The sequence below is a fragment of the Urocampus carinirostris genome, chromosome 3 (genome assembly GCF_059441175.1).
Source record: "Urocampus carinirostris isolate Australia breed hairy pipefish chromosome 3, RoL_Ucar_1.0, whole genome shotgun sequence".
Lineage (NCBI taxonomy): Eukaryota > Metazoa > Chordata > Actinopteri > Syngnathiformes > Syngnathidae > Urocampus > Urocampus carinirostris.
In genome coordinates this window covers 36768204-36912382 of record NC_142351.1, presented here as the reverse complement: position 1 = coordinate 36912382, position 144179 = coordinate 36768204, and the positions used below count along the sequence as shown (strand labels likewise).

Below are 144179 nucleotides of genomic sequence, written 5' to 3'. Positions count from 1 at the left end.
ACCACTCTGCAACTGTCCAGTGCTTCTTCTCCATAGCCCAAGTCAGACGCTTCTTCCGTTGTCTTGAGTTCAGAAGTGGCTTGACCATGGGAATACGGCTATTGTAGCCCATTTCCCGGACACGTCTGTGAACTGTGGCTTTTGATACCTGGACTCCAGCTTCAGACCACTGTCTTTGAAGCTCCCCCAAATTCTGGAAGCGGCTCTTCTTCACAATTTTGTTAAGGCTGCGGTCATCTCTCTTGGTTGTGCAGCGTTTCCGGCCACATTTTTCCCTTCAAACAGACTTTTTGTGGATATGCTTTGAAACTGCACTCTGTGAACAGCCTGCTCTTTGGGAAATTTCTTTTTGTGTCTTACCCTCCTGATGGAGGGTATCAATGATGGTCCTCTGGACAGCAGTCAGATCAGCAGTCTTCCCCATACTTGTGATTTAGTTTACTGAACCAAGCTGAGTGTTTTTAAGGCTCAGGAAACCCTCGCAAGGTGTTTCGAGTTAATTAGATGATTCAGGTGATTAGTTGAATAGCCTACTTGTATACTTTTTCATGATATTCTAATATTTTGAGATAGGATTTTTGAGTTTTCTTAAGCTGTAAGCCAAATTCAGCAATATTCAAATAATAAAAGGCTTGAAATAGTTCAGTTGATGTGTAATGAATCCAGAATGTATGACATTTTTGTTTTTTTAATTGCATTACAGAAAATAAAGAACTTTATCACAATATTCTAATTTTCTGAGACAGTCCTGTAAATAAAGGAACCTTCTGTGCAGATTATTCATCATTTGGCTGGCAACATTTGACATCTTTTGTTTGGAAAAACAGCATTTCTTCCATAACAATGCACAAACTGTAGCATAGACAAAAAACTTTGAAATGTTATTGGCTTTTACCTTTGCTTCGAGATGAAGCCCAGACGCCACTCTCTTTGTATAAAAGCATCAATAACTTGCTTGTCTCCTGCTTTGATTTAAATCTCAGTTTGGAAAACCTTTTGATATCTAATCCTAAATTGTTTTTAATTATTTGGGGCTCTGTTGTGCATCCAAATTGGGCGAGGTTGGTCGGGCCGTGGTTTGTTAAAAAAGTGCCAGGGAGCCTCTCGGGAGCGCCACAAATCTGCATGCAGCTCCAGAGCCACTTGTACACGAAAGCAGACGTTTAGCGGTTTTGGTATTTGGTATGTATTGGGGGGTGCCTTGACACAAAACCTAGCTAAATAAACATGCAGAGGCCTATAAGTAGGCCTAAAGTACATCTTTGTAATTTTTTACAAACATTGGTTTAGATTTAAAAATAAAAATGTACATAAAGTTCAAGCACTATGACAAAATGTTATAGATGGCTGCACTTGAATTGCTGTTAGCGTGGTAATACCAGTTATTCTATTGAGTGGCCCAGAAGGAGTGGGACAAATCAGGATTACTGGTTGTGGTTGCACGCAGTTCTCCTATCGCCCCTCCTGGGGGCGATACTGTGACAAGCGATTCTCGGCGTCTGCTCACTCGTAATTATTATGAGGTAAATGTGAAAATTCAGTGCTTTTGAAAAATAAACTCCTATGATTGGGAAGTTATATGAGTAAGAACTTTAACACTAAATACATTTAGTCATCAGATACATTTTAACTTAATATTTCCACGATGACAGTTGAGGCAGGCAGAACACCTAATGTCTAAAATCGAAGAGCACAAAATTTGATTTTGAATTGCACTCTCTTGTTGTTTCACAGGAACACCTTAGCCCAAGATGCTGACAAGTATTTCGACAGTGCCACTGGTGTTCTGGAAGTTCCAATGACAGTTCAAGTTGCAGGGCAGGTTGGTATTATGTTAGGAAATGAATATGCACAATTTGTCATCCTGTAAGCAGCTTTTTCATCCTTACACAGAACAGAAGCTGAACAAACCTCTTGGGGTTGTAACCTATTTTGCTCGTTAGCTAAAATTATCACACACCCCGAAGGCCCATTTGCTCTATGGCTGGTAACAAGTAGAGCATAAAGGTTGCTCTGCATTGTCTAAAAAAATGGCCCTCGACTGAAGGCGTACAGGCTTACCCATGTTAACTTATTTTTCTAGTAAATATACAGTGTCCAGCCTCCCTGCCAAAATGTCACCTTTTGCCTGTCCTTGCATGGTCTATGGTCGGCACAGCGTTGACAGAGAGCCAGAGAACAGGGCAGGATGTTCCTGTGGAGTACCAAATGCGTGCGACAAGCCCTGAGCTCTTGGCATGAAAGTATGGGCACACAAGCAATCCCTCATAGTGTTGTAAGGTCAATAACCAATATAACTTGCAGCATATTTTATGTGTGTTTTTTTTCCTGGAAATTGGGATTGGGGTGTGTCATTTACTATACAGTAGTTCCTCTTCATACAACCTTAATTTGCTCCAGGATCGTCCCCGTAGCTCGAATTGCTCGTGTAACAAACACATTATCCCGATGTGAAATAATTAAAAACTAATTGGTCCACTCCCATCTTCCAAAAAGCATACAAGTGAACCTAAATAGCTATAAAACATATTTTCTGATCACTAAAAACAAACATTCAACTTGTAATTAAACATAAGAAGTACAGTAATAAGATATATAAGATGACATTAACAAAATGAAATCCGAGTTTATTATGAGTGCTCTAACAAATGTGTGCACGTGGTCCAGAAGAAGGCCAGAGGAGGGGTGCAAGGAGGAGTGAAGGAGATCGAATAGCTGTCAATTTATGTTTTCCCTGTATTTTATATGTTTTCTTGATCATTTCAAATAGTGTAAGCCGTATAACAATTTTTATACGGAGATTTTTTTTTTTTAATAGACCAAACTCGTCTTGCCCATTTTAGCTCCAGCCTGGATCATTTGATCACTGGTAGCAAACATAGCACACCTGATGAGATTAAAATGCGAGAAATTAAATCAAGGTTGTTGAGATTTATAATAAGCACTACATCGTGTGTACAAGTAAGATCGGGCCAAAAAAATCTGTTCCAACCCAGGCCCGTGAGTATTAATGCCTGACCATTCCAAGCCCAACAAATGAACTTAATTTGCAAGAAACCGGAATTTTCAAATTTATTTGTGAGGACTTGGGAGCGGGAGATGTGATTTATATCAAAATCAAGCTTGTCATTAGTAATGAAATCTAAGTTAAACAAGACTAAACATTTCCTTCTTTTGTGTTTCTGTATCTGCACAGGTTACATTAACCGACAATTTTTTATCATTGATGGATTCTTTTAGAGTTTATGTGGAAAATGTTAAAGCGGGCCATCATTGAAAATTGGGCAATAAACCTCAGCAGCGGTATATCTTTAGGAATCCAGCAGTGCACTTTAAGAGGGAAAGGACAGGGAAACAAGGAAGAACAATGACTGGTGGATATTAAAAACAAGAAAAAGTTCTTTAAATTGGCATTGCAAGAGTTTTGAGTTTTTTTGGTTGGACCCGTGAAGGAAAGGAGGAAGTGAGGCATGCATGCTCAAAATAAGGATGGTATTTAATATCAAAACCAGGAGCAAAGTAACAAACAAAGAAGGGGTCACAAAACCAATTACATGTCCATGCAAAATCAAACCTGACCATATTCAAACTAAAAACATAGACTAAAATAGAAATACAGGTGACAGAAACAAAGTAACAAACAAACAAGTGGGCACTAAACTACTAACCAAATATCCAAACAAGAAACCAGAAACTAAAAAAAAAACCTTGCATGGCAGTGAAAATGCAAATGGCCCGTCCCCAGTGTTCTGTCCGAGCAGTCAACATAAAGGCCTAGGATAATTAGGGACAGGTATATGGAGATTAGGCTCAGGTGTTGCTTGCTCCCCGGTTAGCTCCCTCTGGGGCAAGGTGGCATGGCGGAATCCTAACAAGCTTATTACAATGCATGTTGTGACGGGGCGACTAATGTATATTTGCCGATTCTTTTTCAATAAATGAGTATCCACACATCATTTTAATATACATTTTTATAAACAAATGTTTATTGTGAAAAAAAAATGAGCGAGAAGCCTGGCCATGTTTGACATTTTTTGCCGACCCGGGCCCAAATTCCGGTCGGACTCGGGCGTGGGCTTAAGATCTTACCTCTAATGGTGTGTGGTTGACTTAATTGAAATAGAAAATGTATGGTCGTAATTTTAAACATGTCTTCAGGTGCAGCCTGTTATTTACACAGTCCACGCAATCGTGACTTCATCCGACTTGAAGTTTGGCCAGAGCGAGGTTGACTTTGGCTATTGTTCGATTTACCAATCAGTCAAGAGCAGCGTACGCCTCACCAACATGTCACTCCTCCCTCAAGAATTTGGTTTTGTTGGCCTTCCAGAGGTGAGGAGTTATTTCAATCTAGTGTACCGTGGCACGTGTGCCATTAGAGTGATTATGCACCGTGGAAAATTAAATAAGTCAAATTTTACCCTAATTGGTCTTAAAATGACTACATTGCTCCCATACATAATCACGATGTACTGCTTGCAATTTACCGTTTTTTTTGCATCCTCTTTTTGTGATCATGCCAAAGTTCTGTGTAATATTGTTTATGGTGCCAACATAATATGAATGTGATGAGGAACGCATTCATTTAAGACCAATGAAGATGTTATATTAGTCAAAACAATTTGGTTATTTTATCAGGCATTGGCCGATCTCACAAAATTAAGGATCTCAGGTTCGATAAATCAGTCGACCGGTATTCCGTGCACGTTTAGTGCAGTATTTACCAACATTTTTTTAATAAGAAAAATAACAATAATAACAAATCTCTAGGCAAAACATCTGCCGAATATATTTGAAAAATGAATAATCTACACCATTTTTTAAGGTTAAACTGCCATGTTGCCTAAATTAAATAAATACGTTTTATCATTTTTTTATCATTTAGGGTCACTGTGGCTCAGCAAATAATAGAGTTTATTGATTTTAGTTTTGCTGTAATTTTGGATTTTTGCGATTTATTAACCCGATTTTCAAGGGATTTTAGTTTCTCTTTGTAGAAAAATGACACAAAAAATTAAAACAAGTAAGAAATAAGTGGAACAAAAATGTTTTACTATATCTTAACTTCTTTCAGTTTAGTCTTTTTCAAATCACCATAATTTTGTGCAAGATTTTTAGTTTATTTGATTTATTTTATTATTTTTTGCAGGACAATCATAAACCGTTCCAGAGTAAGTTATTAAATATATTTCCCTGTACTACTTCATTAGCAGATAATTAATATAAATTAAAAGAAAATAGTAATCTGCTGCCACTTATTGATATGGATAAATGTTACAGCTGATTGTTGGAAGAAAACAAAGATTCTGAATGCTTTTGCAAATGATAAATTGGGCAATGTTATGCAGCACACAAGACTAGGTCTCATGGCACACTGGTTGAAAAATACTCTTAGTAAATGTTAGCCTGAGAGGGATGGCGCCACCAGGCTGAACTTGCCCAAGACACACCATAGGAAATGGTGCATCTACGACGAGTGGTTACGGGAACCAAACAACCAACAAAATATTGTTGATAACTGATATATAGAATGACTTTAGTGATTTTATTTTGCTTTTCAAAAAATTCAAGCGATTACCATCTGTATATTCTGCTCAAACCAGTTTGTTGACGTCCAACCTAATGATGGCTTTGGCACTCTCCTCCCACAAGAAACACTGGAGATTGATATCATTTTCAGTGCTAACAAAGCTAAAGAGTACCGTTTCCATCTCAGCTGCAAATCAGGAATTAACAGGTGAACTTTTACTGTCACTAACATTGTCACTTAAAAGAATATGAAAGAGTAATTTTTTATTTGCCTTCAGAGTTTTTCCCCTGGCGTGCCGTGCCATGGGTGTCTGCCCTACACTAGCGTTGTCCCATTCGCTGGTCCAGTTTGGACCCACGGCAGTGGGTGATCATTCCACTGCGCTCCTTTACCTCACCTACAATCAAACCATCCGAAACCAGTCCAAGCAACGGCCATCTGCTGGGGCCAGGCTCTTTTCTTTCACTCCACCCCAGGACTCCAGCATCAGCATCACTCCTTCCGCAGGACGTCTGCTGCCTGGAAAGGTTGGAGCCAAGGCATATCTAATACGTTAAGGGATAACAGTAAATCGTATTTTTTCTATGCTACTTCTTTTCTATCCTTTTTAGAATCCAAGTTTCTAAATATAATACTTTAAAGCCAGTCCAGATTAGAGGAAACTTTACTGTTCTTTGCTGAGTAAATAACACCAAATGTTGAGTAAATATAGTGATTAAATTATGTATTTCTTTTTCTGCTCCTTATTATTGTTCCTGTCCCATGTGTTTTTATCTTTTCTCATTAGCTGCACCGCTTATCCTCAGTAGGGTCGCGGGGGTGCTGGAGCCCATCGCAGCAATCATCGGGCAGTGGGCAGGGGACACCCTGAACTGGTTGCCAGCCAATCGCAGGGAACACTGGGACAGACAACTAGCCTATTCACACCTAGGGACAATTTCGACCGGCCAATCCACCTGAAATGCATGTCTTTGGAATGTGGGAGAAAACCGGAGTGCCGGGAGGAAACCCACGCGAGAACGAGGAGAACATACAATCTCCACACAGGAAGTCCGGTAGCTGGATTTGAACCCACACAGGAGGTTCCCGAGACATTAGAACTATGCCGCACACGCGCTAACCACTGCGGCGCCGTGCTGCCCTGTATTTTTATTATTCATTTCAAAAATCTAAATATTAAGAATTCCATGAGCAAATACAGTCATGTAACCCAATATAAATCATACTTATGTCAAAATGATCCTTGGAATTATGCTCAAATTAACTGAACCTGCATCTGTTGTTTGCTAACTAGTCATAACACTACAAAGAGTTAGGGCCCCCTCTACTGGTGTTAGGGAAGAGGTAATGTGTTTTCAGTATTTGGAGAGTCCCTGAGGGTTTAGAGGTTGTTTTTTCATCACAAGTCAAGACTTTCCCACATCTCCAAAACATGTTCTATTTACAGTGAGGAAAAAATAAACACTAACCCAGTGTGCATAAGATTGTTCTCATTTTACTTCGATTTTTCTCTTTCTATAACTTTTTTTATCTTGTTTTTTTTTCTAATAAACGAAACAATAATGTTCAGAATAGACAAAATTATCTACCGGATGGGAGATAACTTTACTTATTTTAATTCAGTTTCCACCAATATCAGGAAAAACAACACGAAAATAAGAAAAGCAATACACTGCAAGAGAAAGTTGTGCTTCTTTGAGATAGACGTTTTGATATTTCGCTAGAAAAATAAGTTAACAAATCTTATCTTACGTGCTTCCAATTGGGTAAATATGTATGTATTTATTTACTTATTTATTTATTTTTGCAGTGTTTATTTCCTAATGAAAAATCTTTTGAATTCAACAAAATAAAAATAACGTATGTATGTTATATATTTTGCACTATTTCAGTATGAGGTGAAGTTGTTTTTTTTAATAATCATGTCCCTAGGTGTGAATGAGCGAATGAGTTGTCTGTCCCTGTGTGCCCTGCGATTGGCTGGCAACCAGTTCAGGGTGTCCCCTGCCCACTGCCCGGAGATGGCTGGGATGGGCTCCAGCCCCCCCGCGACCCTAATGAGGATAAGCGGTACGGATAATGAGATGAGATGAGATGTTGACCCTTATCGGAAATGTGGAAGACTTGATTGTACTGATTTGTGCAGGATTTATTGTTTAGTTTGTGAATGTTGACTTAAACTTCTCATGACCCTCTGCAGTTTATGTTTCCTTCTTTCATTTATTAATATGTATAACAAGAAAGAATACAAACAACCAGTGTCTGTATTCTTGTGCCTTTACCTTAGAGGTGCTTGGTTCTGGTCACGTTTAATCCTAAACTGGAAGAAAATGACATCAAGGAAGAGGCCACGCGTCTCCTCCTCAAAGCCAAACAGATGAATGAGGAGGACAGTAAAAAATTCCTTGAAGAGGAGGTCCCACTCATTTTATTTCTTGTATGATGTTCACCCCTCGTGTCTTTATTCTTGCTGAGATTACTTGTTTCCAAAAGGCTAAAAGGGAGGCAGAGCCAAGCAAAGCAAAGAAATTGTCCAAGAGCAGCAAAATTTCTGACTTCTCCTCCAAATCTTCATCTCCATTAGTGACACCACTTCCCGACAACATTGAAGCGGGGTAAGAATGCTCTCAAACGCTATAAGTTGGAGACAACCCATTTTAAAAAGGTTAAAAATGTATCAGTCTTCAGACTTTAGACAATTCTACGGCGTTTCATGTGTATGTCGCGGTACTACAGTACATGCGTGAGGAGGATTTCTGTAGTGTGTGTCTTTGTGCTTTTTAACTGTTTGAATATGTTAAACACTTAAAAATATGTAGTTAGACAAGAATCTTTGAAATAGTTGTCATTGTATATCACAAAATTTGTGCTTTTAAAGTTTATCAACAATTACACTACCATTCAAAGGTTTGGCGTCACGCAGACAACGATGTATTTTCCATGATGAAGCCTTGCTTTTATTTATCAAATGAGTTGTTAAATGGCTGTGTTTTCTTGTCCATCTACCTCTTCATTCTGTTGTCCAGACTGTATCTTTGTCATGCCAGCATCTTGGAGTCACTAGTTAGCTGTAGATGTTGACACTGGTGTTTTGCGGGTACTACGGTATTCAACCAACATGCCTTGTGAGGAACTGCAAAGCATCTATATCTCAAACCAAAGACTCTAACCTACTTGTCATGGTGCCACCACTATATCTACTCTTGTTATAGCCTGTTTGTGCTTTCTTGGCAATATCTCGCAAGGAATAGCCTTAATTTCTTAGAACAAGTATAGACTCTCAAGTTGAACACAAAAGTATTTTCTGAAAGTTTATACACACCTACCAATGTAATATTCCAAATACTTGGCTACCTCAAAGGAAGGTCAGTTTTACAGCTTCTCTAATCAGATAAACTGTTTTCAACTGTGCTCACATCATTGCACAAGGGGTTTCTAATCATCCATTAGGCCACCCATCCATTTTCTGCCACTTATCCGGGGTCGGGTCACGGAGGCCTCAACAGCAGAGAAGTCCACACCTCCCTACCCCAAGCCAATTCATCCAGCTCATCCGACAGGATCCCAAAGAGTTCCCAGGCCAGCCTAGAGACGTAGTCTCTCCAGCGTGTCCTGGGTGGTCCCCGCGGCCTCCTGCCGGTGGGACAGGACCTGAACCTACTGAAAAGAGGCGTCCAGGAGGCATCCTTATCACAGACCCGAACCACCTGAACTGGCTCCTCTTAATGCAGAGGAGCAGCAGCTGTACACTGAGTCCCTCCCGGATGGCCGAGCTTCTCACCCTATCTATATTGGAAAGCCCAGCCACCATGCGGAGGAAACTCATTTTAGCCGCTTGTATTCAGGATATTGTTCTCTCGGTCATGACCCACAGTTCATGACCATGGGTGATGGTAGGAACTTAGATCGACCGGTAAATTGCGAGTTTTTCCTTTTAGCTTAGCTCCTTCGTTCATCCGTTGGCCTCCAAATGCAATTAGCAAACACAATGTATTATTAGAACACCTGGGTGCTGGTTGCTGAAAATCGGCCTCTAAACGCCTACGTAAATATTGCATTAAAAAACAGACATTTGCAGCTAAAATAAACATTTACCATGTACCATAATGTATGATGTATATTTCTGATTAGTCTTATGTCATATTTATTGAAAAAACATTGCTTTTCCTTCAAAAAATGAGGACATTTCTAAGCGACTCCACCCCCCACTATTCCATCACAGAACTCTAAATTAATGAGGCACGATTTGGGGCATGAGCTGTTAAGTCATCTTCTATTTCACTGGCTGTCCAAAAATGATGTTTCCTAATTGTTACAAGTGGTTTAAATCCTAAATACACTGTACTGTAATTGATATAATGATATCCAAGTATCATTGAATTTTATTTTTAATTTGTCTTATTTAAAATTTGTTTTGGCTTAGAAGTCAAAGGTTTGAAGAAGCACGAGCGTCTCTGCTGCACTCCTTCACTTCCCGCTACTGTGAATACACCATCCCATGCTTTGTGTCGGACGGTGACCCTCCACAGGAAGACAGGCAGGCACAGCCAACATGGAGGTAAAGCTCTGCCTCAAGCAGTCTCCGCAAACCAAGATTAATTGAATTGAATTATTATGATTTTTCCAAGTGCTCTTTTTTATCAAGTAAAAAATGGGACCTGTGTCCCCAAGAATATCCAGCAATCATAATTTTGTCCCTGCCGATATTATTTGATCAACTAAAAAGAAATTGGACGTTTTGGCATGTCTGCACATTTTCTTGTTCCCTTTAACTTTTCTATTGTAGGCAAATCAGTTCCAACCTAACTTTTGAACATGAAATACATTTAAAGAAAAAGGGTTCTTGTCCAAAGTAACCATTTCGCGTCTAAAATTTCCACAGCCCTCTCAATATTGTCTACTTGAAGCTCCAATGTCCTGCTGTACAGCCTCCTCTGGTGGTGATTTCCAGTAATATCAGAAATTATGCTTTGGATTTCCAGCAAGTGGCAGTAGGTGAGTCAAGTACTGCCGAGCACAAATAATATCATTTGCTCTACCGAAAAAAAGCTAATACAGGCGTGTAATCAACATTCTTCATGCTTTTTAGGAGAGAGAGTGATTAAAAGATTTTCTGTCAAGAACATTTCAGAGGAATCTTTAGAGGTATTTCTTTTCAAAGACCCAATCTTAAATTCTTCCTGGGGATAGGACCCAAATGGATTACTAACCCCACTGTTATTTTATGATTATTTTCAAGTTAACGTCATCATTGCTTGATATATATGGACCCTTTTCACTTCTGAATGCTCTTAGGGGCATAAGACCTGGAGAGCAACACACTCTGGTGTTGGCCTTCTGCCCCACTTTGGAAAACAAGGTGCCATTTTACAATCACAACCACTCTTTGCTAGAGTATCTATTTTCAGAGTTGTTGTTTTTTTTTAATCACTCTACATATTGAGCAAAATCTAATCAGGTCCCTCTCACCAGTACTGCGAGACTTTGGAGGTGCGTTGTCAAAAGATGACTCTTGCCGTTACTCTGCGTGGGGAGGCAGTGGTCCCTGCCATTACATCCTCCCATCCTGGAGGTCTTTTGGATTTTGGTTATGTGATAGAGAAAGAGAGCACCTCAATGGTCCTAAAGGTAAGACTACATCCGCTAAGCAACAGGGGGGAAGGCTTAAAGGGACCGTGTGTACTATTTAACACATCTTAGTGGTAAAAAATTCATTCAGTAAAGATAAAAAATAGCTAAAAGACATAAATTATTATACAAGCGTGCCTTTTCAAACACTCGTAGGGCAATCATTTTGAATTTGCTTGCCATAACATGAGCCTATCTTGGAGGTAGCTGACATGATTGTCCGCCATCTTGCTGCTCAATTGTTTGCATCGCACTGTTTTGATTTTTTTCCATTGTCTACGTTGCTTGTAGCTTCAGAATAGCGCCGCTGTAGCAGTGGGCTTCAAAGCGATGTTGTATAGCCTCTCGCCCTCTAAGACTCAGGGAGCTGATGAGAAGGTAGCCCTGCTTTTGGGTGGCTACACCGACTCAAAGATTCAGCCTGTGGTAGGTAAGTTGTTGGACTCCCCACTGTTTAAATGCCACCATTTTCTACAGTAATATAACAAAATAAGATCGGCTAAAACTTATAATATTCAAGATTGAATTAATTTGATAAAGTGGATACACTTGTGTACATTTACTGTTTGGCTACTCATAAGGATGGTGTCAATTCCTGCTATGTCATTCACATGTAATAAAATCCAACTCCCATCGCTGCATGTAAAAATTAAAATACGAGTGACCCGTGTGTGTGTGACATACAATGATCGACTAGGGTGAACGTTATGCAAACACAGGAATTCTCATGTAGGTTTTCGATCAGTGGATGGTATAATAATAATCTGTAGTTTGCATTAATCTGTGTTCTGTGTAGCCCAAGGTGCTATACATTAAACATGACTTGACTTGAATGTTCCCACAAAACTCATAAAACAAAATTAACCTAGCGATGGTTGATACATTTGTTCAAACAGATATTTATACCCAAATCTTGAGTAGTCATCGAAAAAATTACCATCAGTGTACAAATGAAAAGCTTTTATTTTTAAATAAATCCTTTAAAATTCTAACAATGTAATTCCCCTTGCATTAATTTAATAGCAATGTCTCATTTTTTTAATTTTAGGTCCATAATTGTTAAATGGCTACTAAAAGACGCTACTGGTTTCGGATACTTTTGTTACTACCGATACCTGAGGAGTGTTCACACTTGTGCAACTAAACTATTATTTTACTTTGGCTCTCAAAATGCTAACAGACGTAATTCAAGGTTAAAGAAAAAAATGGCCTTTCATAAATCATATTTGTAGCCAGTGCACAAAAGCAGACAAGTGTACACTCTCACATCCATTCATACCAGGTGAAAATTCATTTTCATGACAAAGCAACAAGACCTTTTGCCATAAATCGGTGGCAATTGCTATCTGCATTGGAGGATTTATTGACAATTTTTACAATACACTTTATTTGTTTATAAACCGAGCAGATCACATTGTTGGTCTTAATCAGGGTCTGGAACCGTTTGACTCAAAGAGCCATGAAAAGAAAATATTCTGGGTTTGTTTTTTTGAGAGCCACACCATATATTTTACGATGAAATTCAACAAAAGACCCAAACGAATGCTAATTTGTCAGCACATTTTATTTCACTGTGTGACGTTTGATCATTTTATAGAGTTCACGAAATAATAAAATGCCAGAGCCTTTGTCCAATATCAACAAATATACCACTTAAAATGTGTCTCTCTTGCAGTTACTTAAGATTGTTGAGGCTCATTTGTACCGTCATTTTTGTTGTAAAAAATGGTTTCAAAACATGGTGCATGGAGATTTCTTTTGTAAAAATGTCACAAAATATTGCAAATGAGAAGGATACGGATGTATTTAGTGGAGTGCACTTTTTGTGCTGGGATCTGACCACTCCTCCCGCTCACCCAATCAAATTGCTCTGGGTGCCTGGCTGGTGTTTCGGGTGTTTGTTTTTTGGGTTTTCATTGCTAAGTGTCTCAACAGTTAACAGACTGTTTAATTAGCTTCCATTGAAATGATTACTTAAAGACATACGGTCAACACTAGTTTGTTGATGTAACGCTAAGTGTAAATTGTAGTTGAAACTTTGCCCTATATAGTTTGGACCAAACAAATCGCTCACTGCTTCGCTTCGGCTTCTCATACACCAATTTGGAAAGTCCCCGAGAATATTGCTTATGGCCCTTGATTTCTTTCCGAGCCAGATGCACTCCTATAAAGAGCCAAACCTGGCTCATGAGCCATAGGTTCCCGACCCCTGATTTTAATACACTTTGTGTCCCTTGTGCCATATGCAGGAACACAGAACTACAATGGGCTGAGTGTTTTCAGTGTCCTGCCGGTGGAGGGAAGTATTGCAGCAAAACAAAGCCAGGATGTTGTTGTCACCTTTCAACCTGATCACCCCTCGGTCAACTATTCTGATCAACTTACCATTGAGCTTGTCAATAAGGTCTGGAGAAGAAACATACAGCACGTGTTTGTTTGTTATTTCATTAACTTGTTTCCCTTGTGTACGTATAAATCCTAATGCCTAACGCATAATTCACACCACATCCGGAAAAAAAATGAAAGCATAATTTTTGTGTTGTCTGTGTACACTGCCTCGGGAATAGAAAAAAGCGTCTCATCTTTGGCGCTCCCTAGTGGCTTCTTGATATTTTTTCCAAAAATGTTTTTAAATGAAAATTATCTAGATAGATAGATAGATAGATAGATAGATAGATACTTTGTTCATCCCCGAAGGGAAATTCACATTTCCAGCAGCATCCCTGAGCTGAGAACAATCGAGAACAAAACAATCGAAAATAACACGGGAGCTGCTGGAGTGGCTGCCATTCGTGACGGCGCCGGAAGAAAAGATTCAATTTGAATCATGTACAAACAAACAAATAATTGAATCATGTACAAACAAACAAACACACAAAATATTCATGTTTCAATAAGTGGAGTGTTAATAAAATGGGGGGAAAATAATTTCTGATACTGATATAACCAGGTAAAACTAATTTTAAGTTACCTGTCCAAATGAATGTTGTGCCATCTCACCTTTCCCACTCTCTCTCCTCTCACCTTTCCCACTCTCTCTCCTGCAGTTGACTTGCTGCTGCTCGCTCCTGAAATACTTACCTCTTTGTGTATTGTGCAGTCCCTTCTCAAAAATCGTAATGAAGATGAAAATGACATTATTTATTAATTTGCCATTTAATAACAACAATTAAAAGTATGCGGATGCCAGCACACAACAAAAGCATAGTTGCAATGATGTGATTCTACATATGGTAACTGTTGAAGGAAGACAAACATGACACAAACATTCTTCACGTTTTCCAATGACTTGTAGATATAAACAGTATGTATGTGTGTGTATATTTTTATATACAAACAGTATGTCACAAAAGTGAGCACACCCCTCATATTTCGCCAGAGATCTCATCATAATGTTTAATTAAACAATACTGATGAAAAATCGCTTTGACACAATGAAAGTTAGTCTGTGTAAAGCTTATATAGCAGTTTAAATTTATTTTTCCTCCTCAAACAACTCAAAATATAGCCATCTGTAGCTAAATCTCTGGCAACAAAAGAAAGAGTGCACCCTTAAGTAAAAGTTTCCGAAGTTCATAATGTATGTGGCCATCATGATTTTGCAGAACCACTTAAATCCTCCTGGCCATTTATTTCACCAGAGCCTCACAAATTGCCACGCTTCCACGACAACATGACTGAGCTGGGGGATGTTCAAGATCTTGTGCCTCCACACCTTCCGCTTGAGGATGCTCTAGAGATGTTCTATCGGATTTAGATCTGGAGACATGTTTGGCCAGTGCATCCCCTTTACCATTAGCCCATTTAGAAGTGTCTTTGTCATCTTAGAAGTATATTTGGAGTCATTCTTGGGCTGGAACTTTGCCCTGTGATGCAGTTTCTGAAGGGAGGGGGATCATTCGCTGCTCCAGTTTTTCACAGTACATGCTTGAGTTTGGGTTCCCTTAATTAAATGCAACTCCCCCAATTCCAGTTGCACTCATGCAGCCCCAAACTATGGCATTCCTAACACCATGCTTGACTTTGTCCATTCATCCATTATCTGCACTGATTATCCTCTGTAGGGTCGTGGGGACACCGGAGCCCATCTTCGGGCAGTGGGCAGGGGACAACCTGAACTGGTTGCCAACCAGTCGCAGGGCACACAGAGACAGACAACTCACTTGCTCATTCACACCTAGGAACAATTTGGACCGGCCAATTAACCTGACATGTGTGTTTTGGGAACACGCGCGGAAACTGGAGTGCCTGCAGGAAACCCACGCAATCACAGGGAGAACATGCAAACTCCACACATGAAGGATAGTAGCTGGATTTGATTCTATGACCTCAGAACTGTTCAGCTGACATGCTAGCCACTCAGGCGCCACACATGAAGACACCACGGGTGAAGACACCATCTGAGCCAAATCAATTATTATTTGTCTCGTCAGACCAGAGGATATCTTTCCAGTAAGCCATGGCCTTTGTTTACATACTTCTTTTCATTGTGTCAAAGCGACGTTCCTTCAGTGTAGTTCTATTAAATGTGCAGAAATGTGAGGGGTGTACCCACGTTTGTGACATATTGTATGTATATATATATATATATATATATATATATATATATATGAAAAATGGTCTGCATTTATATAGCGCTTTTCAAGTCAATGAAGACCTCCCAGAGCGCTTTACAATGTGCTTCACACTTACCCATTCACACACAGATAGCAGCCATGCAAGGCGCCGACCTGCTTATTGGGGGCATTAGGGATTCAGTGTCTTGCCCAAGGACACTTCGTCATAAAACACGGAGGAGCCGGTAATCGAACCCGCGATCTCTTGATCCCAAGACGAGCGCTCTACATATTTTATACATATACCGTAAAATTCGGACTATAAGCCGCCACTCTTTTCCCAAGCTTTCTACCTTGCAGCTTAGATAGGTAGATTGATTCAAAATGTAGTGTGCATCAAGCGTAATTTATCATTAGTAGCTAGAAATCTCATCTCATCTCATTAGCCGTACCGCTTATCCTCAGTAGGGTCGCGGGGGGGCTGGAGCCCATCCCAGCAATCATCGGGCAGTGGGCAGGGGACACCCTGAACTGGTTGCCAGCCAATCGCAGGGCACACAGGGACAGACAACTCATTCGCTCATTCACACCTAGGGACAATTTGGACCGGCCAATTCACCTGAAATGCATGTCTTTGGAATGTGGGAGGAAACCGGAGTGCCCGGAGGAAACCCACGCAAGCACGGGGAGAACATACAAACTCCGCACAGAAAGTCTGGAGCTGGATTTGAACCCACGACAGGTTCCCATGACATGAACTGTGCCGCACAAGCGCTAACCACTGCGCCGCCGTGCTGCCCGTAGCTAGAAATGCTTTGTTCAAATTAATTCATAACGAAGGTAGGCAATTGAGGTACCGTATATATTTATGGAACATATCTCAGCCAAATTAGCTCTTTTAATAAGTATAGGGGAGTAGTAGTTCTAGTTTCTAGGCATGTCAGTTGTCCCCATATGTGATTATGCACGATTTCAAAAATGGTATGAAATAATAATGATTTACAAATTATTTAGTGGACCCCTAAGCTACAGCTCTTTGATCCCTAGGGTTTTCTGCGCTTCTGTGCCCCAGTTTGGGGACCCTTGCCTTTTTAGAATACTGCTTGTGCAAACGAACCAATGGAAGTGTGGTTCTCCTTCTGTTTTCCAGAGTAAACTATGTGTCCTGGATCTGCGAGGTGCAGCGTCGTCACACAATATGTATCTCCTTGGAGGAGATCCATTAACAGTTCCTATTGAATCCCTTCTTCCTCCACTTATAAGCACTCAATCTCAGCTCTCAGGTACATTCACTTCTGCCTTCATCCCTTGCGGGTCTAAGCTTGGAGTTACAAAATACACGAGAACTATGGACCGATATTCCTTAACCTTTGTTGAATAAACCCAGGGAGACCCCTCCCATCAAAATGTTAAAGGATATAATCGGCATGTCTTCACTACATTAAAATAATTGCAAACTTACTTTTGACCAAATTTGAGGTTCCATTAGAAAGCTGCACAATCTGCACAACCGCTGAAGTTGGTCAACAACAAAAAAAAAGACTTCAATCATCTTGCTATGAAATGAAATGATTTGAAATGATCTGCATTTATATAGCGCTTTTCAAGTCAATGACTTCCCAAAGCGCTTTACATTGTGCTTCACATTTCCCAATAGCGGCCATGATCTGTGCAGCCATGTAAGGCGCTAACCTGCTTTTTGGGGGTATTGGGGGTTCAGTGTCTTACCCAAGGACACTTCGGCATGTAACACGGACAAGCCGGGATTCGAACTGGGATCCCTTAATCCTAAAACGATCGCTCTACCTCCTGAGCTACTGTCGCCCCAAGTGACAATGTATTTTAAATAAATAAAATGGCTAAAATGTATATGTATTTCTATGTGGTTGCTTTCTATAAGGGTCAATTATTATCCTATAAAAATACATTAGTCAGTTTTATTTTTTTGAAAAGAAAAAAAAAACCTTGACCTTTTGAACTTGCATCTTTGTACATTTGAGTGACAGTGTTCCATTTTTACTGGGCTGATCATGAAAAATGTAATGAAATTTGTACTGTATATAAAGCACGTTTTAAAAGAACATCATGTATTATTTAGCACCTGCTATGAGTAAAAAAACTGTAATTGATTAAAATGGATAGCAGTGTTGATAAAAATAATAAACAAAGATACATAAACTACCTTTGAGATGTGTATTCTCTTTTTCAAGTACAGTGGAACCTCGGTTTTCGAACGCCTCTCAGTTCGGACAAATCGGTGTTTGACCAAAAATTTCGAGAAATTCTTGCTTCGCTGTTCGGTCAAAAAATCGAAGTTCGAACACCGGTACACTAGGGTGCGATGCTGAGCGGCGTACGGGTGTTTTAGCCCCTAATTATGCCTCCGAATAAGGTCGGTGCAAGCAGGACAGGTGAAAAAAAAACAAGTTGTTCGTCCAACTATTGCCTTTAAGAAAGACATAATAGCTAAATATGAAAGAGGTGTACGAATTTTCTGATCTTGGTAGTGAATACAGCATGGCTAAATCTACTATCAGTACGATAGTAAAGAATAAGGAGGCTGTGAAATCGAGTGACGATGATTTTTCTCTCCCCACCGTCCACCACAACGGTAAGAAATCCTATTCATAATCTCATCTCATCTCATTAGCCATACCGCTTATCCTCATTAGGGTCGCGGGGGGCTGGAGCCCATCCCAGCCATCTCCAGGCAGTGGGCAGGGGACACCCTGAACTGGTTGCCAGCCAATCGCAGGGCACACAGGGACAGACAACTCATTCACTCATTCACACCTAGGGACAATTTGGACCGGCCAATTCACCTGAAATGCATGTTTTTGGAACGTGGGAGGAAACCGGAGTGCCCGGAGGAAACCCACGCAAGCACGGGGAGAACATACAAACTCCGCACAGGAAGTCTGGAGCTGGATTTGAACCCACGACAGGTTCCCATGACATGAACTGTGCCGCACAAGCGCTAACCACTGCGCTGCCGTGCTGCCCCCTATTCATAATCCTTTTTTTAAATTTTTACACGTTCATGTTAGCGTAATCTTTTGTACGGAAGATTATGCTAACGCGAACGTACGATTAGCCTGGGTTAGCTTCATGTTTACGTTCTTGGTAAACATTTAGGGTGTTGGAACGGATTAAAAATGATTTACATTACTTTCAATGGGAAAAACGATTTTCCGTGATCGACCAAATCGGTTTTTGAACAGGGTTCTGGAACGGATTATGGTCGAGAACCGAGGTTCCACTGTAATCGTAGGTTAAGAAATGTGTGATTATTTTACACAACATGAGGCTCACCTAGAGGGATTTGACATATTTTTCAGCCAGTACCCTAAAAAAATCGGAATCATTGTGAAAGGCTGGGTATGAAAATGAGAAGAAAGTATGGTTTGGTCACTTTAAGTCTATGTAGTTTGTATTCTTGTGCTTCGTAGCACTACACAACACAGAAACATCTAATGGTCAAATATTACACAGTGTCCCTTTAAGAGTAAATCTCCTTAGAAGAGAGGTTCCCAACCTTTTTGTTGAGAGCTACTTTTTATCAATTATTAGTGCAAAGGGCTACAATTTTAATATGTATTTCGTAAAAAAAGGGAAAAATAGCATGTATGGTATTACTACGTTGTTAATATGCTAAGTTATTACCAGGTTTTACTTATTAGAAGGTTTAAAATAGGCTCATTCAACTGCTAAAACATCTTGCCTGTTATGAATCAAATTTCCTTGAAAATCACAATTACCTATCACTGGTTAGCTGTTTCCAAAATCATTTTGCGGGCTATTTTAGAGTTCACAGGGGAATAACTGGTGCCCCCAACCTAAGAATATGCTGCAGACTGCTAAAAATTGGTAAGGAATGACTGTCTTGATGGCCATAGTTAAAACATCCGTGTTCTAGATTATTTATACAATAAATTGCTGAGGAAGTAAATTTTTCATCATGGCAGATGAATCGCACAAAGACATTGTTTATGATGGTTTTTAGCTCCCGGGGTTTTTTGCATATACTGGGATTTCTGTATGTATCTTGTCATGGGGCACTTTGGGAAAAAGAAAAAGAAACATTTATTTGCCTGTCGTGAGGCAACTTTAGGGGGAATATTTTTTTTTAATCTGATGCTTATCCTCCAACAGGACAGCCAGAGGAAATGGATATCCCTGTGCTGGTTACTCTGAGAGCCAGCTACAGTGGAGGTACCATCAGACCTGCAGTTAGGGAACTCCAAATAGGCTGCATACGAGCCAGTAAGAAGGTGATGCAACTGATATGAATCTTTTATCATCTAGAATGGTATTTATGTTTGAAATTTTGTCCCTCTTGTAGTCCTTTTACTTTACGAAGGTTTTCACATTTTGCTTGATAGAGCAGAATTTTACGACAAACTTGATGAGAAAACTGGCAGTCACAATCGAATTTATAAATTGGGTATTCAGTGCAATTAATACAATCCAGGCGACCAGAAGAATTGAAAAGATTGTTCTACATACACTTTTCTATCTGGCTAGGTCTTGGTCCAATGGCACAAATTTAGGGGATTGTGCTTAGCCCATTTACAGTGGCTTGCGAAACTATTTGGCCCGCTTGAACTTTGTGACCTTTTGCCACATTTCAGACTTCAAACATCAAGATATAAAACTGTAATTTCCTGTGAAGCATCAACAATAAGTGGGATACAATCATGAAGTCGAACACGCTTTATTGGATATTTTCAACTTTTTTAACAAATAAAAAACGAAAAGGTGGTTGTGCAAAATTATTGAGACCCTGTCCAGAAGTTCAGTGAGGATCTCTGAATGATTCAATGTTGATCTAAATGACTAATGATGATAAATGGAATCCACCTGTGTGTAATCAATTCTTTGCATTAATGCACCTTCACTGTGATAGTCTCAGAGGTTTGTTTAAAGCGCAGAGAGCATCATGAAGAACGAGAAACACACCAGACAGGTCCTAAATACTGTAGTGGAGAAGTTTAAAGCTGGATTTGGATACAAAAAGATTTCCCAAGCTTTAAACATCCCAAGGAGCACTGTGCAAGCAATAATACAGTGGGACCTCGCTACTTTGCGGTTCAACGTTCGCGGGTTCAGAGCTTACGGGTCTAAAAAAAAAAAGTAATAAAAAAAAAATATATATATATATATATATATATACTAGTATATATATATATATATATATATATATATATATATATTTATTTATTATTTTTTTTTTTTTTTAAGCATTTTTGAAGGGGCGTCGCTCCTTTGCGGATTTTCACTTTTCGCAGGTGGTTTTGGTCCCCAATAACCGTGATAACCAAGGGATTACTGTATTGAAATGGAAGGAGTATCAGACCACTGCAAATCTACCAAGATCAGGCCGTCCCCCTTAACTTTCATCTCATACAAGGAGAAAACTGATCAGTTTTATATCTTGATGTTTGAAGTGTGGCAAAAGGTCACAGGGTTCAAGGGGGCCAAATAGTTTTGCAAGCCGCTGTAAATATTGAAGATGCAGAGGATGTCTATCTGGTAATCGTCAGGTTCATTGTAGTGGCACTTGTTGACGTGGGAACACCAATACTGTTGCGATGGCTGAGAAAAATGAGCTGATCCGAGCGCTGACTGGCGCCTTTGAGATCCTCCTCCAATCTCGAGATGCTAACTCGGAGAATGCAATGACCATGCTGAGCACAGCCATGTATCTCAAGATTGAAGTCTTTGAGGTCAGAATGGTCAACAGTGACTTACAGACTAGCCAGGTTCATATGATGCAGATAGACTCGTTTCTTTTTTCTTTCTTTTTTTTAATAGTCTTGATAGCTAAAATTGAGACATGGTGTGGGATGAAGAAGAGATGACAAAGCAAGGGGAGAGAAATAGTGAAGGAAGAAAAATTTTATATCCATACATCCAAACTTTTTGTCTAATATTGTGTATGATTATGTTGAATCCGATGGTGTGATGAGAAATGATAATCTTTACATTTTTCGGTTAGACTTTATATTAAGTCATATGTTTATCTTTATCTTTTCTCATTGCAATATGTTGTGTGACTGAGTTAAAGGGAAAGATCTTCCTGTTTAAAAGTAATCCCAAATTCTTATACGTGCTAAATGTGAGAAAGTAGTGCATTGTTTTTTCATAAAATATATATTTTATTTGTATATTCCAACTATTTTCCGAGAATGCGTTTTGAAGACAGCATGTCTTTTCTTTGTTATCCTGAGCTGTGCTGCATCAGAGGAACACCAGCAACCTAGCAAGCCAGTCGCCATATTGTTTTATATGTTAGTCTAAAAGGATTTAGGCAAAGTTTTGGAATTTTCGTAGAGAATGCTCAAGCGTTGTGTTTCAGGTAGATGCAGTTATGGTAATGTACATCTAACAATTAAAATGCCAAACTGGCAAAAAAGGCACTGAGAGCGGCCAACAGGGTGCTAACCGATCCACAAAAGGCGGCTGCAATCTCGGTGGAAAAAGGTTGGCCCACCAAAAAACACGCAGTGAGCAACCCGGCTAATTGGAAACTAACGATGAATTGCAGCAACGGCTAAGAAACACTGCAAAACCAGCGCTCACAATAGACAAAAATCACATGGTGAGCAGCCAAGCTAACAGGGGACCAATAGCAAAAAGCGGCTACAGAATAAAACAAGGGACACGGCAAACCAGGCTAACCAAAATAAAATCACAAGGTGGGCAGCCAACGAATGCCAAACAGGAGCAAACAAAACAGAAAAGCCTTTGACAGCCTCGATGCTTACGGTCAGCTATTCGTACAAAATGATACCAACAGTCACATCCACAGAGAAAAACAAACGAAAAGCCACAATCGGCAACCTCCAAGCAGAAATGAGTGGTCTGCAATCTCTGTTCCCAAGAATTGCTCTCTGTTTCGGAGTTGGCCTCACATGTGTTAATGGGATTTGCCATTTTGAAAGTATTGTGTTCCTTAAATGATATCACAGCTCTACAGCAAACAAGCCAGTTGGCTCAACTTTGAGACTACATTTCTTGTGTCCCATGGCGCGCAAAATTGTTTGTAACATTCGCGGGGAGAAACACTACACAGTGGGCAGGGGACACCGTAACTGGTTGCCAGTAGCAGGGCACACAGAGACAGACAACTCACACTCTTCTTCACACCTAGGGACAATTTGGATTGGCCAATTAACCTGTTTTTAGAATGTGGGAGGAAGTGCCCAGAGGAAACCCACGCAGGCACAGGGAGAGCCTGCAAACTTCACACAGGGAGGCTTGCGGTAGCTTGACTTGAACCCTGAACCTCCGCACTGTGGGGCTGTGCGCTTACCACTTAGCTGCCATGCCGCCCGAACACTACACATTCTTTACTTAGTTGAACAAAGAAATTTCAGTTTGGGAATACCTCTCATGCATATATTTAAGTTTCAATAACCTTTGAAAGTGATTCCACCAACATGGATTTGATCATGACTATTTGTTTGGACCAACCCGTTCAGGTGAGTGAGTATAACTGGGACAACATGACATCCCTGCAGCAAATGGGCTTCAATGTGGATCCCAGCAGAGGCAATGTTGAGACCGGCACTAGACGCATCATCAAGCTCACATGGACACCACAAAGTGGGCACAAGGTGAGGATGATTGTACTTGAAGCTTCTGTTGAGTTGAAAATAAAGGCAACACAGTGTAAACATCCAGTGAAATTGCAAGCTATCTCAGTTCCAAAAGTTAAAGAACAAGTTATTTAAGTCGCGTGGTAACTATGTAAATTATTTTTGTTTCAGCCCAATGAAGTGGTGCAGATGTGTGTGCCTCTCACAGTAAAAGGTGATGAAACGAAGGTGTACAGCGTCACCTTGATGGCTTTAGTCTCCACTCATGTGGAATGATTCATTTTTTTGTTGCAGTTGTTGTTGTAAACCAAATATATCATTGCTTATCAAGTAGGTAATAAAAGCATCACAGCAGTGCATGATTAGCGCCTGTGTGGCACAGTTCTGAGGTCATAGGATCAAACCTTCCTGTGCGTAGTTTGCATGTTCTCCCCGTGCTAGTGTGGGTTTCTTTCGGGCACTCCGGTTTCCTCCCACATTCTAAAAAGATGCATGTCAGGTTAATTGGCCGGTCCAAATTGTCCCTAGGTGTGAATGAGCGAGTGAGTTGTCTGTCTCTGTGTGCCCTGCAAGTGGCTGGCAACCAGTTCAGGGTGTCCTCTGCCCGAAACTAGCTGGGATGGGTTTCAACACCCCCCGTGATCTTACTGAGGATAAGCGATGCAGATAATGGATGGATGGAAGTAGTTAATATGTGTTAAGGCAGAGGTGTCAAAGTCAAACATTATAAAAGACATGCCCTCTCTAGTAGGTGCTACAGGTCCCTCGAAACAAGGACAAATAGGCTCAGGGACAGCTTCTTCCCTAGGGCCATTGCCACCCCAAAAAAGCATACAAAACTGTGGATTTTTTTTTCCTGATAAATATTGCACGGGACTGTGAAAATGTATACTTTGTGACTTATTTGGTTTTTTTTTTGTTCATGCTAATTTCACTTCTTTCATTGCACAATTGTTATGTTGCATTATTCTTTTTCATTCACAAACATTGCTCTATGACAATAACTTAAGCCAGTCTCTTAGCACTCTGTTGCAAATATTTTTTCTGCCTTTTATCCTAATGGTCTTTTATGTTTTGTTTTGTTTTGCCTTTAAACTCTTTATTATGTTTACCGTGTCAAATCTCATTGCATGCAATGTTTCACGTTGATATCAATGATAATAAAGACAATTTAATTCAATTTGATTGGATTGGATTGCAATATAATACAATTTTGTTGAAAAATCACCATTCCTATTCCCAAGCCCACGCGTCCATGCGCACCGCAGTGGCTCTGAGGGAAGGAGAGAGGCGGGGTTGTATATGTCGAAAATCCCCCTTACAGATTGCTCACAAATAAAATATGTCAAGTCAAGTCAAGTCATTTTTATTTGTATAGCCCTAAATCACGAAGAGTCTCAAAGGGCTTCACAGATTGTTACACTATATTACACAAACTATTTTCAACCGACAAGAGGAGTAGGTTATTCGTATGCAATGGAGTAGAAGTGAGTTTTAAGTTTAGATTTAAACATTTCCACTGAGGTTGCAGATCGAATCTCAGGGGGAAGAGCATTCCACAGCACCGGTGCCCGGATGGAGAACGCTCTCGAACCAGCAGAAGACTTCTTTGCTCTCGGGATCATCAGAAGACCAGCACTCTCAGATCGTAGGCTTCGGCCCGGGACATAGTGGCAGATCAGATCTGAAAGATAAGAGGGAGCAAGTCCATGTATGATTTTGTACAATACTAAGAGAACTTTGAAGTCACATCTTTGGCTAACTGGGAGCCAATGCAGGTTAGCCAAAATCGGTGTTATGTGATCGTACTTTTTTGTCCTGGTTAAGAGCCTCGCTGCGGCATTTTGTACTAGCTGAAGAGACTTGATTCTGGACTTCGGGAGACCGGAGAGTAGTGCATTGCAGTAATCGAGACGGGAGGTAACAAATGCATGAATTAATGTTTCCGCATCAGACTGAGACAGTATTGAACGGATTTTAGCAATGTTGCGAAGATGGAAGAAGGCAGTTCTAGTAATTTGTTTTACATGCATCTCAAAGGATAGTTCAGGGTCAAATATGACACCTAAATTTTTAACTGAGTCACTCTGTGTGATGTGACATTTGTCAATGTTCACAGCAGTTTTTGAGAATAAGTCCCGGCATTTAGAAGGACCAATGACTAACATTTCAGTCTTTTCAGAGTTAAGACGCAAGAAGTTGAGTGACATCCACTCTTTTATCTCAGTGAGACAGGCCTCCAAATTTCCACAGTTTAGTGTGGAAGATTCCTCCAACGGAAGATATAGTTGAGTGTCGTCTGCATAGCAATGGAAGCTGATATTGTACTTGCGAATAATATCACCTAACGGAAGCATGTAAATGTTGAAAAGTAGGGGGCCGAGCACTGAACCCTGCGGAACACCGCAGGTAACATTAAAGGGCTCAGATGTCGTTTCACCATATTTAACACAGTGTGTCCTATCTGAGAGGTAGGATTTGAACCACGAGAGGACAGCTCCTGAGAGACCAATCCATTTTTCCAACCGTTCTAGTAGGATATTGTGGCGCACTGTGTCAAAAGCAGCACTAAATTCAGGTTTTCTTCGGGCCTAGTTGCTTTAATCAGGTAAATTTTTTTGACCTGGCTGGGCCGGGATTTAATACTCACGGGCCGGGTCGGGTCGGGATTGATATTTTTAGGGCCGATCTTACCTCTGATCTCAGGGGCTGTGGAGAACTCCTTGCAGACAACACCCAACCAGCGGGCTTTGACTTTGAACATATGTGTATAAAGGTGTCATTCTACATAAATGCAGAGTACAAACAAAATAATAAAATAATAACATTTTAACACAAACGGAATACATTATTTCATTAAATGTGGAAGCTGCTCTTTCATACTGTATAATTGTTGTACACTACTTCCCAAATAACTAAATACTCACTTATTCGTACTCTTTTTGGCTACCATCGCTGTTGAACCGGCTTCACCCCTCGAGTTGGCTGCATCTCGAATCGAGGCCAACCACGTCTGGTGATCCTGCCCCGCGGTAGCCATGAGCCAAAAGACATTCTTGATTCCAGTAACATAGACTGTAGAGATGAGGGCCCCGAGTTTTGTTTCACCGTTTTGATCCAGGTCTTCCGCTGTCCCCCACGGCGTTTCATCAAGCTCAGCCTGGGTGGCTGTTCAATGGCTTCTCAAATAAAATTGCCCGATTTTCGATGAAGAGCAAGGCCAAACAAATGTAGTCGCCTCATGAAGATGGTTTTGGAGAGGGAAGACATCTTGCAGCACATGTGGAACATAGTGTTTGATATGAAATGCTGCCAGAAAACCTAAAGGATAAAGCTTAGACACTGATATATTAAGCACCCCAAGTTTATGGTGATCAGTGACCTGTATAGGCCACATTTCACAGCCATAAAGAGGATGGTACAAGAGCTTAATAGATTCTGATCTTTGTTCTCAAAGTGACTTCATGTCAGTATCATAGGCGGGTGTGAAGACAGTTGAAGGCAAGAGTAGCGTTGTTAAGGTTGTTGAGCATGTCTTCTTTGCTTTGGCCGGTTTAGGTGAACATGGAGTTAAGGTACTTGAATCGGTCGACCTCTTCAAGTCTGTCCCCGTTGAGGGTTATAGGCTGTTTTCAACTGAAAGCGTTCCCGCAATCGGGAGCTTTCTTCCCTAGCCGTTAATCTTCATACCCACATTAGCATCATTGGATTGCATCGCATTAACATCCTGTTGGATGTGGTCAAAGTTGTCGCAAAAAATGGCAATGTTGTCAGCATTGTCAAGGCCCATCAATGGTATAATTGAACAATGTCATTGAGAGAACGCAGCCTTGTCAAATAAATGGGATTCCTGACAATAGGTGCTAACCTTAATGCGTCTTTATTCCGATTCAGCAGCATCGGTGGGATGCCATCTGTATGCATGATCTGTTTAAGTATTCCATAGGCATTGGAATCAAAAGTCACTTCAAAATATGATGAAATAGACAATGGTCTTTTGCTGATAGCACCAACGGTTCTCGGGTACCCGGCGGAGAGTGAAGATTTATTCAGTGGACCCATTGATTTGGTCTTGTGGGCATGTTTCGTTGATGTTGAAACCGTTTCAGCAGGACAGTAGTGATGACTCTAGAGCCAAGTCAATAAGACTTATACCTCGGGAGTTGCTGTAGCATCGTTTGCCGCCTATTTTGAAGAAGGGGAGAAGGACTGCATTGCTCCAGTCCTAAGGAAGGGTTTCAGACTCCCACACCCGGGTGATAATATGGTGAAGGGAAGGCGTGAGTGAGTCACAACTAGGGTTGAACATTTCAATAGCAGTCAACATGAATAGTTTTTAGATTTTTTTATTTTATAAGGGTTATACAAAAAAACAAGACTTGACTATTCATTATTCCAATTACACAACAGCACATCAAAGAGATACATCTGCCATATCTAAATAATTTTAAATGTGACAAATATCACAAAACCTTCAACCCACTTGCTATACTTGCACCACGCTGTGTGATGTGTTTGTGCTCTTTGTGCCAATAATGGCTTTGTTGTAAACAGATAAGTATTCTTTGTATCAACGTACTAAACTCCAAATAATAAGGTGACAAATGCTACAATTGTTTTACAGTGCGACACAACCCATCTGCAAAGCTGCTTCTTAACTGCCTTGCTTTTCAAAAAAAGGAAACGGTTGCGGCAGTACAGTGATTGAGCACTGTGCCCTCGCAACCCTTTCTCACGCTCACTTTTCGGGCGTTGCCTGGATATTTCCTCATTTGAGCCTGTTAACATCACTAAAGTAAGGAACAAAGTCATTTTTTCTTCTTGTTATGTTACCGAGTGTCTGCAACGACACTGAAATCCGCATGTTTAATGTTTTTGTGTTGTCAACTTGAAATCTGTGAATTTCAAATCTCAATCCGCAAAATATTTGGGACTTTATTAACTTTATTGAGTCTGTGCTCCTACCATACAAAAAAACCTCCACCAAATTCATATTTTTCTGATGCCAGACTATGTAAGAATTCAATAGTTTGTCAGGGCCATCTTTAGTTTGAAATCTTAATCCTATAGATTGAATACAGGCTGTTGCAAAAGTATTAGCCACATTTTGACATTGAATATCCCAGAAAATAGTAAGGATATAAAAACTCATCCGGTTGACTCAGAAAGCTTGTAATCTCAATTTTAACCTTGAATTTTAAAAAAAATTCAATAGGAGCACCATTGGTCACATGACACACATCAAGCTGAGAGTCAAATTCTTGCCAAACGCATCTCAGCATCGCATTGTCTTGTTCTTCCTGTCTTCAATTCATCCACGTCTCTTGGAATATGCCAATCGTCTCACAAATCCCTACAAAAAATAATGACATGGTGTGAGATCTGGATGGCTAACACATGAGATTGTGATTATTCTACCCAGACCGTCCAAGACACCTATCTGGGCAGTGTTGTTTTACTGAGGCTCCAGTGTGGTGGCGCTGCATTCTGTTGTAAAATCACTAGACACTTTCTCACTCAATACATCCAATAACTAGTTCTCCAGCTTGTGGAGGTACGTCTCTCCATTGACTGTGTAATGCTGGTTAACTTTGCCATTTACTTGGAATGTCGCCTCATCGCCAAAAACAATCCGGTCGTCAAATCTTTCAACATTCCTTTTAGCTGGGCATAAGTAACCATCCATTATCAATTTACCATGCTATATCACAATGGACTTTTTTTCTGGTGGCTCCTTTATGAATTTTCGGAGAAATGCGTGTTGAACAACAGTCCAGTAAATTCAAGCACAAAAGATGCCTTTTCTGGTGGAGTAAGCACCATGACTGCATCTGTTTTTTTTAAATCAATAGCCTTCCAGAAAAATTAATACAGCTAACCTTTAAAGGGCACAACCTTTATCTTACTACCATTTATAGTTGAGGTGATACGGGTCTTCAAATGTACCCAAGACTTTTGGAACACTCTGTTCATTGCCATGACTGAAAAAACCCAGAAGCTTGTGGAATATTATCTAATTCAGGACCAATCGTATTTGAAAACATTTTCAAGTCGCTCTTTTTTTTAACAGACTTTTGAATTGTGTGTATATACCTGGGGTTTTATTTGAAATTAATATCACAATTGGGAGAATAAATTATTGAATCAACGCTGTCTTTATTTGCCTGTCACAAATTACAAAATAAGATGCTATGTCACTACATGGTACAGTGCAAAAGACGTAGGGAGCTAATAGATGTGTTGAAGACGTGTGACAATGACGATTTCTGTTTGTGAACCGCAAGTAGTATTTTTTTAGATTTTCCTTTGATATATGTGGGCAGCACTGGCAGCACGGTGGCGCAGTGGTTAGCGCATGTGCGGCACAGTTCATGCCTTGGGAACCTCCTGCGTGGGTTCAAATCCAGCTCCAGACTTACTGTGCGGAGTTTGTATGTTCTCCCGGTGCTTGCGGGGGTTTCCTCCGGGCACTCCGGTTTCCTCCTACATTCCAAAGACATGCATTTCAGGTGAATTGGCCGGTTCAAATTGTCCCTAGGTGTGACTGAGAGAGTTGTCTGTCCCCGTGTGCCCTGCGATTGGCTGTCAACCAGTTCAGGGTGTCCCCTGCCCACTGCCCGATGACTGCCTGGATGGGCTCCAGCACCCCCACGACCCTACTGAGGATAAGCGGTGTAGCTAATGAGATGAGATAAGTTGAATTTTTTTTCCAGTTGTTTCCAGGGCCGAGCGCCTTCAAGTTCAAGCGAATAAGTTCCTAAGCGCCAAAAGAATTTGTCTCTAATTAAAAAGCTACAACTTGAAGGACACTGGCAAGCTTATCAGGCGACTCCTATCTGTTATGAAACAATGAACCACTATGGTGTCCGAAACTCCTTTTGCTAACCCGTTACATAAAGCTCTGCAACTTGAAAGCCACTGGCAAGCTTCTCAGACGACTCCTATATGTTATCAAACAATGAACTACTGTGGTGTATCACATGAATCATTCTGCTTCTGGGAAAGAAATCTGCTAAAAAAGGTATGACCTTCAAGTATATTGTTATGTTAGCTTGCCCATAAGTGGAAGAGTGTACTCTCTTCTTTCCATGTTTATTGTTAGGTTAGAGTGCCCTTTAGTGGCCAGCAGTGTATATTACACCATGTAACCAAATCGTTCAAACAGAATATGTGCACGTGGTTTATTCTATCCTCCAATCAGAATCTATGTAACGGTATAAGAAAGGCGCTCATGCTTCAGTCCGTGGGATCTCAGTTCACAGCAATCTACAGTAAGAGTGCAATTCGCCTTGTTTTTGATGTGCTTGCTTTTTTTTAATAAATACGTTTGTTTGTAACTAATACAGAGTCTCTTATTTCATCCTGAGGTCGTTTTGAACCTGACAAAGATTTGGTTTTTTTTTTCTAGGTATAATTTAAAATAAAATGTAATGTGCAAAACTGTATGTAAGATTTTATTTTATCATTACAGCTCTTTCGGCTGCTAGTTGGGTTGATTGACTGCTAATTAATTACTACAAACCTAAACCTGAATGGAGCCACAAGTGTGATTTACACAAAGGCATTATGATAACGAAGAAATCCTACAGACTGTGGATATGAACAGCAGATGTCAGTAATGCCTTAGAGTTGTCCAATGACCTCTCTCATCTCAGATACACGCAGTAAGCATTTATCACAGATTGTAGGAGATTATACTAAAGAAGATTAATGCACACCAACCTGCCTATAAAAAGCAAGGTCATTATGAGCTTAGCTTGGTGTAATGTCCCTGGCTTTTACGAAGCGTGTGCTACATCATAATAGGCAAATATTGACTGCGTTAATTTGCTGCTTTTTCTAATCGGATTTTTGCTCTGCTCTAATATGCTAATGGGTCTTGTTGCTACTTAGTCTTTGACTGTGCTGTCCCTGTATATAAAGTCAACACCCACTGGGTTTATCAAAATTGAAGCACTGTATTTTTGTCATGGGCAAACCATTCGAACTAAGCACCCTTAAACTTCCCTATGCCTTTGTTTTTAATCTTTGTTTCTTAGATTTGTTTTTTACGTTATACGTTTTTCCTGTTTTAAAAATCCACACATGCAAAGGAGGTTGCATTGGATGCCAGTTTGTTATTTTGACTATATTACGGTACCTCGTTGTTGTTCTTTGTTTTGACTATTTCAGACTGTTTACATCATTGCAAATCATTTTGCTGTTCTTTGATTACTGCACTCTTTTGTAACTTAGGAGATTTGTTAAAAAAAGGGCTCAGAGAAGGGCTTTTAGTACAAGTTGGATTTTTTATATGAAATTAGGGTTTTCTCCTGTTCTCCTCGCAAATTTAAAATCCATTGATGTCTTCTGTCCTCATTCTGTGTGTCTACTAAACTCTGAAGTTTTCTTGACAAGTAAAATCCACATTATTATTGTTCATGGTCCAAGTCAACTCGAGTGAGTGATGATGATGAAAACGCTTCATATCAGGTCCCCCACCCCAGAAAAAATAAATTCAGTAAAAAAATCCCACCACAAATCTTCTAGTCAAGTCAAGTCATGTTTATTTGTATAGCCCTTAATCACAAAGAGTCTCAAAGGGCTGCACAGATCAAAGACTATTGCAAACTACAGACTATTATGACACAATCCCCTCATCTAAAACCTACATGAGGGCAAATGATACACATATTATCAACATAAAATATATGTTATTCATATGCTATAGAATAGAAGTGTGTTTAAAGCTTAGATTTAAACATTTCCACTGAGGTTGCAGATCGAATCTCAGGGGGAAGAGCATTCCACAGCACCGAGGCCCGAATAGAGAACGCTCTTGAACCTGCGAATCTCTTCTTGGCACTTGGGATCACTAGTAGACCAGCGTTTTCAGAGCGAAGTTCTCCGGACCGGAACATAGAGGGAAATTAAATCTGAAAGATATGAGGGAGTAAGTCCATGCATGATTTTGTATAATACCAACAGAACCTTAAAATCACATCTTAAGCTCACAGGGAGCCAATGCAGGTTAGCTAAAATCGGGGTAATGTGATCAAACGTTCTTGTCTTAGTTAAAAGCCTTTTTGTAATAGATAGATAGATAGATACTTTATTCATCCCCGTAGGGAAATTCACACTTCCAGCAGTCTCCTTTGTTGTTTATTAACAGATTAACAGGATGCCCTCGGGGTGCTTTGTTGTAGTTTAGCCACAGCGGAGTGGATGACGTCACACGCTAGTCCAAAGGTTCAACGTCCCTGCAGCAGATGGAAATCTTTGTACCCAGGGATACACCACCTCGTGTTAGCAAGTCCACCTCCTCTCCGCTTCCCGCAGGCTTTCGTGTCTCTGTCTAACAGCGCTGAAGCCGGGTAGCTCCGGATAGCTCCGGTAGCTCCGGGTAGCCACACGTTAGCATCCGGGATGCTAGACGTGAGCCACGTTTCCATAAAACAGAGCAAACTGCACTTCCTGTGCGCTTTGATGTTTTTCACCAGCACAGCTAGTTCGTCGGTCTTATTTGGTAGAAAGTTCACATTTACCATGATTACTGACAGTACCGAAGACTTATAACGCAGCTAGCCGCTTAGCTTAGCTAGCTCCGGCTCTCCATCCATGATAGGGCCCCCTCATCACCCGGCACGAGAATTCTTCAGGGCTAGGAGTTCATTCCTCAAATAAATGCATTCTTGTGCGTTGAATCCCATAACGATAGGATAGAAAGTAATACTAGCTGAAGGCTCTTGATTTTGGACTTCGGGAGAGTAGTGCATTACAGTAATCAAGACGGGATGTAACAAACGCATGAGTTATAATCTCCCCATCCTACTGAGACAGCATAGGGCGAATTTTAGCAATGTTGCAAAGATGGTAAAAAGCTGTTGTAGTAATATTCCTAACGTGTGTTTGAAAGGACAGATCCAAATTAATGATTATTTTTCATAGTTTAATTGTTCACCATGTTTTAATAGTTCATTGTGTGTTATTTAGCGCCTTCTAGGGGTAAAAAAATTAAAACCATGTTAATTTGAATAATAAGAAACAAAATGTGAACTGAAATGGACATTCTGTTAACTACACGTAAGGGGTCCAGAAATTTGTATTTATTTTACAAAATATGAGGTCCATTTCCAAGAGGGAGCTGAGACGATTGTCTGTCATCTTGCTGCCTTGGGTACCCCAAAAACCTTGTGAAAGTCTGGGCAAAAAAATGAGAAGAAAGATTGTGCACCACCTGGCCCTGCCCCCAAACCTCTTAAACAAAATTCCTTGTTGTTTCCTCTCTTTTCTTAGCGCTTCTATTACAAGCCCGACTCCATACCTGTCAACCTGTACGCTTTTGCCATACAAAGTACGTTTATAATGCATTACAAGACGTTTACGACGTACGAGAAAATCTGTACCGAAAAACGCAAATTTGTCAACTATGGGTACCATCCGGTGTACACCGACTATCACGAAACGGCAAATCAATCAAGTTAAACGAATTCGCCGCGGTAGCCTCTATCTCGGTATCGTATTTTTTGTTTCAAACAAAGCGAGCTACTGTACGCATGCGTCTGCCGATGTCGTGCCCAATTTCGACTCCCCTGCAAAATCCTCCCACCCTCGCGTTAACGTGCATTCTACTGTGCTTCCGACAATAGCGATCGTATTCTATATAATAAGCTTATTAAAACAATAAAGTTCTGTCCCTGTTAAATAGTCTGTTTGAAATTTAAAATACAAACATCAATGTTTGATAATGTGGTTTGGTTTTCAAAATAGAAATGCCAACCCATTTTTTCCTCCTAAAAATATCTTTATTTGAAAATTTAAATTTAAAGTATTATCAATGTACAATATAACATCTTAAACTAAATAAATTTTGAAAAAAAATATATGGTGTAAGATTTGTTTGTATTTTGTAAGGGAAAATACGACCGTTTTTAAGGGCATGGAGCCGTGGGGGTTAACAGGTATGCGACTCGTTGGAGATTGACTTTACACCACCCAAAAATGTACAGATTTCAGCAAAATCTGAACCGTGCATCATGTAGTGATGAGTAAAGCAGCAAGGGGGCGTCATTGTGTCTATTCAGTGTTATTATTTTGCTCCTCGGTTGACAAAAAACTGTGAAATTAGTCCCGCAACCACTTTGATTTTTGGATTCTTCTCTCTGGTAAGTAGTTGTTGTGTTGTTGTTTTTTTGTGCATAGTTCTCGTGTGGAAGAACATTTTTCAACAATGCACTCCCCCTCCCTTATTGATGACCACTTCAACTTCAGTTTGTATGACTGAGCATTTGTGTAACCCTGCATTCAGCAATGAAAACATTCCAGAAAGAGCTCGGTTGATTTTGTTTTATTTCTAAATGACAGGTCTCCGAGATATATTTGAAAGACTAATGCTGCATTCCATAAAATTGGTAAATCGTATATTTCTCCTCGAATGGTACCAGAGAGAACCTAACAGTAATCCAAAAAAGGTGTGAAGTTGGGGTTTTCAACCTCTGATTAAGAAGATATCTTTGGAATGACACTCAAGTTGGGGGATCCTAGTTGTGAAGTCGGGGTACATATCATTTCACTTGGTTGAAGGTTGGAAAAGTCCGACATCACACTTTTCTGAAATGCAGCACAAGGCTAGCTTTATCCATTGTTAGATTGAACGATACAGAAAAAAAGCCGTTATCGCGGTGATTTAGAGGCGATGTCTCCACCTCACTGACCGTTCTGTCCAAATAAAAAAATTATAATAAAAAATGTGGTTTGGTCACTTTCAGACTTTATAGTTTGTATTCTTACTTTTGCGTTGTAGCATTTATTTTTGGTTGAACTAAACCAGGGGCCGGCAAACCAAATTTTTTGAAACAGCCAAAACAGATCCAAAAACGAAGCACAAATATGTCGAAAAAAGTGTAAGAAAAATGACAATTCTTCATCAAATTTAGCTATTTGAAATGCATTCTAAATATGTTTAAAGCTTTGGAAGATGCTAAGAATATTTGTTTCATATTTGTTCTCCTTCAAATAACCATCCATCCATTGTCTTCCGCTTATCCGGGGTCGGGTCGCGGGGGGCATCAGCCCTAAAAGGGAAGCCCAGTCCCTATCCCCAGCCACCTCTTCCAGCTCATCCGACGGGATCCCGAGGCGTTCCAAGGCCAGCCTAGAGACATGGTCCCTCCAGCGTGTCCTGGGTCGCCCCGCGGCCTCCTGCCGGTGGGACATGTTCAGAACACCTCCCGGGGGAGGCGTCCTTATCAGATGCCCAAGCCACCTCAACTGGCTCCTCTCAATGCGGAGGAGCAGTGGCTCTACAGCAGGGGTGTCAAACTCATTTTAACTCGGGGGCCACACGATAGAACAAACATTCTGTCGGGGGTCGGACTAGTCGATTAAAGAGAAAGAAAAAGAGAGATAAAGAAATAAGAGAAAGAGGGAGGGAAAAGAAGAGAGGGTGGGACAAAGAAAGAAAAAGAGAGCGAGAGGGAGAAACAAAAGATAAAAAGTCGTGAGAGAGGGGGAAAAGAAAGGGAGAGGAAGAAAGAAATCCAAAGAGAAATAGAGTGACAGAAGGAAAAAAAAAGAGAAAAAGTGTAAAGGGTATGAAGAGAGAAAGAGAAAAGGAAAAAAGGAAGTTAGAGCAAAAGAGGTTAAAAGACACAGTAAGAGACAAAGATCAACAAAGGAAGAGAAAAAAAGAGATACAGAGAGTGAAAGAGACAGAGTGGGAGAAAAGGTGGAAAACAGAGAGAGAGAGAAATACAAGTACAGTGTCTTTGTGAGAGGCATCTGGCTTTGGCAACATCAAGTTGACATATTTCAACCTGCAGCTTGTTTTTCTCTAGCGCTTCTCTGAGTGTTAGCGGGCCTGATCTGGCCCGCGGGCCGCCTGTTCGACACCTGTGCTCTACAGAGTCCTTCCCCGATGACTGAGCTTCTCACCTTATCTCTAAGGGAGAACCCAGACACCCTGCTAGGGAAACTCATTTCAGCCACTTGTATCCGGGATCGTTGGAGGGATGGATGGATGTTTGTTCTCCTTCAAATAACCATCATAAAATATTATGTAGATATTTTCCTCACTATGTTTTTCTATTTTTATACATTTCTGAAAAAGCTCCAGGGAGACACTAGGGCAGCCTTAAAGAGCCACATGTGGCCTCGGAGCGGCGAGTCAGACTACGCAATTTAGCGACATCTAGTGGTCAAATAAGTTTAAGTGTCCCTTTAAGGTTCACAATACTGTCATGTCTTCAAACAACAATTTCCTAACTTTTCACTGGCCTCTCCGAGAGCATCACTTCAGACGATAAACGTATCCCCGGGTGGCCTGACGGCAAGCTTAAGGAGCTTCACAACACATGCATGCAGACATGCAGGAGCGTATCCAGGGGCAACTAAATCTCAACATCAGAAACCGAGGCCCGATGAGTCCCGATGGAAACTCCCACCCAGAGACGCTGCATGACAAACAAACACATACTGGCTTAGTGTTTCCAACTCGTTGCTTCACCGGGGACTTGATTAGATGGCGACTATGTACACAATGCTCCATAAATGAGCGCTTAGCGTAAAACAAGCTTGCATGGGCATTTTTCCACACAATTAGAAGTTAATATATATCTATATCTATCCAGATGGATAGATAGAAATGTATAGATATATATAGATAGATAGATATACTCAGAGCAGAAGGGTTATCCTGCTACTGGTAACCATGGAAACCAGAGCTATCTCATGTGGGGAACAAACCCCAACCCAAAAAAAAGGTGGAGTACCGGGGGTTGTTGCTTCGTAATTGCAAAAACGTACAACGGTAACAGAAATTGATCAATGTACATTTTTTTGAGGGGAGAAACAGATGAAGCAAATTACCACACAGACACGCAGCGCTTCAAGGGCCTGAATCAGCCAAATCGCAGGAGAAAGACAATCTTCCCCAGTTGACTAGGTAAAAGTAATGGTGCACCCTGTGCTAATTGCTAGCCATATAGATTATATTATGTAGGGTATCTTATCATGTAAGCCGAATGATAAAACATGATACCGAAAAACAAAGTTAAAATGTTTAAGGTGTCATTCATTTACTGATCTAGCCCGCCAGAGAACAAAGTCTGAATTTTCTTCATTCTAAACAAAACGGAATTCCTCTTCTTACTTTCCCAAAAAAGATTCGTCCGCTTACCGCTTACCCCAGCGTTTTGGAGGGTCTGGGGCTCTCTCGGTGGCACGGCAGCAAAGTGGTTACAGTTCTGTGGCCACGGGTTCTAATTCAGCTACCTTCCTGTTAGGGGTTTGAATGTTCTCCCCGTGCTTGCGTGGGATTTGTCTGGCCATGTCAGGTTAATTGGCCTGTCCAAATTGTCTCTAGGTGGGAATGCTCGAGTGAGTGTTCTGTCTCTATGTGCCCTGCGAATGGCTGGCAACCAGTTCAGAGTGTCCCCTGCCCACTGTCCGAAGATAGCTGGGATGGGCTCCAGCACCCCTGCGACCCTACTGAGGATTAGCGGTGCAGACAATAGATGGATGGTGCTCTCTCCTCCACAGCTTGGTGATCTCTTCTCTTCTTCTTGGGTTTAACCTCGCCTGGCATCCATCCTCTCAGTGCATTACTGTCCCTTTTCGCCACATCCTCGTCACCATTCCACTTCTCAAACCCTGTGAAAAAATCCCTATGTACTCCTTAAAAAATGTAAAACAAACCTCCGTTGAAGTCCACTGTTCGAGTCGACGAATAATATTTCCATTACTCCTTTTCCCTCCAGCCCTTCCCTTGTGTCCTCCATCTGAACATTGTACTTAATGCAGTCTATCATTATATGCTCCACTGACTCTTCCCTTAGACAGTCCTCACACAATCCAGTGACATGTTTTCTCATCAATTTCAATATTTTGTTTAAGGCAGCGTCTCCAATCCATAAATGTGACAACACAGTCATCCCCCTTCTGCATTCACCATCAAATGCCGTCCCAACATAGCATTGAACCTTATACATGTGTCGCCCTCTGAATATCTCCATCCCGCATACGCTGCCATTTCTTAAGTATCCCCCTTAATTATACAATTAGCTTTTGCTCTACTCATGCTCACACGTATTTCAAACCAGTGCCCTTTTCGCCAACTTGTCCGCTTTTGTTATTCCCCTGCACCTCCACATGTGCCGGCACCCAACAAAATGTGACCTGCCTCCCCTTCCTATGTTTTTTTCTGTTAAGAATTTGATTTAGAATGTCGTGCCTACTTGCGGAATGAAATGACATAATGCTTTTGAGGACTGATGCCGAACCTTAGCATATTAGCGTCTTTTTATTTACTCCAATCTCCACCCACTTGAGTGCCACCAACAGCCCTAGACTATCACCACTTTTTCAAATACAGCTCCTTCAGTAATTGGCAGACTTGCCTCAGATGTAACCACTCCCAAGAGCCAATATATTGCAGGGCTTGTACTGGGAAGTAACAGTGAATCACAACCTCACCAATAGAAAAGGGTCAGTACAGCCTGTCTTGTAGGGTGGGACCTAGAATTACCAAAAACAAAGGCACATGATTATCAATTATATTGGTATTTATTGGGGGTGCCTTGACACAAAACCTAGCTAAAATTCTCCCAGGGGCTTAAAGTGCAACTGTGTAAATATTCACAAGAATTGGATCAGCTGTTTTGGAGCCCTTTAGCCACATACAATTACACACACACGCACGTATGAGCACACACCCACACAAACACACACAAATTGGGATTTATAATTTAATTTAGATTAGATTAGGGCAGCACGGCAGCGCAGTGGTTAACGCGTGTGCGGCACAGTTCTGAGGTCATAAGATCAAACCTTCCTGTGTGGAGTTCTCATACTACCCCCGTGCCTGCACGGGTTTCCTTCGGGCAATCCGGTTTCCTCCCACATTCCAAAAACATGCATGTCAGGTTAAATAGCCGGTCTAAATTGTCCCTAGGTGTGAATGAGCGAGTGAGTTGTCTGTTGTGTGCCCTGCGACTGGCTGCCAACCAGTTCAGGGTGTCCCCTGCCCACTGCCTTAAGACAGCTGGGATGGGCTCCAGCACCCCCGCGATCCTACTGGGGATAAGCGGTGCAGATAATGAATGGATGGATAGATTATATTAGACAGAGAGACAGACATACAGAGAGGACCTACCATTTTAGATTAGGTATATTTAGGTTAGAGAGATCAGATTGTAGCATAATTCCTGGTGCCCAATCAGTGATTTTTTGTTTTGTTTGTTTTTTACTATCGGGCCGATAATTGTGACATCATGGGGAGAACATGAAAACAGCACAGTAAAAGACCCAAGTTGAGCATACAACCCAAAACTGCAAATATTTTGCAAGTGGACATCATGTATCTAAAACCATACAAAGACTAGTTCTGACCAACACATTCAAATAGTGGGCTTAACAGGGCAAAACTCACTATACAGCCAATATCGCCCATGGGACCAAAACACTCCCAGAAGACAACGCAGTTCCATGTCTCTAAAGTAACGCTCCGAATGAATATCCAGTAACTCCCTGGGAGCTCATAATGACTTCGGCATCTGTTTGTCTTTAATCCAGGAACATGTCCAGGAAGTGAATAGAAAAGAAAAAAACGCTGAATCAGCATTTGGGAATTGTAATCAGAATTTGAAAGAACCATATCATTCATTTTTCTTTAAATATCATAATAAAGGAGGGATTCAATAGCACTCATTTCTTACCGAGTATGTGTGATAGTGAATATTTGAAGATTGTTGTTGGAGACACCTAGTAGGGTTTGTGCTTCAGGCTTGGGGAGTTACAGAATACATATCACAGCGTTACGTAATGAGGATACAAAAAAAATTACTTGTATTCCGTAACAGTTGCAGAAAAAAAAAGTAATCAAATGACAGGTATATTTTGTAAAAATAAGAATTACGTTGCAGGATTACAATTTTATTTTATGATGCACACTACAGGGCACAATATTGAAGTCTGGTGTGTGATAGTTTGAACTATTTTTATATTTTTCCTTGTTTGCAATAGCTTTGTTTACATTCGCTATGTCTGGTCGTGCCCCTCTCTCTCTCTCTCTCTCTCTCTCTCTCTCTTTCTCTCTCTCTCTCTCTCTCTCTCTCTGACGTCTAATATATTACACACACACAGTGGTGCCCTGCACTCTCAGTGCATCACCTGTCATGTCGCCATGACAACCAGCTGGTCCCGCCCCTTGACACCGGCTGTAGCAGATTGTCTTGATTGCGTGTGTGCTTCTTAAGGGCGGGTTTTAGGGACTGCCGGTTGCTGGATCATTGCATTAGTCTGTTCTGTTTTGCTCTGTTCTGTTCTGTTCTGTTTTGTTTGACTCAAAGAAGACCTGTCATACTCGTTTGTCTGAGTTAGTAACTTTAAGCCTGTTTGTGAGTATTACCCAGTCTGAGTTTCTGATTGCCTGTAAGCCTGTTTTTGTTTTGTTTTTGTCCCTGTGTGTTGGACGACTTTTATTTTCTAAATAAAAGTAACTGATCGTTACGCAACTGAGTTCACACTTTCTGCCTCCCGGTCCGGTTCCCTGACATCAACTTCTAAATAATAGGCAAAAAAACTTCTATATAAATTTGTACTTTTGAATTACTCATAGGTCATAAATTTTAATGTATTAGACACAACATGAAGCTAACCTAAATGGAGCTGACTTTATTGTCGGACATCTTGCTACCCCAAAGAAAAAGACCGTAAAGTATTTTCTTTATTTCTTTCTTTTTCTCCTTTTTTGCCTTTTCTTTGTTTCTTGTTTTACTTTTTGTCTTTTTATTTCTTTCTTTCCATTTTCTTTTTTCTTCTCTACCTTTTATATTTTCTTTATTTCTTTCCTTTTTACCATTTGTTCTTGCTTGTTTTTATTTTTATCTACTTATACATCTTCTTTTTAAAAGGAATAGGGTGCACTTCTTTTTGTTTCCTTTCTGCCATGTAGCATTCATTTCTGGTTGCACTACAACCTGGGGTCTCCAACGTGGTGCCCCCTAAGTACAGCTGAGTTGCCCACATACCTGTTATGAAAATGGCTCACCAGTGCTGGGTTCACTAGTAAAGGTTTTTGAGGTGGTTGACTATTTAAAACTACTTCTAAAAATTAACTTGGTAATAGCAAGGTAACAACATAGTAATAACACAATAAGCTTTTGTCTTTTTTTTTTAGAAATGCATATGAAACTGGGTGCCCTATGATCTAATTAGTAACAAAAAATAACTATGCTTGAAAAAGGTTGGAGACCACTGCATTACACACTACAGGGACATGTAGTTGTCAAATAATAACCTCTGTCTCTTTAACTTTCATATTAAGGCGGGAGCCTTGAACTATCATCCTGAGGGCCACAACTGCACCCCAAGCCATGAGATTAAGAGCCCTGATATAGAAAGGGAAAGTGAATTGAGTAAAGGTCAAATGTGCTACTCTTGATCATGAAAACGTGTTAATAAACAATGTCTCCAAATGTGTGCTTCTAAAAAGTGGGGCAGAAGCTTGAGAATGTGGTGCAATGCCAGAGGGCATGCATGTGACTTAAAGAGCATGCTTTAATTTATTTATTTATCTTGGCTGCACTGGAACAAATTGTGATCGTACATCCACTAAAGTATTTGGCAGCAGCGCTCTCATTCCACATAGAGTAGGGCGTACAAAAGACTAGCTCTTTTATTAGCAGTAAAGGTGCTTGAAATCTTTGAAATTGCTTGAGTTCTATGTTGTGTTTTCAAGGATTGAGAAGTGCGTGAATTTTGTGAGAAGTGTTTGTAAATGCTTGAAATTGTTGCCACGTTTCTCAACAAGTCTGCATGAAAATGATGTCAACATTGCTCTCTGGTGGCTTTGCTTTGCCATTGCATTTAGTTTTCTTCTCGTGTCTAACGACAGCTGCAATTACTTTGTATTGCATTGTCCTATGAAGCGTTATTGCCCCCTATGGGCCACACCCAAGAAAACAGGTGAATGCTACACTTAAACCACACACTATCATACGTGTATTTTGCAATGATTATGTATAAATTGTAGACATTGATTAGATAGATAGATAGATAGATAGATAGATAGATAGATAGATAGATACTTTATTCATCCCCGAAGGGAAATTCACACTTCCAGCAGCATCCCTGAGCTGTGAACAATACAATAAGAAAGCAAAAAGAATACAATATACAAATACCCAGTGTGACGTGCAAATGCCCACTGTAGCGTGTTATATAGAATAACTAAATAGTGCTACACAGAATACATATTGCAATAAGATTTGGTAATATGCAATGTAGGTGGTGTGGTTTACTGTGGGCTTTTACTCTGCCGGGTAGAGTTAAAGAGCCTCATGGCATGAGGAAGAGAAGATCTCTTCAGTCTGGCCGTAGTACAAGACAGTGACAGCAGTCTGTCGCTGAAACTGCTCTTCTGTCTGGAGATAATGCTGTGTAGTGGATGCGATGGATTGTCCATGATTGACCGCAGCTTTTCCAGTGCCCGTCTCTCAGCTACTGTTGTTAGGCTGTCCAGCTCTTATGGGCCATACATAAAATAAGGTAGCATTTCCTAGTGGTAAATGTAATGGGAAGAACTTTCTGCAACTGAAAATGTAAGAAACATATTCGTCAGGGGAGAGATTTGTCTCAAAAATATTTCCATACATATTGTTCGGATCCAAAAATATGTCTGTGATTTACTAAAGATCTACAAATAATATGTCTTGATAAATGCAGACACGAGATTAAAAATCACATAGGCCCATGTAAATCACATGTATGTTTTTGACTCTGCAAAAATACATGATTCTTTTTTTAACGGTACTAGAAGAATTACCAGCTTGGCTTTGAATGTCCTTAAAACGTGCCTTAACCTTGCCATGACAAAGGTGTACCAGAAACCCCCATGTAAAACTTTTATTATAATTTAAAACAATGTGTGTCATACAGGAATAAATACCAAATACGCAAGAAATAAGGCAATTTTTTTTCTTTCTGTGCAGCTCGGTAGCAAACGACTCACAGCCTAGTACCAGTCCGCGACCCGGGGGTTGCGGATCTTTGTATTAGAGTTCAGGTTGGTTTGAAACGCTTATCTGCGTTTGAAACTCAAATAAACTTATTTGAATGAAGTAATGTTTTTAGAAAATCAAACGCTGTTTATTAAAAGGATTACAATAAATTGTTTGCCAAGTCTGCTGTACGTACTGTATGTCAGGAGTAACCAAAGATGGCAGTATTTCCTGATTTCTTGAAGTCGTCGGCGACCCTTGGCCGTACGTTGTGACGCCTTCGCGAGCGTGGGGTTTCCTGGAGCTTTTTGCAGGGTTACCGCGCCCATCTCTGCTGTTTGATGGCCGCAGGAAGAAGCTGCTGAGATCTTGACGTCGAAGGAGAGAAGAGGGACGTCGACGACGTAGGACGAGTGGACTTTTTTTTTTTTACTGCTGCTGCGGAGGTGGAATTTGTGGCATCTCTACAAAGTGTTCACGCGGGTCTTCAAACAGCTATTTTGGGGCGAAACACTGCTTCGTATCTGCTCAATTGTGCCGGTGTGCCCCCCTCCTTTCTCCCTCCTCGGCCGGTCAAAACTGTTCGGGGAGTGCCGCTGTTTTTCGCTAGCTACATTAGGCTACGTCCGAGCGCCTAGCTGAAGAGAAGACAGAAGCGCTTTAAACTCAGCTAATGTGATTTTCAGAGCTGAGTTTGTTGAAAGCAGGTAAGAACGTGTTTGTTTCCTCTATTTTTCTTGGTTAGCTAAAGCTGTGGATGTGAACCAAAGGGTTAACTAGTCTGAGAACCTCATATAGTTTGATAGCTAACTAGTTACTAGAATTAAGCCTGCCAAATCGTCATCCACTTGGTTGAGCGATGCTTGTTTAAAAAGACTGGATTTTTTTTTGTTTGCCTACATTTTGCATAGTTTCTTTTGTGGGAACCGTTGTTTCTGTTTAAGTAGCCTTTTTTAGTAGTTTATGTCAACGAACACTCCTAGCGCCAAATAAACGTGACCTTTTAAGATAACTTTGCAGTAAACCATTGAGGTATGTTTAAAGTGCGAATTCCAATCGCAGTCGTTGCCAACAAGTCGACACGTCGGCCTATACTTTCCATTTTGTTCCCACAGCAAAATCGTATACACACCACTTGGGGATGCCTAATAAAACTTGTTGTAAATGGCAATACAATACCCGTTGCAAGTTATATGATATGAGCCAAACCCTTTTTTTCTCCTTAACGATCGAGTTGAGGTTTCCTTCCCCTTGCGGTGCAAATTGTACCATCGTGCAGCTGACAACGAAGCGATTCTAAAAATGGCTTCTTCTCCAACCCGAACCATTGCCGACACCACCCCGTTTTCCATAACGAGTCCCAAGCAAGTTAGCACAACAGTGGCCGCAGCTTTGCAGGACTGGGTGTGTTTCACTTCAATCGTGATATAACAACGACTGATTTTAAGTGGCATTTTGCAAAGCGTGTTTGCGCAAACCTGCAGGGTGTTCCCCATATTTGCTGTGCTCGGATTGTTTGCGTGAATTATCATAACTGGATTATTTTTGTCAAATATTTCCGCCCCACTGTTCCCAGCTGGACCCAGTCAAAACCGTGTTGTGCCAGATTTGACAGAGATGCAGCTTCACATTAGCTCTTTTAGCTCATGACAACTGTGTCGTTTTAAATGGCCTGGGTGATGTTTTATTTTTGTCCAATATCTTAGTGGAAAATGTATTATATACATCGTGGGTTTGAGTTTACGTTGCAGAGTGAGTTTAATTGGCTTCGTGCAATCCTGTTATCTCAAGCTACTGCAAGCTGTTATTAGCTGCGCCGGCCATATCCCATACCCGATTGGCTTGCGAACACTAAACAGGGATATATAAAACATAATTACACGATATTTGTGTTGGATTAAGCGCGTCTAACGAGTGCAGGACATGACCAATAATATATCAAGTAATTAAGTAGCCAGTCGGAATCGTGGTTGTGTCGTGGGCATACCCCGTCCAAGGGGACAAGATGCCGCTCTAAGTAACTTCTCGCCGGGCTGCATCGAGCCGGACAACCCGCGAATTGATACTGTCAATCCTGGGTCAACATGTGGCGTTTATCCCTCACAACCATTACGTGTGTACGAAAGAATAGTTGGAATTTTTGCTCGGTAGGAACTCATTTGATGAGCTTGTCCCCTCCCTCCAGCGCTTCCAATGAATGTGTTCCTGAAGTGGGCTTTGGTCGCTGCACTCAACAAGATGGCGTTCAAAGCCTTCCTCATCAGCGCATTTTCTCCCACTCGTAGACGAGCGTCGCAGGGCCTGTAATCGGGGCCCGCTAGCCCTAGTCACTCAATTATAATAATACTATGAAGCAGCCTTTCTTTTTTTTTCGCCGTGTTTGAATTGAACGAACGAGTTTACAATACCATTATATAAAACTGATCAGATGATGTGAAGGGCTACAAACGGAAGCTTATCAGCAAATTTACAAAGCTACTTGAGAAAATAATTCGCATATAATATGAGTGAAATGACTTAACTATCTGAAAATGACCAAGAACAACGCAAAATATTACTCCCTTACTTTCAATTGACCATAACTGTGGAATGGCTTTGACCAAGCCTGTACAATTTTGAGATTTTTCAAAGCAAAATTGATTTGAGGTTACGTGAATGGAGGATTCTAGAAAGGCCAAATTATGTTGACCCTTCATATCAAAATTGTAGTTCTAATTTAAACATGAGCTAATGAGAAAAACTATTTAAAAAAAAACATAAAACTTGCATATTTCCATTTATCAAAATTGTTTTAGTCTAATTTTGTATGATTATGTTGAAACAGTGTGGTGATAAATTATGATCCTGCACTTTTAATTTGAGGTTTAAGTGCATATTATTGTTTTATTTTATTCATGATAACGTGATTCATTTTACATATAATTCCTATTGATAATAACTGGTTACATGGTCTGATTAATATGAAAAATGCTCGGACTGTAAAGGGGAAGGGACCAAGATAAACCTAAGGTTTTTGCCCTTTCCCCCTTTTATTTTCACAATTGTTAATCAAACTTGTTGACTTAGAATTCATTGTAACCTTGAATTTGAACACAGGGAAAAATTGTGCAATCAAATTAAGTGGACGATTGAATCTATAGCGTGAATTGCACAAAGAACAAATACTTTTTTTCCGAACAAATGTTAAATATGCACTTATGTAAAACAGATATGTTGCATTCACGAAGTCTACTTTAAACATTTTTTCCACTTAAAAAAATAAAATCTATTGCTTTATTTCGTTGTCCACTTTGCTAAGCTGTCTCTTTAAAGGGGGATATTTTGATACATTTTAACCCAAGGATCTTGAACCTTTAAATATTTACTTTTAGGAGAGACACTTGATATATTTTAACAAAACCACCAAAACCCACTCTAGACAAAAGCTAATTAATTATTCAGCATATTTTATTTCACTACTTGATTTTTAAAATACAAAAAATAATTGCGGCAGTGCCAAGTATCTAACTTGAAAGTTCTTGCAAATAATGGTTTCAAAACGAGCTGCATTCGTTAAAATGTCACTGAATAATCCAAACAAGGATAACTTTTAGCTATGTGGTTGAAGTTTTAACCTTGGAAATCAAGTGGTCATTTATTCGTCTTCCTTTCCATTTTATAGGTGCAAATCTTTGACATCTTTTAAATTCAAGTCAAGTCATTTTTATTTGTATAGCCCTAAATCACGAAGAGTCTCAAAGGGCTTCACAGATTATTACACTATATTACACAGACTATTTTTCAGCCGACGAGAAGAGTAGGTTATTCATATGCTATGGAGTAGAAGTGTGTTTTAAGCTTAGATTTAAACATTTCCACTGAGGTTGCAGATCGGATCTCAGGGGGAAGAGCACTGGTGCCCGGATGGAGAACGCTCTCGAACCAGCAGAACACTTGCTTGGGATCACCAGAAGACCGGCACTCTCAGATCGTAGGCTTCGGACCGGGACATAGGGGCAAATCAGATCTGAAAGATAAGAGGGAGCAAGTCCATGTATGATTTTGTATAATACTAAGAGAACCTTGAAATCACATCTAAGGCTAACTGGGAGCCAATGCAGGTTGGCCAAAATCGGTGTTATGTGATCGTACTTTTTTGTCCTAGTTAAAAGCCTCGCTGCGGCATTTTGTACCAGCTGAAGAGACTTGATTCTAGACTTCGGGAGACCAGAGATTAGTACATTACAGTAATCGACAGGAGGTAACAAACGCATGAATTATAATTTCCGCATCCGACTGAGACGGTATTGAACAGATTTTAGCAATGTTACGAAGATCGAAGAAAGCAGTTCTAGTAATTTTCTTTACATGCATTTCAAAGGATAGATCAGGGTCAAATATGACACCTAAATTTTTAACTGAGTCACTCTGTGTGATGTGACATTTGTCAATGTTCACAGCAGTTTTTGAGAATAAGTCACGGCATTTAAATGGACCAATGACTAACATTTCGGTCTTTTTAGAGTTAAGACGCAAGAAATTGAGTGACATCCACTCTTTTATCTCAATGAGGCAGGCCTCCAAATTTTCACAGTTTAGTGTGGGAGATTCCTCCAACGGAAGATATAGTTGAGTGTCGTCTGCGTAGCAGTGGAAGCTGATATTGTACTTGCGAATAATATCACCTAATGGAAGCATGTAAATGCTGAAAAGAAGGGGGCCAAGCACTGAACCCTGCGGAACACCACAGGTAACATTAAAGGGCTCAGATGTCATTTCGCCATATTTAACACAGTGCGTCCTATCTGAGAGGTAGGATCTGAACCACGAGAGGACGGTTCCTGAGAGACCAATCCATTTTTCCAACCGTTCTAGTAGGAAATTGTGGTGCACTGTGTCAAAAGCAGCACTAAGATCCAGCAGCAGCAAAAGTGATGAAGCGCCAGAATCCATTGCCAGTAGGAGATCATTTGTTACCTTGATCAGAGCTGTCTCAGTAGAGTGGTTAGCCCTGAATCCCGATTGCATAGATTCAAAAAGGTTATTCTCGGATATGAAATCATTCAGCTGCTGTGCCACTACTTTTTCAAGTACTTTAGAAAGGAAAGGTAGGTTTGACACAGGTCTATAATTACATAAGATTTCTGGATCAAGGTTGGGTCGTTTCAGTGTGGGTTTAATAACGGCGGACTTAAAAGCTGCTGGAACTACACCTGAGGAGAGTGATATGTTTATAATATTTAGAACTGAAGGTCCAAGGACGCCAAAAATACTTTTAATAAATGAACCTGGGAGCGGGTCGAACTGGCAAGTTGTCGGTTTGGCCGCATTCACCACCTGTTTGAGATCATCAAGTGACAGTTCACTAAAACTGGACAATTTCCCTAGACAGCCACCCTGTCGTGCATCTGTAGATTTCAGCCCTTTAATATGTGTGGTATTAATAATGTCTTTAGCAATTTCTTCCTGTATGCATTGAATCTTCTTAGTAAAGAAGACCATTAAGTCATGAGCAGAGTGCGTCGAACTATCTGCAATAGTCTGTTGCCCTGTAAGCGATGCTACAGTGTCAAAAAGGACTTTGGGATTGTTCTTTTGAGACGCAATCACCTTCGAAAGGTAGGCCGATTTTGCAGAGCTGTCACACCAGGTTTGATGGAAAACCTCAAGCTTGGTAGCGTGCCATTTTCTTTCCAATTTCCTGCATTCTTGTTTAAGGGTTCTAGTTTCATCAGTAAACCAAGGCGTGCGTCTTTTAGGACTCGCTAAATACTCATCCAGGCGTAACCAAGTTTCACAAAGACCGATACAGTTAAGTTTATAATCACGAATAATGTTATCAACAAGTAAAGCTTTAGGAGCAAGCGATCTAAATCTGCAAAAATTCTCACCTCAAGCGCGCCATTAGTTTTTGTTACTTGCAAAGACTACACTTGAAAAAGTATCAGAGAAATGTTAGAAAGTAGACGTCCCACTTGCGTGTGTGTTCCAAAGCATCGGCTAACAGACACGTAAAACATTGTAATGACATTTCTTACCAGCTTTAAAGGAAGAAGTGCTACAGCGCTTCTACCACTAGTGGTAGAAACATGATATTGCACTCCCCGGCCTGCATGCGTTTAAAGCTAATTCTATCTCTGAGTAAGATGTACTTGTGAAAAAGCCTCACCTGTCTCGCGAGCCGTACGTTCCCGACAGCTGCTTTAACCAATCAAATCTGGTAAGAAACAGGATGCCATTTGTTAAAATTTAATTCATATTACACAATAAACATCACCTACACTTACAACTTGCATATATCCATAGCTATATTGCAATTAGTTTTCATAACATTTCTTTTGCATTATTTCAATAACGGGTGTTTTCATTTTTTTCCATCTTTAAAAAACTTTATTAATCATAAAGATTACTGACCGAACAAGGGATGAAGATAACCTAGTAGGTGGTCACAAAGGAGACAAACACCGAAGAAAATGAACACAATATAACCCTTAATTTATTCAACACAAATCCTGCTTATTCTGAATAAAATACAGTTCAATTACTCCATATAGTCTTGACATGCTTATGGATGCTAAAAAGCTACTACCTTGACAATTATATCTGCCGGTTTTAGGGAGAAAAGAACATTTAATCAATGCATGCATTCCTTTTCAATTGGGGACTGAGGGAACTCAAATTCACTTACAGAGACCATAAACACTCAAAAAGTCTGAAAGCAATTCTAAAATCCAAAGCTGAAATACATCGACCCCCTCTGGGTTTAGACCAGGAGTATTTTGTGCCTAAATGTATACATTGGATTATGCTGTGGACACGTTCAAACAGAATACCCATTTCCAAATAAGAACTCATGTGCTTTGTATTTGACTATGTATCAGATTTGTGCCCAGATTTATTTTTTCAGTTTTTAGCAAGAATGAGTATAGTTTTCGCAAGGGAAAAAAAAGAAATGCGCTGTAGCTCAATATCAAACTTTCCATAGGTGTGGATTTACTGTAGCCAAGCCCAAATAGTTTGATCCAATTGCACATCTGATATCACTGTTTTTATTCCATGTACAGTGACCTTGGCTCTTTGAAATCAATTGTGGTGTTGTTATAATTAAAAACTTTTTTTAAGGACATAAAAGTTGTCAGGAGGACATGTTTACTTATAGTAGGTGAGCAGGGCGCAGTAGGATTAAGGCCACCAAAATCATTATTTAACTTTCTAATTAGTATCGTTATTTGAGGGTTATTTTTTTGCCACCAAAAAGAGATTTTCATTGAGGGTGTGTATTTTAATCTCCAACTGCTGCATAGAAAAAAGGATTATATTCTTAATCTGTGGAGTTGTATGGTTCGTTCAAATCCCATCCCCATAGATTTTAGCTCATGTTAATGATTCATTAATATCTGAAACACAGCTTTTTATCAATCAAAAACTTTGTTTTAACCATTTTATTGCTATTTTAGATCTGCCAATATTGTGATATGATGACCCTGAATAACAAGTTTCTGAAATGGTCTGCTTGGATTTGCCATTGTAGTCCCTAAAATGGTAGAACATTAAATATTAATGTAATAGACCCCCCTAAATGAACGAATTTTGATTGTTCAGGACTGTTTCAGAAAATTAGAATTGTTTGATGGTTATTATTCTCTGTAATGCAGTTAATACAATCATGTATTGCATTCTGGATTCATTGTGATTAAGGGCTATACAAATAAATATGACTTACAAATTAATTGAAATATTGCTAGCCTTTGAATATTCTAATATTGCTGATTAGGGCTTAGAGCCTACAAGTGTACTATTTAATGATATTCTAGTCTTTTCTAGATGGGATAGTTGCTTTTTGCCGTAATATGCTATTTTAAAACATATTCCACTTTCACTATTTCAATTAATTTATAATGGATCGGATGGATTTTTTTCTTGCAACTCAGACACATACTTTTTCACAATATTCAGATTTTCTGACAATCTTGTATTGTCTGAACGACACGGACATAGCTATTCTATTAACCACTTATTTTGTGATCACATGTTCTCCTAAACACTTTATGGAATGGGCCGATGGCAATCATTGCCAGGCATTTGTAAAGATGACCATCGACTAACGAAACATAAAAGGGCAATATTGGCAAGTAACGACTTCAATCGGAAATAGCTGCATATCCGAGGACACTTGTGCAAAAACAAAAAGGCAAATATCCTGGTAATACATAACCCCTCATACCAAAAAAATTCATGCTGAACAACCTTAGAGGATGTCTCATAAGATTACCTGGTGGTCGGTGTCAGGAAGGGCCAAAATCAGTCTCAATACAGTACTAGTGTATTTTACCTTAAACTGAAGGCACTGACTATTTGCTTTAGCTGTTTTGTTGGATTTCCTTCTTAACCTGCCAGTAGGAGGAAACAGTATTTTTTTTCTTTCTCTCTCTGCCATTTGAACTCCAAGCCAAGGAAATTTGTAAAGTGGTGTACTGCACCCTGAAGTTGTAAGTGTAGGTGAGGTTGCCTTTTACTTAAGAGAATGAAGTCAACACAAGTGATAGTTCCTTGCATTTAAGTTTGTTAAAAATGTATAGTAGAAAATTAAAATACACAATTAAAGTTAAAGTAATCCACAAAGTTAAAGTATGGGTGACTAACTTGGGCAAGTCATATATTCAGTGCAATTCTTAACCTCATTATTAGCACCTTGCACAATAGAAATACAGAGATCCCTTGCTACTTCAGGCTTCAGTTATCGCTGGTTCACTCCAATCTGAGAAATAAAAGAAATTAATTAGAAATTGAATAAAAAAACAAAACAACCGATGCTTCCTGCACCATTGAGGAACTTTTCAGGCAGCCAAGATTCAAGCCAATTGGCCATAAGTTTAAAAATAAAAAAACACCAAATGCTTTCTGCACCACAGACTAATGTTTCAGGCAGGCAAGTTTTACGCCGATTGGCCGCACCACTTGAATTGAGATTTCTGATGCAGATTGGCCAATTTATATCATAATTGTACTTTTATGAGGGCGACCCAGCCTCGCCGATCGGCAGCAACGACCTCTGAGAGCTCCAGCCATTTGCGATTCCAGCGACTGATGATGTAGACTGTGGTTCCTCAAGCTCGCTCCATATCTGCTTTCACCATCACTAGCCATGTTTTTAGTTGTCCTCCTTTCTGTTTTGTCTGGCGCGCGTAAGCAACTGGGTTTACTATCTAGCGAGAGATTACTTCATGCGGGTGGCGAAGGACGTGACTAAACCACCAACTCCTCCTTTTGAGGAGGGTCGCTTCAAGAATAGTTTTCTACTAGTCAGAATATTGACATTAGGGATTGGGTCAATCAGCCGGATATTGAAGATACATCTGAGGCAGTACATGTCGAATGCTTTGAGGTGTTGAATGTCTTGCGGAGAGTCAATTTTTCACACCCGTATATTGGGATAGAGCAAATGAGTGCTTGGAAGATCCTATATTTGGTCTTTCGTCTGATCCCCTTGCGGGACCAGAGGTAGGGATTTAGACGGCATAATGCCGAACAAGCTTGGTTGATGCAGGTGGCCATCTCATTTTGGCCTGTCCTGTGGCTTTTAATGTGGCTCTGAGGTATTTGAACTGATCAACCTCTCCTATGGTGGATCCGTTGAGAGTGATGTAAAGGCGATTGGCAAGGGGGATATTCCTAGAAAGGATTTAAGTCTTCATAGCGTTTTTCTTTATGCCTACTTGTTTCGCCACAAAATGTCGGTGAACGACGACCCAAGGACTGCCACACAGTCGGCGAAGTCCATGTCGGTGATGTAGGTGTCGCGATCCATTTGCACTACCTCAAAGTCATCAAGGCTGTTCTATAGGGTCCTGTTGATTATGTCATTGAAAGACTGGAGCGAGGACGCAACCATGACGAATGTCGGTACAGACGTCCTCTTTCTGTGTTCGGGCATAGTAGCCCTTGATTAGGGTAAGTAGTTTAAGGGGGAAGGTCATCGTAGCTAATGATCTCTCTCTCTTTCCCTCTGTCGGCCACTCAGCAAGGCTTTGGTCAAACCGCGGCCAAAAAAAACCAGACAAATGTAAAATATGTACTGGGTTTTTTTCCATTTGTTCACACTCTCTCTCAATCTCGCTTGCTCCCTCAGTCGGTAAAAAAAACCACACCCCAAAAAAGAGGCGACACTATTTCGCGGATTTTCACTTTTCTCGCGTGGGTATCAACTGCGAAAAACAAGGGATATCTGTATTCACAAAGTCCTAGAACCAAATCCATTAAGATGAGGTGGCAACAAAAAGTGCTCTGAGGCCCATTTATACTTGTGGCGTCGAAAGGGACGCGTATGCCATAGCCGATCATACTTCCGCCAACGACCCATTTGTCAAATTGCAAATGTGCTGCATTTTCCCCTCCAGGCCAAGCGGTGTCCCTGTGGCAATGACTGGGGATGCCACCAAAGTAGATTAACAGTAGTAAGGCTAAAATGTCAGATTTGTGAATATTAAGATATGTGCCCACTGGCGTTGATCACATTGTCTGCTAAAGGCACCTCAGTAACCAACATGGCAGTGTTAATGGGCCAAATTTTACAGTTGACAGTCAGATGTTAGCAAGTGTTCAAATTTTATGTAACCATGTTCAGACCTGAATATGGCTCTAATTTCGCCAAGAACTTTAACATGCTTATTGTTTAATATCCCGCGTATCCATTCAATATGGTTGGTGTAAAGTGTAAAGAAGCCAGACGTTTCTTTTGGAAAGAAAGTGCAATAAGAAAGCTTGACGTGTTTGAGAAAATGGTTGGAATGCTTTTTTTTTTTTTTTTTTTTTGGGCCACTTTTTACCTCGGAGGAGGATCTCTTAAAGCGCATGTTCTAAAAGTAAATACATTGTATCTTTTATAGAGCATATTATTTTATGAAATGTTTATTTTTTAGTACAAAACAATGCAGGTTACTTATACAAACCTTAAACATACAAAATATAGCACTGAAGCAACTTACGAACAAAATTCAACAATCGTCCGGAACTTATCTCGTTCGTAAATTGGGCAGCGTCTGTTGTTCGAAAATCAGTAAAAAGGTCAATATAAAGTCAACAAATGACTTGTTTTATTGAATTTATTTTCCGAGTTTCTAGTGGCAAAAAATAACAGGCAGTAGCCATTGAAAAAGTGACTGTCCCAATGCCTGTAGTCCTGAAAATCTAAGCAAATAAATTAGTTGCATTGTAGAGGTGAAAACAGGATTCTTTGTTGAGTTTTTTAACTTTAAATGGACAAATATATGAATTGGCAAAATTACTAACTCCCAGTGTACAATTATCTAAGCACACCGTAGACATGTTTTTTTTTCTCTTAAAGAATTGTTAAGGTTAGTGTTGTTGTAGTGCTCTGTGTACACAAATAAAACAGAATAATTTAGGTTTAATCACAAATTTCCCAATATGAAAAACAAACCATTTTCTGCTGATATTTGAGGCTCGCATGTTGCAAGCAACATAAAGTGGATTTTGGGTAAAAACCTACCTCATCTAAGATCTCACTCACGCGCCAGGTGACTGACATAGGGATTCAATGAACCTAGTAGTGATGATCATCAAAATAAACATAGGATATTACCACTGATGGTTATTGAGTGAAACTAATCCTTTCTTTAAGCAGTGGGGTTATTAAAAACAAAGAGATGACATTTAGAGTGCAGCACATTGGCAACCTGTTGAAATGATGGGATCCAGCACCATATACTGCTGTCTCACAATATTTAGCGCGTCAGTACTTTTTGGGGAACGTCACTGATTGTCAGAGGAAAAAACAAACAATGTACTGTCTAGTATTGCAGCAAAGCTCTCCTGTTCCAGGCCAGAAAACACTGGGTAGACCACATTTTATAATAATAGCAATGACATTACCTCAAATTAGTGACCGGTGCTAAATATTGGTTTCCCAGTCGTTCTAGACAATTATGCTTTTAAACAAGTCAAACACCAAACCTCCTTACAAAATAAAAAAAATTGTTTAGTTTGAATTACATCATTGATGTATCGAGTCTTATTTTGACAATTTTAAAAGGGCCATTCATTCTGATTAAATTTTATTGCTCAGCCTTACTTGGATTGTTATAACACAAGATTAATTGACAGTGCCATCTCCGTGCCATCCCCTGATCTTATGGGGATGCTTTGTTAATCCTGGGGTATTTTTTGGTTTGTCTGTGAAACCTTGTTACCTTTTACAGCTTGGCTTTCCCCCACTCAACCGGATGCCCATCTTTTAAATTGTGAAATAAGTGTGATTGTCCAAACTTTTGTATATCAAACAATACCAAACTTCTTTCTTGGGAACATTTTGTTCTCCGTTTGCACCGCAGGGCGTGATCCAGAACATCTGATTTGTTTATGCCAAATCCCTGTTTGTATCTACATGTTAAAATTACGAAAATTAAAAAAAAAAACACCTGTAAAAGGAACGTGCCAATGACGTCAAAGGCATTTGCAAATATTATTTTGTGTAGCGGGCAGACTTCATTGTGTTGTTGAACTTCAGACTGACTTTATTGGGTGTTTACAAAATGCCCTGAAGCAATATCTGTTTTTCTGTATTGCCAAGCCTCTTGGGCTGCATTCTTCATGACCTGGTTACATTTCAGCCACATTTGACATGCATCACTTCCTAGAAGCACTTAGACCTTTACTCAACAACCAGGAGGAGGACAAAAGACACATGCACAAAGTGTTGAAATCTTCTGTCACTCTTAAATGCCATTAGTGATGGCCTTTCTTGGTATAAATTCCAAATGAATTCCTCAGCCCTTTGATCTACACCTGTTCTTTGGAGGTCAATGCATTAATAATTCATAACTATTGCATTTGTTCATACTACAGCAGGCAATGGGAACAAAAACGTATTTGTGCGCTTGCGAGAACGTGCGTGTGCGTATGATCATAATACGTAAATGGTTTATGCATTGTACAGTATCAATTTGTTCCGACTTGTGTGAGGTCATTATGTTAGTGAAAAGGCCATATTTGCAGGGAACAATTTAAGTATTTGGTGGTCCAGAAAGTTGCAAACTAATACAAAAATAGTTGTAACCATTTTAAAGGTTAAATAAATGCCACACACCCCTCATGTTGCACAAAATCTTGACTCGTATTGATGGGAATGTCGACTGTCTGGATTGCTTCATGGGGATTCCCCATTGCTGTTACGTGTGCTAAGTTCAGTTCCACAGGCCACACCCAAAGTTGATTGCTACCACCTGTGTTGAATCAAGAAATTACTTAAATTAAGTTTAAAATAGCTTTCACATGGGGCCAGATGGGTTTTGATTTTTTTTGTGCCTTAATAAATGGAGTCAACATTTTAGAACTGCATTTTGTCCTGTGATAGTAAGTTGGGTTTAATCCTAAACCTTTGAGTGATGAATTTGAAAGACACAAGCGTTTTCACGGCATTGTACGTATATACTATATATACTATACTATACTATATTTTGCCAGTATGACATCTAAGATATAATAATAAGAAGAATTTACCTTTATTGTCATTCTTTGTAACCATGCACACAGAACGAAATGTCGATACACCTGACACGTACAGTTAAACTGTAGCGAGCCGATGCAGCCGCAGCCAAACTGACCCAACTGCGGTGTTGGGAGTCATTAGGTGACCAAACCCCCCAATTCCAACCCTAAATGCTGAGCGCCAAGCAGGGAGGCAATGAGTACCAATGTTGTAAGTCTTAGGTATGACTCAGCCGAGGCTTGAACCAGCGACCTCCCAGTCTCGGAGCGGGCGCCCTACCATCTAGGCTACCGAGCTGGTATATAGTTCAGTAAAATCATTTTCTGAGCTTCTGGCTATTCCAAAATGCCCATTCCTTTCTTAAACAGTCAAACGGTTTAATTTGGTTTTCTCTGTTCAAATGTCTATAACGATCCAATTAAATCGCAAATGTATTCTGATGACCCAAACTGTTGGTAGGATCTACACCCTCTACCCCACATGCATGTGGTTGATCCCATGGTTATTTTTCAGTTCTACACTTTTTATTTGCTTATAAGTTCTCCTGTCAGAGCAATATAATCTCTGACCTGGTAATGTTGTGGTGAAATGTTGTCTGAAGCCTGGGTCAGCACAGGCAAGTAAGTGTTTGGAGTTGGAATAACAACATTATTTGTATGTAAAAAATGGAAATACCGTTCTAAAAAGACTTGCTTTCTGATGCTAGTTAGTCCCCAAGGCACCTTGTAATACATAATTTACAGTGCTTTATACGGTAAACATATTGCCATATTAAATTATACCCCATTTTAATAGTTAGTGCTTTGTGATGGAGTGAAAAGACACCGAATATGCCTGTGCCCTTGGCACTTCCTTTCTGCTCGTTATTATATAGTGCACGAGATGTCAGCATTGATAGGAGTGGCTGGAAAAATCTGAAGTCTGCCTCCCTCTCAGCCTTCTGTATTTTTCTTTCTCCTCCCCCTCTATCTCTAATAATAGCTGCCAGAAAGTGGAGGCACTGAAGTCCATTCGTGTTCTGTTGTGTGACTAAAATGTTGGCCTCAACAGCAATTAAGGCTGAATGTTTGTATCGGTAATTGCAAATTTACAATAAACTCATTGGTACATTCGCCCAAAGATTTATCACATTTTTTTTAAAGTGAAATACTAAGTTGTGTGTTTTATCTTGGTTGTCTCTGCTACAGTTGTTTCCACTGGGATCCAGACTGAACACCATCTATAGACCGTAGTATTGCCACTGCAACAATACGTTTAATAAATATGAAAAAACAATAGCCAAATGATTTCTTGAAGGGAAATTGATTTTATTTTGATTATCAATGAAAACTTGTGGGCAACAATCTGAAAGTTTTAAGAAAACATTTTCTCGGGTATATCCCAGGGATGCAAAGCAAGGGTTTTGTGAAAAGATTATTTTAATGCACAGGGCTGCAGGTCTGGAGCCATTTATTTTAGGGTTTGAGTATTCCATTGAAATTCTACTTTATCATCAAATATTATAGTAAAACCTATTTTGTTATATAAAAACACAAATGATGAATATAAAAGAAAGGTTTTTAGTAAAAAAATTACCTGATCTTGTTTCGTGAATGCACTTTTTCATTCATATCAGCGAATCCCCAATGTGGGTAAAGAAGTATTGGCCACGCCATAAGTATTGACTCTTGAGAGTAACTGACTGGGGTTTTTAATTGAATGCTGCACTTCGTTTTGGAAAGTTGGGTGGAAACTGCATCATTGTTATGGTGCTGCTTTGCAATTAGGGCCCTGCAAAGAATATGTCATGAGATCTCTACAAACTCGTTTTGGGGGCCATTTTTTGGCTACATGTCACAAAAGACATTTTTTTTGCGATAAACGGTTATTATACTCAAAACTGCTGAAAACCTCTGCATATAACTTAAGCATGGGGCGTACGGCAGTAGTTTAAAGGCTGTTTTAATTTACACTAGTTGATCACTGCAGTAAAAAAAATAGACACACTTTTCTGTGAATACATTCTGACGTTGTTGGCGAAATAGTAGAATGCAATGTATGAAGATAAATCTTGGCCCCATCAGCAAGTTCGGTCGAGTCTGAAACAATTTTGTTCATGAAATCCGGCGTCTTGGTGTGGGGAGATATCAACAAGTCAGGATAGTAGCTATTAAGTCTGGGTTTCTGCATTATGAGAGTGGGGGAAATTACTCCGTGATATAGTTTTATGCAATTTCACCCATTTTGAACATTAGCACAGGTAGTAATGGTGCCTTGCCTTCATGTGTAGACAGAATTATTGATACTGATCAGTCAGGTGGCTAGCAACTTGTTGTACAAGTAGTTCTTTAGAATGTGTCAACGTGACACAGAAAACCTGCACAGGAAAAAGTTTATGGTAGAATTAAATTATTTTATTTTCTCTCAAAGAATGTGTGGTTTGTTGGTGAATTTAAATGGCTAAGGTGCTTTTTTTTTCTTAGTTGTGTTTGATATCTTGGCTATTATAGTACTTATTACATTTGTCTATAGCCAGTAGTGGGCAATTAGAATGGGCATTGACTGTCAAGCATCAGTCGACACAGAACTCTCTTGTAAAGCGCTTTGGGAAGTTTTGACTTGAAAAGCTCTATTAAAAAAAGCAGATCAATTATGGTTACCGCTGTTGTTGTTGTACTTTTTACTATGGCTTGTATATATGGAAAGTGAGTGAAAGTGTCTGCTAAAAGCTTCGACCCATGGATTGGGGTCAGCTGGATAGCCACTGCTTTTCAGATCATCAGCAGGTTTTGTCTTAAACGGATTTGGCTGGAGGAGCTGAATCAACTGTGTCCCAGGATTACAGGAATGACATTGGAGGATAGTTGAGCGTCTCGGGGCCACATTAGGAACATTTTCTTCAGCTGCTTCTTGTCAGCGCATCCTTGTTTTGCTTGTTGCATTGCAAAAGCCAAACTGGTACATTCTTCTGTCCAAGTAGCTGGAACGTTGCCAGGTTTGGTTAACATTTGTCAGGTACTGTATGGTCCTGTTTATTGTTCATTCTTTTTACCAATTTTTACCAGTCCTAGTGAGAACTTTCAGCTGTTTCATATGTCACTGTTCCAAGGATAAATGCATTGCAAGTATTTAAAATTGTTAGTCTTGTTGCGAGGTAACAGTTCCAAGATGGAAAGAGAACTGTTGAGCTTTTGATACCCTGTGCCTGTTGTTGCTTTATAAAGCTGGAATGGGTTTACAGAAGGAATTAAAAAAAACTCGTTTACTTTCAACTGTTGTCGTGTTACTCTGCAATCATTTTATACCTTGTTTATAACTTTAATAACCAAAACTTTGTCATCCCCAGATCAGAAAGAGTCTAGGCAGCAGAGCGAAGCACAACTGTAGAAGAAAATGAGTGAATTGGATCAGCTACGTCAAGAGGCTGAGCAGCTCAAGAACCAGATCCGAGTAAGTCACCTCCTGTACTCAACATTTTTTGTTTCAATTAGTTTACTAAAACATGGACTTTCAAAAACAGTCCTATTTAATGGGACGGTGGAAAATAGTCATTAAGTGTTGCTATAGATGAGTGGTCTCCAACCTTTTTCATGCCGAGTGCCACTTTTTGTCTCTAATTAATGCAAACGGCACCCAGTTTGACATGCAATTCTGAAATAAGAACTTACCATTTTATTACTATGTTGTTTCTTCGTAATAACCAGATCAACTATTTGAAGTAGTCGGTCAACCACTAAGAAAATCATTTTACTAAAAAATAACAATGACCCATCAGTGGTGAGCTATTGTCAGAACAGGTCTTCAAGCACGTCAGTTGTCCTTAAGGGGCACCCTGGTGTCCACGTGCACCACGTCAGAGACCCTTGCTAAAGACGTATTCATATATTTAAGAAAAGCAAAACTCTATTCACGGAAATAATGTCTTACTACATTAACACACACATTTTTATATAATTGTAAAATTTGTCATCTGTAGTTAGCCCCTCATATTTAGGAGGCTGACATGTACTACCATTATCTTATGGCTATAGATGCCGGAATAACAGTTATGCAGACATAGTTTGTCGCTCTGGTGCTTGCAACACTGGTTAAACTGCTAACTACTTGCCACAGTTGAGTCTTATGTTTCAGGAATGTTTGCTTATCAGTTTCTGCTTTGCTCTTGCTACCTTTCACTAGCCTTTTTTTTTGCCAGCTTCCTGGTAGCTGCTAATCCTAACCACTTTAACTTTGGCCTATGGCGCCAACCAATGCTCCCCTACTTTACGTATCGACTCTCGCTTCCTCGGTTTTTCCATGTCGACTGCCTTCCACATCATATGTCTTTCAAACAATAGTTGTGTTTCCTTTACTGTCAGTTTTGCTGAAAATCTTAATTGCTCAAATGCAAACTGGTTTTGGAAACACAAATTTTGAAAAACTTAAATTGCAAAAGAGTTTCTAAGTAATCAAGTTTGTTTTTTATATGCCTACAAAAATACAGTGGTTGTAAAAGGTGTAAAAAGTGCATTTACGGCCATAATCTAAACATAGCTGAGGTGTTTCAGTAGTTTCAACAAGCAGTCATACTTTATTGAACATCAATGGGAAAACTACTAATACGTGCCAATGTATAACAAAAAAAATTACAAATAACTAGCTGTATATTCTCTTGCCTTCGTGGTTGCACATTGCTGACTATGGACTTTACATGACAATAATAAAACTGTACCTCTGTCTTCTGCTTAAACTGTCAGTTCGGCTACTGTAAACACAAGAAATGTTTGTGAAAAAACTGTGGATAAATGGCAAAAAAGATCAGTTCAACATTTTCTTTTTCGTGGCCCCTTCATACGTCTTCACCTTTGCCCGCTGCGAGCCGGTAAACCTCGGTCACTTATTGGGTGTTTTGGTAAATGGAGAAGCCAATAACTTTTTAGTGTAAACACAAACAAGTGAAGATCCCTTTATTGCAATTCTGCAACTATTGCTTCTATTTTGTGATAAATCTTAATGGAAAGCGTGAGTTATATGCCATTATACGACATAACATCCTTCATGCTGACAGTCATCGGGACAAGTCCAATTTTAGCTTTTTCAAACATTCACACTCTGTTCTTTATGATAATTACATTATTCCAAATCTCAATTGGCATGTAGCTTACTTTAGTGAGCAAAAACAGCTAAATTATGTCTTCCCGCGAGTGGGCAAGGTACAGCTTGATATAAAGCCAGGCCCCTGTCACATGTCACAAATTTAAAAAGTCCAGAGAATGAGCAGGGATGGTATTATGATGGCAATATTGCTTTATCCAAATTTAGAAATTGCTGCAACATACCATGTCAAAATATTAAAAGCAACGTATCTAGTAAAAAACATGATTTCATTTCTTTTTAGCATTTCAAGCATCCTATGTGGGTTTGTTTCAATTGGCAATTATGACTTTCAAAAATCAGTCGGACCTGCAAAACATATTTGAATATTCCCATCAAAATGTCCCACCATATTCTGTTGGGGAAAAAAATGTTAACTACATGGACAAATACCCTTTGCCCTGTGGACTTACTTAATAGAGAAAATGACAATGACAGGTGACATGTCAGGCTATTTTTTTTGCTTCTGTTATGTAGAAAACCGAACACAAAATGAGTATTTGTGTATAATATGTACTGTGGTTTATCTCAAATCCATCACAGTATTATCATATTTGGAGCCTCATAGTAATTTATAAATTGTAGTACAGTTGGAACCTGAAGCATGTTTTGGAAACATGAAAACAGTTCTTCCTGTTTATTCACATTTACACCGATTGTGTTTTAGGATGCCAGGAAAGCGTGTGCTGATGCTACCCTGTCCCAGGTAATCAAATCTATTCATTAAAATTATTTGTCATATGCATTTACCCTGCAACTGTTTTCTCAATATGTTTTTGGTTTTTAGTCGTAAACTGATTTTTTTTTTTGTGTGTGTCTCTCCCCTCCTAATCCGTTTAGATTACAGCTAACATTGACCCTGTTGGCCGAATTCAGATGCGCACTCGCCGGACACTAAGGGGGCATCTGGCTAAAATCTATGCCATGCACTGGGGCACTGATTCGAGGTACTCTATTCAGCTCCACTAAGTCCATTAGCTAAATATTTCATGCCATCGACCCCACCCCCTTGCCTAACTGCGGGAAATGGATATAAAAGCTTACTTGAGTGTCTTTGTGCTGGGTGTTTCTCCTCAGGGCGCTTGTCAAGTCCTGGAATTACACAATAGCTCTAGTTCAAGTCCATAAAATCATGTTCTATTTTTAACATTTGCTCAAAGTCGGTTTGAATAAGATTAACATAAACACACTCATTACAACAATTTAATAACAGAATCATTTTTTGTATTTTTGGTTATTGCTTATTGGACATCGTAACAAAATATTATGATGTGTTTTTGTTGAAAAACACATTCTGAAGGGCAATGACGTGTGGTTCACCAAGCACTGGGGTTGATTATCAATTTTCAAAATCCCAGATATTTGTTTTGTAGTTACACACATCATGGAGATATTTACAGTGAAAGTTGCTGACAGTTATCTTGCAATTTACTGCATTTAGTGTAATGACTGGTATTGAAGCCAGTTTTTACAGTAATGACCGCAGGAATGGAGTTTTTCATGGTGTGATTTATCACTGCAAAACCCTTTTGTGACCGCACGCCAAAGCCCTCCCATCGCATACTGAAGTTTGGTGCTCTGACTGGCACACTATAAAAACATTTCCTAGTTGGGGGCCAGTCAAGCCTGATTAAATCGGCAGCCACACAATTTCGGTATCTGTGCACATTGCAACATTGGTAAAGTGGCATCATTTTTCCTATGCTTAATGTGGGAAGGTGGCACAGTACTGGTTCCAGGCTCTTGCGCAAGAACTGACTGAAAGCTTGAGACAAGCTTGAATAAATGTATAAAACCATGACCGTGTCTATGTTCGTCATAGGTAATAATCCCATTGGAAACAGAATATTGTATTTTTGTAACAATCTAATGAATTGTCTACATGCCTAGAGACAAAGGAATAACCCTATATACATTACGTTGGCGGGTATTCCAATTGCAAGAGTGAAACGGAAGCAGATCCGTTACGCAGATAGACATTGTTTCCATATTTAGCTTGACATTAAATAAAGGAGGGTTTCATTCATGTAACTTGCCAAATTCCGCAACGTAACATTCTTGTTTCCTCTGCGCCGCAAAAGTGAGCTGCATTGCCGTGTCTAGTATGTTTGCAGGATGTGCTCGATAAAATTCGCCAAATGCAGACATACACTATGGATACAACACTGGACACATCCACTATATATATTGTTTGATGGACCTGTGGCATTTTTTACTTTGGGGGAAGAAAATGAAAGGGAAATATCCTGAAAAATCAACAAACACACATGAGGGCTTTTTGTGAGTAAAAAGCTTGCGTGTATCATTATTAGTCTATTCATGACCAGCCAGCCCCCAGTCCTTTTGGCGCATAATAATATCCAAAATTGGGGGAACTCTGAATCCGCACCAACACAAACCCTGTCATTGCAACATGAATACTCGCAAGACCTTATTTCGGTTATTTTGTGCATTTACGTCAGGTTAAAGACTATGTCCGGATGAAATAAGAAACTTTTAAGTTACAATCAAACTCGTTTATTAAAGAAAAGCAAGCACATTGAAACAAGGCAAAATTGCATTCTTGAATTGAACTGCAATACTTTCGCAGAATGAAATGAGAGCCTCCCTTTTATACAGTCTTGTGGATTCTGACTGGAGGACACAATAAACCACGTGCATGTAAAAGCTTTCTGATTGGTTCAGACAGGAATCACATATTTAAATGCAGTGTATAAGTTGGTTGCTAGATAGCGTGCGGGTATGATAAGTGAGCAATAGGGATAGTGAACTTTGTAAAAACCATGCGTTTCTGTGTGGAGAAAAGCAAGCTTGGAATTTGGGAGTCCAACTCTCCCAAAACCTGATAAGATGAAAGGAATTTGGGAGGAAAAGCCATCTTTGAGGGTGCTTGTCTCTGAACACCAAGTGAAATCGTAAAACCACACACTTATTGAGCACTACAGAAACACAAATGCGCAACTATATAAAAGCATAAAGTTTATACTGGGTTTAAAATATCGAATATAGTATAAAAGGCGCACTTAGACTATAGCTTCCCCCACAATTTACATGGCTTGGTAAATTGTACCCTGTTTTCAATGTATTTGTTGCCTTTACGTAAACCGTGTCTATACCATTTTTGCACTGTGCATTCTGTTTCCATTTTTTTTAAAAAACGTATCATTGACAAAAACATTGATAGTTTTGAGGCAACATCATAGTCTGTCCTTCAATCGAAGAAAGTTCAGCAGTTATAAATATATCAGTACATTTTTAATTTTATGTCATACTTATTCATTCCTGCGTGTTTTAAAAAAAGCCATGGTGCAATCACAAATACATTTTTTTTGAGACCTCTAGAACCCTTCAACAAAAAGTAACTTTCTTCAAAAGTGAATTGTTACACTGTGTCATTAAATACTTCTCAGAATGTTCTGGCCTCATTTTGAATTATGCACACTCAATTTACAGTTGTGGTAACCTATGTTGACCTCAGATTTTGGCCCATAACAACCAAAAAGTCTTGATGTAAACCTTGCCATTGTGGAATGTATTCCTAATGTGGGTGCTGTTCTGTGAGTCATGTCAGTGAAGATGAGCAGGCTCCCAGTGGGGTTTGTGGTGCGTTGCTCACTGCTCTCTATTTCTGTGTGCATTGGAGCCATCACTGTAGTTACCTGTGACATTTCCCTGCATACTCATCATAATGTCACCTAACCCTAATTTAAATTTGTTGTCAAATTATTTTCTTTTGTTTTTTCATGTTACTTATTAGCGTTAATCCTGGTTTATAGCTGATGCATGTGTTTCTAGTTGTAATAATATCACATATTTTTGCAATAGGCTTTTGGTCAGCGCCTCACAGGATGGAAAACTCATCATTTGGGACAGCTACACCACAAACAAGGTAAATGTATTAATGACAATGACCTTAGTGCGTTTGTTCTTTCTTAAATGTATTGAATGGAGATCAAGTATTTTCCTAATACGGTCTTTCAACATTCAGATATGTCACATGTTCAAAGAAAATTGACATTAGTCAAAGGATGGGTTCAGTTTAGACTGAAGGAGGGCCGTAGACGATACTTGCCTTTTAAAATAAATCAGTTGCTCAGTAAATATTTAGGTTTTTTAACTACCGTATTTTCCGCACTATAAGGCGTGCCGTGTTATAAGGCGCACCTTCAATGAATGATATATTTTAAAACTTTTTCCATACATAAGGCGCACCCCATTATAAGGCGCTATAAGTGCATGCTGGTTTAAGATCAGGTAATTGTGCAATTTTGTAATTGTAATCCTGTGCAGTCTTTCGAGACATTTTTGTGATTAAGGGCGTCATAAATAAATGTGACTTAGCTTGACTTGGCTACAGTAGAGGATGTAGTTACGTTATGCAACCGTTAGATGGTGCCGCGCTAAAGGGAATGTCAACAAAACAGTCAGATAGGTCAGTCAAACTTTATTAATAGATAACAAACAAGCTTTCCCTAACTCCATTCACTCCCAAAATGAATAAACAGCCGTTTTATTATTTTCTCTGAGGTAAAGCATTTTCGTGACACATCTTTAACATCTTTGAACAACAGCAAGGCATAACATCTTACTTTTCCTCCATTTAGTCAACACGCAAAAAAAATGTCTGATACTGTTATGGTAAATTAAACGATCGCAATATAGTGACACTCGTAATGTGCAAAACAATAACAGTAAAGCAATAACATAATAACTGTAAAATGTAAAACGTTGTAGTGGGTTTTACATAATTCACCCATGGAACCATTGTTCAGTTAGCGAGTTCCTAGGGGGACTCTTAATTCTGCCGGCTCGAGCCACTCTCGTGTTCGATTCATTAATGTTGAACTCTCTCGCTGCTGCTCTATTCCCGTGTTCTACTGCGTGACTGATCGCCTTGAGTTTAAACTCTGCGTTGTAAGCGTCTCTTAATAGGAGCCATTTCAGGGTCTTTATACAAACGCACAAATAAAAGAGAATCGTTGTTTAATATTTCCCAGTATGCGCAGCACACCTCTTCTTCTGCGCGAAAAATGGAGTCGGTGGCTGCTTACCGTAAGTTGCGAGACCTTGTAATTCAATATTGATCCATATATAAGGCGCACCGGATTATAAGGCACATAGTCAGCTTTTTTTTTTTAAAAAATCGGATTTTATGTGTGCCTTATAGTGCGGAAAATACGGTACTAGATTATCCGACGCCCACCAAATGGGAGTCACTGTTGGAGGGCATACACCCAAATTCATGTGTAAAATCAGATTTTATGTATTCTATTCGATCATTGTTATCTCTACTACATTCGATTTCTTCCTCCTCTTCAGGTCCATGCCATCCCACTTCGTTCTTCCTGGGTGATGACTTGCGCTTATGCCCCCTCTGGTAACTATGTGGCATGCGGGGGTTTGGACAACATCTGCTCAATTTACAACTTGAAGACACGAGAGGGGAATGTGCGCGTCAGTCGTGAGCTGGCTGGACACACAGGTAAGCTGTACACACTGATTTGCCTTAAGCTTTCTTAACCAATACCAAGCCATTTAAAGAGAACAGTCACTTGTTTACAAGTGTCATTATTCATTTTAGACGCACAGGGAGGGTTGTCTTATCCAGTTGGTTGGTTGTCTCCCTTAAACACTAGGGTTGTATGGGAACCATTTCCTGTGGTGTGTCTTTGGCAACTACAGACTGGTGGCGCCCATCCCTCTCCAGGCCAATATATGTTTCCACCAGGTCACGAACCGGGGACCTCTCTTCTGCTAGGCGAATGTGGTGTGATTCAATGAAAAAGTTTGTCTAAGCATCAACATAGTTTTAGTTGGAATAGCCAATTATTGGGCAATTATCACCACTGGTTTTAAACATTTTCACAATCGTCCCAATGACCTTGGGACAACAGAAGCATTTTCTTTTTTTCTTTTTTTTTTTTGTTGCAAATTTGAGCATACACTTCAAATATGTGTTTGAAAATGAATTGATCCATCATTCCATTCCTGCAACATGCTCTGTGAGTGCTTTGTGCAAAAGTAGAGCATACTCTTACTGTATAGCCTTACCGTTAACAAATGAATGTATTTTTTGTGCTTGAGGGCAAGTATTCTTCATCTGATCAGTGTCACATGAGACGGGAAGTGTGTCAGCGTTTGAGTTTTTGTTTCTTCACCATAGAGAGGGGAGCACAGCCTTGCCTAACGAGCAACAAATAAAGGAAACTAGTTCAAAATTATTTTAAGAAAGTAGATTATTTTATTATGAATATTTTCAAATATGTCTGTTAGTTTTTATAGATTTGTAGTAGGGAATATGATTGTAAAAGTATCAATGATTTTCTCTAGATAACAAGTAATATTTGATCTTGATATAATTGCTATTTAGGTTACCTGTCCTGCTGTCGTTTTCTTGATGACAACCAGATTGTCACCAGCTCTGGGGACACCACCTGGTGAGTTATTACATTGCACACAACGTAGGCCTCCTCAATATCAAAGCAAACGGTTAATGTTCTCTCTTTAACATGACTGAATATTAATTAAATGTTTTCTATTCCCATGTTAACACGATTTTGTTTATAATTTTGAATACATACACAATATCAACTTCAATAATATTTTTTAACAAGTTTTGAGCTTTCTTAAAGGTAAATAATTGATAACTAATGATGTTTGACCATCTAAATGCTGAGACTTTTCTCAAAAACAGATCTGAACATTGACAAAAGTAAAATCACCCAGAGTGACTAAGTCAAAAATTTAGGTGTCATATTTGACCCCGATCTGTCGTATGTTGACAATATCTGTGTATTATTTGCCCTCATGTAGGTTTGATATCAGGGAATGGTGTCATAATAGTCTGTAGTTTGCAATAGTTTTTGATCTGTGCAGCCCTTTGAGACTCTTTGTGATTAAGGGTTATGCAAATAAACATGACTTGACTTGACTCTACAACCCCTAGCAAAAAGTATGGATTCATCAGTCTTGAACAAGTACTCAGTCCGACATTTTATTCTTTATAATAAACTCTGATAAATAAGCATGAACAAGTAATAGTTTTTCAGAAGTGCAGCTCCTTGGCATTCAGAAACACTAAAAGAGATTATGTTAAAAAAATGTGGTCAGTAAATGCTACTTTTATAGACTAAGCACAGGGGAAATAATATGTAATCACTTCATTCTTAGGAAAAAGCTATGGAATCATGAATAACAGACAAATAAATAACAATCAAAACACATCACTAGCATTTAATTGCACTACCTTTGGCTTTTATGACAGCTTTCAGTTTCTGAGGGGTGGACTTGATGAGTGACAAACAGTATTCTACATTAATCTGGTGCCAATTCTTGATTGCAGTTGCCCGATCATCTTTGCAGGTCGGAGCCTTGCCAGCTTTTTTTTTTTTCAATTTGCACCGCAGGTTTTCAATTGGGCTATATGCAGGCCCATGACATTCACTGGATGTGTTTTTCTCCAAGGAATGCTTTTATAGTGTTTCCTCTTTGGCATGATGCATTGTCAGCTTGGAAAATGAGTTCATCATCCGCAACATTTTTTCAATTGAAGGAATAAGAAAGATGTCCAAAATGTAAATGTAAACGTAAACGTGTGCATTTAATGCAGATTTGACCATAAACATCTCCCCAGTGCCTTTGCCTGACATCCAGCCACATGTAATTAAGGACTGTGTGGAATTTTAGGCAGTACTCAAAATGCACTGATTCAAACAATTTTACCTCAGAATTAAGTGATTCCATATTTATCTCCCTGCACTTGCTCTATAAAAGTAACATTTACTGAGCATTGAGATGTTTTTTTATTAATCTATTTTGTTTTTGAATGCCAATTTGTAGCACTTTGGAACGACCTTATGATTGTTTCATGTTTGCGATCTGAGTTTTTTCTACTAAATAAAATGTCTGAGGGCTTGCCCAAGACTGGTAATTCCATACTTTTTGCCAGGGGTTGTATTACTGAGTTCTAAATCATAAAGCATGAAAGCGTTGGCAACTCATCGAATTGTTGTGTCACGTGATTTATGAGCCACTAAGTGTATTAAATCAATACTATTTAGAGTGCACACAATTCCCTTGTGACGCTGAGATTTGTAGGACCACTGGTCCGGCAGAGGACGCCAAGACCATTCTTTATTTTTGAAAAAGGTTATCTTACATTAAAAAAAAACGTTTTATTGAACATAATAATAATAATAATAACATAGCATCATTACAAACTAAATGGGCATGAAAGTTTCAACTTTGTAGTGTTTGACTGTTTCACAATAAAACAAAGTGAATCGTTTTTGTGGGAACAGAAAGTGCTGCAAAACAACAGAGAAAAAATAAGTTAACATAAATGATAATTATGTCATGTTTAATTTGACACAAAATCTTCAGCATATTATATATCATTTTCATTTTGGATTTGTTTTAAATTGTTTTTATTTTATTTATCATATTCTAAGATTTAACTCCTACAAAAAAAAAAAAAATTGTTGACATTTTGAAAAGAGGGTCTATAATTTAGATTTTCCTTTTAGTGGATGAAATAATTGTTACACATAAAATGTATTACTCTTTTTAGTTTAGTATGATAATTCCAAATATACCAGTAATATGATATTTGTATAAGGTTGTAGTAAAAGAGTATCTTGCATATTTGCAGGTGTACAGCATATAATTATATGCATTTTTGTTTATTGTCAATTGTTAATTGACAAACACTTGGATATTACGTTGTTTTGTTTTGTCCAAAACTTCAATATTCAAATAAGGAGATGGACTTGAAAAATGTCCATAAGAAATCCAATTTATTGATCATAAAGAAATTCATTAGTTGCGTCCAGAATTCATAGCGTTACATTTAGGCCCTCATTTCTTCTGCGTGTTTACAGCTGAAACAAGCACTTTTATTGCCTTGTGTTGATTCTTCATATCTGTTTTAATTTCAGTGCTCTCTGGGATATTGAGACTGGACAGCAGACAACTACATTTGCTGGCCACACTGGTGATGTCATGAGTTTGTCTCTGGCACCTGACACAAGGCTCTTTGTGTCTGGGGCTTGTGATGCCTCAGCCAAACTTTGGGATATCAGAGAAGGAATGTGCCGGCAGACCTTCACTGGTCACGAGTCAGACATCAATGCCATTTGTGTAAGATCTCCTGCGCACTTATGTTATCGACATAGTAAAGCTACGATAAGTTATTTATTTTTATTTTTTCCCCTTCAAAATTTATTTTTTGTTGATCCTAAAATACTTGAAGTCCAAGATGGCTAGACACTAAAGTTAAATGTATTTTTGGAGTGCCACCAACAGAGGGTGCAGGTTGGTACTGAGCCAACTACCATTGTGAGTACATTACAGTACTGTAGATTTTTGCTGCACCTGGTAAATGGTAAGGCAAACTTTTTCCTCTTGCCCGACCCCTGCACTTTTTTTCTTTCAGACCAATACGGGCCGCAACTCATAAAGCTTGTCGACCGTTGCTCTAAATGGATATAAAAATGTTGATGTGTACTTAGTATCCTTTACTTATAAAAGAGAGACTTAATTTGTTTAACATAAACCCTTAAAAAAATGAAAATTTGAAATTATGGAATAATGTATATCTGTGCAGTTCTTTCCCAATGGGAATGCCTTTGCCACGGGTTCAGACGATGCCACCTGCCGGCTGTTTGACCTGCGTGCCGACCAGGAGCTGATGGTGTACTCGCATGACAACATCATATGTGGCATCACTTCGGTGGCATTCTCTAAGAGTGGCCGCCTTCTGCTGGCTGGTTATGACGACTTCAATTGCAATGTCTGGGACACTTTGAAGGCTGACCGTGCAGGTATACTTGGCTTAAGATCGTCTTTCTTGCTCTGTCACGGCATCTGCATAATTGCATCCACAAAACATTTTCGGTTGGTGTCGTAGAGAGTGAGATCTTGCATTTCCAGGCAGGGACAGATTTCCACTCAGAATATGGGCAGAAACACAATTCCAGTTCCCAACTAAAAACAAGGCCAAGGCGAAAGAATCATATTTTAGCCATTTTGTTAGTAGATAGTTAAAAATGTGATAAATTGTGTTCCGGGGGAGCGGCGTTTTGCAAAAGTGACAAAAGACTGGCTTTTGATAGTTTACAATAATTGTGGTTTAGCACAAGATATGAATGTCAAAACTACATAGAAATAAAAAATGGTAATGATTTGGGGGTCTAATTACACATTACACACAGATCCAACTGCTCATATACATGATTACAATACATCAAAAATGATTAGTTGCAACGCTGTTAAATAGAATAGAATATACCTTTATTGTCATTGTTACAAAATGGGTTAACATATTGTGACCCGGGACTTCTATCAATTGCAAATTATCAAGCTCTCCTCACACGATTGGTAGGTCTCCTGTGTCTGCACAAAGTACATGGTCCTGCCAATGTGAATAGGTGTGTCAAATTGTGGAGCTAACACATTGCTCTGATTAAAAATGTTTCAAAGGTGTCTCATCAACAGAAAAAAATGTAAATAAGTCAAAATCACAAAATAAATCAGCAGCCTGCATAACGCGTCACTGTATAGCACACTTAGTTATCTGCATCACTGTAACACTGCACGGTAATTAGCTTAATGATAACGTTCATGTAACTAAAATTTTAAATACTGAGCTGATGGTTTCATGAAGCGATGTGGCAGGTAGGACAGTTCTCTGTTCGGAGAGCTTGATATAAGTCACGGCACCAATGTAACCGCAGTGTACCTGTCCCAACACGTGGTAAGCTTCTCTGCTGGCTTTGATCTCTTTGATCTCGTTGGCAGCTCGTTGTAGATTAAACAAAGAGAAAGGAGTAAAATTGCGTGCTTTCAAGTTCAAAATCAATAAGTTGTTTAACTCTCAGACTAAATTAGTTAAGCAATAACATCTTGTTTCTTCTATAAACGCCAACATTTACCTTTGGAGCTGCCAATTATCTTTTAATCCATTTTCCATGTAGAACAAAAAAAGTGCAAAATATGTATGACACCAGCTGTTGGGTTATGATTGTCGGACATTCTGTGCAGGATTTTTTTCATCATCGGCATAATAATGGTCTATGCTCATGTATCAAAATGTATAAAATTGTGCAAGACTGTATGAACACAGCTTCAGACTGCTTATAAAAAAAACATTTACAACTAAAATGACTGTTGGTCTCTAAAAGTACTAATGGAAAGTGTTAATAACGCAATGTTTGTTGCTTGGCAGCAATCAACCTTGTTCGCCTGTACATCTGTTGGTTTTGTTTGACTTTTTGCACTACTGGCAGTTCTTTATAGCTAGCCACTCCTTGCACATCTGTTTCTCTGCACTATTGTACTTAGTGTTATTGTTACAGTGTTATTGTTACTGTTTACCTGACTTGTTTACCTGACTGCCCATTTTGCACATCTGGTTAGCTGCTCCTCTTGCACTATTTGCGCTACTGTAAAATACTATACATACCCATAATTTTTTAGTATATTATTAGTGCTCAATACTCCAACTCAATACATTTTATTTATATCTGTACATTCAAGGAAACATTTCGGTCTGTAAACACGTGTACTAGAATGACAATAAAGTAGATCTGAATCTGAATCTGTTAGAGGCTTTGTCTCATTTACGACAAGTATATTCTTGGATTTTGTTGAAGGTTATTAGTGTGGGTTAAAGACAAATGAAAGGTCAGTTCATTTGAGTGTTGCAGCAGCAGGCATGGCCTACAGAAGCTGAGGAATCCCGCAGAAGGGCATTAATATTTTACATCTATTGATCACTGAAGGCTCACATCTGACAAACGCCCATGTTTACTGCAACTAATTTTAGAGGAATTTTGTATATATTTGAACTTAAAAGTTGACATACTTTGAGACTCTTTGTGATTAAGGGCTGTACAAATAAAATGACTTGACTTGACATACCATTCTGTGTTACTGATTGGTCACATTATAATTGAAATGAGCTGGAGAAAATAATGGGCACTAGAGTTTTTAGAGTAATTTTACCTCATTATTATACCAATATTTGAACCCATTCCTAGGCTATTGTATGGGATTGTGTTGAGAAAAAAAAAACAAGCTATCAAACCTTTTCATTGACAACTATGACTTTGCTGTACTTTCTTTAAGTCTTCACTTTTGCCTGCAGGTGTCCTGGCTGGTCATGATAACCGAGTGAGTTGCTTGGGTGTGACTGATGATGGCATGGCAGTGGCAACAGGGTCCTGGGATAGCTTCCTCAAGATCTGGAACTAGGGTCTTAAGGTATGGAAAGGCTCCAGGATATGCAAATTCTGGCATGACCCCTAACCGTTCCTGTAAATCACAATCCAAGACCTACCGAAAGTAAATGGTGTGCGGTTCTCAACCGTTGGGGGAATATGGACGGTTTCGGATTATTTTGAAAAGAAATACTCTTATCCCAAACTGAAATAATTACTACAAGTGCTACAAACATTGAGTAATCTGAGTTGGAACACACAGAAATAGGTTTTTACTCACACCTGCGCATCATACCGTAAAATTCGGACTATAAGACTCACCTAATTATAACACTGCACCCAGTACAGTTTTAAAGGAAAAAACATTTTGTACATAAATAATTTGCACCTGACTATAAGCCGCATGTGCCCACATTGAAAAATGAAATATTTCCAAAGAAAGTAGGTACACAGAAAGAGTTTTAATAATAAACGGTACCTTAACTCCTTAACATTCTGCCGGCCCGCCAAATATGTCCTGCCACATATAATTGAAAAGCTTAAGTTCTTGGGATTTGAGATATGAGCACCTTTTTTTCATATACTCGTCAGAGAAACATCACAATCATTCTGGCGGCCTTTAGAAAAAATTCATAAATTAGCCGCATCGTTGCATAAGCCGCTGGGTTGAGAGTTTGGGGGGAAAAGTTGCGAATTTTACATTAAATGGGTTCCAGGTCGCATTTACGCACTTTTATTTTCAGCTCTGATTTCAATACAGCTTGTAAAATTGCATAAAATTACGTTTGGAATTTCACCGGCTTACCAATATGTCAATCCACTTGGTCACTACTGGCTAAATATTTTTGAAGCCGTATTAACCTTTTTTTTTTTTTTTTTTTTTTTCAATTTATTCCAATACAGGCCCTCATAGGTTTGTACAACTCTTGGACAATTGCAAGCTTGTTTTCACAATCCTTTGCCTGTGTCTGTCAAAAAGCCAGAGGCTAATGCCCATATCAGAAGTCGAGTCTGTTTTTTTTAAAGGGGAGTTATGTAGACAAACAGACCGATTACAATAATAATCGTCAAATAATGCAGATTTTTTTTATCTGTCGGCATTATCCTATGTTATGGAGTAATTACTTTACACTGTTGAATTCACTAGATTGTCGTCAATGTAACATACCTGCCAACTACTACGGTTCTGCCGTAATGAGTACGGTTTTCTTGAACCCACTACGGTGTTTCGGTTTCATTACAAAAACTACGGTTTTCCCCTTAAAAAAAAAAAAAAAAAAATCGTAAATAAAGAACGAAAAACATTCCACCGCGAGATCGCGAAGTACCATTTCAAACAAAGGCTATCGGCACTGCCAGTCGTCTGCGCATGCGGGAGGTTTATTTTTAGCTCAATTGGAGCACTGCCATTGTTTAATCGGCAGCGAGAAGGAACCGAGATGTAGGTCACGGTGCTTTGAATAGATCATGGAATCTACCGGAGAAAAAGTGCAGAAAATTGTGAAACCGAAACGAAAATTACAGTGCTTTCGTGAAGAATATTTCAAAGCTTTCCCTGGAGTAATTATCAGATCGAGAAAAGGTGAAAATTACGCGAACTGCACACTGTGTAGACAAGACTTTTCTGTGGGTCATGGAGGAATTAGCGACGTTAAAGACCACGTTGGAACGAAAAAACACAAATCAAATGCCAATGACAGTAATTCCAGCGGCAAAATCTCCACTTTTTTTGTCGCCCCAACCGATTCTTTGGACGTCATAAATGCCGAAGTGTTATTTACTGAAGCGATCATTGAACATGGTGTTCCAATCGCTATGGCCGACCACATGGGACCGCTTTTCAGGAGAATGTTTCCCGATTCTAAGATCGCTAAAAAATATGGTTGTGGGAGAACGAAAACTTCGAACATCGTTCAGTGCCTTGGTGAAGAATCATCACAAAGCATCGTCGATGTCATCAAATCTTCGCCTTTTCAGTCTCTTATTATCTGCTTTTCAGCGGAGAAAAATCTTTTGGCCTCGCATTTTCAATTGACTCTGGTGTGCCTTGCTTCACTTTGAGAAGTGACTGATTCAATGGAGCAGTGACACTTAGAAATGTGCCAGTGAAATTGTTTGCATGATATATATAGATTTAGCCTTTAGTTTGTTTATTGCTTAAATATGTGCTGAAGTCAGTTAAGTGAAATTGGGAATTTCTAAGATGAGAAGTGACTGCCTCAATGGACATACACTTGTATGCAGTGCAGTGACACTTGGAAATGTGCCAGTGAAATGTTTTCTTAGTTAGATAATTAGTTTAATTATTGTTTGCCAAATTTTGTTTTATCTTCAACTGCTTCCAATAGTTAAATTGCATGTAAAATTTAAGTATTAGTCAGTGTTGGGCCTGGTTGTTATTTTATTTATATAAAAACTGATCAAAATCAATTATATAATTATTCACTCACAAATATATTGGAATATCTCAAATAACAAGTTTCCAAACTAACCTGAAAACCAACCCAAGAACCAACACTGAATAATATTACTTCAATGATAAAAAATTAAATGTTTTGTTTCTTATTGTATCAAATATTGAAAAGAAAAGAAAACTATGAGGGTTTTCTATGACTTTGTTATATTAAATACATTGTTGAGCTTTAAAGAACTTTCTTTTGATTATTTCCATCAGTACAGTTTAGGTAAATTGACTGTAAACATGAGGTTGTGATTGTGAAAAAAATGTAAAATTTGTTACTTCTTAGCTGCATTTTAAGCCCTGAAAATGCTAAAAATCCTTTGACTTCAGGGGGGCTTCACCCCCCTGAACCCCCCACCGGACATCGTCCTGGACCTGACCAGGGCCTGCGGCCCCTGGACCCTAGCTACTAGGCTTTTTCACTTTCAAAAGTTGGCAGGTATGATGTAACCACACCATATTTGCGGGGAATCGTGTCATGAGTAGAATTTCCCAGCACTTTTGGGTGAGCTATCCCGCCTTTATGGTTTTTGGGTATTTTGTTTCACACTAATGTCCCTGTGATGAGTATACCTTGAAATAGATAGATAGATAGATAGATACTTTATTCATCCCCGTAGGGAAATTCACACTTCCAGCAGTCTACCTAGTCTGTTGTTTATTAACAGATGAACATGATGCCCGAGGGGTGCTTGTAGCGAAGTGGATGACGTCGCGCCAGTCCAAAAATTCGACATCCCTGCGGCAGATGGAGAACTTTTCTTTGCGAAAATCCAGGGATACACCACCTCGTGTTAGCAAGTCCGTCCGCCTTCTCTCCGATTCCCCCCGGCTTTCGTGTCTCTGTTTAGCGGCGTTGAAGCCGGATTGCTCCGGGTAGCTCCGGGTGGCTACACGTTAGCGTCCGGAATGCTAAACATGAGCCACGTTTCCGCAAAACACAGCAACTGCGCTCCCTGTGCGCTTCGATGTTTTCCAAAAGCACTCGATGATCTTATTTGGTCGTGAGTTCGCATTTACCATGATTACGGATGGTACCGGAGACTTATAACGCCGCTAGCCGCTTCGCTAGCTCCGGCTTTCCCTCCACGATGGGCCCCTTCATCACGCCGGCACGAGAATTCTTAAGGGCACGCATTTCTTGTGCGTTAAAACCCATGTCCATAGGATAGAAGTAATCCATAGTGTAGTTGTCAAAACGGGAAGAAAAAACACCGAAGATAGGAGCAAACAATAAAACAACAGGGCAGCTGCTGGAAAAGGCAGCGCCGCTTTGATAGTCATACCATGTATTAAATCTAAGCTTTCCTATGATATGTGACATGACGTATTTCACTGACTGACATGATGTATATCAACAGTCTGTCGGCCCGCTGCCGGAAGGTTAAGAGGTTTTTGCTGCGGGAGTGGTCAAAGGATGGGCTCACCAAAACGTGCCATCATTTAATTTCTGGCTTCGCTAAATTACAGCCTGCTAACCGATTTAATCAGTCTCGCAAGACGATTAAAAGAGCATTAGCCAAAGAAAAACTGGCCACATCAACAGACCCGGTTTTGGCTGTACCTTGCTAAGGAATCCTTTATATGGAATCTCATTAAACAATTTAGGTACACTGTTGAGACACTTCTTGAGGAAAATTCACAGAAAGACTAAACAGCCAAGCACACAAAGCAATTTGATTAGCTGAAATCAGAGCTATGTACACACCCAACTTTTCTCCACGCGAGAGGTTTTCCTCTTCCTAGGGGTTGCATGACAGAAAATAATTGAGAACCACTCACCTCGATTTCTTAGCCTGTTCCCCCACAATAACCAATTGTTTGCACTCATGGCAAACAATCAAATCATTGGCTACATTTTTGTATATATCAGGCATGAAAATCTCTCACCTTTAGGAGAAATCCCCGTTTGAGTCCAAAAGGGTGACCTGCAAGACTAGAATAAATCACAGGAGAAATTGTTTTGAGGGTTTTTTTTTAGATTTCCCAGAGTGAATCAACAAGGTTTAGGTGGTACGTTTGAATCAGTGTAGTTCACGCAGGGAGGAGTACTGTATTTATTCGTGTGTCAAGCACATTTGATTTTGTCATTGTGACACTATATTTTATTATTATACTTTATTCACTGTACCAGAGACTAAGCTTAGAGAATGGAGAAAACAGAAATTCGTCCTGAAAGACTAACAAAAATGCAAAAAAGCATGACGGTGGGAATGACTTTTTTTTTTTTTTGCATCAGATAATGAATCAGAATTTGAAGGTCTTGAAATAAATACATCGTAACGTAACATTGTTAGTAATGTGTTTATAGTTGACAATAAATCATTTTAATCATGGACGCCTTTATTTAACGTTTGTCTCTTTCAATGCTTAGTTCAAACAATTTTACCTCGATTAAATAAATTTAAAGGCACGCGCTATACACAAATAAATATGGTATTTCCTCCACACCCTTTCCACCTTTTTAAGCTCCAACCGATTTTCAGGCCTGGTATGTTATTGTTTTGTTTTTGTTTTTTTTAATCATTTTTAAATATCAAGATATGAATTTCCATGCAGTAAAACAATTCAGTGATTTCTTATTTAATGACAAATACAAAATGGCCTGGTAGATCATTTTCAAACCAAATGAGGCCAATATAAAGAGTATATTGGTATATTACAATTAATACTGTTGTTTTGTTTTTTTATGCGATCATGTAGCTGTGGTGTAATTTTCAGTTAACAGTGAATGGCTAAATGAAAGTTAATTACGATGAGTTGTTCAGAAAAGAACAATTGCATAAATTAAAGGATAAATTAAACAAAATTTTAAGTTTGGATCTGCCAATGGCTGTCGAGAAACAAACTAAATGTATTTGGATGTGAATATAGTATGTAATGGCCTATCTACTGTATGTTAGTTAACCAGTAATCGTGATTATTTGGTAACTAGTGCCAATCGTAAAGAACATTGTATTTGAATCAGTTGTTTTTATTTATATTACAAGTATATTTTTAAATTCTATCAACTATAACAATGGTTTGTCTATTTGCAGATGGTGTCCTGACTCCAAAGTTGCGTGGAAGACCATTCCAACATCACAATGTTTAACTGTATTGCATATCCAATCTTTTCAAAACATGATACTGACTTAAAACACCCAACAAACAATTAAGGGCAAAAATGTCACTCTCTCCTCCACCTCCTTGTTGAAAGAGCACAATTGTCTGTCACTCATTCAGCTCCAACTGTACCGGTCAAGAAATTTGGTTGTTTCAGAATGGAAGGATGGAAAAATTGTGTATTCTTCCGTTACCACAATTTGAGTGAGATTGTAACATGGCAGTGACTTAACTATCTTTTGGCCATCTTTTGATCTTTTATTTTCCATTATCTCTGCCGAAGTAGATGTGTATTTGTTAAATGAGGATCAAATTCTTTCTTTCTTATTGAAGGGTGGGCGGGTTAAGTCTTGTTTGACAAAAAAAGGCTTTAATTTGAAAGAATCCTTGGGAATTCAACTGTACCCCACCTGAGAACAAAGCAAGAGTTTCAACAGAATCCCCAAACCAACTCTAGCCCTTCTTTATATCAAGTCTCGTGACATTTTTTCCCCCAGTGTCGTCAATTACATCTTTTTTGCACAAAAATGTAAACTTTACATATATAGAAAATTGTCTAAAGGAAAGAAATAACTAACCAAGCACACAGTGTTATAAATAAATGCTTGTTTTTAAAATGCTAAAACACCCACACACAAAACAACCACTGTTTAACCATTCATACATATTTTGTCTGACACCAGTCTAGACTAATTTAATGAAGATTAACCAATTAAATCAATTTTAAAACCCTTTATTTTATTTATTTCAATATTACTCCAACCAACCACCCTTTGTGTTGTTGTGGTTGGGTCTGGAGGATACGACTGATCTGGTAGGTAGAGAATCGCTCCATTTTAGCCCAGACTGCGTTCCAGACGTTTGTCGACCCGGTGCCCATTCCGTGCTTGGAAATGCAGTTACTACTCTGTGAATGACATGTTGTATAAATCAATGTTTGAAAATAATATTAAAACTTTTTTAAGTTAAAGACAAAAAAAAATTGATTGTCTGAAATGGGTGGGTTATCTCTTAGAATCGCATGCTGTAGAATTGCTTAAAGGTGCATTTGGAATTAAGTCCTTTGATGTTTTCTTTAAGAACCTGTTAAATATATCAATAAAATGGTATTTATCCGCCACGACCCCCCCCCCCCCCACACACACACACCTCCCCAGTTCAGACTTTAGTTTTTTGCTACTCCGTGCATACCAAGATACAACTAAAACATCAAATCTATGCACATGAGAAGCAAACTTTCAGAGACATTAAAAGGTTGCTTGGCCCGTACAAATTATTAGGATGTAAATTGTACACACTAGCATATATATATATATATATATATATATATATATATATATATATATATATATACACATCTTTTGACCAAAACATGACAATGGGACAAATGTTCATTCCTTCCGTAGCAAAATTCCACTTAAAAAGAAACATTTTATAACTGTTTTTTTCCCTGTCCTTTAATAATGTACAAAAATGTTGCAGCATCTGGATGGCAGATTTTTTTTTTTTTACTGTCTGTAAACACTTTTTGCTTTAGTGCCATTGTTTTTTTCTCTGCAACAGTCTGTACAAAGAGGTGTGCCGTAATTGTGTGTTAGGCCTGGAGGTGGCGACAAACAATTCAAACTGAATTTTAAAAAAGTTAAATTTCCTTTTCTCTTTTTCTCTGTTAAATAACCGTAGAGCTCTGCACCCCTTTTACGCCCTTTTTACATTTTCTATTTAATTTTCAAGTCAGTCATTGTACAACCGAACGCTGGATGCAAGATAGGAATTATATTAAAATGTACTGTTATTTAAGATGTAATAAAAAGCAGTTTGAAATGACTTTTTGTGTTGGGTGGAATTCACTTAAAGCATGGTTCGGCAACCTTAAATTCTCAACAATATTTGCCATCAATAATGGTGTAATTAATCCTAGAACATTAGGTAGACACTAAGTATTCTTTAGAAAACGTACAAGGATTTAGTGATGTTATCTTGCTACTGGATCAAATAAAACTATGAGTGGTAGAATTTTGTTGGCGTGTGTTTATTCAGCTAGGATGTGAAAATATTTGATTATTGCAGCTTATTAGCAAATGCAGGTCCTTTAAAAATGCATATTGTGACAAAGTTAATTATTGTCTGTAATGTAGGAATGAACATTACACTTACAAATATTTTAGGTAATTTACACAAAGCTAAAGCATTTTGAGCTTATGCTAACTTTGATAATTATGTGTTAAGCAGGCCCAGGACGCTCAAGTAGTGTCGAGCTTTGTGAATTTCTCTTTACTATATTCTTCAGATTATAGAAGTGGTTGGCAACATTTTCTGCACCACTGGCTGGTTTGATATCTGACTATTCTCGTGGCCCAATAATTACAAAAGTAATAATAAGCCCAAATCCATTTTGTGATTATGAAACCACTAGGGATCTAGATGTCATCGGTGAAGGAAATGAAATTAAATGAAATGATCTGCATTTATATAGCGCTTTTCAAGTCAATGACTTCCCAAAGCGCTTTACAGTGTGCTTCACATTTCCCAATAGCGGCCTTGTATTGCAGCCATGTAAGACGCTAACCTGCTTATTGGGGGTATTAGGGGTTCAGTGTCTTACCAAAGGACACTTTGACATGTAACACGGACAAGCCGGGATTTAAACTGGGATCCCAAGATGAGCGCTCTACCTCCTGAGCTACTGCCGCCCCTACTTGCATTCAATTTTATCTCAAAATTACACAAACTTTACTCAATACCATCATGTTGTACAACATTGCTTTGGTAGAACTTTTTCCTATAATGCTCCATCTTAATGTATAATGTGGCGCCGTGAGTAAAAGTGTGAGATCAAATCCAATGCATTCTTCTATTGTTATCTACTATCCGAATGGCCTATTATTTACAATCCAAGTGGTTAGGATTCTTCACTTCTACTTCCACAATCTAGGTTTGACTCGTGTTATATCCAATGCTGAGCAAATGAGGTCAGCGATATTTGCTGACTGAAAAATCATTGCCCAGATTGCAAATAAAGTACCATAAAACTTGGTACGATGTGCACTTAAACTTTCACTTTTTTGGGGGTGGTGAAAGGAAATTCTTGTGTACGCAAATTTATTGAGGGCCATGTCAAAAATTAAGATTAGGTTTCCCCAGTAATGAATTGTAACCTGAGGAACTGATCATTTAAGCTTACATATTACTGTCATTGTATCCAACTCCTAAATGGGAAAAGATATGTCTCAAAAATATTTACACACATATTGTTAAGATCCTCAAATTTATTTGCGATTTACTCAAGATCTAAAAATCATGTCTTTATAAATGCACACGAATATTTAAAAGTCACATATAAGTAAGTTATATCTGTGGGGCTCTGGTTTTTGTTTCTTTTCTTTTTTTTATTGCTACCAGACAAATTGAAAATTGTCTTTGAAGCCTTTTAAAAGTGCTTGAATTTGGTCTTAAAGTGTTAAAATCCTGAAACAAGGCAACTTGTTTTTTCTTTCTGTTCACAGTCCGGTGGTTGTTGACCACTGGTGTTTAGGTCAGCATTTGCAGGCCAATTGAGCATAGTAATGCCATAGACCGTAAACCATTTGTGGTTTGGCTTTGTGAGCAGGGGCCAAGTTGTGCTGAAGAATGTAATCTTAATCTCAATTAGGCTTTTCAGACGATGGGAGCGTAAAGTGCTCAAAAATCCGATAGCTAGCTGCGTTGACCCTGCCTTTGATAAATCACAGTGGATCACAACCAACATTGACTGATATGGAACCCACTACCATTCCCCTCTCCCTGGTCTTCCTCCAGACTCTGGTACCTTGATTTCCGAGTGGCATGCCAGTTTTACCAAATAGTACATTGGAGCCCTGAGCAACAATCCAGGTTCTTTACCCCAGGTCAGGGCCAAAGCCCTGGCTCCGGGTTCAAAAGTGTACCTCGGGAATGTGGCATCTTTAGCCCGTTTTCTGCACACGCTTGTATACGCGGTCCTAAATGTTGTCTTCTCACTCCACTGCTTCCACGAATCCCCCAAGGTCTGGAATTGGCCCTTCTTCACAATCTTTTTTAAGGTGCTGTACCTCTTCTGGCAGTGCAGCGCTTTCTGTTGCATTTTTCCTTCCCACAGATTTGCCACGAATGTATGTTTATTCGGCACTCTGGAAACAGCCCGAGATATGTATTTGTTTCTTTTCTCTTGCTTGAGTAGGTCAATGATGGCCTTTTGGACAGCAGTCAGGTAGGCAGCCTTAAGCATGATAGCGGTTTTTAGTAATGGGCAATTTTAAATGCCTCGGGATTTTCTTTCAGGTTAATTTTGAGTTATTTTCCTGATTCTAGTGGTTAAATTAATTGCTCAATTAGTGTACCTTTCAATGAGGTGCTATTTTTTTCACAGGAGCACTTTTTTAAATTTAAAGTAAAAGCAAAGCTGGTTTGTTTTAACAAGTTATTTTATTAATACTTGCTAGTGTACTGAGAGAAAATTAGCAATCTATGATGAAGCTGTCGTCTGCTACCAGTGATCAAGGCAATCCGGATTTGAGTGAGTCAAAATGGGCAGGACGAGAGCAGTTAACCAAAAAACAAAGTTTTTTGTGGTTGTTTTTTTTCTTCTGCATTTTAGGATCACGGATCCCTTAACCGCCAGGGTAGTCAGAGTACTGCTACCTGTATTGTCTTCTTCATTGTCTTCAGCCTGATGGCGCCCATTCCTTCCCAGGTCATTTTTCTGGGTAGGGGTTTGCTCCTCCACACAAGACAGATAGTATTGGTTTCCATGGTTACCAGCAGCTGAATCAGCCCCATTGTCTGACTCAGATGCAGCACCTTCACCATCTGGCCGCGGTTGTTTTCTGATGTAACGCATCATCCCGGACCTCGGCATTGACAGGCAGCGCCGTGTGACACTTCTAATATTACTGTATTTCCACCTGTACAACATAAAAGCTACAAGTCATGCTCTACGTACTGTACAATGTGATTCGCAGAAGTCTTTAGGATTTAGTATGCGTAATGTCACATGCTGTTGCCTGTCAATGCCGATGTTATCTTTAAAGAGCGGTATGACACTTTACACAGGAAAAACATCATGATGAAGGTGCTGCATCAGAATAAGATCAGGAGACGTCCCCTCCTACTGGTAACCATGAAAATCAGTAAAGTTATACTTGCCCAAGACACACCACAAGGAGTGGAGCTCCTACGACCCAGGTGGTTAAGGGATCCATAAACTGTAAACAAAAAAATATACAGAGTACACAATATAAAATACAGGTAAATTTAATAAATTGACAGGTAAGGAACCCTGGCAATCAGCTCCATTTAAACGACCGATATCGGATCTTGACCGCCATCTGTTGGTCAAAATATGGAATGGCTTTTAGCCGCGGCTGATAATGATAACAGCCGAAATTCACAAGTGTGCATTTCGGGGACACTGTACAAATAATTAGACTTTGATAATCTCCAAATACGATGAAGACGTTGAAATTCAGTATGCATTGCTGAGCTCATTTATATGATAGACTCGTCTTGGAGTGAAATAATAGACAATGATAATCACAGTGTGAAGTCCACCTCTTAAGAAAAGAGATAATATTGTAATATAATACGAAATAATTAGCTTTAAATCTATTTTATGGTTCCCAAAGTCCACAATGACGTTTTCTCACGTATGAGATTCAGGCTCCCTGATTGGCCAGTGCTTACCCGGAAATGAAGGTTGACGGTTGCTGATGGTAAAATGGTGAACTGGTAATCTACAACAGTAAATATAGCCCCGAATTTGTGTGGCGGACTGGAAAATTGCGTGGACAAGGTACATTATAATAACGTAACGCTGGTTATCATGTCTTGTAATGTCGTTACGGTAGCTTGCAAAATTGCTGCGTATTAGCACGGTTAGCAAGACTGGGCAGCGAGGAACCCGCATTCACTTGTTGCTCATTGTTTTAATCGTGGATCTCATGATTGTGCATGTGTTTTCAGTTTTCATTATAATATATATTGTAGCCCAAAGAATAACAAGCGTGCTCAACAGAGGTGTCAAACCCGCACTTACATAATGAAGTAGAACAGGAGAAAACTGTAACTTCAATATTAGTCCAACTTTTAGGGTACACAAATCACGTCTCCTCGTGTAAATTTGTTAAAAATGTTGAAATTGCATAATCAGACTATCATGTTCATATAATTTGTTAGTATGTGCATGTTACATGATGCTAGCGTATTAAGTCAGTGTGGAAAACAAAGTTTCTCAACTGGTGGGTCGTGGGCCTTTACATTGGCAAATTAATGCTAAAAAGAAGAATTGAGGGTCTTTTCATGAACTGTAGAATGCGATGGAAATTGAAATTGTCTTTGAAGCCCTTTGAAGCTTTTCTGTGTTGCTAGTGTTTTGAAAAAAAAAATGTGAACATAATACACTTTCTCTGGTTTCAACTGCACAATTATTTCATCAATGCATTTGAAAAGTCGACATTTTCTCTTCATCTGGGCCACAGCCTTTAATTGGGACGGGATGGTGGTTCCTGAAATAAGATCGGTTGGTAACTACTGCTATAAATAATGAATGCATTGACTTGTCTGATAGCTCGAGATGGATGGTGGTGAAGACATACGGATTAAAGCTTCCCCTTACTGCTGGCCAAGTCGGGATGGGGGAACCATTACTGGGTCCCGTCTGGCCCGACGCTGCAAGAAGACCCGAAGCCTGAGCACCTCCTCAGCTAGCAGCTCATCGGAATACAGGTAGGTTCCTTGCAAACTACGGCTGCATGGCTAACTGAAATGTAATCCATATTGCGATGTAACGTAGTGCATATGTGTAATCACAAGACACTGCTTTTTTTTCAAGGATTTGTAATTCCCCTTTGTTATTTGAGTTATTGAGCGATTGGCCAACCAGAATTGTCACAGTTCTGGTTCTAACATTGCCGGCCATTCAGGGGCGAGTTTTAATGGCGCGAGCCAATGAAGGCAAGGAAAATTTCGTTAGCAGATCATCACACACCCATGTGTGAGCCTTGTGTGAGCAGACAGAAACCCTAACAAAGCTACTCACAAGAGGGTGCTGATTACTTTAGTTTAAAGCAGTGATTTTCAACCACTGTGCCGCGGCACACTAGTGTGCCGTGAGAGATTGGCAGGTGTGCTGTGAGAAATTATCCAATGTCGTTTTTTAAAATGTCAACTTTTATCAAACATTTATGAATCTTTTTTTTCAAAAAATTATGTCATTGTCAAGTGTCTGTGCTGTAAAAACTGTGGGTATTATACATTATATTGTAATTAAACATACTGTTCAGTGTCATTTTACAACATTTTTGATTAGTGGTGTGCCGCGAAATTTTTCCAATGTAAAAAAACGTGCCCTGGCTTAAAAAAGGTTGAAAAACACTGGTTCAAAGCATGTCGCTAGTATAAACCCACGCATGCATAATAAGTGAGATAAAAAATGACTTCCATGGGTTGTTCTTCTTTAAAATATATTAAAACAAGTTTAAATCTTGTCATATTCCAGGTTTCCCTCATTATTTTTCCCAACTAACTTTCAATCCCACTCATGGAAGAGTGTATGTACTGGTAGGTTGCATGCAAGGGGTAAGTACTTACAAAAAAAATTAACCCCTTAACGTTCCTTTATAATATGCCTTAAATCCGAATCCAAAACGTACCCAAAGTAAATTATATGCTGTTCTTGAATCAATTGTAGAATATGGATGTTTTTGGTCTCTTAAAAGGAAAGACTAGTGTAGTTTTTTTCCCAAACTGAAGTAATGACTTCAAGTGTTAGTAACATTGAGTTGGAACACACAGAAGTAGAAGGTTTTTATTCTCACCTTTTTGCAATCAAATGCCTGCTGATGAGTGTAGCATGGGCATCTAAGCTGTATAACAGGTGAGACAATAGCTTGAAACCTTTCCTGGTACCTTGTCAATTTTAATTACAATCTGAAAAACTAAACCTTGTATTTTACACATTTTTCTAAGGGTAGGTCTAGATGTTTTCAAAAGTGTCCATTTGGAGACGACCAGTTCACAACACTAAAATTTTTGCAATCGTTGTATTTCACTTTGGCCAATTTTTGTACATTGTGAAAGAGGTGTAAATGTTTGGGTTCTCTTTCCAGAGGTTAATTAATGATCGTGAACACTTGCATGTGATGATCCAGGGTAAACCTTAGTTTCCATTTGTTCAGTCTGCTACCCTCTGGTAGGCGATACCGATCCATTGGAGCCCAAGCAAATAGTCTCAGAGACAGCTTCTTCCCAAAGCTGTCACAATACACTGAACTCGACTGCACCCATTTGTCATACCATGTAATTTGTAAATAACCAATATTTATAAATTATTGATGCTATCTCAGTTGCTGCCCATTGGGTTTTCATATTGTGTTGTTATTTTATGTATATAATATATATTACATCGTAAAATTCGGACTACAAGGCGCACCTGATTATAAGCCGCACCCAGTACATTTTTAATGGAAAAACATTTTTTTACATACATAAGCCGCACGATAATGCCGACAATTAATAAATCCTCCTTGATTGGACGTTGCTTCTTGAAATCAGTTCGTTTTGTCACATTTTCCGTTTACAAATAAACCGACCTGTAAAATGATTCTCAAGATTTTCCATGATGAGGGTCTGTTCATGCTAGTTTTATACATGCACTAAGTGCAAAGTTACATTGAACTTGCGTCTTCCCCAACACATATATTCCACCTGTCACACTCTTACCATTACTGCTCGGTCGCCCTTTGTGGCCATGAAAAAGAATTGATAAATTAGCTTGAGAAAAAGTCAGCTTATAGTCCAAATTTTACGGTGTGTGTGTGTTTTTTTTGATCACATTTTAATTGAATTACTTTTAAATTCCATGTAACGTCTTAAATTAATTGTCACTTTAAGTGCCAACTTTGCCACGACCCAGGGACAGTCAACAGTGGAGAAGGCTGTCCAGAGTTGCGTCCTCATTGGTGCCCTGACGACCCGTGTGTTTAAGGGATTCGTCAACGCTGATATGTGCACTATATGGGGCACCTTGAAATTTCATTGACACTTTGTGTAATGACAATAAAGGTGTTCTATTTTATTCTAAAAATGGATCCCAGGTTCCATTTACATACGTTAATTTTTGGCTCTGATTTGAATATACCCCCGGAAAACGGCATAAAAATTTGGAGAATTTCATTGGCTAACCAATGTGTCAATCATCATTCAAATCGGTTACTACTAGCCAAAGTTATTCGGAGGTGGGGCAGGTGATATCCGTTTAATCAAACAAGTGCGTATAGGTTAATATGGGCTATGGACGTGAAAAAACGCCTGCTAATGGTCGAGAGTGGTGTCAATCAAAAGGTCAGAGGCTAATGACCATATTGGAAATAATTTTACGAATCTGTTTGTTTTCAAACAGGAGTTTTGGAGCGAAACGAATGGAATACTACAAGGAAATTCCAACAGGGCAGAAATACTTTTAGGTGGATTTTTTTTAATCATATTGAAAGTTAACGAGCAAACGTGACAAAGCGTTACCTTTAGATAGTATTGATGCTTTTTTTTTCTAATTTGGATGGTTTCACGTCAGCCTCGATTCGAGCTATAAAAAACGATGTTGTTTAAAACATGTAACTTAAAAAACTAATAATGATTTCATATGTTCTAAGTCATTATTTTGGATTTTAGCAAATAAGTTTTATGTGTCATTAACGCACAATCTTTCTCTAATTCCTGGCGCCTCTGTGTTATATGTCAAAGTGTCCTTGGGCAAGACACTGGATCCCTAATACCCCCGATAAGTAGGTAGTTGCCTTGCATGGCTGACACTGCTATCGGTTAATTAGTGTATGTAAAAGGGAAAGTGTGAAGCACATTGTAAAGTGCTTTCGGAGGTCTTCATTGACTTGAAAAGCGCTATATGAATGCAGACTATTAGACCATTGTTACGGTATTTTCAAAACACTTGACAAAGGTTAGTTGCTACACCTTTGGACATTACATAAATTCCTGTGTAGTCATCAAGGCTCCAACATTTAGTCAACATTAATGTTGCAAGATAACCATCAACTTGCGTTAGCTACTATAATGGGGATTTTTTTTTCTGTGCCAGAAGTGAAACAGACTTTCTATTCCCAGGCGGTAAAACTCCACCCAAACGGTATAATTTTTGATGACGTGGTACTTGAAAGCAATCTTTGTAACGTTAACAATAGCCACACTCCTTCATCCGAGACACATGACAATATTACAGTGCAATGTTTTCAGCAGGTTGTTTTTCTCTCACGACATAAGTACATGGGGTGTTAAAATATTTGTACAATGAAAAATTTAGTTAAGGATATTTTAATTTTTGTATTAATTGTGGGCCTGCTTTTGTGGTCAAAGTGCTTACACTAGTCATTGTGTGAAAATTTGCGTACATTGCTAAAGTTAAGAGATCCAACTTGTGCTTACAAATCAGTACTTCACAGAACAGATTGTCTCAAAATCTTTGTAATTTATTTTGATGGATTTTACAGGTGAGCACGCCCACCTCCAAGTTCAGAGGTCCCTGTTTCAATTCCAGCTAATGGCCTCTTTCATGTACACCTCTCCCACATGAACATATCTTCATGATTCTTAGGCTGCGTGATGAACACAAGTCTGTTTTGCCATGATTTACTCCTTTAACTCATCCATTTATTTTGGTGTGTTTTGGGCCATTGGATCTGAATGACAAACATTTGCACTGTTAAGGACTAAAAGGCTTATTTGATGCAACCCTTACAGACAGTTCATTGCTACCATGATGAAGAATTTCTCTCATCTTCAGGGCAAATCGTTTGCTTGTTTTTCCCTGCTGTATATGAATTAACATTGGGCTTTTTGTGTTGCTTTCAGGAGGACCCAATCCCTACATGGACCAAGCCCTGTCACCACATTTGGCCCAAAGGCTTGCATGCTGCAGAATCCACAAGCAGTAATGTAAGTACAACAGGGCATTTTTTTGTACATTTGCATTCAGTTTTGATTTAAAAACTAAAACTTAAAGGTGAGGGTCGTCGTTTGAGGTGTCTTTAAAGAGTTGAAGGTAGAATTTTTTCCTATTAAGGATGTGTTATCAATGCCCAACTGATTTCAAAGAGTCTACATAAGTGGTTTCCACCGTGCCTATATGTTTTTATTTTTTAGCACTGCTGTACCAGGAAAAGCAAGACATTAGGAAGCAGGAAAGGGTGGGGAGCAGGGGGGTTTATTTCATGCTCGTTCTGTTTTTTTTTTCTTAGTGTAGCCTGAAAATAGTATAAGTAAGAAAAGGGCTGTTTCAAATATAGTCCAAATGGCAACCCCAACACCCCCAAAAAAGAATAAAAAAGAAGAGTTTATTAGTATTTGAAATGAGCTGACTGAGCCTGCGATCACAACTATTAGTCAGGAGATGGCAAAGAGTAGCAACATTTTTAAGTAGCGGACATCACCTCTAACTCGAATCTATGACGTAAAAAGAACCACATCCGATTTTCTTCAACAATCAAATCAAATTTCATTAAATAACATTTCAGCCAATAAATTTCCTCTCAAAGTGCTGTATAAAAACATTCAGAGTAAAATAAGACAATAAAAAACCCGTCCTACAACCCGAAACCCCTAATATACAGAGAGATGAAAGGGATTGGTTGTTTATTTTGGGGATTGAATTTTATCCATGCGTTCTTTAAGATTTTTAAGTTTACAATATGGTTAATATCTGAAATAAATGTGAAACACTAGGGGTGTAAGATAAGATGATTTACAAGAATACATTGAATTTGTTATATTTTTCTGTGATTGTGATGTTTTTCCTGTCCCTTACAATGGATTGACTTCTCCTAAATTCACATTTTTGGGGAAAGTGTTGCAAACCTCAACTTATCATAAAAAAGTCCCTATTGTTTTCTCCTCCATAGGGTGGTGCTCAAGGCATTACACAAGGATTTACAATCACCCATTTGAACGCACACGATAAACTCAACTGGGTCACATCTGGCGATGCCCACTTCAATATAGTTGCCTTGGCTGAAAATTCAACCTCAAAAGTTTTTCACACAGTAATTTAGTATGCCCTACCACTTGTAAACATTGGCATTGTAATAAACATAGCATTTGTGGAATGCAAGTTAAAATCCTATTTGTGAGACAGACAAGTTTGTTTTTAGATGAGTTGGAGTCGGCAAATATGAAACGTTCTGAGATAGAAAATGTCTTGCTTGAATTCCTCTTTGTTATTCAAATTAACATTCAGAGGAGTGACGTTCGTCAGGGACTTGTAGCTTTTAAAGAAGGTTGGTGTCGGGATTTCAAAGCGATAAAAGGGTTGGATGAGATAGCTTGCTGATTTTTCCTTTTACAACTACTTTTGTTGTGAAGATTTGCCTCTCCTTGTCTTATCATTCATTGATTCTAAATCATCTTATGATTTACAAGAATACATTGAATTTGTTTTTTCTGTGATTGTGATGTTTTTTTCTGTCCCTTACAAAGGATTGACTTCTCCTAAATTCACATTTTTGGGGGAAATGTTGCAAACCTCTACTTATCATAAAAAAGTCCCCAGTGTTTTCTCCTCCACAGGGTGGTGCTCAAGGCATTACACAAGGATTTACAATCACCCATTTGAACGCACACTATACTCAACTGGTCTTGTCTCGCGATGCCCACTTCTATATAGCTGCCTTGGCTGAAAAGTCAACCTCAAAAGTCTTTCACACAGTAATTTAGTATGCAGCACCACTTGTAAACATGGCATTGTAAAAAACATAGCATTTGTGGAATGCAAGTTAAAATCCAGATGGAGGGACGAAAGCATGACCTACTTAGATGCCGAGGTGCCTAACTTGTTTGGATGTTTGGGCATTTGGGTTTGGCCACGGTCCAAAAATGTTTGTGTGTTTGTTTGTTTTTTGCTATTCTTTCTTTTTTTATTTTCTTTGTTATTTTATTTGTTTGTCTTGCTGTCGGTCACCCCTCTTGAGGGATATGACCAAGGTAGATAGATGGATAGATAGAAGTTAAAATCCTATTTGTGAGACAGACAAGTTTGTTTTTAGATGAGTTGGAGCCGGCAAATATGATGCATTCTGCTATAGAAAATGTCTGGCTTGATTTCTTCTTTAGTTGTTATTCAAATGAACATTCAGAGGAGTGACCTTCGTCAGGGACTTTTAAAGAAGGTTGGTGTAAGGATTTCAAAGGGATGAAGGATTGAAGGAGACAGCTCGCTGATTTTTCCTTTTAACAACTACATTTGTTGTGAAGATTCGCCTCTTTCCTTGTCTTATCATTCAAGTCAAGTCATGTTTATTTGTATAGCCCTTTATCACAAAGAGTCTCAACGGGCTGCACAGACCACCGATTATTGCAAACCAAAGACTATCGTTACACCATACCCTGATCTAAAACCTACATGAGGGCAAGGAAAAACTCAAAAACCTCAAGATGAGGAAAATCAAGTAACCTTGAGAAGGGACTGCACATGAGGTATATGAGGAATAGAAGTGTGTTTTAAGCCTAGATTCTAATTTAGATTCTAAATTAGGGGTGCAACTAACACCAATTTAATAGTTGACAGGCAGCTGACTACTGAAACGATTAGTCAAATAATCAAATATTTTTTTTCTTTCTCTTAAATTCAGAATAAAGTTGATGTAATCTGTGTAGGACAATGTCATAGTCATTGGAACCTTATTATTTCTGAAAAAAAAAAAGTTTTTCCCTAGTATCAGTATTGTCACACGTTGTTGCATATCAATGCTAGGGTTTGGCTCATCTCTAAAGAGCGGGATGACGCTTTACACCGAAAAACAACAGCAACCGGATGAGTAAGGTGCTTTATCAGAGTCAGAACAGGAGGATTCTGTGGGGGAGCTAACCCCTAACTAAAAACAGCTTGGAGAGGGACTGGCACCGTCAGGCTGTACTTGCCCAAGACACCTAAGGAAGTGGTGGCCCGACGACCCTAGTGATTAAGGGAACTCGGCTTGTCGCGGTGTGGTGCGTATCGCGCCCGAAAGTACCCGCGCTGCGGGTTAGGTGCTCGCTCACGGAGGCGACCGAACGGCACCCGCGGTGCGGTGCAAGTCTTGCATTTGTCTCCGATCGTCCCGGGCAGACGTAAAATCGCCCAGCTGTACGACTCTTAGCGGTGGATCACTCGGCTCGTGCGTCGATGAAGAACGCATCTAGCTTGGAGAACGAATGTGATTTGCAGCTGCGATTGGCTGGCAAGCAGTTCAGGGTGTCCCCTGCCCACTGCCCGGAGATGGCTGGGATGGGCTCCAGTCCCCCCGCGACCCTAATAAGGATAGCGGTGCAGATAATGAGATGAGATTTTTTTATTTCTTTTTTGAAGGGGTGTCGCTACTTCGCAGATCTTCACTTTTTGCGGGTGGTTTTGGACCGGGTCTAAAAAATAATAATAATAAAAAAAAAAGTGACATTCCGGCATAACACTCAAGCTCTTTTCTTGCAAAATATACGCGTATAAAATTTACAATTTATGAGGCGAGTCACTCAGTTTTGTTCAACTATTTGACGGGCATTCTCTTTAAATATTGGTGCATCACCAAAGTACTGCCATAATACGCAAGGTCTACTTTACAAGTATTGTGTTTGCCTTATCCAGCCTAAAATACTTGATGTTGATGCTGTCATTTCTGTATTTCACTGCTCGAAACAGATATACTATTGCATACGAGTAATTCTTAGCAGAGATCATATTCATGTAAGATGTCTCACTCTGTTGAAAAACGTGTCTGTTGACAATGGAATTCATTGTCGACTATCATCGATTTTGGTCGTCAACATAAAAGTATACTTGGAGCCTTATTCTAATTCACATTTTTCCATTGTTTAGTTTGCAATGTTGCCTTTAACTTGTTACAAATACAAGTTTATTTATCTTAATACTTTAAGTTCTGCTAAAAGATTGTCTTCTGTCAAGAAAATGTTTTTCTCAATGTACAATAACAGATTTGTAATTGAAGGGAAAATCCGCTTTATTTTTTTGATGGTATAGGGAACACTTCCCTAATATTGTGTAAAGATAATTACATTTTAATTAGGGGGATTTTTTTCACTCGACAAATAATTGTCTTAATTGCATCATTATACTCGTCATTATACAGAATACACATTTTACATTGTGGCTAATGAGTCTTTATTCTCATAGTTAAAGAGAAAATTGATAACTCCCCTTGACTCTCTGTGGAATGGGTGTGGTTGTGATACTAACTAAAGGTAACCTCTTTTTTTCCTTTTTACTTTTCCACTTTGTGTAACAACATTCATCTTGAATGCCTTGACATCCTTCCCACACCCTGAAATGAATCTCAATTATGATCCTGTCATGAGCAGAATACACTTTATCCTTTTTTACCACATTGATTTTCTTTATGAGTAAGATTATGTGATATCACACAGCAGCAGGGAAGCATTACCCCACCTGTAGGTTTTTGTTTTTTTACAGTAGCTACCGTAAATTCCGGACTATAGAGCGCACCTGATTATAAGCCGCAACCACCACATTTCGAGAGGAAAGCCGATTTTGTACTTACACAAGCCACACCTGTATATAAGCCGCATGTGCCCACATTAAAAAAATGTAATACAAAATTTACCGAGACCAGACTTTAAGTCTCGCGATTGTAACTGAATATTTTTTTTGGTTTGAACAAATTTATTGACACTAAAAACAGAAAACAATCATGACAATCTCAACAGCAATTAAGCACATTCACAATATTATATTCCAATATTACGTTTTTAATATCCTTCATTAAAGTACACTGTCCAAAAATCACAGCCGACTAAATGAATGTAAAATGATACCGGTACTTAAGGTTTGATGCAGACCGGCAGAGTCCGGGTCCCGTTGAAAGTAATTTGAAAGTAATCCAAAGAAGAAAGTGTATATTTCCAAAGGTAAGGGTGGGAAAAATATATATCCACTATTGTCCGCCGTGTCCACAAACACTCACCTTTGCCGGTCCCCACTTCCCGTCGCCCCGCGTTTGTTACGCCCCTTCTTTTTAATTCGCCCGTCCAAAAAATATCAGAATAAGTGTCCAAAATAAATACAAATAAATACATTACAGAAATATACAGTTGCAAATACATATTATACATGGTTACACATATTTACAAAAAAAGACGGTACACTGAGAGAGTTTTCAAAGCTTTAATAATAATAATATAACTTTCATCCCAAACGTTTCCTGTGACAGGTAGCAACATGCTCGCAACACAGTAAACGGGTCTGTTAAAAAAACATACCGTACTTGTAAAAATCACGGTAAACCGTCCTCATCTTCCTCCTTACAACTGAAGCCATCAAAGTCGTCTTCCCCAGTGTCGGAAAGAAACAGTGTCATATAAACGTCGTCCCACGCTCCCGCAGCCTCACTCGCGCTGTCACTGTCGCTGGTTTCCCCTCCTCTCCGTCACGGCTTTTTGAAACCCGTTGGTGATGGTGGATTTTTTGATGCTGCCCCACGCTGTCAGGATCCACTGGCAGACTTGCGAAAAAGTTGCCTTTTGCATGCTGCCAGTTTTAGTAAAAGATTTCTCACCGCTAGTCAAGCTAAGAAGTTGCAGTCTTCCTCAGGGCATATATTCCACCGGTCTAAATCTTACCTTTTGTACTCGAGCGCCGCTGGCCGCCGTTAGGAAAATTACATAAATTGGCCGCATCACTGAATAAGCCGCAAGGTTGAAAGTTTGGAGAAAAAGTAGCGGCTTATAGTCCGGAATTTAGGTAAGTGGTATATTTGCCCCAGACACATGTTACAAAAAAATATTATTGGGATACTTACGTGACCCTCTTTTAAAAGGACTTATTCTTTTCGAACTCGACAATGCACAACCCCCTCCACTATCACAAGTGACGTAGAAAATCATCCTAATTGTTACACTGCCGCGGGCCAACCTCATCAAAATGTCATCGGGTTGCATGTTTATGGCACTGGCATTTTTTAGTAACACACCACGGTAGATTTTAAAACTGAAAGATCAGTCACAGCTCTTCTAAAATTGACAGTCTGGATGTTTGCGCCCACCCACCAACACATAAACAATTTTCCCTTGAGTTGTTTTCACAACAGTGCAAGACAGTCAACATTGTGTTTAGGTTTGCAATTTTGCATCATAAATGTCAAATATGTTGGAGGCACATGTTCCAGCTTGTATTAAAATTATGCAATTCACGTCAAATAACGGTGAAATGCTTATTTGTTGAACCTGAGTAACAAACTCCTAAAACACATTATCACATGATTACCGGTAAGTGTAGTTCAACTTTCTCTTGCAGGGAAGTGGTCTCACTATTTTCATGATAAAACCGAGCTTGAGGAATCACCATAAGGTTTTTGTCATTTCAGTTGTTTCGAAAGCCACTTGTTTTGAAAGATACTTGCATTAATTAACTTTTTTCTTGCGCTGTTTTTTCTCAATAAAGCAAATTATTATTGTGCATCAAGTCTTTGTTGACAAAGTATTGTCTTTAAAAATTTTCTGTGAAACACACTCTGGAGAAAAAAAGGTAATACTGTATTGTCTAGGCCTTTATTGGGAATGGGTGTGCTGAGCAGAGTCAGGTGGGTGTGGCTAAGAGGAAGCTTAAAACTGAAGCGAAGTTTATGTCGGCAGCAGAACACATGAGGAAGGTTAAGTGTTTAAGTCCTCGCTAGGACAAATATAGCTGTTGTGATTCGAGATCGTAAAGACTGTTAGCTGTCTCCTTCCGTGGACAGAAGCTTGTTTCTCGGCGTTGAGGATGTTTTGGGCGTCCTGACAGATGATCCTCCTTCAGCTTTGTCTGTTGCCTGTAGCTGCCTCAAACTTTGTCACATGTGTACAGCCATGAAGGTGTTAGTACTAGACTCGGCAGGCAGTAAGGAGAACAAAGTATGGAAATGGTGAGTGGACTAGATTAAATATCTTTGCTCTGATCGAAACTACTGGCTGGGTTGGAAAAAACATTCAAGCATATTGTAAAACGTCATTTAACCATGTACTGTGTGGTCATGTCTGACTTTAGGGCAAGTCTTGCGTGTGAAGCATGTTTGCTATCGAAAAAGTCATTTCATGTCACGGCAGATTTGGGACTTTTTTGTTTTATTTTGTGTTTTTTGTTTCTTAGTTCATATCAAATGTAATTGGGCGTTTTTTTTAACATAGATGGAGTTACTGAATTAAATATTGGGATCTGATCGCATTTTGACATGAGTTAAAATTAAAATAGTATTATTTCCAAGCAACTTGCAGTGCTGTTCTTCATTACTTTAGCGTTGTGATTTTTTTATATACCTTTATTTCTTAAGTATCTATAAATGTTATTGTTAAATTCTAATTTGTTTTGTAGGATTGTTCTTGAATCCAGATATATAATCTGGATTCTTATACTATAGTGATTTGTTTGTTTAAGTACTGATTTTATGACCATACATACCAGCAATTAAATACTTTGTATTGTAGAAATCAAGCTAATCATAATGTGTGTTTATTTTCTGGGATGTTCCTGGTTGAATATTACATTTATGCTATGTTGACTTAATCCAGATCCACAAATTGAATAGCATACAATAAATTAAGTCCTTTATACTAGAAGATCTTAAGCCCGAGCCCAGCCCAATCTCGACCCGAAACTCGGGTCGCGCCTAAAATGTCAATCATTACGTTCAGGCAGGGCCTGGCATCTCTCTAGCAGAGTTATTTTTTAATTTGTTTTTATTATCCAGTTATCTTTGTTCTTTGTTTCTTTTCTTTGTGGAGGATCCGCACGATGGATTATGTCTGCGTGCTTGGCGGCCCAAGAATGGGTCGAATCCAACACAATAAGAGAAACGAAGGACAATGAAGGTTGGATGATAAAAAAATTAAAAAGTAAGCGAAAGGAAAGCCCTCCAACACCCAAGTCCTCATTCAATTAAAATGAGTCCAATTCGGGTTTGCTTTAGGTTTGATCCCTCAAATTAAGATAATTTGTCGGGCTCGGCTGGGCCAGGCTTTGACACCTGCGGTGTGTGTATGTATGTATGTGTGTGTATGTATATATATATATATATATATAGATATAATGTGGTAAATGCATTTATATAGCGCTTTTATAGTCAATGAAAACCTCCCAAAGCGCTTTACAATGTGCTTCACACTTACCCATTCACACACACTCACACAGCTGTTCAAGGCGCCGACCTGCTTATTAGGGGCATTAGGGATTCAGTGTCTTGCCCAAGGACACATATAATCTCATCTCATCTCATTAGCTTCACCGCTTATCCTCAGTAGGGTCGCGGGGGGGCTGGAGCCCATCCCAGCAATCATCGGGCAGTGGGCAGGGGACACCCTGAACTGGTTGCCAGCCAATCGCAGGGCAAACGGGGACAGACAACTCACTCCCTCAGTCACACCTAGGGACAATTTGGACCGGCCAATTCACCTGAAATGCATGTTTTTTTTTGGAATGTGGGAGGAAACCAGAGTGCCCGGAGGAAACCCACGCAAGCACGGGGAGAACATACAAACTCCGCACAGGAAGTCTGGAGCTGGATTTGAACCCACGCAGGAGGTTCCCAAGACATGAACTGTGCCGCACATGCGCTAACCACTGCGCTGCCGTGCTGCCCCACACATATAATATATATAATATGTATATATATATATATATATATATATATATAGGGCGACAAAATCGATTAAAATTGATGATTAAAAGCCTTGTCAACGAATTAAATCATCGATTTGTTGTATCCCATGATTTATAAGCAACCAAAAATGTTAAATGAATACAAATTAAAGTGCAGACCATTTTGTTGTGATGCTGGGAATTGTAGTATCGCATTGGTCCGTGAGAGGGCTCCAAGACAGTTTTTATACCATAAAAAAAAATGTTCATTTTTTTTATATACACTACATTTTGAACATTGCATTTTTTACAAATAAAATTGACGTGAAAGTTTCAACTTTGTAGTGTTTTGACTGTTTCATCGTGAAACAAAGTTAACAATTTTCAAGGGAACAGACAGAATTCCAGAGGAAAATAATCAGAAAATAAGTAAAATAAATAAGGTAAAACGAAAAATAATAATAATGACATGTTCAACGCTACCCAAGGGGTAAATTCTTGAGCATATATCATTTTCATATTTTGAAACGCGGGTGTGTTTACATTTTTGATATATTTTTCTGTGGATAAAAAAAAATCGACACAAATTGAAATGTATTGCTTTTTCTTTTTTGTTTTGTATAAGTCTAAATTCAATATGATGTGTGGATAAGGTAGTATCTTACATATTTGCAGGTTTATTGCATACATTTCTATGCATTTATTTTTAAATTATCAAGTTAATAAACAAACACTCATAATTTTTTATTGTTTTATACCATAAAACATTTGCATCGTCTATCTGTCCAAAACTTCAATATTTGAATAAATAGGGAAGTTATAAATCCGATTAATTGAAAAAATTTGAGAAAATTTGATCAACAATATCTGTTCTTGCCATTAGCGATTGGGTGAAGCCCAGCATAGTATTTCCAGATTCTACTGCAGATCTTAAACGAACATCTAATAGGATAACAGCCACACAGTTCTGCTTGCATACGCCTTAGCAGCTTAAGTAGCCTTACATCAGCCTAAGAGCCCAGACTCTTGTGTTGTTAAAGGTTTTGTTTACATGTTTGCTAGGCACATTCAGGACCCTGCCACCCAGCGGCTGACGTGGAACACGCCTCCCAAGAGTGTCCTCGTCATCAAGAAGATCCGAGACGCCAACTTGCTTGAGCCCTTTAAGGAGCTCTGCATGTTTCTCACTGAGGTGTGGCAGATTAGTCACTGAATCTCTTGCTCAGGTATTCAATGGCTTGTCTTTTGTGTCTTTTGTTTGCGTTCTAGGTCAAAAACATGATCGTTTATGTGGAAAAGAAAGTTCTGGAGGACCCCGCTATTTCTGCCGACGTTAACTTTGGGACATTAATGAAGAAGTTCTGCACATTCAGAGAAGGTATGAAGACTTTTTGAGGGTGATGTTCACATCTAAAAGCAAATGGGAGATGCAAGCAGAGTTAGATGATCCCCCAAATGCATTTCGCTTTCGATAATTACACAAAACACCCAATAAAAACTTGTAAGATATAAATGCATTACAAATAACCTTTTCTCTCATTTGCCTTGTACATCAATACTTTTAACATTGATTTCAACAGTAATTGTGAAAGTAAGTGATTGATCAAGAAAGACAGAGGTCCTTTTTTCTAAACACAGTGGGTGATAAAATAATTTTATTTTTAACCATTTAACTTAATGCCAAAGCACTGCAACATCCAACTGTCCTACATATGATACAGTTGATTGAAGCTGCAGCTCCGCTTTTTCACTGTTTTATCATATGGAGTTGTACAAATGGGTCAAGGAGACTTCAGTGAAATATTTGGACTGAGGACATGTAAACTTTACTTGCTTTTGTAACATTGAAAAGTCAAACCCACGACTCAATAAATGTCTCATAGCAAGAGATAAAAAGTTGTATTTTTAGGGTGCGAGTGCATTTTACAAAACTTGAGACGAACAAGAGACATGCTCAGACTTTCCCTTAAAATGCCCATTCTTTCATCATGGATCCGACCAAAAACTCAGAGCCAACCCTGCCTTGTTGTGGCCTTTCACAAAGTTGGCGCTTTATTTAAATGTGCTTGTGGATTATTCAGAGTACTTCACACAAGGATTGCCAGATCCCGTTTCACGATTGTAAGTGTGTTGGCCAGTTAAAGTAAAAAAAGGAAAAACAATCCGAGTTGCCTTATGATTTAAGGAGTAAATATCTGACTGCTCTGCCAACTGCAGTGTGTCAAATTGGATTCAAAACTTCTGCTTCTGACTACCAAATTATTCTTTAACATTTTAGATGATTTAATTTTACTTAAACATCATGGTACTTTGAGGCATTATGGCCAAAGATAAAATTTCACACATTGCAAAAAATGTTACTGGCCTCTAGTTGTTCTCCATCCACTTCTTTCACTTCCTTTTTTGTTTGGCATATCATTTAAGTCAATTATCACTACCTTGTTTCGATTGCAACTAAAGATGGTTTCACTGGCATTAATGCATGCCTACAGATACTACTACTACTGCTTCTTTTTCTTCATCTCATTCTTCCACTTCTTCTATCTTTTCCCCTTCTCCATTCCCTCCTCCACAGGTTTTAGCCGTTGGTAAATACTTTTAGTGCATTACCGCCTGTAACTGGCAGTGGCAGTAATGCACAGAAAGTCAACATCGCAGATACTGCTAGGCTAATGGTGAGACAGCTTTTGTTGAATGACAACCAGTAGAAAGGATATTGCCTGTGCAGAGTTCTGTCTGCCATTTGGTCATGAACTTTTTCCACGTTGCTTGGCACACAATGTGTTACATGACTTGCTAGTACTTGCTGAAATAGAGCATGAAGAAAAACACATTTTACTCAATGACTAAGCTTCAGCCCCTTCCAATTTCTTTTGCTGGCAACTTTGGCTTAACAAGCTATCAAGTTTGACTGCGTTACGTTATGTAAGCCTTGTGTTAATAAACCCTTCCTTTTGTAATAAAGTAATTCAGAATGGCATGAAAATCTCAGAAATATCGAAAGGGTAACCTGTTGTTAGACCTCCTGATGGTCGACACCACGTTTAAGATGAAAATGGTATACCGTTGTGTTTCATAGATCTTGATGACATCTCCAACCGTGTGGACTTTATTATCTGTCTTGGTGGAGATGGAACTTTGCTCTATGCATCCTCCCTTTTTCAGGTACGAGGCTTACTTCTGCATAATAGTGCTATTAATACAAGTATGTATCGTCAAGCTCATTCGGATTCTCTACTTTTTTTTTTGTTATTGAAGCGGGCCAATGCACCCTTAAAATAACCTCCATGTATGGTTGTGATGCAGGAGAGTGTTCCACCAGTGATGGCCTTCCATCTCGGCTCTCTGGGCTTCCTGACACCTTTCAAGTTTGACACCTACCAGTCTCAGGTCACCCAAATTATTGAAGGTATTTTATGGTCTTTGAACTTTTGTAGTCTGTCACAAGTGGATGATTTATTTCTTAAATTAATTGCAACTGTTTTTAGGTAATGCAGCCATAGTCTTACGAAGTCGCTTGAAAGTGCGTGTACAACGGGAGAGGGAGAAGGGAATCATTCTCACCAATGGTGAAGTGGACAATAGCCACCTAGCCACAAACTATCAGGTAATTTCTGCATTGTCCATAACACTCTTTGTTCAAAAACCTGTCATTCTTGTGTACCACTATTCACTACAGAAGCTTAACTTTTTTACAAAACACTAAAAAGCTGCTCGAGCAGGTGTATCTTGTGACTGCAGCATAAAGAGTTAGGACTGACAAGAAAGTTCAGTCAGGTTTTTAACATGAAGATGAGGTGAAGTCGGTCCGCTCGTAGGGATGGATCATTTGGTGATTAGATTCCACTGAAGCAAGAGATTACAACATTATCCTGAGATTTGACAGATCGTTGTGTTATAATTTGTTATCCTTCTTTCCATTTTAAATTGCACAATATGTAAGAGAGCTCGATGAATTTAAAAGGATCTGTAATTTATGAAAAATTTGTGACCTCCATTTACTAGAGAAGCAGTGGACACTTAATGAGTGAATTCAGTCTGTGTTCAGATGAGATTTTAAATATCGATGAACGATAATAGTTTTTTATGCTATTTTAAATGCTTCAAACCTGTAAGTATAATACAAAAACACGCAAAGCGGGATTGTTTTTACTATTTAAGAATGTAATAGTATGTAAATTGTCCATATTCAGGCATACAAGCTTTCCACTTGAAAGCGATAAAAAGTTTGATTATTTAATGAAATAGTTTTGGTATTAACTATTACTACTACATTTAGAAAATAAGAATGCAGTTCTACTTTGACACAATTGTCTATTGCAGGCCCTCAGTGTACTCTTAAACGGTGTGTTGTACTATTTTGTATTTCCAAGCAGGAAGCATATAACGATGGGGTCACCAACCTTTTTGAAGCAGAGAGGTACTTTTTTCTTCCTATTTAGTGCAAAGGGCTACCAAGTTAACGTGCATTTCTAAACTAACAAATGGTCATGCTGTTATTATGCCGTTACTATGTTAGTATAATGGTATTCACAGATCCCTTGACGGCAAGGGTTGTCGCGGCACTACTCACTGTGGTGTGTGCTGGGCAAATACCGCCTGGCAGGGCGGATCCCTCTCCAGGATTATGTTATTATCATATTATTAGGTTATTACCATGTTGTAATTTTTAGAAGCAAAGTTCAAATAGGCTATAATAGGTTAGAAAATCAAATTTCCTATAACCAATCACTACTCAAGTGTTACTAGGATGCTACCTGATGCCCGCGTGAACGATGTTGGTGACCCCTGATTTTTAGAAAACAGTATAGTGTCATGAATCCACATTTAGTGGCGGCCACACTCAACTCTTGATTATTTACAGTTTTAGTCGGGCACAGACTCGGTGTGTCATGGCATGCTGGCCCTTTTCATGCTTCAGGTTCTGAATGAGGTGGTTGTGGACCGAGGCCCTTCCTCCTACCTGTCCAATGTGGACCTCTTCCTAGACGGACACCTCATCACCACAGTGCAGGGAGACGGTTAGCAAATGTCTTTTATATTCCACGCAGAGCCCAGCCTTCATTTATACGCGTTTGCCCACTTGGCAAGGTTGTGTTTCCCTGACGACACAAAACCTGCTTTTGATGTAGGTGTGTCTATTATCTTGAGACAATACTATGTCAAAACACTTGAGCTGCAACATTTCAGTATCCCTGCAGTTAACATGGTAAACAGGATAATTATGCAATCTTGCTAGTTCATTTTTTACAAAACAGAAACTTTAAATCTCGCAGCATGTAATTACACTGTGTATCATTTGTTTTGAAAACTTTGTGAAAAATCTGAGGAATGTTCATTATGGGGTTAGATTTAGATGATGAAAATACTGAATCCAAGTATTTCAGGTCATACACAACATGCTTTAACAACATGATGAATGTTTTCAAATCAATCTAAATCAAATGATTTATTTAAATGTTGATTTTCTTTCATAAGCCATAATATATGTCCTTGACATTTCAAGCTGCGTTACGATCTGAGTTTTTGAACTGCAGACTTATTAAGCAACACTTGATTGGAAATGAGCGTTCCTGTCACCACAGTATAGCTCGATCTAACAAGCAAACCACAGCCCGGTATTGTGCCACAGGGAACATACAGATCATCTTGCATACATAGACAAGTCCTATAATTATGTTACAGAATCCTAAAAAGGGTCTGAGTAGGTATAAGAAAGTTTGTTTTGTACGGTCTTGTAATTTATACCAGAATTTAGTTTATTGTGGTTGTTGAGAAGATACAATGCACGCGTTGAAGGGAACTAAAAACAAAATGCAATGGAAAAAAACGCTCTTCTTGTGGAAAATACAAACAAGATGATAAAAACAAAAAAATATATAATTCTAAAGTCTTTCATTTATCTTCGATTACAGCTGCGACTGACTATTTTAAACGTCGACTAGTCACAGACTGATGAAATGATTAGTCGGATAATATTCAAATGAATAAAACAAATATAATGTGCATTTTGCGAAGTAAATTCAGTGGTCAACTGCAAAGTCTGTTACAAAACAACTTAACGATTCTAAAAAGTTAAAAATCAAACTGTCTTAACAACTGACCTATGTCGTTTTTAACTGATTAACAACTGACGTTTGTTTTTCTACTCCATGCGTTCAATTTCAATTTCGTTTTTTTTGGCACAAAGCTTAAGCTTTCCATACAATGTACAATACATGTTATCAAAACCGTAATGGCTGGAATGATACTTGAATCTTATCGAGGGGAGTCAGAATCTGTTTTGTTCAACTGTTCGATGTGCTTTGTCTTTAAATATTCATGCATCACCGAGTTACAGCCATGATACACAAGGTCTGCTTTGCAAGAAGTCTTTTTATTTACTGCACCCAGGCTTAAAATGCTCCTAAACTTAAGAAGTTTTAACATAGCTGATCTTGACGCTGTCATTTTTGTATGTTATCGGACGAGACAGAAGCTATTGCACATGAGCGATTCTCAGCAGAAATTGTAATTATGTAAGATGCCTCATGCTGCTGAAAAATGTGTCTGGCGACAATAGTCGACAATGGAATTACGGTAATTGTCAACTACATTTACTCGACTAATCCTTGCAGCTCTTCCTCGATGTGCCTTCCCTCATCCTCCTTGGAACTGATCCAAATTCCTTCCTTGTTCCCACAGGTGTTATTGTGTCCACACCTACTGGGAGTACAGCGTATGCGGTTGCCGCGGGGGCTTCCATGATACACCCCAACGTGCCAGCTATCATGATCACTCCCATTTGCCCTCACTCCCTCTCTTTCAGACCCATTGTAGTGCCGGCTGGAGTGGAGTTGAAGGTACATGACAATTAATTTTTCACATTTTGAATGGACTTGAAAACACCTTTTTAAAATGAATACAAAACAGCATGCTAAAAACTAGTGAAAGAAAAAATACTGTATTTTGTTCGGGCGCACGTAAAAACCTGAAACTAGTTAGAAATTCAAAAGTGCACCTTAAAACCCGGTGGGCATTGTATACTGCAGAATGGGATGGATAAGATTAGAGATGCATGCAGTAATTATCGAGGTATATTATTATGTTACTGTAAAATTCGGCCTATAAGCCGCGACGTTTTTCCCAAGCCTTAAACCTCGTGGCTTGTGCAATGCAGCAAAGGTAAGAGTGATACACGTGGAATATATGTGTTGAGAGGGACACTAGTTTAATGTAACTTTGGTCTTTGTGCATGAATAAAGTTAGCATGAAAACACCCTCATCATAGGGGAGCGCGAACTACGGTTTTGGGAATAATTTTACGTGTCTGTTTTTTTTTTTCAAACGGAAATAATGTGGTGAAACAAACGAGCTACAAGAAGCAACATCCAACGAAGCAGAATTGTTTTAGGCAGATTTGGATACATGTGTGTTTTAGAGTAAATATTTTACACGGTTGGATTCTATGGATTGTTCTTGATATAACAAAGCCATTTTCGCGGACATTCAATGAAATTGAAGTCTGCCAGTGGACGTATTGGTTAGTTACCTCGGCTCTATAGTTTTCGGGTATCTTGTTTCAGACTGATAGTGATATTTCTCTGATGAGTATATTTTGAAATGGTCCAGCGGCCCATCAGAACCTTAAGGGTGGTTAAGGTACCGTGTATTATTAAAACTCTTTCTGTATACCGTCTTTCTTTGTTAATATCTCATCTTTTCAATGTGGGCACAAGTGGCACACAGTCAGGTGCGGCTTATGTATGTACAAAATGTTTTTTCTTTTAAAAATGTACTTTGTGCAGCTTATAATCAGGTGCGCCTTATAGTCTGAATTCTATGATAGATTTTATGGTATATTACTGTAGTTGTGCAATGATTGATCAATTGATTACCTTGCTGACCATGATTGCAAAATAATGAATGTAATGGGATTCAAACCCGAGTCGTAGCAATGAGATTGCCAGACCATTAGTGGTACAAATGACTTATGAAAATGCATTAGATCTTTTTTTATTCACCAACAAATGGAGAAAACATTAAGTCTTTCAACAAAATTCTATACCAGCTCTTTTATCGACATATACACATTATAACACAAAAAACACTCTTTTACATTTGTAAATATCAGTTTTATGTTCATGACATTGTAAAATGTATCAGAGTACATCTCATCATCCCGAATGACAGGTTTTTGAACACATTCTTTAGTGAGTTTGACCTAGATTCCTTAGTATGTATTAATGACACACCGACGCTAACACGCTACGATACTTTCTACATGGTAGTACATGTCAAAAAATGTTTGTCAAAGAGGTTTCTTATTCCTCTTAGCCAACTGAAATGTTTTCAAGATTATTCCATGATTTAGGGCTACACAAATACAGTAATCATGACTTTGTGTACTGTAGATATTTACTATCAATTTATTGGCAAACTTAATTTGTAGATGTGCAACTAATGGGTGATTTGACCTTGAATAGATTATCAAAATAATTGCCAAATATAACTAAACCTGGGATGGCACAGCGGCAGCTGTGTGGTTGGCTCCATGGTGCGGAGGTTAAGGGTTCAAGTCCAGCTACTGCAGCCTTTTCGTGTGTATTGATTTAAATGAATAAGCAAAAATACGTTAACTGTAATATAAGTGCATTTTTTCAAACACTACTAGGTTGAAATATATGCTATTATTTAATAAAAGACGTGTCAAGTCAAGTCATTTTTATTTGTATAGCCCTAAATCACGAAGAGTCTCAAAGGGCTTCACAGATTATTACACTATACGCGTCTCACCTGTCTTTAGCTGACATGGAAACCCGAAAAAAAAAAACACAAACCTTGCGAAAGGCAGATTTAAAAAGAGAGAGAGAGAAGAAAAATTGTGCGGTTTTCATCTCTGTAGGTTGTTTTCTTTCTTGTGCTTTTTAGCACTTGTTTTTGTTTCTATTTGTTAGTGTAGCATGAAAATTGTGAAAGTAAGAAAATGCCCGTTTTTAGGAGAGTCCAAATGCTAACACAAACCCCAAGAAAGATGAAAACTGAAGAGTTTATTCTCGCGTGTCTTGGTAATGCACATACTTGCACGCACATCATAAGAAGCTTGGCAGAGGCTGCAATGGTGACACAAGTCAGAAGATGGCACCCGTGAGTAAAAAAGATTCCTGAACAGGCTTTCATACAGGTTCTTCAAATCTTTTAAAAAGCTTGAATTTAATGTTTTAAAGTTTGAAAAGTGCTTAATTTTTGGGTGAAGTGCTCGTCAGTTTTTCAAAATGTTGTCATTTTTTTGGGCAGTCCGACTCGATTGTAGAGGTAAATTCAGGGCTTAAAAAAACCAAGCCTGACCCAATCCAGCCCACGGATATTATTGCCCAACCTAGCCTGAACCTGACCAATTAACTAGATTTGAGGGACCGAGCCCGAAGCAAACAAATTTTTATATTTTGTTTGTGAGAAGGAGAAAAGGTGAATTTTGAAAAACTATTTTCAGTTGTTGCCCATTTAGAATGAAACCATTTCACAATTTGCATGAATTATTTTAGAAGTACCTCAACTATTTTCGTTTTTGATAAAAATCCTAGCCCTATTAAAAAAAAAGCACATGTATTTGCAATTTTTGTGTTTCGGTAGATCATGCTATCCCAAGATGCCAGAAATACTGCGTGGGTGTCGTTTGACGGGAGACGCCGGCAGGAGATCGGTCACGGAGACAGGTCGGTCCCTCACTGTGAAATTGATAGTTATAGTGTCCCGTCACATGCATCCCTGAATGTAAACAGTCGGCTATTTATGATGTTTGATGTTGCCACGGGTCTACACCAATTTTGGTCGATGTTCAAATCAAAGAGGAATTATGGGTCGTTGTTTTTTGTGCCTTAATCGTTTGTTTCTAAGTACTGTTATCTGGTGAGTGGAGGCCAGAGCGAGAACCTCACTTGCAATGTGCTCTTTGGAGATGGTTGGCGTGTGCCATAAACCCTAGGCCGGCAGTTACCAAATGTTTTGATTTGCGGCGTTATTGGTTTGAAAAAATTGGACAAGGGCCATGCCGCAAAAAAAATGGACAATCTTAAATACGATATTTTGGAAATACATTAGGAAAAAAGATAATTTAAGCTAATTATTTTTTTCAAATTGGCACTTACAGGTTGTGTTTCATTGTCCATTTCTTTATAAAAGGGACCATTTCATCTAACTGGTTTTGAAACACATAATTTACAAGTAAATACATGAATTATCAAAAAAAATGTTTTATTAAGAGTAATAGCAAAGCAGCTTTATTTTTTAACCACTAAATTTGATCATTTGATTTGAAAAACTACTACTTCAGGAGTGTTAAACTGGCTGAAATTGAATATTTTGATCAAAATGTTTTTAAAAAGCATATACAGAAGAATGTAGCCAGCTATTTGAATGGTGGCCATGGGCACGATGAAATACATCGTTTTTATGGTAGTACACAGGGAGTGCATATTGCCTTTAACAAATACTTGTATTTTAAACCAAATGACATCTAAACAGGCGTTTTCACACATTTCTCTGTTTGCAATGGAAGTCCATAAATACCGCTACAATTGGTGGAGTGGCGCGTATCTTTGGCAACATCCTGTGGCGATATTAGGCTGCAGGTCATTGTTGTACTAAAAGCAGCTTGTTTAATTTCTTACTCATCTTAGCGTTGTCTTGCGAACCGGATTAAATCTTTTAGCGGGCCTGATATGGCCCATGGGCCGTACTTTGGGCTCCGCAGAGTGTCGCTGTGCGGGAGAGACAGAGAATCCATCGCACCAATTGTTCAGAATTTACAGATTCGTGGATGATAAACACTTGTTCACTTAGGAAGTCACAGAACAATCCAACATGGATTTCAATAACATTTTGTCACTGCCGTAAACAAGCAGTAGTGCTCATTCTCCAAGCGGTAGTTACATCTAGTGGTGGTTAAAAATACCTACATTATCCTTCACTTCAGGAAGGATAAATAAATGAAAATTCTGGAGGGTGAAACATGGCCCGATCTGAAACCGAATTAAATAATTGACATTTTAGGCCCGAGTCGGGGTTTCAGGCTCTAGGCCTAATATCTTACCTCTAGTGGAGGATTTCGTATCAATTATGTACATCATATACAAAAACTTTAAGATGGTCTTTCCTGGTGTTACATTGTAATAGGAAGAACTTCCTGCAACTGAAAATGTAAGCTACAGTACATATTATGGTCCTGTTACTCTTACCCAACGTCTTTATGGGGAGAGATCTGTCACAAAAAACAATATATTCACGATTTACTCAACATATAAAAACCACATGTCTTGGTAATTCCACAAGCAAGATTAAAAATGCTTTATTTAAATCGCAGATATTTGTGGCGCTTCAAAAAATACATGATTCACACTGAATTTCTTCCTTAATGGTACTGGGAGAATTTGGAAAATTGGCTTTGAATGTCCGTAAAAGTGATTGCCTTTGGCCATGATAAAGGTGCATGAACCCTAAATATTATCTTGTGTTTAGCCTGAGTCATAGTTTTGAAAAGGAGTGTCGCTTCTGCAACATCAGTCAGCTGCCCTCCGCTTTGTTTTGTTAACTAATCGTAGAAATCCCCACGTTGCCCAATTATGAAGTCCTAAAGCGTTGCATGACGTCGCTTCTAATTTGCTTTTTTTCTTCTCCAGTATTTCCATCACCACTTCCTGCTTCCCAGTTCCTTGTATCTGCTTCCGTAACCCGGTCAACGACTGGTTCGAGAGCCTGGCTCAGTGTTTACACTGGAACGTCAGGAAAAAGCAGAACTACCTCAGCTCGGAAGACGAGGAGTTCTGACACTCTGGTCTTTGTTTACCTGTCACCTTGCTTTCTTAAACTTTCTCTTTTTTTAACAGTAGGTAGGTGTACAGCGCCATTGAATAACTCTGAATATGAGACCAGCACCTGTTTTGTATCACGTTGAAACGGAACAACTAAGGTTTTACAAATGCACGGGTGTGAAATGGACTGATTTGCTCTCTGTTGACACGGGAATATTCATTTTTTTCTTTGTGAGTCTCGAGGTGCCGAAAATCAGATTAAGGTATGTTCTTGTTTTAACGAGCGCAATTTTAAAGATTATTATTTATATCGATACTCAAAACAGATGTTTTCTGATCGTTTTACTCTTTCTTTTTTAACCTACTACTTTGTTAAAAACAATACATTCTTTCTTATTTGAAAGTGAGAATCTTGCACTTTAGTGGCCAAATCTTATGTCGTCACATCTTTCTCGGTCTGATGTGTGAGGACATGAGCCAACAATGCGGAATGTGCCTTATTTGATATTAACACTGGAATGTGTAAAAATACCGGGTTTATATTGTGACGATTTTTGTAAAAGCAAAAATACCCAATCACTTAGTAATCTATTTTCACCTTAGCATACAGTCCACATGCATACGTAGTTGTTTTCTGCATACGTCACAATCAGCCTATTTTTAAGATAAATTCAGTCTGTTTTTGTAGACTTATAAGCCATAATGAAAGCAGCCGAGTGGCCTGACTTGAAGTCTTGTCTACCCGAAAACGTTCTGTGCGAGTTTTGCAATGGAATGAAGAAAAAGAAAAGAGGACCAACTGAGCTTACAAACTCAGAAGTACGTTCATTTGATTATGTATATATATATATATATATATATATATATATATATATATATATATATATATATATAATGAGTTGCTGTAATGAAATGTATTTTTTTAAATGTTTTTCTTTTTTAAATGAACCTGTTTACAATGTTTCAAGGGGGAAAATAAATCTGTTTGGTACCATTCTTGCGGGGGGTCATTAGTTATTGTTTTTTGTATGAAATCATTCAGCAGCACACTTTTCAAGTGACCGAGGAAAATCTTGAAAACGATCTGGGGTGCCCAAACCTGTTCATACGAATGTAGACTTTCTGAGTTATCAGTGTAGCTGAAGTTAAAAGTAACACTAACATTTTAACTGGTGTTGGGCGTGTTAATGAAAAAAAAGTAATTAGTTACTTCATTTAAAATGTAACTGTTACCTCCCAGATTACTGACACTAAAAAGTAGCACGTTTCTCCAAAGGTAACTATCTAGTTACAAACTACTGTATATACTCAAATATAATACAACCTCCTAAAACAATTTAAAATAGCCACATGATAAAAGAAATGGAAGAAAACATGTACACTGACCTGTGGAAGCAGTGAACTCTTCATATTTATTAATTTGTGAGACTGCCTGGAGACGAATGGGCGCCACCAGGCTGTAATTACCCAAGACACACCACAGGAAGTGGTGCCCCAACGACCATTGTGTTTAAGGGATCAAACAAACAGAAAAAACAACAATCTGGAGAGCTTGCAAACAAACTTTTTGCTGAGACACTCCATATTCATTTTGTTTCTGGGCTCCAAACCACTAAAAGATTTCCTTCTCTATTTCAGGGTACTGTCTAGATGTTTTTTTTTTCCAGGCATGATGTATTGCAAAAATATATCATGCCCGGGTAGAGCACTCGTCTTGAGATCGCAGGTTCGATTCCCGGCTCCTCCGTGTTAAATGTGTAAGTGTGTGTGTGAATGGGTAAGTGTGAAGCACATTGTAAGGCGCTTTGGGAGGTCTTCATTGACTTGAAAAGCGCTATATAAATGCATTTACCATTTACTTTGTCCTCAGACTCTTGAGACGGAGCCATCATTACTGTATTCAGTTGTACTTTGTAGGTTAACGTAAACATGCCCACCCATAGATACTGGTGCATCCAAGAGCTATATGTCACAATAGGAGTAATGAGGAATTCTTCAACAATCAGAGACACATGCATTACTCTATCTGCATTAAATATGTAACGCAATAACGCTTTGTTTAGTCATGATTGAGTTAATACACGTTTTAAATAGCGCGTTACAGTACTCGTTACCGAGAAAAGTAATTGCATTCCAGAAACAGCCATCAGTGCTTTAAACAAACGCATTCCTCAAAGTAATTTTCAAATTGTTCACATGTGCACAACATGTTAACACTGTTTACACCGAAAGCCAATGTTGGCATAACTCTTGTTTCTGTCCCGGTAAAAAATAAACTAGAGCCACTTTGGTTAAAGGTTTACAGTACGCTGTCTGAAAGGGGGAATGTTTTAAAATCAGTACATTTTTTGTAGAGAAGATATTTTAAAGCGATAGATCAAGTACATAAAGTACACTAAAAAACGCTCATGTACTGTATTCAATCTGCTTAGGTTTTCTTGTGTGTCACCTGAACATAATTACGCCCTTCCTTCAAAAACTATTTGACAAATATATCCCGGAGCGTTCTTCTGTGCTCAAAAAAACTATGGGTCACTGGAACCTGATCAAAGAACTTGTTAAGAGACTGAGCCAACATGCATCTTGCTGCTGCTCAAACCTGTGAATCCCCCTCAAACGTCCCTTCAGGAAACACTAAATGCATTCAGGTCGCATTAAGACAAATAGGTGTGGTTGCTCTTCATGTTTCCAGGAAGTGTTCTAGTTTTATTTAATGAGTTTCAATAAGTTGGGCGTCTTGCAGGACACTCATCCATAAGTGCAACAAGCAGATTCACTCATGAGCAGTATGTTATTGTTTTGGCTTTGGTGAAAGTTCAACTATTCATTTGTTTTTGTGTCACTACTTAAAGCACCAAAGGAAAAACAACTTTTTATTTATTTTTTATCGTATTACAGTGGCCTTCTATCGTAATAAAGTGGCTTTTTGAAACAAACCAAGAGTAAGAGGTAAAATATGCCTCTTTAAATTGAGAATGTACTAACAAATTTTTAAATATCAATGTGTGATTTTTCAAGTTCATACACGCTCCAAATGAGTACAATGAGCTTTTTAGTTGCCAATGTGCTGTTAAGCTTGCATCTGCAGTTACACATCAGCCCAAAGGTGGCAGTTATGAGTAAAACAATGACAAACTGCTATGTATCTTTAAAGGGATGTCTGTATTATTTAGCGCCTCCTAGTGGTATTTTTTATTTAATTATTTATTTTTAAGCCTGATTTTTTTTTAATTTATTTAAATACCAATAGGTCGAGAAACGTGTAGTGTATTCGTTTTACATAACACGAGACTCACCTAAAGGGAGCCGGCACAATTGTTCGCCATCTTGTTACTATGCGTACCAAAAAAAACTCAAAGATGAGATGTAAACTTGTGCGTTTTGGTCAGTTTGAGTCTTCATATTTTATATTCTTTCTGTACTTCTTCTATATTCATTTTCAGTTGCACTACAACAGTGACTTCTGGTGGTCAAATGATATACACACTGTCCCTTTAAAGGGGTGGTCTGCAAGTTTAAATTTTGCTACTCTCTGCCACCATTTCCTGGTTTAAGGTCATGATTGCAGCCTTAATGGATTGTGTTAAAAAACGGCCTTTTCAGGTTACTATCGATACACCGAAGCCATATCCCCCTAGTGGTATGGCTAGAGTCAAGAGCACATTCACCAAACAATTATTCTGTTTTGCTTTTCTCAACCTGACCCGAACATTATGACCACAGCACAACAAGGGGTAATTAGCTGTGCTATGCAGCCCTTCATCAGCAGAGAGGTCACCCCCTCTGCATCATAGGCATCGATATCGGTTATTCTTAACTATCCTTCGCCATTCACACCCATACCATATCCGGGCCTTCTTCCTATTCTATTGCCCACCACTTCTGCACTATATACTATTTTAGTCAAATAGCCATCTTTTCTTTCCATATGTCCAAACTATCTAAGCATATTCATCAACCCTCTCAGAAAGCTCTCTCACCACACCAGTTATTTTCCTTACTCCCTTATCCCTATCCTGTCATGTCACTTCACACATACAACGCAAACATTTAATTTTAAAGACATTTAACCTATTATGCTCGTTAACTCTCAAACCCACGCCTCTGAGCTATACATCACTGTTGGTACCACCACACCTTCATACAATCCTCGCTTTGCATCCATTCACAGATGTCTCTAGTTGAACAATCCGATCAGCACACACATTGCCTTTCACCCTTCAACTCTTCGCCTACTCCCCACTCTCACAAGCTCTACTATCCTCATACAAGCTTTGCACAGCACGCAGCAACCTGCCACCCACACCATATTCTCAACTCTTGCCACAATGACTTCTGGTCTATTTTGTCATATGCTTTCTCTAAATCTATAAATGCCCAATAAACCTATCTTCCTTTCGCTATAAACTTTACACATAACTGCCTAACTGCAAAAATCAGATGTGTATATCCCCTTCCTCTTGTGTCTTATTCTTCCAATCAAATTACTACACACCGGCCTGTCACCTTTCCCTTTGTACAAGGAAACAACCATGCCCTACGCCAGTCCATTGGCTCCACTCCAAGCAAGGAACATATATTCAACAACCTTACAAACCACACATATTCACCAACTCTCCTGATATGCTCTACCATGCGTCCATCCAACCTAGCAGCCTCCCATTCATGAATTGATACAACCGCTGCTTCCACCTTCTCCCTCACAATCTCCCCCTCATTCAATTCGTTATTCCACACACACACACAAACACACTTTCTTTTTGTTTGAGAAAAAATACCTAGAGGGAAACAGGCCAAAAATCGAAGAATTCACTGTGCAAGGAAGACTAAATTAACCCTTTCATTGAAATTTACAACCACATTTTAAACCATTACAACATGGATGGCCGAGAAATAACATTCATTTTTTTGCAAATTGGTGTCCTGTGAAATATCAGCCAAACATCCTCTTTTTTTTATTTGTGTGTGCTGAATTCTTCCCTTTTAATTTGATGTTTATTCAGACGTTGACTCGGCTCTCGAGATTTTTATCAATATTTCTTATCTCTCACCTTGGCTGAAAGAACGCTTATTATTAAAACTTTCAAACCTTTGGCAAGCCGAAAAGACACCTTGAGGAACCTGAATGTCGAGTTGGTTGTGACACAATAGGAAAAACAAACCCGTACCAGGAATGATGACATTTTCCTGTTTACATGTGTGACTTGCGTACGCAAGTTGTGTTCATCCAGATAAGAATAGGATCATCAAAGTAATATAAAGTAATATCCTCTCTATGGCACTCCAAGTCTGAAGTCAAGTCATGTTTATTTGTATAGCTCCTAATCACAATATCTCTCATATTACTGCACAGGTTACAATTACACCATCCCCTGATCTTAAACCAACATACGGGCAAGGAAAAACTCAAAACCTCATCACGAGGAAAACAAGAAACCTTAATAAGTCCCTTCCATGATGACCAGGGGGCAATAGATTTAACATTAATACACAAAACATAGTGAACATCATTCAAAATAAAACATAAGTAATATGTAGAAGTTTGTCCAGAATGTAAATGACAGCAATGAAACCTCGAGCCTGTAAAATTGTCCAAACATTTGTCAAAGTTTACTTGTTGTTATTGGTGTGCATAGGCAATTTTGGGGTCATAGTGCTCAAAGGACCAAAAAAACTGCACATTAATGCAAATTCATATTCTGTGTGATGTATAAATAAAATAATTATGATATCAAAATACTTTCTTATAATTTAGGTGTATTAGTAAAATCGTTAACCATTTTTCTATAAAAAGTACACAGTTTTAAAATTAAAGAGAACAAACTTTTCAAAAGGTACCTTTTTTGAGAGAAGGCAGAGGGACAGGCACCACCTAACGAATGTATTTGCACTCCACTGCTTTCCGCGTCTATTCTGACATTTATATGTTGAATATAAAATGTTTTGTATATCGTGTATGACTCCGGTGTAATTCTGATTCATTAATCCTTACATTTTTATAAAATGGAAACCAGAACTCTGAAATTTAATAAATTCCTAATTATTGTAAACTTGCCGACATACATTTTTTAAACGTTTAAATGATAGTACAATCGTTCTCCTGTTCTCAATGTTTTTCTTACTTGCTTTGACTAAAATCATGTATAATAATAATAATAATAATATTGAGAATAAACCCCAGGTTATTTTTCTCTTTTAAATGAACTGGCATTTGAGTGTTATGAGTGTCCACAAAAGCTGTTCACAAGTATCAGAAATCCTTGGCTAAACAGAGTTATACTATCCCCTAGTGGTTATATGTCGCCTGTGTCGACAGGTGTTATGTTATGCCGAGAAATGCATCCCTGCCGAGATTTGCATCCCCTCGCTACTATAACCATTTTTACCTCGTTTTATCTCACTTTTAGGGAAGGTAATGGGAAACATATAACCAAAACCACTTCGTCTTGCATTTGTTGGGAATGTAATACGACTTAAACCATTCCGTATTTGTTGTGAATGTAATCGAACGGTAATGCACACCGTATACAAATCACTTTTGTGCAGGTAACATGTTTATTTTGCCTTTTTCTATTCAAACCGCTTGTATTGAAACTGTTATGCACTCTACTATGAAGCTTATTTCAGCATAATAAGCTTTACGGTAGAGTGCATAACAGTTCTCGAAAGTGATTGGACACTGTGTAATGATTGACCACTAGATATTGCTGTATTGTGTAGTGCAACCAAAAAGAAGTACTACAAAGCGCAAGGAAGAATACAAACGTCAAAATGACCTAACTGTTGTGTATGTAGTAGGGTTGTAGTAGGATTCAGAGACGGGCACGGACGGTACAATCATAGTATTTACTTAACTTCTTCCTCGGTAGTTCTCAAGCACAAGTACAAGGCTGCACATTAGTATACAGCGACACCGCAGGAAGAGGAGTGTATTACACGACACCACACTAACCAAACCGTTTTCCTCATTTCTTTTGCCCAGTGTGTTTGGGGCGAACCGTAGCAGCAAGATAGGGGACAAATCAGGACCCTCTACGTGAGCCTGATTTTATATAAAATACAAATTTCTCAGCCTACAGATATTTCAAAAATTCACCTTTTTATGATAGTTCATGTATTTTTTTGCCTATTATTGGAATTGAAATCAATTTGCTTGTCATTTTAATTGAAATAAATATTATTTCAGGAATAGAGTTGTTTTTTTCCCTTTTCTTTATTTTGTAAATCACTCGGAGGCTTTAAATAACCTATAATGTCCCTTTACGGTCCTTATAATTTGTGTGTTTGCAAAAGGAAACATCTTGGGGAGGGGAGGGGGGGTTCAGTCGGGGCAATTAAAAAAACTAATATTAATAAACCAATACTAATTGTTATGCAAAATGTACACCAAAAAAAAAATCAAAAATTAACTGGATAGCTTGTTTTTTGTTCACATTCCAGGACCCAATTCTAGAATGACACCTAATCAGGATCCCACACTCAAATAAGTTCTGTATAAAGAGGTACTGTATTGTGTAATATTTGACCACTAGATGTCGCTGCATTTTGAAGTGAAACTCAAAGCAAGTGTTAAAAAGCACAAGGAAGAATGAAGACCCCCAAAGGGACAATTTTTCTTCCGATTTTTGGCGCAGCGGTTTTTGTGTGGGTGTGGTGTGTGTTATGTATAATGGTGTCCTTGAAAAAAGTTGAAAGATAAATAACCTCTCTTATGTATGAGTTAACAATGCCCAGTTTGAAGAGCCTTTGTGGTGCTTTTTTTCAATAATTTCTGCTCCCTAGTGCAAAATTATTTTTAAAATTATAAATTGACAGTACAGAAGTTATTTGTTAAAAAAGTCTATAATGTACAGTACTTTTATTTGTTAAACACATGCTTGAGCCTGTAAATTGTGTTCGTTCTTTGGTTTTGATGTATAATCGAGTATTTGATCAAGATTTCTGCTTTGTGGGTTTTGACTAACACGGGACATTTTTAGAATGCAAGCCTAAGAGATTACTGTCGTCTGGAAATTACGTTAGTATTTTTTACCCCAAAAAATGAACAAATCTTAGGTAAAAATGATCATTAAGAAGCCCACCCCTCAAGAAATATATATTGTTTGGAATAAGTGGTTGTCATTTGGTCATTAAAAGACCAAATCTAAAGTAACGGTTACTGATCTTAAACATAACAGATATAGGACCGAACGCGTCACATCCGAGTCTAAAGTTGTTCTAATGACACGAGATTTACACAGTAGTATTTTCAACAAAATTAAAGTAATTTTTTGTCAAACAAGGTTTATCAAAATAAAAATACACACCAATTAAAAGCTCAATTATATTTATTTATATCTCACGTGAGTATCATATACCAAATTTTCAAAATCGAAACTAAGTTGATACAAGGTTTAATGCTCAAGTTTTAATTTGGAGGCAGTTGCCGTTGTCTTAAAATAATTAACTTGACGCTGATGACGACCACGTCCAAAAGTCAAGCACAGCGATAAGAGAATCTCCTGCAGATTAGAAAATGTTTGTCTACCCGCAGTGTTGCCCACACAATTCATTGTCATTTTTTTAAAAATTGACAAAACATTTGCTCAATCTTCTGCCTCTTTACCTTTGCCCCCATTAGCTGCTAGCTAACGTCAGGGTGCAACTTCCTGTTGTCTTCTCGCTTGTTTTGCTGAACACCATAACGGAGCAAGCAGTGCTTGGTAATTTTATTTGTTTCCTCTATATCCATGTTTGCATTATTTTCCTTATTTCCAATACGTTTTATTATCGTCAATGCACTTTGAATTGTGTCTCCATGTACTCGGTGTTTGCATTGTTTAGTCTGCAGCCGAAGCCGTGTTGAAATGAATGAGCAAAAGCGATAGTTAATAGATGGCGAAACGCAACAGAATGGTCGAATTTGTTTATTGAGTTCCCTCTGATCGTCCACATAAATTGAACATTCTTCAAAATAAAGTCAAACCAGTCCTGCTTTATCGGAGCTAAAATAATTCAACGAGATGTTGACGTAGTTAAAGATCCTTTTTGACACGAACAAAGTTGTTCGTAGAATGGACTAAAGATGAATACATTTATAGCACCCAAATGCCCCGAGTTGGTGCAAATGTGTAATAATTATATTTTCTTAACACTTTTTGGCTTCACTATTTAAAATGCAGTGTTAGTCAATCTGTTTGAATTGAGTTATGTTTTTAATCTCAATGTTGAACATTTCTACTAAGTACATTAGTTCTATAACTTGTGAAATAGTTTGACTTTGGTATTGGAGATACTGTTTTATCAGATCAAAGTTTTTACTTTGTGAAACGTTTACCATTCTTTAACCCTTACCACGTTTTTGTTGTTGTATTATTCTGGTTTCAATCATATTACAACAAACATCACATCACAAAATGAAGAAATCACCTGAAAAGATAAAAACAATCACAAGTTGAAGCCAAAATCTTGTTAAGGCCAATCCCCAGAATAATTTAGGACACTTCTTCAATCCATAGGATAAACAAATTATCATCTCTAGATCATGACAACAAGCCTGTGTTATGTCTTTTATTGTTTGAATCACAATGTGTATTTCACAGTTTCCCAATCTAAGACGTACCCAAAGTAAATTGAATGCCGTACTCAAACTGTTTTGAGAAAATGGACAGTTTTGGTCTCTTTTGAAAGGTAAAACTTTGAAGTTTTGTCCCAAACTCAATCACTACAAGTGCCACTAACATTGAGTAATCTAAGTTAGAACACACTGAAATAGAAGGTTTTTATTCTCTCCTCTTTTTGTTGTTTTTTTTTTTAAATCACATGACTGCAAAAGAGTGTAGTGTGAGCATCCAAGCTTGATAACAGCTGGGACAATAGCATGAAGCCTGGTCAAATTTGATTACAATCTCAAAAACGAAACATAATTTACACACTTTAATAAAGGTATGTCACCGCGTTTCTAAAGGTGGCTGTTTGGAGACAACCAGTTTACATCTCTAAAACCTTTGCAACCATGTATTTTACTTTGGCCAATATTTAGACATTGCGAAAGAGTTTTAAATGTTTGACTGCTCTGTCTAAAAGTAAATAACTGATTGTGCACACTTTGACAAGATAATCACGCATAATAATGGATCCCAAGCTGCATTACGCATATTAATTTTAGGCTCTGGCTTTAGCCTTGACAGATACCTAAGACTTAAAACATTGGTACTTGTTGACTCCCTGCTCGGCGCTTGTCATTTAGTGTTGGATTGGAAAGTTGGGTCACCTACTGACGAGTGAAAATCTGGAAAAAAATCCCCCCCATTCTCCAAATAATAAAACAAAATTTTAACATCCGTGTCCCGGTTGGTAAGAACATGGGGACAACGTGGCAAGTCAGTATCTTCTTGCGTTTTAGAGTGAAAATAACATTGGAAATTATATCGCCATTAAAAATGTGTCAATAGTTCGGAGTATAAGCCGCACCCTAGACCAAACGTCTTTGTTTATTAACAGTCTGACAGCCCGCTGGCAGGCCATCGGAACGTTAAGGCGTATTAAGCGAGAGAAGAAGTTAAAGTTCTGGAGCAAGGGCGAGAAGCGCCGTAGAGTCACATTTATTTGTATAGCTCTTAATCACAAGATCTCTCAGATGACTGCACAGGATTACAATCACATCGTTGCCTGATCGTAAACCAACATGCGGGCAAGGGAAAAACTCCAAAAACCTGAGCATGGGGAAAAAAACTTTGAAAAGAGGCCTCCCAAGTGGTAACCCCCCTTACAGAATGACCAGGGTGCAATAGATTGAGCATTGGGTAACAGTACATAAAACATCGTGAACATCAATAAAAGAGAACACTAGGTAATATGTTGAAATTTGTCCAGAAAGTGCATGACAGCAACGATGCCTCAAGTCTGTAAAATAGTCCAAACATGCTTCAGGTCCAGATGCTTGTCTGCTGACTCATCTCAAATCGTCTTTCTCCCTCATAGAATAGAATATACCTTTATTGTCATTGTTACAAAATGGGTTAACATATTGTGACAATGAAATTGGGCATGGCACTGCAGTATCACACAGTGAGAATAAAAGAAACCAAGAAGATAAAGGAACAGAGAAGATAAGGTTATAAAAAAGAGGATAAGGTTATAGTTATAATTTACACAAAGAAATGTCGGCATGTAGGATGTTACATACAGTTGGTATCATAATGCAGTTTGGTATTGTAAGGGTTGTGCAATATGCATTTGGTGCAAAAATAGTCAACATTGTGCAAGGTGAGCCGTAAACATAGTGCAGTCAACATTGTGCAAGAAACATAGGCATGAGTACCATTTTACGTTCGTATGAGGTAGTGGGAGTTTCCAGTATTTTGTGCGGTGTGTGTTTAGGGTGGTAATGGCTCTGGGGAAGAAACTGTCTCTGAGTCTGTTTGGTTTTGTTTTGTGTGACCTGTAGCGCTTGCCGAAAGGCAGCAGGTCAAAGAGGTGGTGGCCGGGGTGGGAAAAGTCCTTTGGTGTTTTCTGCTCTGCTGAGGTAGCGAGAGCAGGCGATGTCCTCCAGACTGGGCAGAGAGCAACCGACGATTTTCTTGGCTGATTTGATGACCCTCTGGAGTGTTTTCCTGTCTGCTGCTGTGCACCCAGCATACTACACCGTAACGCAGTATGTTAGAATGCTCTCCACTGTGGTTTTGTAGTAGGACACCTGCAGCTGCTGTTTTAGATGATTTTTCCTGAGCACTCTCAGGAAATGGAGATGCTGCTGGGCCTTCCCTACCACCGCTCTGGTGTTTGCAGACCAGGAGAGGTCGTTGGAGATGTGCACACCCAGGAATTTGAAAGAGTGGACTCTAACTACACAATCTCCTTTTATGATGAGTGGTGCTGGATTCCTGCCATTCCTTTTGAAGTCCAGTATCAGTTCTTTTGTTTTTGTGGTGTTCAGTATGAGGCGGTTTTTCGAACACCACGTTGACAGTGACTCCACCTCATCCCTGTACGCCGCCTCGTCCCCTTCATAGATGAGGCCGATGAAGGTGGTATCGTCGGCGAACTCAATGATTGTGTTTGTGAGGTGGGTCGGTGAGCAGTCGTAAGTGTAGAGGGTAAAAAGCAAGAGGCTCAGTGCACAACCTTGGGGGGAGCCAGTGCTCAGTGGTAGGGTAGGAGAGACGTGGTTACCGAGTTTCACGGACTCTGGGCGGTTTGAGAGGAAGTCTATTATCCAGTGGCAGATGGAGGGAGAGAGTCCTAGGTGTGAGAGTTTCTCCACCAGGATCTCCGGGATAATGGTGTTGAAGGCTGAGCATTCTGACGTAGCTCCCCCGGTAGTACAGATGTTTCGGCACGGTGTGAAGTGCTGTGTTCATGGCGTAGTCAGTGGAGCGGTTTGCCCTGTAGGCAAACTGGTGGGGTCCAGTGTGAGTGGCAGGGAGTTTTTGATGTACTGGGACATTACCCTCTCAAAGCACTTCATGACCACATGCGTAAGAGCGACAGGCCTGTAGTCGTTGAGGCTTTCCTTCAGCCAGGCAGTCGGAAAAAGATAGGAAAAAAAATGATGTAGGCATCGATCATAAGCTATCGAATAGAAGTCTGTATTAAGTCTAGATTTAAAAACGTCCAATGAGGAGTTTATCTCCTGAGGTAGAGCATTCTACAGCACCGGGGCCCGGATGGAGAACCCTCTCAAGCCTGCAGACATGTGTAGAGGTTCAGGGCAGTGTTTGAAAACAAATCACGACAATGAGCTGCACCAACAATCAACATCTCCGTTTTTTCTGGGTTAAGATGCAAAGAATAAGTGACACCTATCTTTGTACCTCAGTAAAGCAGGCCTCCAGATTTCTACAACTGAACTGACCAGTTGTCTCCAGCGGCAGATACAGTTGAATGTCATCTGCATAACAATGCATAGCATTTCTTGTGAGACTCTGGATGTGCATATAAAAGCTTTATGATGCTATGAACATTTTTGCCGTGTTGGCTAAAGAACGTTTGAAATTCTTGATGCTATTTGTGCACATGAAAAGTCAAATTTGCAGGTTTATAATCACAGGCTGCAGTAAGACATAATTATTGAGACAGAAATGTAATAACCATCTCCTTTGTCTCATGGGGATGATTATGTATTATTGATATTGGTCTGCATTTATATAGCGCTTTTCAAGTCTATGAAGACTTCCGAAAGCGCTTTACAATGTGCTTCGCATTTACCCATTCACACACACTCACACACCAATAGCAGCCATGCAAGTCGGCAACCTGCTTATTAGGGGCAATTAGGGGTTCAGTGTATTACACAAGGACACTTTGACATGTAATCGAACCTGCGATCTCTTGATCCCAAGATGAGCGCTCCACCTCCTGAGCTAATGCCGTCATGTGAAAAAAACTATCACCAAAATTAGTTTTTCTTTGAATAAAACCTATATCATGTTACAGTTTGTTGTTAATGTGTTATTACCAGGTTGTAATTATTATAAGCTCAGTCAACCTTTCAAACATCATCCCAGTTAGAAATCAAATTTCCTGGAAAATCACAATGACCCATCACTGATGATATATTTACAGAACCTGTCTGCGAGCTGCTCGGGAGTTTTAAGGGGCTACCTGGTACCCACGGGCACCACTTTAAGACACCCCTGCAGTGTAATGTGTCATTCTGTTAATGTTACCTTATTTTTGGGGGCCAAAATATACTGGAGAGAATGGTCAATCGAGTCTTATATTCAGGAGGAACAGTGTTGAGTTTTGTTCTGGCCATGGAACGGTGGACCAGCTAGCTCTGCACCCTTTCCAGGGTCCCCGAGGTTGCATGGGAGTTTGCCCATCCAATCTTCAATTGTTTTATTGACTTGGAGAACGCATTAGTGTATTCCTCAGGAAGTCCTGCTGGGGGTGCTCTGGGAGTATGTGGTGCTGGACAATCTGATCCGGGCTGTTTAGACCCTGTAAGGGTTGAGCTCCGCCAAGCCTACCCTTTCTAAAACGAATCCGTTTTAGCGTTATTTATGAACAGAATTTCTAGGTGCAGCTGTGGCTTGAAAGTGGTCTGGATTGTGGGCCTTTGAATTGCATCTCCCCTTTTTGCAGATGATGTGTTGCTATTGGTTATGAGATCCTGCAAGTTGAGGAGTTAAAGTATCTTGGGGTTTTGCTCATGAGTGAGAGCAGGGTGGAGCTGGGTATCGACCGGCAGATCAATTTTCCAGTTGATCTACCTTCTTACCCTCAGCTAAGGTCATGAACTGTGACACAAAGAACAAGATCCTGGATACAAGTGGATGAAACGAGTTTCTTCCACATAGCTCTCCTCCAGAGATAGGGTGAGAAGCTGGATCAGTCCGGGAGGCACTCTTTGTACAGCCGCTGCTCCTCTGCATTGAGAGGTGTCAGTCAAGGTTTCTCAGGCATTTGGTAAGGATGCCTCCTGGTCGCCCCTGTCGGGAGGTGGTCCCAAGCATTTCTCATTTCTCACGCAGTCATGTGAGCTCGACGAAGTGGCTGGGGATTTGCAGCTATTGGCTTCTCTCCTAAGGCATCTACTCCTGCGACCTGACCCTTGATAAGTGATAGAGAAGGGATTGATATTTGAGGAAATATTATATATCTTCAATCTCAAGGAAAAATGTTTTTCCCATAGAGCAGACGATAAGAAGTATTTTTTCGTGAGAAAAAAATGGTTTTGCCCCATAATTTAATTTGAGTCGTTACGTTTGTGACAAACAAAATATCACCTTTTAGTTTCCTAGGAGGACTAACATATCCCTGTTGAATAAAATAAATGTTAAATAAATATATATAAATGAATATTTATAAAAGCTTAGTTTGTTTGAAGGTACGTCATCACATATTAATTTAAATGGTGAGTTCCTGTATCTATGCTATAATATAAATTTGCATTATATTAATAACTTGTGGGTGGAGAATTTGCATTTATTTGACAAAACATAACAAAGAGTAAGCTAAGATGTTTGTCGACTGTTTTGCTGCTAAGGGTACCTCCATAAAACCATACCTGTTTTTTTTTCTAATTCTGTTTCCTTTTCCCCCTCTTTTTATCTCCCCCTTTAAACTTATTTTCTTTGTCTTTTCTTGTATTCTCGGTCTTTTTTCATTTTCTTATCCGTCTTATCCACTTTTTTCCCTTTGTTTTTTCCTTTTCCCATTTCTCTTTTTCTTCTCGCTTTTCCTTATTATTTTATTTTATTTTTTTCTTCTTGTTTTCTTCTTGTTACCTTTTTTCTTTCTATCTTGTGCCTTTTCATTCACTTTGCTTCTTTTTTCTTTTTTGAATCCTTTTTCTCTTATTTTATTTTTTATTTTAACTTTTTTTTTTATTAAAAGCTGGGCATGAAAAATGACAAGAAACTATTGTGTTTTGGTCACTTTGTATCTATAGTTTGTAATCTTTGTTGCTCTTGTTTTCGGTTGCATGACAAAATGAAGCGACAGGTAGTGGTCAAATATTGCATTCTGTCCTTTTAATTTAATCAAGCAAGCTTAATGGAAAAGCCCTTCCATTGTTGCTTTATACATGTGTCGTACTTACTTTTTACCGGGAATTACCGTATTTTCCGCACTATAAGGCGCACCTAAAAGTCTTTAATTTTTTTCAAAAGCTGACCATGCGCCTTATAATACAGTGCGCCTTATATATGGCTCAATATCAAATTCGCAAGGTCTCGCAACTTACGCAACAGCCGCCGACTCGATTTTCCCCCGAGCGTGGAGTAGTCCGCGGTGTATGCTGGGATTTATATACCGGCGTTTCATTTCCTAACCAATGTGTCAATCATCATTTGAATCAGTCACTATTGGCTAAAGTTATTCGGAGCCTCGGATTGGCTAGAGAGCCAAAAACAAACCCTGCAATTGGCCGAAAAAGATGTGTCAATCATCCGTTAAATCGATCGCTATTGGCTGAAGTTATTCGGAGCCTTGGATACGCTAGAGGGCCAAAACAAACCCTGCAATTGGCCGAAAAAGATGTGTCAATCATCCGTTACATCGATTGCTATTGGCTGAAGTTATTCGGAGCCCCGGATACGCTAGAGGGTCAAAACAAACCCTGCAACTGGCCGAAAAAGATGACTGAATGGCAAGCTTGCTAAAGTACGCCATAAAGAAACATGTTTCATTAGTCTGTATTTGTAAATATTTTACTCTCCTGGATTTACTACACTCACGGTTGTAAGAAGACCATGGTTACGTATCATTATTGAACGTGAGAACTTAGGTGAGTTATGCGGCTTTATATTTTCCCGGTATCTTGTCTTAGAACGATCTTGATGTTGCTGTGATAAGTTGAGTGAATCAAACTCAATTCCAAGTGTTTATTGTCATATGCACAGTAATGTTGCGAGCGAAAAAGAAAATAGAAACTAAGGAATGGTTGGCATTTCTTGAATTCCAAGACTTTAACCTTCTGAATGATATTTGAAATGACGCATTTAAGTGACATCCTACGGACACCGCATCCGCACGTGTCTACGACACGTATTTGCTTCTTTGCAAGCTTTGGGAATGTTAAGGGGGTAATCAGTTTGACTGAATCATCTGACTGTTTTGTCGACGTTCCCATTGTTGGGCCTTATAATCCGGTGCGCCTCATCTATGGAAGATAAGATATATATTTTTTGGGGGTGCGCCCTATAACCCGGTGCGCCCTATAGTGCGGAAAATACGGTACCAATTGCCTTACAATCTGCGACACTGGGGTCACTCAATTTTCCTCATGCTGATTTTTCGGGGGAAGTTTTTCCTTGTTAAAATAGGCTCAGTCAACCATTCAAACATCATCCCAGGTTTCAGATCAGGGGATGTTGTTATGCTGTTGTGTGCTGCCCTTTGAGACTTTGTGATCTGCGGGCTATACAAATAAATGTGACTTATTGCCAATTGTTTTTTTTTTTTTTTTGCAGGGGGCCACAAGCCCCGATCCCAAAATGTCTTCAATGCAAGTGGAGGCAAAGAACATTCCTTGACTGCTCAGAAGATGCCTTTATCATAAGTCCGACTCCAGTTTTCAAGCCAAGCCAACTCCCTTCTCCTCCGGGGCGATGCCAGGCTCCGGACAAAATAGAAGTGGGCACTCCCTATGGCGTTTTCTTCTCCCGCCCCGCGTTCGGCCGGAACGTGTGGTGTTGGCTCGCAGCGAGAGCCTGCCCAGTGATCAGGTGCTGAAGGTGGTCGTCACGGAGACGACTGTGATCAAGGCCGGCTCGGGGGTCTTAAGCCGCCGCTCGCTCACCTACCTGGCCCTGTGGTACTTCTTCAGCTTCTGCACCCTATTCCTCAACAAATACATCCTCTCGCTGCTGGAGGGCCAGCCGAGCATGCTCGGTACTACATGACCACGTCCGTGTCAGTTTGGCAAACTCTGAAGCTTCATTGAATTTTCTTCTCACGTTTCCTTTTTGTGGCAAAGGCGCTGTTCAGATGCTCTCCACCACCATTATTGGCTTCCTCAAGATGTTTGTGCCCTGCTGCCTTTACCAGCACAAGTCCAGGAACGAGTATCCCCCCAACTTCATCATGATCATGCTTTTCGTGGGACTGATGAGGTGAGTTCCCCTAAGCAGTTTTGGGGAGCGTCACTGAAAAACAGAAATTAGTAACAGTTCATAGTTAGTTTATTTGAAATGGAACTCATTAGCCAAACCACCAGCCCCCCCACATTCTTCAACATGTTCTTGATCTTATTTTTCTCTCTTAAAGAAAGATGGCATGGTGTAAATTGTCCTTAAAGTTTGAGGTTAAATATTTTCCATATTTCTTCTGTTAAATGTGTGTTAACAATGCCCAACTGAGTTCAAATAGCCTTTATGCTTTATTTCCAACAGTGCTTATTCGCTTTTATTATACTGCTTCTATTTTCTGAATTTGACAGTGACTTTCACATGTGGCCTTTTTCAATTAAACTTGGCTGTATCAGTATTTCAGTATAAGTAAGAGATTGGTAGAAAATGTTGAGATTGGAGGAACTGGAAGTAATTATGACTCATTCGTCAACCGTCGAGCTGAGTTTTAAAAATATATATACAGTGGAACCTCGGTTCTCGACCATAATCCGTTCCGAAAACCGATTTGGTCGATCACAGAAAATCGTTTTTCCCATTAAAAGTAATGTAAAATCCTTTTAATCCGTTCCAACACCCTTAATGTTTAACATGAACGTAAACATGAAGCTAACCCAGGCTAATCGTACGTTCGCGTTAGCCTAATCTTCCGTACAAAGATTACGCTAACATGAACGTGTAAAAATTAAAAAAAAGAATTATGAATAGGATTTCTTATCTTTGTGGTGGACGGTGGGGAGAGAAAAATCCTCAAAAATTTTTCAACCTCTTCCAAAACTTCCGGCAGTTGCTTGCTTATAGCGCTAACTTCCTTAGCCGCATCATTCGATTTCACAGCCTCCTTATTCTTTACTATCGAACTGATAGTAGATTTAGCCATGCTGTATTAACTAGCAAGATCGGAAATTCGTACACCTCTTTCATATTTAGCTATTATGTCTTTCTTAAAGGCAATAGTTTTACGAACAACTTGTCTTTTTTCACCTGTCCTGCTTGCACTGACCTTCTTCGGAGGCATAATTAGGGGCTGATCCACCCGTACGCCGCTCAGCATCGCACCCTAGCGTACCAGCGTTCGAACTCCGATTTTTTGAACGAAAAGCGAAGCAAGAATTTCTCAAAATTTTTGGTCGAGAACCGATTTGTTCGAACTGAGAGGCGTTCGAAAACCGAGGTTCCACTTTACCTCTTTTCCAGGTTCACTACGGTGGTCTTGGGCTTGGTTAGCCTGAAAAACGTGGCCGTGTCTTTTGCAGAGACTGTGAAGAGCTCTGCGCCGCTTTTTACTGTCATCATGTCCAGATTGATTCTCGGAGAGTATACAGGTCGGTCATGTTCAAATTTAGGGAAGAGGGGGGGGGTTGTGTTGTTAGCGGTGATATTTTAGGCACCAGCCAGGACCCGGGCACAAAGTATCAATTAATACGTCAGGTCCAGGGCGGACTAGGCTTCTTTCACGCTGACCTTTTTTTTTTTCTTCAATCCACCCGTCATTTGTTCTATGTTTTCTTTGTGGAAGGTCTGCAGAGCATGCAGGCTTGTAGGCACTGTCGAACATTGAAAAGACATTAAACAGAAAAACAAACTTACCTCTGTCCATTTTAGCAACAGGCAAATAAATCAATAAAATCAAGTAAACATTTCTTATGCCTCTAAACCAAGAACGGGCTCATTGGCAGGAGTAGATCAGTAAGTAAAACGAGTATTATGTGCATTTTGGGAAGTACAATCAGTAGTGAATGGGAAATGGTCTGCATTTACATAGCGCTTTTCAAGTCAATGAAGACCTCCCAAAGCGCTTTACAATTTGCTTCACTCTTACCCATTCACACACACACTCACACACCAATCGGGAGTCAGCCATGCAAGGCGCCTACCTGCTTATTGGGGGCCTTAAGGATTCAGTGTCTTGCCCAATAACACTTTGACATATAACACGGAGGAGCCAGGAATCGAACCTGCGACCTCTTGATCCCAAGATGAGAGCTCTACCTCCAGATAGTTCCCCGTGAGCTTCCAGTTTTGTTTGGTCTTGGTTAGCCCCGTTCAAAGTCGGCTAGCTGGCCAGCCGGCCGTGCTCTTTGTTCTCTCGGCTGGGTTTGTGTTTGTTGCTGCCGTGGCTCGCAGTTATCCTGGCTGCTTACTGCATGTTTTTGGTCAGCCAGCCTCACGTTTTTCTGCCGATTGGTCCTAGTTCGTCCTCTGCAGCAGCAGGCTAGTCAATTGCAAAGTCTGTAATAAAAGTACTACACGATTCTCGACAGTTTAAAATCAAACTTTTTAAACAACTGACCTTTGTCGTTGGTAATCGTTTTTTTTTTCCTGACTAATTAATTTCCAACACATTTGTCAGGCACAATCTGGCATAACGCTCAAGCTCTCTTACTAGAGAAATAGACGTGTATAAAATGTACAATAAATGTCATCAAAACCAAATTGGCTTGAATTTTATTTGAATCTTACCGAGACACTGTTTTGTCCAACTGTCGGACATGCGTTCTCTTTAAATGTTGGTGCGTCACTGAGCTACTGCCATGATGCACAGTGTCTGATTTGCGATCTTTGCTAGTAGTCTTTTCATTCGCTGTATCAAGGCTAAAATACTCGCAAACTTTAGATGTTTTGGTAGGCGTACTTAATGTTGATGCCTCCATTTCTGCATGTCACCGATTGCGCATAAGCAACTCTCATCAGCAGTTACGTTCATGTGTGATGCTTCACTCTGCTGGAAAAACATGTCTGACGAGAATAATAGACAATGGTATTCATTGTCGAGTATTTGTTCATTTTTTTTTTTACATTGTCAACTAATTTTGCACCCATACATGACATATGTTCTTTTTTAATTGAGTAGACCTGAGAGTTCCTTTTTAAAATGGAAACAAAACCTCACGCTACAAACTAGCAGAAGAACAATTACCCTGGAACACTTGTTTTGTTATGAGGACAAATTAAAGTGCTTTCCATGCTATTATTATTGTAATTATTATTATTATTATTATTATTGTAATTATTACCATTATTAAAATGTTTGGTTCAGATGTGTTCTATCCTTAGAAAGTTGTATTTTGTATTTCTCACCACACACCACTTTAAAAAGTGGATCCACAACAGGTTAATTATGCCTTGTGTCATGTAGTTTACCGGCATTTAATATTATTAGACCTACTAGATACAGTCATTTATAATCGTAAATATGTTTTATTTTGTTGAAATTGGATGATTTCTCAGAGTGCATCTGATCATCCTTAACGACAGGTTCATTAAACACATTCTTTGGTAAGTTTTGACTTAGATTCCATTGTATTTATTACAGATGCTAGCATACTTTCTACTTGTCAAGAAACGTCTGCCAAAGAGGTTTCTCATTTCTCTTAGACTCCAGTCAACTGTTTTTAAGATTATTCTATGATTTAGGGCTACAGAAATACAGTAAACATGACTCTGTGTACTGTAAACATTTACTATCAATTTCTGGGCAAACTTAATTTGTAGATGTACAAGGACTAATGGATTATTCAACAACGAATCAATTATCGAAAAAAAAAAGCCAAATATAGATAGATAGATAGATAGATAGATACTTTATTCATCCCCGAAGGGAAATTCACTTTTCCAGCAGCATCCCCGAGCTGAGAACAATCGAGAACAATCGAAAATAACACGGGAGCTGCTGGAGTGGCTGCCATTCGTGACGGCGCCGGAGAAACGATTCAATTTGAATCATGTACAAACAAACAAACAATTGAATCATGTACAAGAAACGATTCAATCTGAATCATGTACAAACAAACAATTGAATCATGTACAACAAACAAACAAAATATTCATGTTTCAATAAGTGGAGTGTTAATAAAATGGGGGGAAAATAATTTCTGATACTGATATAACCAGGTAAAACTAATTTTAAGTTACCTGTCCAAATGAATGTTGTGCCATCTCACCTTTCCCACTCTCTCTGCTCGCTCCTGAAACTTTATCAAATAGTCCAAAATTTTACCTCATCTTCTCCGCTCACCTCGTCGTCCTCTTCTCCTTCCACTTCGCACTACAGAGACTTTTTAGCTGAGCCGTCTCTTATGATAACTAAACTAATTTAGATAACCTTTGGAATATAGAATCTCCAAAAATCAGACTTTCAGTTATTCTTCATATATTTATACCATATATGATGATGTATCTTGCAAAACTGCACAAGCCCACATTTTTCAATACAGTACATTTTATATGTCATTACTTTACTTTGATGTCTTGCACTGAATGGAGTCAGCCAGGGGTGCGTAGACTGGACAGTAGCTGCTGATGGCCAGCCTCAAGCACACTTCCCAATGACCATTAGTCATTGTGGAAATGTATCGAGACCTAATAATCTAAAATGTTGGAAAAGGCTCACTTGAATAAAGAAATTGAGCTGAATAATGCAGTCAAGTAGGTCGCACAGTTCCTCATGTTGGGGCACTTTTCTTCTGTAAGTCCCCGAAGTGTCCGTGAGAATGATGCTTAGGTAGCTGCCTTCGCTTTTGTGGTCAGCTGTTAGAAAAATGGCTGCTGCCCCGATGACTGTGACTTGAGTTCCTTTACCTTTCGTTTTCTCAGCTCACTTTTAAAAGGAAACAGTCTGCAAATGCCGCTCCACATTTCAATTCTTTGGAATAGCAATGCTAGTCTGGCAGATTAAGCAAACGTGTTTTGAAAATGACATACTGAAAAAAAGTCTTTCTCGCATTCCATTTGGAAATGGTAGGTTTTTGGCTTCTCACTTGGTACTGCTCCTCCACTCATATTTAAAAACTTACTTGAATTTTGAAGGAACAAAATGGAGGTTTACTAGGCAACTCAATAGCATGGACTGTTTGGTAACTCGAACATTGTATGCACTTGCTTTGTGACCCATACGTCAGGTTCCAGGTATCAAAACAATCATCATATTGTTTTATCACTTCCGGGTCAGTAACATCAGACTGCCATCGCCTTGGAAAAGGCATGATAACGGGTTGTACTATATCCGTTACCCTTTTTGCTTTGAAATGAACATGGTAGTCAAAGCCGCAGAAGTGGGATGCAGAGGGCCCATAAGAGCATATATGGATGAAATTACCATCACCACAACGTCTGTCCCGCTGAGTAGATGGGTCCTGCAGGGTTTGGAGAGACTCATAACATGGGCGTGGATGAGCTTCATGCCCTCAAAGTCAAGATCCATGGTTCTTAAGAGTGGGGAAGATGGTGGATAAGTTCATGTTTTCGATCTCTGGAACTGAGATACCAACCATTTCGCAACAACCAGTTAAGAGCCTGGGGAAACTCTTTGACTCAACGCTGAAAGACTCTGCTGCCATCCAAGAGTCTGTTAAACAACTGGCAATCTGTCTCACCAAGGTGGACAAGTCCGGCCTTCCTGGTAGATTTAAAGCCTGGATCTACCAGCACTCTATTCTTCCCAGAGTCTTGTGGCCTCTCTTGGTCTCTACAATACCGGTATCAACTGTGGAGATCCTCGAAAGGAAGATCAGTAGCCTTCTCCGGAAGTGGCTGGGATTTTCCCACAGCCTTGCCAGCGCTGCTTTGTACGGGACAAGCAATACTGTCCAGCTACCCTGGAGTTCAAGGTGGCACGTACTAGATACCAGAGAAGCTCTTCAGTACAGGGATTCCAAGGACAGCAAGGTGTCATCAGCTGTGGTTGAAGTGAGAACCGGAAGGAAGTGGAGAGCTCAGAAGGAATTGGAGGTGACAGAGTCACGACTGAGGCAGATGACACTGGTCGGGGTCCTGGCATTGTGGAGAGCAGGTCTGGGCTTCTTTCCAAAGACCAAAGTGAGTCAAGCCCAAGGGAAGGAGAGACACCATCTTCGCCAGGAAGAGGTTCGAGCAGGTGTGGAGGAAGAGCGGGGGAGCAGGGCAGTCGGACTCCGGAAGCAGGGAGCATGAACAAGGTGGGAAAACACATTACAGCGCAAAGTGACCTGGTCAAGCATCATGCAAGCAGACCTCCACCGTGTCCGGTTCCTTCTGCAGGCAGTTTACGATTCCCTACCAAGCCCAGCAAACCTTCATGTGTGGGGAGTGAGCGAAACCCCCTACAGCCCCCTTTGCTCTGGAATAGGCTCTTTGGAACACCTCCTCAGCAGCTGCCCAAAGGCCCTGGCTGATGGTCGCTATCGCTGGCACCATGACCAGGTTCTGAAAGCATTTGCTGAGTGCATTGCCCTAGCAGTCAACAGGGTTAAACACCATTAAGCCACAAGCAAGGCAGTCAATTTCATCAAGGCAGGAGAGAAACCCGGAGCTTGTGCACAGACGACATCAGGACTCCTCCACATTGCCTCTGAATGGCAGTTGCATGTCGACCTTGGGAAACAGCTAAGGTTCACCCAGCATATATTAGCTACACCGCTCCGACCAGACATAATAATCACCTCTGAGACTTCAAAACACCTGATCATGCTGGAGCTCACAGTCCCGTGGGAAGAGCGCATTGAGGAAGCCAAAGTTCCGGTCCGCAGCCTTCGTTCTGAAAGCACTGGTCTACTGTTGATCCCAAGAGCCAAGAAGAGTTCCGCAGGTTCAAGAGCGTTCTCCATCCGGGCACCGGTGCTGTGGAATGCTCTTCCCCCTGAGATCCCCATCTACAACCTCAGTGGAAATTTTTAAATCTAAGCTTAAAACACACTTCTACTCTATAGCATATGAATAACCTATATTTTTTGTTGACAATATCTGTGTATTATCTGTAAGTGCAACATCCATTGCAGCCTGGTCATACTGAAAGGGGGATTACCACATGTGCGGTCCCGTCTCAAGGTTTCTTCATTTTCCTCATGTTGAGGTTTTTGAGTTTTTCCTTGCCCTCATGTTGGTGTCAGATCAGGGGATGGTGTAATAACAGTCTGTAATAATAGTCAGTGCAATAACCTGTGCAGCCCTTTGAAACTCTTTGTGATTAAGGGCTATACAAATAAAAATGACTTGACTTGAAAGGAAACGCGCACCAGTAGCTGGTGGAGGAGTGCAGGGGCAGGGGCTGGAAAGTTTTCTTTGAGCCAATAGAGGTCGGCTGCTGGGGTTTTGCTGGACGATCTTACTGCAAAGTCCTAGGACGGTTGGGTGTGACAGGGGCAGCCAAGAAGAAAGTCAATAAATCCGCTAGTGAAGCTGCAGAAAAAGCCACCAGGTGGCTTCGGCTCAATAGGGCAGATCTGTGGACTGCTACTGGGATGCAAGTTGAGGCCTGATCAACCTCGGCTGGGTCACCTGGGCGAGAGTGTCTGATGTTGCAAGACCCGAAACACTCAATTCACTCAGGATACATCACTGATGATGCGTCCCAGTTGCATCCAGGAGATGTTTCTTTCAAGTCAAATCCTACACTCATTGGAGTTTTTTTATTGTGATATTTACTAAGCGTTGACTAGTTTAATGAGTTTTATTAAAAAATGTATTTTAAGAATTAGTAGTATAAAATGTAAAGGTGTTACTGTGTTGACCCTATGCAAACGATTTGCTGTTTTAGTTGTATAGAATTTAGTCAGACCCTGGTGGGTAGACAGTCTAGGGGCTTTTAGGAGCATACTCCCCCAGAAGAAAGTCTTGTACATTTTAAATTCAAACGCATAGATCTGTTGCATTTGTAGAGCAAAGTCAAGAAGCTGGATCTATGATGAATGTGTGCCGTTTTTAACTATTGAATCATAAATACCCTTCTTATGAAAGGCAATGACACAGCATACAAGTTACACCCACATTTAACAACTGGAAGTGGCATCGAACCGCGAGATGACGAACTGCTGCGCTAAAATTCTGACGAAGACATGGTTAATCTTATCTATCCCGGCTGACGTTCAAAGAACCTGTGCGGGTCAGATGTATCGACATTTCGTTCTCTATACACGTGTACACGAATGACAATAAAGTAAATCTGAATCTGAAAACATGGTATGTGAGACAGGAATTTAATAGTCAAGTCATGTTTATTTATATAGCCCTTAATCACAAGGAGTCTCAAAGGGCTTCACAGACTACAAAAAAGCTCGTAATCTAATTAGACAAAAAAAACCAAATCACTAATATGAGTTTGAAATGAATCAAATGTAATACTCATATTGGTGTTTTTTTTAAATTCCAGTATTAAATACAAGTACCACTGCTTTTGTGATTGCTGCTATACCAAGCTGCCGGTTCTTCTGCAATGGTTTTCAGGAGGTTATTGTAATGTGCAACTCTTGAGCTACAGTAAGTGCCCGTGTCCACCAAACGTTTTCCTGCTTTGAGCGATTTTTAAAATTACTTGCAATGGCAGCGCTGTGTTTATACGCTTTTTTGAAACCCGGTCATTGCAATGAGGCGCTGGTCAGGTTTTTTGCACAGAACGCTCGGCTTTACACCTTTCTTCCCCGTAGCAGAGAATAGATTGTTAAATTGTTAAAGTTGGGGAAAGCCTTCTAATCACAGTGCAGGTGGTGCAGGACAAACCCCCACATGCACGGGTTGACTGACAGATGCAGAGCACAAAGACACACCATGGAGTTTGCGATCATTTATATAATGAGCCATCTAAAATGCATTTTCATTAATCGGATTAACTTTGCATTTATGTATATTTAAAAATGTTATATATTTTGATCATCCCATTTTATGAGACTGGCGGGACCATCTAAACCCTGGCTCACCATAGACTTTTTCTTCTAACACTGTTTTAGGTCCTCATTGAGTTTTGACCGTCCTTATTTGAATGCAGGTTTGTGGGTGAACCTCTCCCTGTTCCCCGTCATGGCGGGTCTGGCGCTTTGCACAGCCACAGAGCTCAGTTTCAACTTGCTCGGTTTCTCCGCCGCACTGTCCACCAACATCATGGACTGGTACGGTAACACCGCTGCCCATCAAGTATTGGTTCTCACTTAACTCGTTCCCTCTCTTTTCAGTTTACAGAATGTGTTCTCCAAGAAACTGTTGAGTGGTGACACTTATAAATTCAGGTAAATTGCATTGAATGAGCAAGTGAATTGATACATTTGTGCTTGTCCTCATTTTGTGTGTGTTGCTTCAGCCCCCCAGAACTGCAGTTTTACACCAGCGCAGCAGCAATCATCATGCTGATTCCAGCCTGGATTTTCCTCTTGGTAGGTCGGTTATAGATGTCGTCAGAAACGGTTATGATTTGCAGATACTACATCTGTGATGGGCAAAACGAGCAAAAGAACATCAACAGTTTTTCCTCAGTGATCGCCCAGCAGTAACCATTGCTTAATCAGTCTTAATTAGTGAGTGTATAGGAGCTGTTCATTAGTAAATGGAATGTCAGATTTAAAAAAAAATCCCCACGGTGTTCTTTACATATTTACAATGTTTCAATGTTCCTGTTAAGGTGTTGTGAGAAGGTAAATAAGTAGCTTGTGGACCTAACGAGGCCCTCGTAGCACTATATATTACTACTATGTAGTAAAGAGAAAAAAACAAAACAAACCCCAAAAAGTTTTATTTTATTTTCACACAATCTGGTGAAAGTAGGTCATTCAATTAAAAAGCAGCCCAAAAGACAAGAGTATGTGTTCCAAAGAAACAGAGACAATGTTCTCTTATAAGGGGCATTCCGTATTATTTAGTGCTCCCCAGTGGTATGAAAACGTCATTAATTTAATTTGTAGCACTTGGTTTGGTTGCACTACACAATGCAGTGACATATATGGATCAAGTATTAGATGGTCTCCCTTTAAAAAATTGACACAGCAGTGTGTTTAGTGTTATACTTGGCCTCAACATTGAGGTTTTCTCCATTGCTTTCGATTATTTGCAGGTTAAGTTTGAACTTTATGTTGTATGGTCTTAGTAATCTAATACATTTGGTTAGAAAGTTTCCTTTCATCTCTGTTGTTTTGCTACACATTATTTTTATGGTATCATGAAATGTAGTGGAACCAGTATGCTCTTTTGCTGAAAAAAACTATAGTCCATTTTAATGTACACATATGAATAGAGGATAGGTATTTTCTAAAGGGCAAACGCTGCAAAAAGTTGAATCAGCCACATATGTCACTCTGAATTCCGTGTCTACATTCTTGCCTTTGGTATCCTAGGTAGTGGAAGCTGATTTTTATAAGTAAAGCAGCAGTGAATCTTAACCTTTTGTCACCTCGGGGCAAAAGCTTTCCTGTAAAAAGGTCTCAGAGGAAATTAACAGTACCATGCTGGTTTGGAAAGAAAATGTACTTAAACCTGTTTTGTTTTTTTTAGGAAACGCCAGAAAGTGAGAAGAGCGGCCAAACACTCACTTTCAGTCGCGACATCGTCTTGTTGCTGGTCTTCAATGGCGGCCTGTTCCACCTGCAGAGTGTCACCGCCTACGCTCTCATGGGACGCATTTCTCCCGTTACCTTTAGGTACAGTGCTTTCGGAGCTGTCTCTCCTATTCTGTTAATTGAATTCGCCATGTTGAAAGTGTTGTGTTCCTTTAATGGCGTCGCAGCTCTACAGAAAACAAGCCAGATGGGTCTATATTTCTTGAGTCACCTGCGCTTGGAACATCTTGCAACTTGTTTGCATAATTGTGGGGAGGAACTCTACATGTTTGCCTAGTTGAAAAAAAAATCGGTTTGGCAATCCCTTTAGTTTTTCACTTTTGAATCATCAATGCAGGCTGAAATTAAGGGTGCATCGGATGCTATTAACTCGGTTCGTGGATCAGTGTCACTAATTGGATCAGCAAAAATAAGCTGTCTTCTGTTTATTCTCTAAAACACTCCATAAATTAAAACATAAAATCACCTTGGACTGGGGAGTTCATGTCTGCATACAATTGTGACTTCATGCTAAGCAGTATACAAAGTCAATTCTCGTTTCTAATAAAAATGGTTGACCACACATTGCTTGATACCAGAAGTCTATTTTAAAAAGGAAGAAGCTAAAGCGCCTTACCAAATATGAAGTGAGCACTGAAAAGACGAGCATTCTGACCACACAGCTCGTGAGGACGGCATTTTGCTGTTCCCCACTATGGCGCTATCATGTCGTATTCAAGATGTGAGAAGCACTGGCTTAAGCCTACAATATTATTTTGGTAATTTAATTTAATTGTTGTCATTGTCATTGATAACAACGTAGTGTAACTGTAACAAGATGAGACATGGCAATCCATGTTAAACAGGTTATAAACACTTAAAAGAGAAAATAATACAAAAGACTGTCAGAATAAATGGGAGAAAATATTTACACTGTGCTTAGAAACTGGCCTAAGTTGCAATATTAGTGCAGTGAAAGGTAGTGCAACAACACCCATCCATTATCTGCACCACTTATCCTCAGGAAGGTCGTGTGGGTGCTGGAGCCCATTGGGCAGGGGACACTCAGAACTGGTTACCAGCCAGTCGAAGAGCACACAGACACCGACAACTCACTCGCTCATTCACACTTAGGGACAATTTGGACCAGCCAATTACATGCAAACTCCGCACAGGAAGGCTGGTAGCTAGATCCGAACCCATGACCTCATTACTGTGCCGGTACGTGCGACCCACTCATCTGCCTGTCCATCCAGCTCAATAACATGTAGCAGAAATTTCCAAAAGAGACGCAAGATATATATTTTTCACAGTTTTACGCGCTTGTCTAGGGTAGTGACGGCCCTAGGGAACAAGCTATCTCTGAGCCTGTTAGTACTTGCTTTAAGGGACCAGTAGCGTCTAGCAGAGGGCAACACGTCAAAGAGGTGTTTGCTTGGGTGAGTCCTTTAAAATGTTGATGGCTCTCTGGCGTTATCACAAGCTGGCTTAACCTCCAGAGTAGCATGTAAGGACAAAAACAACGTGCGACTATCACACGGGAAGGCGAGACCCCGCTCTAAAGTTTTCTTACACCAATATTTGCTTCTGTTTGACAAATTTTGCAACAAAATGAGCGTGCTACTAACCCCCCGGCACCCCATTCTTTCCCTCCTTTGTCGTCCAGTGTGGCAAGCACGGTGAAGCACGCCCTTTCGGTGTGGTTGAGCGTCATTGTGTTCAGCAATCAGATGACCATTCTCAGTGCCACCGGCACCTTCCTCGTGTTCGTCGGAGTCTTCTTGTACAACAAAGCCAGACAGGCCCAGCGGCAGCACCTCCAGGCCTTGGCTGCACTGCAGAACCAAAAACTTAAATCACAGGACCAAAACGTCCAGCAAGGCCCGCAGTCTGATTAAAAGTCTCCAGGTTTTCCACTTCAGGCATTCAACGCCACGCACACATTCCAGAAATGGAGGAGCGTAACATTCATCATTTACGGGTATGATCTAGTTCAGTGGTCGACAACCACCGGGTCGCGCACCGGTACTGGGCTATGGGGTCGTTTGGCACTGTGGCGCACAGAAATAAGAAAAATTTACGCCGTTTTCACCTATACCAAATGTATTTGTGTATACAACCACTTTATTTAAGCTGTAATTTGGGCGCACGCTACACCAAGGTTTTAACAGTATTGTAATTGAGCAATGATTGATCAGTCAATAAATATCTCTGACCTCATTTGCTCAGCATTGAACGCAGCACGAATCGAACCAGGATTATGGCCGTTAGACCACTTATTCCCAGCCAACAAATTGTGTTTTACAGTGGACCCAAATGCAGAAGCAGAAACCAAGGCGAGGTTCTCAATAAAAAGTATTTTATCACAAAATCCTACAAAAAGTAACAAACATATGATTGAAAACAACAGTAATAAATGGAAAACAAAAGTCACACCTCACAAACTTAGATGGAACTGGAAAAAGTGGACGGCGGTCTGGATGGTGTTATTGATGGTAAACAATTAAGATAACTTGATCAAAATGTCCTTATGAAGGCTTGGGGTAATTTGGGACAGGTTTGTGGTGATTAAACACACCTGTCCTAATTCCAAACCCGTTGGGCACCCTCTGGTGGAAGAGGGCACCCCAGACCCCAATACACAAGCCCACCCGGATTATAGGTGACAAAGTAAGTGCACTAGGTTTTATCTTATTATCATACTATTTTTACTCACAGTGCCACATTGTACAATGCTGTTTTGGCTAAATTATTTCCCATAATTTTCCATCACAACGTAATGAAAAACAACACTGTACACCGTAGTATCGTGAGTATAAAATAGTGTGATGATCAGATCAAACCTAATACCTTTTCCTTTGTTATCTATTGTTATTGGAAGGCCGGGCAGTGAGAATCTATTTTAAAACCGGTCTGTGGTACAAAAAACGTTGCCGACCACTGATTACCTTGATAAGTGACTCTTGATGAAAGGTGAGAGAAAGCCTTTCCTACTCCTGTGGAACATTTACTGTAATCTTAATCAACACGTTAGCATTTGAAAAAACAAAAGCTCAGGGTTTCCTTCAACTTTTTGGAGGAAGGATTTTGTCTTACGTCCAAGCCTGTAGACCTCATCTTTGGTACAGAAATCACTAAATGTACGCCATCGATTTGCCAGTGTTGGCTATACTGCACAAAAGACAATGCAGCCAGAGGCTCTCAAGATGCATTTTGAAATGATTGCATTCTGGGAATGCTAAGTCATCAGATACATCTTTAACTTGATTGCTTGATGTATTTGAATAGTGTCCAGAGTCGCATGCAGTCTGATTTTTCTCCCTAAAATCGTACTGCATTCATATTTACGTAAAGTGACAAGTATCTAAATCCGCATAATACAGAAACAGCATGACTCTTGCTTTACTTTAACAATATTTCGTTAAAAAATAAATCTTTAAACCGGGTCAAAAGTGGACAGATCCGTTGCTTGGCTTGTTTGTGCCTACCAAAGGAAAATTGGCCGTACTGTACTCGACAGCTTCCTCGCCTGGCAAAAACAAACAAATTGGGTCATTGGATTTACAACACACAATTGGGCTTGTAATGTCTAACTTTTTACAAAGGGAGTTTGTGTACTATGTAGCGTCTCCTTGTGGTAAAAAGAAGATATTTGAATAATAAGCAAAAATACATTAACTCTCATAAAACCATCACATTTTAAATACTGTACTTTATATTAAACAACGAGAAGGTCATTCTAGATGGGAGTGACATGATTGTCTGTCATCTTCCTTCTTGGGTACCCCCAAAAATCTTGCGGAAAAATGAGAATAAAAATAATGCTGTTTTGTAGCTTTGAGTCTGTCATTTGTATCTTTCTTTTTACTTTGTAGCACTCCTTTTCGGTTGCTCTACATCACAGGTGTCAAACAGGCGACCAGCGGGCCAGATTAGGCCCGCTAAGGGATTGAATCCAGCCCGCGAGACAACACTCAGAGAAGCACAAGAGAAGCTGCAGGTTGAAATATGTCAACTTGATGTTGCCATAGCCAGGTTTCTCTCACAAAGACACTGTACTTGTATTTCTTTTTCTCTCTCTCTCTCTCCCTCTTTTCCACCCCTTTTTTCCCACTCTCTTTCACTCTCTTGTCTTTTTTTCTCTTCCTTTGTTGCTCTTTGTCTCTTTCTCTCTATGTGTCTTTTTAACTTCTTTTGCTCTAACTTCCTTTTTTCCTTTTCTCTTTCTCCCTACCCTTCGCGCTTTCTTTTCTCTTTTCTCTCCTTCTGTCTTTCTATTTCTCTTTGGATTTCTTTCTTCCGTTCCCTTTCTTTGCCCCTCTCCCATGACTTCTCTTTTTATCTCTTTTGTTTCTCACGCTCTCTTCCTCTCTCTCTTTCTTTGTCCCGCCCTCTCTCCTTTTCCCTTCCTCTTTCTCTTATTTCTGTATCTCTTTTTCTTTCTCTTTAATCTACTAGTCCGGCCCCCAACAGAATGTTTGTTCTAGCGTGTGGCCCCCGAGTTAAAATCAGTTTTACTTTCTTATGTATCGTAGCACGCCTGTATTCATTTTAAAACCAATGAAAACGGGCTCTTGCATCTCAAAAGGGAACAATACAGACGCTTCCCAACTTACAAACGAGATGGCCATCGTTCGTAAGTTGAATTTGTTGCTCTAGTTTATAGAAGTATTTTTAAGTCTTGTATAAGTAACCTTTATTGTTTTGAAACTGAAGAATACATTTTTAATAAAATAAGACGCTCTATAACGTTACAAAGCAGGCTGAATGATAAAGCATAGTACTGAAAAACAAAGCTACACATTAGGCGTTGACATTCTGTGGTCTGTGAAGCCCTTCGAGACTCCTTGTGATTAAGGGCGTCACAAATAAACATGACTATAAAGATAAATAAAGTTCAGTTAACTTACTTTTGGAAGACGAGGCTCAAGAGGTCCTCCTCCGTGTTAGAGAGTGGCCGAAAAAAAGTGATCAAACCATTTTCTCAACCGCATCAAGCTTTCTTATTCCACTTTCATTTCAAAAGAAACAGCTCGCCTCCTTTTTACACCAACCATATCGAATAGATTCACGAGATTTTGAAGAATAAAAATGTCAACTTTTTTGCGCGCTGGAGATACAGTATAGAATGTTCACACATGAACTAGGAAGTAGAAGCCGGATTTCTTCTTTGGGGTGGATGCTGGTGACCACTCACAGCGCCACACGCTGGTAGCAGCGGAAAGAAGCACTACAGTAACGTCCTCTACTCT

At 39.3% G+C, this 144179-nt stretch overlaps 4 protein-coding genes across 6 annotated transcripts in view; all 4 read left to right on the top strand.

Moving 5' to 3' along the window:
• The window catches only part of cfap74 (cilia and flagella associated protein 74), a 66146-nt gene extending 41880 nt beyond the window's left edge, over nt 1-24266 (top strand). The window contains 17 exon segments of the mRNA XM_088331681.1: nt 1735-1822; nt 4159-4332; nt 5604-5737; nt 5808-6057; nt 7818-7946; nt 8024-8145; nt 9954-10088; nt 10413-10525; nt 10620-10675; nt 10770-10889; nt 11003-11158; nt 11450-11588; nt 13408-13562; nt 16865-16997; nt 19867-19985; nt 23199-23333; nt 23487-24266. Coding sequence (XP_088187807.1) covers nt 1735-1822; nt 4159-4332; nt 5604-5737; nt 5808-6057; nt 7818-7946; nt 8024-8145; nt 9954-10088; nt 10413-10525; nt 10620-10675; nt 10770-10889; nt 11003-11158; nt 11450-11588; nt 13408-13562; nt 16865-16997; nt 19867-19985; nt 23199-23333; nt 23487-23591 — 2263 coding nt within the window. The 3' untranslated portion in view covers nt 23592-24266.
• Nucleotides 24267-43602: 19336 nt separating this feature from the next.
• Nucleotides 43603-81500, top strand: LOC148369591 (guanine nucleotide-binding protein G(I)/G(S)/G(T) subunit beta-1). Of its 2 annotated transcripts, none has more exons than XM_088331679.1 (11): nt 43603-43998; nt 60103-60206; nt 62557-62595; nt 62730-62836; nt 65715-65778; nt 67209-67371; nt 68260-68326; nt 70826-71027; nt 71494-71710; nt 74035-74150; nt 79607-81500. In XM_088331679.1, exons 2-10 carry the CDS (start codon nt 60150-60152, stop codon nt 74139-74141), a joined length of 1023 nt encoding a protein of 340 aa, XP_088187805.1. In that variant the 5' UTR covers nt 43603-43998; nt 60103-60149; the 3' UTR covers nt 74142-74150; nt 79607-81500. The 2 variants fall into 2 exon arrangements, with proteins under 2 accessions (XP_088187805.1, XP_088187804.1); XM_088331678.1 differs by lacking the exon at nt 43603-43998 and adding an exon at nt 59604-59771.
• A 3850-nt stretch (nt 81501-85350) lies between these two features.
• On the top strand, nt 85351-112094 carry nadka (NAD kinase a). 2 transcript variants are annotated; one of them, XM_088331676.1, is made up of 12 exons: nt 85351-85482; nt 86257-86414; nt 90552-90635; nt 100372-100501; nt 100579-100687; nt 102389-102474; nt 102616-102718; nt 102798-102916; nt 104231-104330; nt 105994-106151; nt 108922-109004; nt 110967-112094. In XM_088331676.1, the coding sequence occupies exons 2-12, from the start codon at nt 86263-86265 to the stop codon at nt 111112-111114; spliced, it is 1272 nt and encodes a 423-aa protein (XP_088187802.1). In that variant the 5' UTR covers nt 85351-85482; nt 86257-86262; the 3' UTR covers nt 111115-112094. The 2 variants fall into 2 exon arrangements, with proteins under 2 accessions (XP_088187802.1, XP_088187803.1); XM_088331677.1 differs by lacking the exons at nt 85351-85482; nt 86257-86414; nt 90552-90635 and adding an exon at nt 97324-97600.
• A 7458-nt stretch (nt 112095-119552) lies between these two features.
• On the top strand, nt 119553-142761 carry LOC148369589 (solute carrier family 35 member E2A). The gene is made up of 10 exons (XM_088331675.1): nt 119553-119615; nt 119719-119800; nt 127997-128417; nt 128503-128638; nt 129851-129978; nt 137391-137511; nt 137575-137628; nt 137700-137772; nt 138884-139029; nt 140594-142761. The coding sequence occupies exons 3-10, from the start codon at nt 128135-128137 to the stop codon at nt 140823-140825; spliced, it is 1173 nt and encodes a 390-aa protein (XP_088187801.1). The 5' UTR covers nt 119553-119615; nt 119719-119800; nt 127997-128134; the 3' UTR covers nt 140826-142761.
• The last annotated feature ends 1418 nt before the right edge of the window (nt 142762-144179 follow it).

Coding starts and splice junctions, on each gene's coding strand:
- LOC148369591 (XM_088331679.1), top strand. CDS start 60,150: ATGAGTGAATTGGATCAGCTACGTCAAGAGGCTGAGCAGCTCAAGAAC. Junction 62,596..62,729: donor CTGATGCTACCCTGTCCCAG/GTAATCAAATCT, acceptor TAATCCGTTTAG/ATTACAGCTAACATTGACCC. Junction 71,028..71,493: donor CAGACATCAATGCCATTTGT/GTAAGATCTCCT, acceptor ATATCTGTGCAG/TTCTTTCCCAATGGGAATGC.
- nadka (XM_088331676.1), top strand. CDS start 86,263: ATGGATGGTGGTGAAGACATACGGATTAAAGCTTCCCCTTACTGCTGG. Junction 100,688..102,388: donor GTTCTGCACATTCAGAGAAG/GTATGAAGACTT, acceptor TGTGTTTCATAG/ATCTTGATGACATCTCCAAC. Junction 104,331..105,993: donor CACCACAGTGCAGGGAGACG/GTTAGCAAATGT, acceptor TTGTTCCCACAG/GTGTTATTGTGTCCACACCT.
- LOC148369589 (XM_088331675.1), top strand. CDS start 128,135: ATGCCAGGCTCCGGACAAAATAGAAGTGGGCACTCCCTATGGCGTTTT. Junction 129,979..137,390: donor GATTCTCGGAGAGTATACAG/GTCGGTCATGTT, acceptor ATTTGAATGCAG/GTTTGTGGGTGAACCTCTCC. Junction 137,773..138,883: donor CAGCCTGGATTTTCCTCTTG/GTAGGTCGGTTA, acceptor TGTTTTTTTTAG/GAAACGCCAGAAAGTGAGAA.